Here is a 121,896-nt window from a genome sequence, read left to right as displayed (position 1 = left end):
CGTGACCTTCTCAAGAGTCCCGGGTGCGTCAGTAGTTCATTCTGGAGGTGAAGAAATGCGAACATTTTGCAGAAAACTCTGCTCCCTAAAGGACCTTGGCTAGGCGTGCTGGGGGAGGCGGGGCGCGGGGAAGAAGGGAGGCCTCCCGGGAGGCTGCGGCGCTGGCGGTGCAGATTCCCGCCTGGAAGCTCCCCGTTGGGTGGCGGGGGAGGTGGGGCGCGGGCAGGGCGCAGAAATAGGGCGCCGGGCGCGGAAGCGCAGCCTGCCTCCGGCACGGTGCTCGGCCTGGGGCCCTTTCCGCACGGCTGTGGAAGTGGCCGGTGTGCAGTGGTGCGGTGCGCCCTCAGGGATCCGCGCTCGGGGAGGGCCTCCGGGAGGGCCTCTGTGAGTCAGCCGTTGAGTCGTCGTAATCGCCACCCAGAGGAAATTAGGCACAAGGGTGGGGCGCGTTCCCGACTGCTCTGTCCTGCCCGCGCCGCCGTGTCACTTCGCTCACCCCCCAGCTCCCGTCCTCTGGCCGGCACGACCAGGTTTGTGCCCGCTGCTGTGGTTTCGGCGCTGGCCTGGGCCTCCAGCGGAGAAAGAGTTAACCGGCCGGGCCGGGAGGAGCCCGAAAGGGAAGGAAGGAAATTGCCGTCGTTCTGAAAGTTTTTTCCTTCCTTTTTTTTTTTCTTTCCCCGCAGAGGTGAGTGCCAGGAGGCGGCGGCTCTGACTCTCCGGAGCCCGGCTCCGCGCCTCCGCTCCCGGAGCTGCTGCCCCACTGCCTGGGGACAGGGACAGCTGTCTCCCGTGGACTCCTTCGGAGAGGGTGCGCCGAGCCATGGAGGGCGCAGAGCTGGCCGGGAAGATCCTTTCCACCTGGCTGACGCTGGTGATCTGCCTCATCCTCCTGCCTTCGGCCTTCGGGGTGTCTTTGGGCATCTCTGAGATGTACATGAAGATCTTGGTGAAAACTTTAGAGGTGAGTGCTGGGGCGGGGGGGGGTGGGGGTGGGGAAGGCGGCGCCCCAGCACCGTTTGAGGGCTTTAGGGAGAGAGAACTTGGGGCAGTGGTGGCCGCTAGTAGAGCTGTTGAGAGCCGAGTTGATGCGAGGGGACCAGTTCCGAAGGTCAGCGGTCCCGAGGGCTGTGCGTTTCAGTTTATCCCCCTCAGTAGCGCCCAGACAGCATCCTGGCTACTCCTTCAGAGTGAAGGGATCCGGGCTGAGACCATGGGACCACCGTGTTGTTCCCCTAGTTGAATGCAGAGCCATCCTCACCCACTGCTATTATTGTTGTTGTTGTTGTTGTTGTTATTATTATTACTGATTAGAATAACAGTGCAGCCGTCTTTTATATCATCGATTCTTTTACATCCATGATGTAGTGCCCTTGTCCCTTCACTCTCCTTAGTTTTTACAGCCCCAGGTTTCAGAGGTCCTTTTCGTGTACTAAGGCATGCTGTCCAGAAAGGCATCCTGTTCTAGTTTATGTTCAAGATAAGAAAGCAATTGCGGGGCGGTAGTGAGAAATCTGATTATGTTTTAATGGAGTCATGGAAATTTTATCTAACCAAAAGCACTTGAAATGTCATCGTAAGTTTATATTCTTTGATCTCTGTTCTCTCTACACTCCTGTTTCCAAATTCTGCTAAGAAAGCTGGTAAGTTAGATGGACGTGAGCCTGGTAGGGAACAGCAGCTCACCGTTACACAAAGTTTAATTAAATTACACAGGGCTTTCCCATTTGCTCTTTCATCAGACGCTCCCCAAAGCCTTGGAAGGTAGGGAGGGCCAATGTTATCCCCCTTTTACAGGCAAGGAAACTGAGACTTAGAGCTAAGTTCAGCGGTTTGTTTGAGTTAAGTGGAGACAGGAGTCTTAACTGAGGAGAGGACTTGTGGTCTAGTGATTTAGGAGGATGGACTCTAGATACAGGTTTGCTTAGATTTGGTTCCAAAATCCCAGTTCTGCTTCTCAATATGTGACCTCAGGGAAGTCACCTACTTCTTGTGCTTCCTTTTCCTCATCTGTAAAATAAGAATAACAATTTAACACCTATTTGCATAGGGTTGTTTAACTGACCTAAACGTCAAGCATTTTAGAAAGGTGCCTGTGGGGTGTTAGGTACTATATCAATGTTTGCTGCTATTAAAAGAATATTATTATTATTTAGACTCTAGCATCCTGGTTTCTCTAACTTCTCTGGTACCTTCTAATATGGGTTCTCATTTTTCTGCCCTTCTTTTCCGTCTACCCCCAGAACTTGGCTTTATTTGCTCTTCTCTCTCAGTGAGTAGGGTGGCTCCCAGATACACATCTGTAAACTGCTAATCTCCCACCTGGAGATTACCTGCTAATCTCTCACCTACTAAACTCCTGAGACTCTCTTCTACCTGCTAATCTCCTGTTTTGCCCCAGATTTTTGTTGCACTTTCTTTCTCGTGGTTATTTTTCTATCTAGTCTTTGAAGTCATATTTGATTCTTCATCCTCAGCTCTCATGGGTTCAAAGGTCTTTTGTTTTTGCTTGGGAGATATTGCAGTTTTGAACCTTTTGTATTGACTTCACGCTCCGAACTTGGTCACACTGTGCTGTGAACTTCTCAGGCTGCCTCTTACTGCTAGATCTTCTTCAAATACTTTCCCCATAGCAGATGATCCTCTTTGGCTGGTGTTCAGAACTCTTTCTCAGAACTCTGAAATGGTTGAATTGTTCTCCCATACAGCAGTGTCTTTTGGAGTTTATACCCCAAGTGACATTGGAGTGAAGGTAAATTGCACACACTGGTTTTCAGCGGCTGACTCCTGTTGGTCTTGCTTTAATAATTCAATGTATGACTGAAGAGTTGTCAAGGAGAGAGGCCAGCTAGTTGCTGTCAACCTGGCAAATAACTTCTATACTTGGAAGGGATATATCCAGCTTAGAGTCTGACCATCAATTAGGTGGGGCCTCAAGTTTTAATTTTTGTCCATCTAGAGTTGAAGAGACTTTTCAGAGATACACTGCTTGGTTAGTGGGAGATAGACCACTTAGCTTGGAAACCAGGTAGATGGCAGCATAAGGAACTTCCGTTTTTGCTGAGAGTAAGCTTTTGGGTCAGAGTGATGCTTGGCATATATGTAATTAGAATGGAGATTCATTTTGTGGGCCAGCTCTGACAGTAGTTGCTCGGAGTGCCTGTGGTTGGGAGCCTCTGGGCTCATCAGGAAGGAGCTGTGATCCCATAATGATGTCTGCTTTAGGCACGGGGGAGGGAAATGGTGACCCAGGGTTTCTCATCCTTCAGCCAGAACAGCCTTAGATGTTTCAAAGACATTTCTGTTAGGCGGCGGGTAGTATAGCGAATTGCTTTTCCTGACCGTAGGGATAATTCCCTTAAAACTTGTGCTGTTTGCTTAGTATTAGGACATCTTTAGGTCTGGACAAATGCTGTCTTTTTGTAGATTCTATGCAAAGCCCAACCCTTCAGTTACTCATTGCACTTTGTTTTCAACGGATTTGGTTGTATCTTTCTCTGAACCAGTGATTTTCAAGGGGTATATAATCATTTCTAAGGAGTATAGATGGCATTATTACAACTTTATATTGGGAAAATTGTTTTTAGCAATTCAAACTATGAAAAGTAAAACTTTTGGGTGGGGATGTGTAGAGGGTAGTCCATCTGGATTGTAGGGTGGTGTATCAGAAATTCTGGAGAGTGCGTGTGTGAAGTTTTCATGTATATTAAATAGGAGCATGGATTTAATGCTGTTTTCAACCACAGAGTATGGATTAAGTGCTGTTTTCAACCACAGAAATCGATGGGGGTAAGGGGGGGTGAGGATTGCTATTTGTTGGCCTAAGGCTCATGATTAGAGGGAAATAAAGTCTGGGAAGAGAGTATAAGCATTGGTGGAGAAGAAGGTAGGGCAATGGTATGTAAATTATCTAATCTAACCAGGTAATACAGTCAATGGACAGATAATGAATGTCTACAGGGCTAATTTTTCCCTCAGCTTTTGAGAAATAAGATGGAAGGATAAACAGATTCCTCCAAATTTCTGGCCTTGTGACCTTGGGCAGGTCACTTAACATCTCACCCTTAGTTTCTACCGGGGGGGTATAGGAGAATGCCTCCGAGAGTTACTGTACCGTGTGCATGAAATGAGGAGAGGTCAGGGAAAGCACGATACACAGTAGGTGCTCAAATCTCAGTGGAGTTTGAATGGAAACACTCTTTGGTCTTGTTTTTATTTTTTGTTTGTCTTTGCTCCTATGTGGCTTGAGATTTAACCCATCTTCAGATCTTTAATGAGTTAGCATCCATACTCAGAGCAGACTATTCTTGCCTTTTATTTTATTTTATTAAAAATATATTTTTTTAAGTAGGCTTTCTGCCTACTCGACCTGAAGATTGAGAGTTGCATGCTCTATACACTGAGCTAACCAGTCACCCTACCTTTTGTCTTAATTATTTTTCTTCCCCTTTACACTTTCCTCCATCCACCAATTAGCTTTTCATCTTTTCAAAAGACATGTCAATAAATGTCACATAGGATGGTTTATAACACCTCTGTTAATATGATATTCAGGTGTTATTCCTGGTGTTAGAAATACAATAAATGTGCTAGAAGGCCATGGCTGTTTATGACAGAAAGTAATAATAAAGAAAAGCTACCAAGGCATTGTGCTTAAATGCACAACTCTCTGACATAGTCTATATTACTCCCACTGATAGATTGGGGAATGGAGGTTCAGAGAGTTAATTTGTCCAGATAGTGGCATACAGCTGTTCGTAGTAGAATTAGGATTTTAATTTGAATCTAGAGCCTGAGTTCTTGCTCTGCCAAGATGACAGATTTGTCAAGCAAACTGTTTTATTAGGCTACAGACAGTGGCCTGCTGTTACCTGCATAAACCTAATATTTTGAATTTTTATGTAATTGTATACATTTTCATCCTCTCCTTTTCTCTTTTTAGTTAATCTTTAAATGTCTTTTTAGTGTGAAAACTAAAAGTTGTAATTGTCTAGATGACAGTATCATTTTTGCAAGCTTCTGATCTAAGCTTTAAAACTCAGACTTAACCTGTTTTTCTTTTTTTGGTGAATTAGAGACAGCTACCTTTTGCTCCCCAAGAGATGTTTTAAAACTGAGTAGAGTGAGAACCTGATTTGAAGGCAGTGTCTTTCAACCTTTCTTTGTAGGGAGAAGTGAGATGGGAGTAGCCATGGGGATTGGAAACTACTATCATACTTCAGCATCATCCTGTGGGCAAGAGGCAGATGTGTTTTGAGATAACCACTATAAGAGGTTGGGAACCTCTGAAGAGATATTCCAACCTCTGTCTTCGGGCTTACTTGATCATTTGGCATGGTGGAAGTGGAGTAGCTGTTTTGTGGGAAATGCACTGGGTGGTTTGCGAAAAAGTGATCATTTTGGAAGCTAAATAAATTGTGGGGCGTGAAGTGGGAGGAGGAAGCCAGTGTTTTCTACTTTGAGGCCTACTGGGTGGTGGTCATTGGAAAGATTATCTTCCTTACTCTTTTATCTTGGTATTGTCCCTGGTGTAGGGATGATGAAATTGGGGTCCCAAGAGGTGACAACCTTTCATCCCAGCGGAGTGCAGCCAGGAGCACACAACTGCGATTCGTATGCATATGTGTCTGGCTGCAAAGAGTTAGCGCTTTTCACTTTTGTTGGAGAGTAAGCCCAAAGAAGAAAATGGTTTTCTAGTGCAAATTTCCTTTGACATTAAATGACTTCTTCCACCTGAAAATTTGTGACTGCATTTTGTAGGACAGACCTTTGGCGTGACCATTTCAGGAGAGGTTATGCATTCTGATACTTGTGACAGAACATGGAGCTCTTTGTAGTACATCATGCTGTATGAAGCACGCCCCTGTATTTGTTCGCTCTGGCGGCCATAACAAAGTACCACAGACTGGGGGGCTTAAACAACAGAAATTTATTTTCTGACAGTTCTGGAGGCTTGAAGTTCAAAATGAAACTGTTGTTGGCAGGTTTGGTTTCTTCTGAGGCCTCCCTCTCTCCTTGACTTGCAGATGGCTGCGTTCTGTGTCCTCATATGGTCTTTCCTCTCTGTGTGCAAATCCCTGGTGTCTGTGTGTTCAAATTTCCTCTTCTTATGAGGACACCAATCATATTGGAGTACGGCCCACCCTAAAGGCCTCATTTTTTAACTTTGTCACCTTTTTTAAAAGGTCCTATCTCAAAATACAGCCATATTCTGAGATACCAGGGAGTTAGGGCTTCAACATATGAATTTTGGGGGAGACACAAAATCAGCCCATAACAGCCTCAAAATATCAATATTTTCCATAAAATAAGCATGGAATAATTGTCTTAATCTAAGGTAATTATCATTTATATAAAATATAAAATCATATTGCTACTTATAAATGATAACAGGGGCTAAAGCTTTAAAGTGGAAAAACTATGGAAATAAACCTTTCCTTCTACTGAGAAGACATGGGAGGTATATCTAGAGTTTGAGAACTCCTACACCAAATCAGCAAGGAAGGGAAAAGGCTGCAATCAGATTAAGATTGAGTCTGATTATCATTTGTGACTTGCCACTTGAAGCCCAGAAGATTAAGTCTCTATTTATAGGCTGTTCTCTAAGCACAAATAGCATGTTCCTACTTGGCTCTTTGGGATGTTGTGCAGGGGTCCTGACGTAGTCAGATCATGCCCTACTTCATGACCTTCAGGTATAGGTTTTAGGTCATTTAGTCTCTATCCGTCATTTTCTTATTGATTTGAATTTTTAAAAATTTGTTTAATTCCTTGTGAGCCTAGAAATACCTGTTTTTTGCCACTAGGTTTTTGATAAATTCTTTTTGCTCCTTCAAGGGCACTTAAGTCCTAATTATAACGATCACAATGCCTTTCACCTCTAATTTCACCCTTCCTCCTCCCACTTCCCCGTCACCTTTGACAATGTTAGCTTCTGGAATTGTAATCACCATTGTAATCATTTAAATAATATTTTATTTGTTCCCTTTCTAAAGTAGAAAAATAGTCATAGGGATTTTCCAGGATGCTGTCAACAAAGTTAGTTCATTTGTGGTTTTTGAACTATTGTTAATGGTTGATAATTTTGGAAATGCGTAAAAAAGCGCATAAAGAAGCAAATAACAAGTCACATCTTGGTGTATTTCTTTATACTTCCATGTACATTCAAAACAAAATGAGAATTGGGATGCCTGGATGGCTCAGTCGGTTGTGTCCAGCTTCGGCTCAGGTTATGATCCCATAGCTCGTGGGTTTAAGCCCCACAATGGGCTCTGTGCTGACAGCTCAGAGCCTGGATCCTGCTTCAGATTCTGTGTCTTTGGCTCTCTCTGCCCCTCCCCCGCTCATACTGTGTGTGTGTGTGTGTGTGTGTGTGTGTGTCAAAAATAAACAAACATTAAAAAAAATTTTTTTTAAATGGGAATTGATTTTCCCCGTTCTTAAATTCTCACAGATGTGTGGTTCCTCATATTCATAACATTTTCCCTGTCCATCCCCACAGAAGCAAGTGACAGGTCGGCAGGTGGTTTCCTTTGTTAGCAATTTCACTAATTCCTTTCTGGCTCCCCACGTCTTTTTTTTTTTTTTTTTTTTTTTTTTTTTTTTTAATATTTATTTACTTAGGGAGAGTGTGCAAGCAGGGGAGGGGCAGAAAGAGAAAGAGAGAGAGAATCCCAAGCAGGCTCCCTGCTGTCAGTGTGGAGCCTAATGTGTGGCTCAAATCCACATACTGTGAGATCGTGACTAGAGCTGAAACCCAGAGCCACCCAGGCACCCTATCCAGCTCTCCAAGTCTGTTTAAAAAAAAAATTTTTTTTTAATGTTTATTTATTTTTGAGACAGAGAGAGACAGAGCATGAACGGGGGAGGGGCAGAGAGAGAGGGAGGCACAGAATCTGAAACAGGCTCCAGGCTCTGAGCAGTCAGCACAGAGCCCGACGCGGGGCTCGAACTCACGGACCGAGAGATCATGACTTGAGCTGGAGTCGGCCACTCAACTGACTGAGCCACCCAGGCACCCCAAGCTCTCCAAATCTTAAGCCTATTTCTGACATAGGCAATTAGGTCTGTTTGAATGTGTCTTGCCCCTGAATGCCTAATTTGTTATGAAAATATAGTTATTTTTTGGGCCCCATCTTTCAATTAATCCTCATAGCATCCATATGGGATAGGAACTATTATCCTCATTTTACCGATGAGGAAATGGAGGCCTAGAGGGATTAAGTAACTTTAAACTTAGTCTTTTTAATTTTTTTTAACGTTTATTTATTTTTGAGAGAGAGAGAGAGAGAGAGAGCACGAGCAGGGGAAGGGCAGAGAGAGAGGGAGACACAGAATCCGAAGCAGCTCCAGGCTCTGAGCTGTCAGCACAGAGCCCGATACGGGGTTCGAACCCGTGAGATCATGACTTGAGCCAAAGTTGGACGCTTAACCGACTGAGCCACCCAGGCGCCCCTGAACTCAGTGTTGATGCCATAACCTGAGCTCTTGCCTGACATGCTTCATGACTCTTTCAAGGAGTAGTTTATTGGGGTGCCAGGTGTGTGTGAGGGGTTTAAATAGGGTTTATATAGGGTAAATAGGGCATGATCAGTAACTAATATAAAAGAGTATACTTGAGACTTTGAATATTGCTACTTCTGAGATTTACTGAGGTATCTCTTTAATTCAGATAGTCCTGGGCATAATGTTTAATTTCACTTCTGTATAAGCATGGTTTGAGTATTTTACATTGTGTCTATGGAACAGTTTAAATTAACAACACTACTTATTTTTGAACAGTGGGCCACAATACGCATTGAAAAGGGAGTCTCAAAGGAGTCGGTCCTTAAAAACTCAGCTTCTGTTGGTAAGTCTCCTTTTTCAGTTATGATGGCTAACATATCCACACTGTAAAAATTTACATCTACCAAATTTGAACTTGAAATATGCAGAGAGCAGTGCATTCTATAGGCCTAGGATCAGTCATAATTTTGTTCTTTATGCAAAATAGCAGTTGCCTGAGTTTTGAATGAGTTTTCACTGGAAAGGTGGTAATAATGTGCTAGTTCATCTATGTGTTCTTACTTCTAAAGGCACACATTTGAAGATGTCTGCCTATAGTTTTCAAGATGCAGTCAATGTTTTGAAAAAATAATGCTAATTGGACTCCTTTGGAGTTAAACCTATTTTTGAGGTTTTATTAGCACTGTAGTCTAACTTGCGGTTCTCAAAAATGTTCCTCAAAATACCCTTTCCTGCTAACGACTGATTGATAATACATGAAATAAATAATAACGGTCCCATGAAATAGTTTGGGAATCACCACATGCTATACCTTACTTTTGGAAAGTAATATTATACAGTAACAAAGGCTCAGAAATGTCCTACAGTAAAGAAACTTGTTTAATTTTTGTTAGAAGTGAGCTGACAAGTCAGCTGAGCTCACTCGTGTATCCATTACTGCTTTGCTTTTGTTCCAACAAACTTTTTCACTTTTAGGGTAAGAATTTTAAGAATTGGTTAAGACACGGGGGATCATAGGAGAGTAGAATTCTATGGAAAGGATGACTACGAAATTAGGTACTTGATTTAATTAAAAGACTAAGCCTTCGTGTATTTTTCAAAAATAATGTGCAAACAATTTTGTGCCTATCTAATTTAGGATAAAAGATGACCAAAGTGTTAAGCACTTCACTAGAAGGAACTTATCTTCCAGAGGCTCGTCTAGGAGAAATTGTAGAAATGGTATACCACAGTGCATTTTGGAAATAAAGTATTTGAGTGAAAACATTGGCTCATTTTGTGTAAATGGATTGTTATGTTCAAATGATTGAAGCAGCTAGTAGACCTTCAAGGTGTATACTTGGACACCAAGTATTATCATCAGTAACATTTTACCAAAATTAGATATTTTTGGTGCTACACAATCCCCTTTTTATTGCCAGGTACCTTCTCTTGGACATAGCAGATCTACTAATATTTTATGTTTCTGGGTACATTTAAAAATGTACGTTATGATTACGTACTCCTTATGATTTAAGGAGACAACAAACTTTATTGCTGGTTTTTCTGTTGTACTTGGTGAGACTTTGGGCTGTCACTGATTTTTTGTTGTTGTTGTTAGTTTATTTGTTTTGAGAGAGAGAGAGAGAGCAGGGGAGGGGCAGAGAGAGAGGGAGAGATAGAATGCCAAGCAGGCTCCAGGCTGCCAGCGTGGAGCCCAATGTGGGGCTTGAACTTAAGAACTGTGAGATCATGACCCGAGCCGAGGTCAAGAATCAGATGTTAATCGACTGAGCCAGCCAGGCGCCCCTGGGCTGTCACTGATCTTGAGTGAAATTCTGTAGAGCCCTAGAGATTGGGGTATTGGTGGTGCATGTGTTGGGCCATGAATTTAAAAGGGCACAAGGTGTTTCAATTTGGTAGGTTAAGAGGATTAAAATCTCTAGGTGAGGGTTTCCTTAGCACTTTTTAGCCTAAATAGAAGTGAATATTGTCACTTGTTGAATTTTTTTTTTTTTTTTTTTTTTTGTCACACATCTGTCTTTTCCATGGTACCACCAGGAAAGAATAGAAGCGAACAAGAGGAGAAAACAGAAATCATAATGGCTTAGAGTATGGCTGAAAACTACCAAATTTTCTTCTTTCATTCAGAGTAGCCGTCTTTCCTTTTAGCCATGAAATTGGGAGTGACTGTTGCAGTTATGAGTGTTTGATATCTGTAAGGTTGGTGGGGAATCCAAAGATGATGCAGATAAGGTTCCTGTGGGGAGACAGGTATCCGACCGGTCACTGTGATAAATGCTAAAGTAGGTGTATAAGCAAAGGACAACGTGGGATCTAATTTAGGCTCTGATATATCCTGCTTTCGTCTCTGTTAATCCCACAAGTGTGCATGGTATGCACCTCCATTCCCATTCTGATTTACATCCTGCTTGGGTAGCCCTGTTAGAGGGTGTGTGCCCTATTGATACATCCTGCTGTTTGGAGTCAGCAAGAGGTAATATCTTAATCCTAGATAGACTGGCCAAGGGTGATGAAACACACACACTGAGCACTTGTGTGCCTGGCTGGTGCAATCTTCTGCCTTCGGAGCATCATGTCTCTGTACTGCAGCCAACAGTAGCCCGAGTCAGCGTTGAGTCGGTCAAAGTTGAGGCAAGGGTCACAGGCAGACCAAGAGCCCCAAGAGTGCGGATGTGATGTCTGAATGATATAGTGCTGATGACAGGTTTACGAAACTGAGAGGGAGAGAATTGCTAAACAGGAAAAATAGTTATGTTTATTTTCTGCACCCAAAATTCACTCTGCTGCTCTTTTACTTAATGAAGCACATTTAAAAAAAAAAATGTTTATTTTTGAGAGAGGGCCGGGGAGAAGGGGGCAGAGAGAGAGGGAAACCGGGGATCTGAAGCAGGCTCTGCACTGTCTGCACAGAGCCCGATGCAGCGCTCGAACTCATGAACCATGAGCTCCTGACCTGAGCCAAAGTCGAGGCTTAACCGACTGAGCTGTCCAGGTGCCCCGAAGCACATTTTTGGAAATACTTTTTAAGTCTCTCTTTCCAGTGAGACCCCTTTTTCAGTGTATTTCTCCTGTGCCTTTATTAGTAAGACAGCTAAAAGCTGAACCTAGAGAAATATTACCTTTGTGGTTAAATTATCCTCTTCTGTCTTTAGCCATATTCTGCTGAATCTTCTGTTAAACATCTGTCTCATTTATTGATGGAGCTTCAGATATGATCATGAGCAAGAGCTCTTTAAGAAGCTCTGTTATTGCACCTTCTTCCAGTTTTAAGGACTTTTCCTCATTGTTAATACAACCATGAAGGTAAATATTTCTCCCCCCCCCCCCCTTCAAGTAACTGTGTTATTCTGAGCATTCTGACTCAGTGGAGAATGTAGAAGTCCCCTCTACCCTAGTTTTTGTTTCCTGAGGGCTCATATGCTGGGGAGGCTAAAACAAGAGACAAGAAGGCTATTGGGTCCTTTGCTTCTCTGCATCAGCTGTGCTTTATCTCTCTAGCCTTAGGACAAATGCATCTTCTTGGACCCAGGTACGTGGTCTGATGGAGATAGTATCAACTTTTATTTTACTTTGTTGTAAATAGTGCAAAGGACCATCGACTATTAATAAGAGCCACCAACCTTGGGTGCCTGGGTGGCTCAGTCATTAAGCATCTGACTTCAGCTCAGGTCATGATCTCACGGTTTGTGAGTTTGAGTCCCACGGTGGGTGAGCTTGAGCCTGGCTTGGGTTGATCATGAGCCCTGCTTTTCTCTCTCTGTCTCTCTCTCTCTCTCTCTCTCTCTCTCTCTGCCCCAGGTGCGATTCTCTTTCTCTCTGTCCCCCTCTCACTTGCACATCTCCCCTCTCTCTCAAAACAAACAAACAAAAAAAACCACCCCAAATAAAACAATGAAACTGTAGTTTTATGCTATATTTATTTAAAAAAAAAAAAAAAAAAGCCCCCAACCTCACCCTTGGGTGCCTAACTGATTTGGAAGACTTCTTGTGCAATAGATTTCAAATAGTAATTAGGATTGCACTTGTAATCATTGTGATTCATTATGCCATTTTCATGACTCAAGATGAATTCCACTGTACCTTGCATTATATTACTAGGACATTTTGAACAATTACCCACCATAGGTCAACAGGCAGGATGAAAGGCCCGAATTTGCCCTTGGCCTGGAGTGTCTCAAACAAAACCAATAAATAGAGGCTATGGTTCAGTCATTTTGGCACTGTTTTCTAGAATGTGGCGCTGGCCTGACTTAGCGTTATCTGCATGCCAGATGCATGCCATCTCCTCAGTCCTCCCCTTTGCCCCACTTCAGGAGGCATCACACACAGGGATCTGTGGTCACATGGCCTGTTGTTAGTGAAGCCCCGTGCTGAATTTCTCTCCTGCCCTGTGCGTCTTACCCCCAGAGCCCATCTCTTCCTCCACCCAAACACACACAAAGGACAAAATGCTGTGGAGAAACTTCTCATGTTATACCTATTCAGAGAGAATTCAGGCTGCTTAACATTTCCACTGATTTTACTCTTGGAATTCTTTCTGTGAGACTTGATCAACCATGGTGATGCTGGTACAATATAGGTCACATCAATATTGTGAATTTAATAAATTCACAAGATAAAGATATTGTAAATTCAATAAAGATTTTTATTTACTATATTTATCTTTATTGTAATTTATAATAAAGATATTATAAATTCAATACCTTGAATTTATAGAAAATGTGGGATAATATTCTGTGACAGAAATTTGAGTATCATTTTCCATACTCATTTTTGCTTCGGGCAGGCTGTTTTTGATAGTCTGTTTACATCAACTAATTGTCAACTAGTATTGTCTTGGTATAAACTCCCTGAGTACAAGTCCTCAAGGATATAGAGTATAATGCATTTAAAGGGGTTATCTTGCTGATAAAATATTGGAACTTGTCTAGCTACTTGTAGAGAGAAAAATAATCCATTTATGGGATATGGAAGGATTATAGCATGAGATTTTTCCTTATCATGGCCAAATGCTTTTATTAGTCTGCCTCTATTCATAAATCTTGTGCCTGATGGTGGTGATGAAGATGATGATAATTTTCAAACATACACAAAAGTAGAGAAATAGTATATTGAAGCCAATATAGGCAATATTTGTCAAGATTTTGCCACACCTAATTCATCTATGCCTTCTTACTTTCTGCTAAAATATTCAATGCAGTATAAAATTTCATATCCTTTCATGCATTTTTAAATTAAAAATTTTTTTAAATGTTTATTTTTGAGAAAGAAAGACAGAGCATGAGCAAGGGAGGGCAGAGAAAGAGGGAGACACAGAATCTGAGCTCTCAGCACGGAGCCTGATGCGGGACTTGTACCCACAAAACACACGATCATGACCTGGGCTGAAGTCCCGTGCTTAACCGACTGAGCCACCCAGGCACCCCTTTTCATGTGTTTTTAAAAAAGGATTAAAGAATAATCAGTGCTATTATCCCTTTAATTCAAACCTAATTTTTTAATATCATCTAATATACAGTCCATATATAAATTCCCCTAACAGTTGCAAAATGTTTTTATAATTGATTTATTTGAATTGAGATTCAGTCATGGCCCATGAACTTGTTTGTTTATTTATTTATTGATATGGCTTATTGGACAGATGGAGTATAATTTTTGTTCTTGGAACAAAATAGCAGTTCTTAATAGCAGGTGATTCTGAAAAATTTCGCTTGCATACCTTGCATTTTTATCCTCACAGCTTAATATAGCTCTGTGGAAGACAAGGTTTAAATCTTTTGCTTGTTTATATGTTTGTAAACCGTCAGATTAGTCCTCTGTATTTCTAAGCAATATAATGAAATTTAATCAACCACTTAGGAGAGCAATTTGGCACAGCTGAAGACCCATTACACGGTAGCCCCTTAATTCCACTTTTCCTAAGATATCAAACCCACCCAAACTCTCAGCATGTCTGTATTAGGAGACATGCGTCAAATGGATACCAATAGTGAAACTAGGGCAACAATCCTGTCACTCATCAGGAGGAGAATTAATATGTGAGCTAGTTCAAATGAACTAACTGGATTTACATGAAGAGAACAAAGTATGTACACCTTAATGTTAAGCGAAAATAAAATGTATGGTGTAACATTTATTTAAAATTATTACTATATGCAGATACCATATAATTATGTAGATATATGTAGATAAGTGTAAAATATATGTGGAAATGAAATGTACTATAGGTTAGTGTTTATCTTCTAGGAGGGAGGAGAAAAGGTGGGCAGATGGGCTTTAACTGTATCTCTAATTGTTTTCTTTAAAGAATATCTGAAGGGACGCCTGGGTGGCTCACTCGGTTGAGCGTCCGACTTCAGCTCAGGTCATGATCATGGGGTTCATGAGTTCAAGCCCCACATCAGGCTCACCACTGTCAGTGAAGAGCTCGCTTTGGATTCTCTGTCCCCCTCTTTCTGTCTCTCCCCTGCGTGCTCTCTTTTAAAAATAAATAAACATTAAGAAAAATTTACCTTCCTTAAACAAAAAAAAGAATACCTGAAGCAAATATGACAATAAGTCTCTTTTTTCTTTGTTGAACTCAAAAATTTTTTGTTAAACTTATATTTTAAGCATAAAAATTTAAAAAACCCAACCAATAAGATATTAAGAATATTAAGAATTGCTCAACTAGAGTCTTTAGTCTGATGGGTGGAAGTAGTTTTATAATAGAAAATAAAAATTTGTCTCAGGGGTGTGATTGATGGTTACCTACCTGCTCCAAAGTACATCTTCATTCAGTCTGTCCAATGCTTGGAGTTGACATTTAAACCAATGGGAATCGAAATATATTACCTTTTGGAGCTGGGATTCTCAGCCTCAGCACTACTGACATTTTGGGTTGAATAATCCTTTGTCATGGGAGTAAATGCATTGTAAGATGCTTAGCAGTATCCCTGGTCTCTACCCACTAGATGATAGTAGTGTACCCCCTAATGTGACAACCAGTGTGTCTCCAGACACTGACAAATGTCCCCAGGGGGCAAAGTCCTCTCCTGTCTCCTAACCTCTGTCCTCTCTTTTGCAAAGCACTGCTCTTAGAGAATAATGTGTTTTTCTATTGGTACCCAATATCATTAGCATAATTTATCTTAGTTTTCTAACAAATAGGCCCTTGAGGGAGCAGAACTTGATTTCCAGTTTTTGGTGGTGTGGCTGGTGTGGGGAAGGACAGAAAGTGAGGTAAGGCACGTGAACAACAGGGTGAGCAGAGAACACTGGATAGTGGGAGAGGAAGCTTGCTCCTTAAGGAAAGGTAGAAGTGAGACAAGGGACTCTTTCTGCAAACTTTGCCTCATAATCTGATGAAAATATGCTGTTTTGGAGGGAGCTTTATTTTAGAATGGATTGGAGACTTGTGTACAACTATGTACTCTAACCTCCGGAAAGGAGATGACTTAACATTTAATTCTGGCCAACCGTGAGTAAGCAGGAAGGAGTGGTTCTGGCAGGAAAGAAAGTAAAAAGTCAGATCAGACTAATGGCTTTCATTGCATTGTAAAGTGATGGGTGGGAGGAGAGTGATATAAGCCCTAAATCACAGAAAGGAAGGCTCCTAACTTAAGAAAGCAGTTAGGAAGCTCATAAAACATACTCTCTTCTTTTGCAGATTGTTTTCTTGTCACGTAGCAGGAACAAAGTAGGTGACGTGCCCTGTGCCCAATCCCTATTTTCTATGAAATGAGTTTTGCTTTTAAACACAAATTTAAAAGCAGGTTTTAAATCTTTCTATCCCCAGCACTGTTTAGCTGTTGGCCATCTTGTTGGTGCTTTGGCTCTCTTAGTCCTAAACTCCTCAGCGGATTGGGAGAGTACCTGCATCTCAGAATTGTGGAGGTTTGAAAAAGTCAGATGAGAATGAGACTCAGGGATTCTTTGAGAGTGAGAAGATAGCTGGATCAGGTGACTGGATAGTCAACTTGAGAAGACATTCTCTGTTTAGAGAAGTTCTCTGTGACATTGGGAGGAGCAGACATCTCATCAGGTACCTATCAAATCTAAAATCCAGCTTGTCACTCTAGAAGTGTTCCCCAAACTAATCTCCCCACCTAACACACCCCCCAGAGAAAACCCTAGTCAAAACTACAAAGCTTCTCCATTTTGTTTCTACTTTATAGACAAAATCCTGTCAATAATAATAAGAATCACCACCATTTATTAAACAATGGCTCCATTGTGCAAAATTATTTACATGAGGGAGGTCTTGGTAATTCTCTCTTAACTGATGAGAAAACAATGGGTGAAGGAGGTCAAGTGACTCCTTCAGTGACTCCTACTTACTTCATTTAAGTAGTCAGGGCAGACTGAAAAGAAAGCCCAATTTGTCTTTCCTATTCAGAATCACTTGCCACAATTCCCTGCCTAAACTATACCTTCCTTACCTGCTCCTCTGGTCAATCCATGCCTTCTCATTCTCCCTTGGAAGGTTGAGGTAACTCTTCCACAAATGGAAACTCCCTGCTGAAAGTTGGCTTTGTCGCATCTTAGGAAACACATAACATTTCAATTTCAAATCATCACCAGAATTTTTAAAGAAATGAAATCTATTAAGAACATTTAGAATTATAATAAAAGATACTATACATAAATGCCAAGCCATAATGTTGACATTATAATTGATTTGATGGCTTATTTGACAATGAAGTTTTATAGATGCTTCTCTGTTGTGGGATTTCTTGTTTAATCAAACGAGTTATGTCCAAATCAACAAAGTAATGGGGTCCATCAGCCAAGAAGAGATGGGTTAACAGTATACTGAATGGGATGTTAAAATGTTAGTTAAACTGAAACTCTGCCTGTTAATTCTAAATGCCTGTTAGTTTCTCTGCAGTGTTGACTGAGAATTGATTACAACAGTGTCCATACTTCCCTCCATTTATGCTTCAAAACAGTTGTAAACACGTGGTTAATTTCATGACTAGCATTTATATCTGGGGGTTAAAATCTTCCTCTTTTATCATTAGCATTGGTTATTTTGTAAGTTTCTAGGGAACTACTGGGGTATATAATGGTGAAAAAGGGAGTTGATTTTCTCATCTGCTTTTCTCAGGAGAACAAAAATTTGTCTCCAGTACTTGTAGCTTAGTACTTCTAGTCTTGATTACTTGTAGCTTCGTACTTCTAGTCTTGATAACTGAGAGACACTAACAGGAAAGTACTCTAAATTTAATAAGGGCCAACTTTTTCTATCACAGATATATAAGCCATATAGAAAACAGGAAAATAGAAGGTACCTTTACTTCAGTAAAGCTTTTGATTGTATCCTATTCCAAATAACAGGGTTGACAAATCCACTCTATCTGTTACCCCTCCCACGGCCCTGGAAGACCTCTCTGGTTGATGAAGTCTTTGCCAATGAACCACCGGGTAGCCTCCTTAGCACAAACCTGCAGACACGCCCTCACTTTTCACTGATTTGGAGTTGGTCTGTGACGGCTGATGAAACAGTTGAAACAAGTTGAAACCTTGTTACCACTCCATCTGGAGAATAAATGGAGTTTCTCACACTGTGTAGCAAAGGATCACTAACTAAAAGGAGGAGAACCTCTTGAGTACTTGGGCTTTGGCATAGATTTGGTTGTATTGTTCAAGGGGTTGTATTGAAAGTGCAGTATTATTGACCGAATGCTCTTAGTTGGGTTTTAAATTACCTAGGAAACCAAATAGAATTTAAAGTAATCTTTTTAAAAATTTTATTTATTTCAATTCAAGTTAGTTAAAATACAGTGTAGTATTGGTTTTAGGAGTAAAACCCAGTGATTCATCACTTCCATAGAACACACAGTGCTCATCCCAACAAGTGCCCTCCTTAGTGCCCATCACCCATTTAGCCCATCCCCCCATCCACAAACCCTCCAGCAACCCTGTTTGTTCTCTGTATTTCAGGGTCTCTTATGGTTTGCCTCCTTCTCTGTTTTTATCTTATTTTTCCTTCCCTTCCCCTATGTTCATCTGTTGTGTTCCTTAAATTCCATATATGGGTGAAATCCTATATTTGTCTTACTCTGACTTATTTTGCTTAGCATAATACACTTTGGTTCTGTCCACATTGTTGCAAACGGCAAGATTTCATTCTTTTTGATACTCAAGTGATATTCCATTATATATACACCACATCTTCTTTATCCATGCATCCGTTGATAGACATTTGGGCTCTTTCCATACTTTGGCTATTGTTGATAGTGCTGCTATAAACATTGGGGGTGCAGTGCCCCTTAGAATCAGCATTTTTGTATCCTTCGGATAAATACCTAGTAGTGCAATAGCTGGGTTGTAGGGTAGCTCTATTTTTAATTTTTTGAGGAAACTCCACCCTGTTTTCCAGAGTGGCTGCACCAGTTTGCATTCGCACCAATAGTGATCTTGATTGTTTGGATTTGTGAGCCATCAAAGAGAAGATTGACATTCAAGATCCTTTATCCAAGGTGGATGCTCGGAAATGGAATAGAAAAGCCAGCCTTGATAGGAAAAGGCTTGCCACTTCAGAAGGGCCAGAGGCAGAGTTTTAGAGATCAGGCATGGAAAGCCAGGGAAAGTATAGAACCGAAAATAATGCTGCAGTTCATGGCAGAACCAGCATGTTCAACACACAGTGACAAGCTTCTTTGAATCACTCATCCTGGTCTCTGCATGAACACTTTACCCAGTGTTTTCTGGGTACCTGGGTTATATGCTGAACGATGCCCTCAGGCAACCCTTAGCCTACTTAAGGAGATATCACCAATATCCACATGTCCATGTGGCAAATGGGAACCAGGCAGTGCTGATGGTGTTGAATTTCACAAAAATAAATATAATTACCTCGAGTAAAGAAATGCATAAACGTAGTATGAAAAGAGATCGTTTAGGATGGGGGATGTCAGAGAGGGTGTTTTGGTGAACATGTTAGTGTTGAACCAGTTATGTAGAGGTGGATTGGGATTAACTGAGGTGACAGGGCTTTCTAAACTGGGGGAATGAGGGAATAGCTTGGACAGCAATGGTAGTGAGCTAAGTTCATAGAAGGGAACAGACATTAGAAATAAGGTTGGCAAGAAGGTGACATGAGGTTGTGAAGGGCTCAAATGCTAAGTGCTTTTGAAGTGATATAAAGGCATAGAAAAGCCTGGGTTTACTGTTTATATTGAGTGTGGTAAAGAAGAAATTCTGAAACCTGCAAAAAGGATTAATATAGTGGCAAACCAGACCTGTGAAGGTTGATTATTGAATTTGGAAAAAAAAGAAGAGATGATTCCAATGACAGTTGATTAATTATTAGAAGGTAGAAGCCATCCCTCTTTCCCTCCACATCCATAAAAGATGGAACAAAAGAAGGGCACCTGGCTGGCTCAGTCCATAGAGCATGCAACTCTTGATCTCAGGGTTGTGAGTTCAAGCCCCACATTGGTCATGGATCTTACCTAAAATAAATAAATTTAAAGAAATGTTGGAACAAAAAGAATGTTGTAAAGTAAAAGAACTGTTACATGTAAGACAGAGATTCTTAGCAAAAAATGATCATAAAACTAAACCAAGCTAGTAGGTAGATTATAATACAGAGAAGTTTTACAAATAGAATACATAGTTGGGGCACCTGGGTGGCTCAGTTGGTTAAGCGTCTGACTTCGGTTCAGGTCATGATCTCACAGTTCGTGAGTTCGAGCCCCACATCGGGCCCTGTGCTGACAGCTCAGAGCCTGGAGCCTGCTTTGGATACTATGTCTCCCTCTCTCTCTGCTCCTCCCCTGCTCATGCTCTGTCTGTCTCTCCTTCAAAAATAAATAAAAACATTAAAAGAAATTAAAAAAACACAAATAGAATATGTAGTCGAGAACTTAAGTTTTTCAGTGTGTGTTTGTCTCTATATATCTGTTTGTGGGTCATTGGCTCCATAGGCAGAGGAATCAAGAAAGCTCTTCATCGGCTCTTTATTCTGCCAATAAGTCATGACAATCAAGCCCTCTTCACCTTTTCTCCTCCCTCTAGGAGGTTTTATAATAGCATTTCCCAGTTTTCTGTTTTCTTGCTGAAGCTTTTGGGAAAGCATAAGTTTTTGAATGAATAAGAAGGTGACAGGCTAGAGTGCCAAAGCATGCTTGGTACACAGAAGGCTGGGGAGATGGGGAGCAGATGGTGGTGGTTCCATTGTTGTTCAGGATTGGCTCTCGGGGCTCAGGGAAAGGAGAAAGCCTGTTAGAATTGTGATTAGATAGAGTCCTTTTCTTGGGTTGGGGTAGGAAGAAGCTGGTGATGTCTGGATGCCTTGGGGATGGGCAAAGTTCTTAGACAGGGACCTTCCCCTTGTATGCCAACCCCAGTGTTTTGAAAGCTCTCTTTCTGTACCTCCTCTCCTAACTTTTCTAGGTCAGGTGCCTCGTTTTTCCACTTCTCTTTCTCAGAGTTCTGTTTCCTTCAAAACTTGAGCCGACTAGAGAAGAACTTTAATTCCCTGGAGTCCTATTTTGTTTTTTTGAAGATTCCTCAGGGAGTAGAACCCGTAGAGCCCTTATGTCTCCTGTAACTTCTGGGGACACCTGGTGAACAAAAAAAAGCTGGGATGTGGTCCGCTTTTCTGTCAGGGTCTTAGAGCCTTCACCCTGTCTTGCCTCAGCATTTCTGGAATTGATGGGGCTTGCCTGTGTGCTTTTCTGGTGTTGTGTGCTGGGTAGCCTGCACTGACTCATTTCACCTGGGAAATGGAGTGGACCTGAAAGCCCGAGGATGTAGGAAATGCCATAGACAAACTTTGTGGGTGGGATAATTTGGCCCTTTTACCTTTAAAAGGGAAAATGCACTGTCTGCAGAGGACAGCAACTTGGAGGAACATTGACTTTACAAAAAACTAAAATACTTGGGAGACAGTGCATATACATATGAAGTGTCATTCTTCTTCAAGTTATAAGAGAAAACAGCATTATGATTTCTGGTATCACTTTGCAACCAGTGGAATTCTGTTGGCTTACACAAAGAGGAAATTGATAATGAATTCTAGAGACTATCTTTAAAAGAAAGAAAGAAAGAAAGAAAGAAAGAAAGAAAGAAAGAAAGAAAGAAAGGAAGGAAGGAAGAAAAGAAGGAGGTAAAAAGGAGATTAAGACTGGACAGAGAGTATAAGTTTTGGCTATGAGTAATTAATAACATTCACCTACTTGGTAGAGTATGTGCAGTACTTAAAGCCTTTGCAAGGATTAAGTGTATGTCCCCTTTTCCCCAACTGTGGTAAGTTTTTTAGGTTGTTATGTTAGAGTATCAGGCATATAGATCACTTCCTTTCCTTGCCTCTGTAATGACATTGGTACAAATCTACACAAATAAATGAGCATCTTCATTTTCAATGGCTCAAATGTTCCCAACAGTCAGTTTATTTGCACCCAGTGGCCAATCCACATGACCTCTCCAGAACAGATTTCAAGTGTGTGAAGCCAGCAGGCATTGTGAAATCCCAACATGTGATGGTGTTCAGCCTTTGATGTTCATCTGACATTCTGCACAACAAGCCTGTCACCAGTCAGTAGAGAAGCGTGTGTCTCACGGTATATATTCAAGGAGAGAGAAAGACAGGTATTTTGTAATCAACAAAAAGAACTAATGTCCTTTTTTCCCTAAGGAAAGCCATTGCTTTGCCATTCTGTCCTTACCCCCATAGGAAAAGCCACCCATTGTGTCCTTTAGAATAAGCTTGTTTTAGAAACTTAGGAAAGCCATTTCATGAGTTTGATGTAACTTCGTCTTTTTTTCTTTTTTATATTAAATGTAATTTATTGTCAAATTGGTTTCCATACAACACCCAGTGCTCATCCCAACAGGTGCCCTCCTCAATGCCTATCACCCACTCTTCCCACTCCCACACCCCCATCAACCCTCAGTTTATTCTCAGTATTTAAGAGTCTCTTATGGTTTGCCTCCTTCCCTGTCTGTAACTTTTTTTCCCCCCTTCACCTCCCCCATGGACTGCTGTTAAGTTTCTCAGGTTCCACATATGAGTGAAAACATATGGTATCTATCTTTCTCTGCCTGAGTTATTTCACTTAGCATAATACTCTTCAGTTCCATCCACATTGCTACAAATGGCCATATTTCATTCTTCCTCATTGCCAAGTAGTATTCCATTGTATATGTAAATCGCATCTTCTTTATCCATTCGTCAGTTGATGGACATTTAGGCTCTTTCTGTATTTTGGCTATTGAAAGTGCGTTATAAACATTGGGGTGCAAGTGCCCCTATGCATCAGCACTTCTGTATCTCTTGGATAAATTCCTAGCAGTGCTATTGCTGGGTCATATTTTTAACTTTTTGAAGAACCTCCACGCTGTCTTCCAGAGCGGCTGCACCAGTGTGCATTCCTGCCAAAAGTGCAAGAGGGTTCCCGTTTCTCCACATCCTCTCCAGCATCTGTAGTCTCCTGATTTGTTCATTTTAGCCACTGTGACTGGCATGAGGTGGTATCTCAGTGTGGTTTTTATTTGTATTACCCTGATGGGGAGTGACGTTGAGCATCTTTTCATGTGCCTGTTGGCCATCTGGATGTCTTCTTTAGAGAAGTGTCTATTCATGTTTTCTGCCCATTTCTTCACTGGATTATTTGGTTTTTGGGTGTGGAGTTTGGTGAGTTCTTTATAGATTTTGGATACTAGCCCTTTGTCTGATATATATTTGCAAATACCTTTTCCCATTCCGTTGGTTGCCTTTTAGTTTTGTTGGTTGTTTCCTTTGCTGTGCAGAAGCTTTTTATCTTCATGAGGTCCCAGTAGTTCATTTTTGTTTTTAATTCCCTCGCCTTTGGAGATGTGTCAAGTGAGAAATTGCTGCAGCTGAGGTCAGAGAGGTCTTTTCCTGCCTTCTCCTCTAGGGTTTTGATGGTTTCCTGTCTCACATTCAGGTTCTTCATCCATTTTGAGTTTATTTTTGTGAATGGTGTAAGAAAGTGGTCTAGTTTCATTCCTCCGCATGTTGCTGTCCAGTTTTTCCTGCACCATTTGTTAAAGAGACTATGTTTTCTCCATTGGATATTCTTTCCTGCTTTGTCAAAGATTAGTTGGCCATACTTTTGTGGGTCCAATTCTGGGTTCTCTATTCTATTCCATTGGTCTATTTGTCTGTTTTTGTGCCAATACCACACTGTTTTGATGATTACAGCTTTGTAGTAGAAGCTAAAGTCTGGGATTGTGATGCCTCCCTCTTTGGTCTTCTTCTTCAATATTACTTTGGCAATTAGGGGGTCTTTGTGGTTCCATACAAGTTTTAGGATTGCTTGTTCTAGCTTTGAGAAGAATGCTGGCACAATTTTGATTGGGATTGCATTGAATGTATAGATTGCTTTGGGTAGTATTGACATTTTAGCAATATTTATTCTTCCATCCAGGAGCATGGAATGTTTTTCCATTTCTTTGTATCTTCTTCAATTTCCTTCTTGAGCTTTCTATAGTTTTCAGCATACAGATCTTTTATATCTTTGGTTAGGTTTATTCCTAGGTATTTTATGATTCTTGGTGCAATTGTGAATGGGATCAGTTTTTTTATTTGTCTTTCTGTTGCTTCATTATTGGTGTATAAGAATGCAACTGATTTCTGTACACTAATTTTGTATCCTGTGACTTTGCTGAATTCATGTATCAGTTGTGGCAGACTTTTGGCGGAGTGTATCGGGTTTTCCATGTAGAGTATCATGTCATCTGCAAAAAGTGAAAGCTTGACTTCATCTTTGCCAATTTTGATGACTTTGATCTCCTTTTCTTGTCTGATTGCTGATGCTAGAATTTCCAATACTATGTTATACAACAGCGGTGAGAGTGGACATCCCTGTCGTGTTCCTGATTTCGGGGCAAGGCTCTCAGTTTTTCCCCATGGAGGATGATATTAGCTGTGGGCTTTTCATAAATGGCTTTTATGATGGTTAAGTATGTTCCTTCTATCCTGACTTTCTCGAGGGCTTTTATTAAGAAAGGATGCTGAATTTTGTCAAATGCTTTTTCTGCATCGATTGACAGGATCATATGGTTCTTATCTTTTCTTTTATTAATGTGATGTATCACATTGATTGATTTGTGAATGTTGAACCAGCCCTGCAGCCTAGGAATGAATCCCACTTGATCATGCTGAATAATTCTTTCTATATGCTGTTGAATTCGATTTGCTAGTATCTAGTTGAGAATTTTTGCATCCATATTCATCAGGGATATTGGCCTGTAGTTTTCTTTGTTTGCTGTGTCTCTGTCTGGTTTGGGAATCAAAGTAATGCTGGCTTCATAGAATGAGTCTGGAAGTTTTCCTTCCCTTTCTATTTTTTTGGAACAGCTTGAGAAGGATAGGTATTATCTCTGCTTTAAATGTCTGGTAGAATTCCCCAGGGAAGCCATCTGGTCCTGGACTCTTATTTGTTGGGAGATTTTTGATAACGGATTCAATTTCTTTGCTGGTTATGGGTCTGTTCAAGTTCTCTATTTCTTCTTGTTTGAGTTTTGGAAGTGTGTGGGTGCTTAGGAATTTGTCCATTTCTTCCAGGTTGTCCAGTTTGTTAGCATATAATTTTTCATAGTATCCCCTGATAATTGCTTGTATTTCTGAGGGATTGGTTGTAATAATTCCATTTTCATTCATGATTTTGTCTATTTGGGTCCTCTCCCTTTTCTTTTTGAGAAGCCTGGCTAGCGGTTTATCAATTTTGTTTATTTTTTCAAAAAAACAACTCTTGGTTTCATTGATCTGCTCTACAGTTTTTTAGATTCTATATTGTTTATTTCTACTCTGATCTTTATTATTTCTCTTCTTCTGCTGGGTTTGGGTTGTCTTTGCTGTTCTGCTTCTGTTTCCTTTAGGTGTGCTGTTAGATTTTGTATTTGGGATTTTTCTTGTTTCTTGAGATAGGCCTGGATTGCAATGTATTTTCCTCTGAGGACTGCCTTCGCTGCATCCCAAAGCGTTTGGATTGTTGTGTTTTCATTTTCATTTGTTTACATATATTTCTTAATTTCTCCTCTAATTGCCTGGTTGACCCATTCATTCTTTAGTAGGATGCGCTTTAACTTCCATGCTTTTGGAAGCTTTCCAGACTCTTTCCTGTGGTTAATTTCAAGTTTCATAGCATTGTGATCTGAAAGTGTGCATGGCATGATCTCAATCCTTTTATACTTATGAAGGGTTGTTTTGTGACCCAGTGTGTGATCTATCTTGGAGCATGTTCCATGCGCACTCGAGAAGAAAGTATATTCTGTTGCTTTGGGATGCAGGGTTCTAAATATATCTGTCAAGTCCATGTGATCCAATGTATCATTCAGGGCCCTTGTTTCTTTATTGATTTTGTGTCTAGATGATCTATCCATGGTTGTAAGTGGAGTATTAAAGTCCCCTGCAATTACCACATTCTTATCAATAAGGTTGCTTATGTTTGTGATTGATTGTTTTATATATTTGGGGGCTCCCGTATTTGGCGCATAGACATTTATAATTGTTAGCTCTTCCTGATGGATAGACCCTGTAATTATTATATAATGCCCTTCTTCATCTCTTGTTACAGCCTTTAATTTAAAGTCTAGTTTGTCCTGAGGGTTGATGGGGGGTGGGAGGGAGGGGAGGGTGGGTGATGGGTATTGAGGAGGGCACCTTTTGGGATGAGCACTGGGTGTTGTATGGAAACCAATTTGACAGTAAATTTCATATATTAAAAAAAAAATAAAAATAAAAATAAAGTCTAGTTTGTCTAAGTATGGCTACTCCAGCTTTCTTTTGACTTCCAGTAGCATGATAGATAGTTCTCCATCCCCTCACTTTCAATATGAAGGTGTCCTCAGGTCTAAAATGAGTCTCTTGTAGAGAGCAAATAGTTGGGTCTTGTTTTTTTTTTTTTTTTTATCCATTCTGATACCCTATGTCTTTTGGTTGGAGCATTTAGTCCATTTACATTCAGTGTTATTATTGAAAGATACGGGTTTAGAGTCATTGTGATGTCTGTAGGTTTCATGCTTATAGTGATGTCTCTGGTACTTTGTGGTCCTTGCAACATTTCACCCACAAAATCTCCCTTAGGACCTCTTGTAGGGCTTAGTTTAGTGGTGATGAATTCCTTCAGTTTTTGTTTGTTTGGGAAAACCTTAATCCTTCCTTCCATTCTGAATGACAGACTTGCTGGGTAAAGGATTCTCGGCTGCATATTTTTCCTGTTCATGACATTGAAGATTTCCTGCCATTCCTTTCTGGCCTGCCAAGTTTCAGTAGATAGGTCTGCTACTACCCTTATGGGTCTACCTTTGTATGTTAAGGCCTGTTTATCCCTGGCTGCTTTCAGAATTCTCTCTTTATCCTTTTATTTTGCCAGTTTCACTATGATATGTCATGCAGAAGATCAATTCAAGTGACATCTGAAGGGAGTTCTCTGTGCCTCTTGGATTTCAATGCCTGTTTCCTTCCCCCTATCTGGGACGTTCTCAGCTATGATTTGTTCAAGTATACCTTCAGCCCCTTTATCTCTCTCTTTTTCCTGAATTCCTATGATACGGATATTGTTTCGTTTGCTTGTATCACTTAGTTCTGTAATTCTCCCCTCATACTCCTGGATTTTTTTACCTCTCTTTTTCTCAGTTTCCTCTTTTTCCATAATTTTATCTTCTACTTCACCTACTCTCCCCTCTGCTTCTTCAATCTGCACTGTGGCCGCTTCCATTTTATTTTGCACCTCATTTATAGCATTTTTAATTCATCATGACTATTTTTTAGTCCCTTGGTCTCTATAGCAATAGATTCTCTGCTGTCCTCTATGCTTTTTTCAAGCCCAGTGATTGATTTTGTGACTATTATTCTAAATTCTTGTTCAGTTATATTGCTTAAATTGGTATTATCAATTTGTTAGCTGTCACCACTTCCTGGAATTTCTTTTGAGAAGAATTCTTCCATTTAGTCATTTTGGCTAGTTTTCTGTCCCTTATGCATTTTAAAAGCTTGTTGTGTGCTCTGCACCTGTGAGCCCTGCTATATTAAAGGAGGGTCATATACTGTCCAGGGCCTGGCCCTTCAGGTGACATTTTTTCAGAGATTGTTACTTGCTCTCTGTTGTTGTGACTTTTGTTATTTTATTACCCTACTCGTAGTACTATTTTGGACTTCCCACCAGGTATGCTTTGATTTGTTCTTTGGAGTACCCCTATCTTTTTTCCAGCTTTCCCATTTTCTTTCTGGTAGATTCAGTTTCTTTTCCTCCCAGGCTCTGGTGTTCAAAGTCTTTTGGCTTATGCACTTCTTTGTTTGAGAGAAGCGGGAAGTGTGGATCCCCCTACTTCTCTGGCATGTTGGCCCCTCCTCCTGAGCTAACTTGGTCTTTTTTTGATCTTTGCTTATAATTGGTTATGACAATGCCTGCATCATGTAATGAATGGAGTTCGTGGTTCATGGGCTTGAAAAAAAAGGGGGGGGGATGGCATTCTGCTGATGTGAATAATTTTGAATGATTTTAGGACTAGAGTCATCAGGTGGAAGAAATTGTAAGGAAAAGCAGGAGGGTGGGAGAACCCAGGAAGTATTAGGAGCCCAAAGACTGATTTAGTTTGGCTGGAACTAGAATAAGTGAAAATGAGTTGGATATAGGAGTTAAGATTAGATAGATATATAGGTTTAAGTTAAGTCCTAAAAGGCCTCAAATGCCAGGTTAATAAAGTACTTCTTTAGATGAGGGCGTCTCAAAGTTCCATGTATCTTTAGCTTTGCAGAAGTAGGATTAGACAGGAAAAGGGAAGGAGAAGTGGAGAAAGAAGAGATGGTAGATGGCAAGCCATTCTGGAAATAATGGGACCTTGATTTGCAAATATTGATCACTTTTGTATCCCAGGCATAAATCTCCCTTGATCGTGGTGAATGATTTTTTAAATACATTGTTGGATTCAGTTTGCTAATATTTTGTTGAGGATTTTTGCATCTGTGTTCATCAGAGATAGTGGCCTGTAGTTCTCTATTTTTGTGGTGTCTTTGGGTTGTTTTGGTATCAGGGTAATGCTGGCCTCATAGAATGATTTGGTAGTTTTCCTTCCTCTTCTATTTTTTGCAATAATTTGAGAATAATAGGTATTAACTCTTCTTTAAATGTTTGGTAGAATTCACCTTTGAAGCCATCTGGTCCTGGACTTTCATTTGTTGGGAGATTTTTGATTACTGATTCAATTTCATTCTGGTTATTGGTCTGTTCAAATTTTTTATTTCTTCCTGTTTCAGTTTTGGTACTTTATATGTTTCCAGGAACTTACCCATTTCTTCTAGGTTGTCTGAATTTGTTGACATATCATTCTTCACAATATTCTCTTAGAATCTTTTGTATTTCTGTGGTGTTGGTTATTATTTTTCCTCTTTCATTTGTGATTTTATTTAAGTCTTCTCTGTCTCTCTTTGTCTCTCTCTCTCTCTTTTTTTTTTTTTTAGTAAGTCTGGCTAGACGTTTATCAGTTTTGTTGATCTTTTCAAAGAAACAGCTCCTGGTTTCATTGATCTGTTCTGTTGTTTTTTTAGTTTCTATATCATTTATTTCTGCTCTAATCTTTATTATTTCCTTTCATCTGCTGGCTTTAGGCTTCATTTTTTGTTCTTTTTCTAGCTTCTTGTAGGTGTGAGGTTAGGTTGTTTATTTGAGATTTTTCTTGCTTCTTGATATAGTACTGTATTGCTATATACTTCCCTCTTAGGAATGCCTTTGCTGTACCTCAAAGGTTTTGGACCATTGTGTTTTCATTTTCACTTCTTTCCATGTATTTTCTTTCTTTCTTTAAAAAATTTTTTTTAATGTTTTTTTTTTTTTGAGAATGAGAGAGAGAGAGAGAGAGAGAGCGAGCAAGGAAGGGAGGGGCAGAGAAGGAGAGAGGGAGACACAGAATCCAAAGCAGGCTCCAGGATCTGAGCTGTCAGCACAGAGCCCGATGTAGGGCTCGAACCAGTGAATCATGAGATCATGACCTGAGCTGAAGTCAGATGCACAACCAACTGAGCCACCCAGGCACCCCTCCATGTATTTTCTTTATTTCTAATTTCCTGGTTGACCCATTCATTTTTTTTAGTAGCATGTTGTGTAACCTCCATGCATTTATGGTCTTTCCAAATTTTTTCTTGTGGTTGACTTCAAGTTTCATAGGGTGGTGGTCAGAAAATATGCATGGCATGATCCCAATCTTTTTGTACTTGTTGAGGCCTGATTTGTGACCTAGTATGTGGTCTATTCTAGAGAACGTTCCATGTGCACTTGAAAAGAATGTGTATTCTTCTGCTTTAGGACGAAAAGTTCCGACTGTATCTGTTAAGTCCATCTGGTCCAATGTGTCACTCAATGTTGGAAAGTGTTTGATTTTAGTAAGGTAGGAGGATATAAAAGTAAGAATTCTCATACTGTAGGTAGGTTTTCAGATTTTCTGTCTGTTTTTTTTTTTTTTTCAGGTATGCAATTATTTTAACTTAAAATAGTGATGATTTAATCACTTCTTATTCAACTTTAGTTTGTCCTTGATTTCTTTTCCAGTTTCTACTTGATTTCTTTCACTTGTCTAAGTGCACTGGCCGCTACTCTGGTCCATTGCTGAAGGGCAGCGATGCTAGCTGCGGGTCTGGTCGGGACAGGCGGTAGTGCTGTCTGTGTCTTCCCAGTAAACAGCATACTCGCTTTGGTCTAGCTCTCTATCTCATGTTAAGTACTTGACTCTTAGTATATTAAATGAAGAATGAATGTTGCATTTTTCATACTTTTCTCAGCTTTTTTGGTGATGAATATATATTTTACCCCTTAGACATATTATGGTAAATTTCATTAATAGGTTACTATGTGAGCCACCTTCACATTTATGCACTAAACATTGTTTGGTCATAATATAATGCTGGAAACTGTCTGCCAAATTGGGGTTAGAATTGTTGCAATTGATCCTTGAGATTAGTGTATTAGCTACCTCCTTACTTCATCCTTCCCTTTCTCTCTTCCTTCTTAGATTTAAAGGCTTGGTAGAATTTTTTGTAAAGCTATTGGTCTGGTGCTTGGGGGTGGGTGGTGAAACTTTTTTTTTTTACTGCCTACACATTATTTTATTTTTACAAACGGTTCTCTTTAGAGCCTTCATCTCTTGGTGTTAGTAATAGCCACGTGTTTTTGGTTTTGTTTGTAGAAAACTATCTGTTTTGCCCAGATTTTTATTAAATTTGTGTAGAACTTTGTGCAAAGTTTTTTCTTACGATTTTTATAATTTTGTTGATATTATTTCTCCTTTGTAAATTCTTATTTTGTATCATATATGGGCTTCGTCCATATTTATTTTATTTTCCTTAATTGGATTAATTTGTGGGGTATATAGGTGTTTAAAGTAAACTTTACCCTTTTTTATGTCAAAAAATAAAATTAAACTAAAAAGTTGAATGTCACTCTTAAATGTGCCAACTGGGGAAGCATTGCCAGGGAGAGCATGAGTAGTTTCGTAACTAATGCTTGTTTTAAAATGAGGCAATTGTGATCGAGTACCTCTTAGGAAACCAAAGGAGATGCTAAGCCAGCATTAATTTTGAGCACTTTTCATATTTATGACAGGTCATGATATTTGTGCTGATTTTGCCCTCCTTTTCTTTTTATGGATCTATTATATGACATATAATAATCTGGTTTTTTAAAGCATTTTTACTGTGATAGGGACACATGTGAAACTTATGTAGTGAGCTTTTTTTCATTTTGCTTGTATTCATGTTTTTTGCATGTCTCTTCAACCTCTCCACTTTCCAAATTAGAGAAACTTCAGACCTTAAAACAATAACCAAAAGACAACCTAGGCAACAGCAGTCCTCTAATGAGTATATTGCTGATTTGATCATCAAATCGGTAATATATTATCACTAATTTGTGAAATTAAGCAGAAATATGTTAATGTGTGTCTGTGTACTTATTGGTTCTAATGTTCTAATACTTATTGGTAATAACTTGGTTCTCTCATCTTTTTTTTTTTTTTTATTTTTTTTTAACGTTTATTTATTTTTGAGACAGAGAGAGACAGAGCATGAACGGGGGAGGGTCAGAGAGAGGGAGACACAGAATCTGAAACAGGCTCCAGGCTCTGAGCTTTCAGCACAGAGCCCAACACGGGGCTTGAACTCACGGACCGCGAGATCATGACCTGAGCCGAAGTCGGCCACTCAACCGACTGAGCCACCCAGGTGCCCCAGTTCTCTCATCTTTTAAGTATTTCTCCTTCTAAATCAATTTAATTTGCAAGGTAAATGGTTTATCACAGATATGGTGCTTGTAGCAACAAAATGATAATGTGATTCAGAGGTAAGGGCAAATGTAATTTTGTGGGTGCCTGAAACTTATACAACTTGGAGAGCCTAATCTTTAGGTAAGAGAATATAAAAAATTAGGAATGAGACCTTGGAAGGAGCTGTGCAGGTGAAGAGACTGAAGATGAACCTTACTGCCTTCATGGTCAATCTATCTTTGGCTCAGAGAGTTTGAGCTCAAACCTAGAGTCATGGGTGAAGGCACAACAGATTGTTGGAACCAAAAGAGATGGAGGCTGTTTCCTAAAAAGGTTGGCTGAGTGACAAGGTTAATGAGGAGGCAGAAGGTGTTAAAGTATTTCTAAGAGCAACAACAATAAAACACCAGGGGTGATTATTCTTTCTAAACCTTGACTAACCTATAAGATGGGGCAGCTGCTTGTGCCACAGCGAGGACTTGAAGAGCAAAGTACCAGAAGGACATTTGTGTGCTGAAGTCATAAAGTCATAAGTCCGACAGAACAGCTTCCTTGGACAACTCAGACCTGGCTGAACCACAGAACTAGGGAAGCATCAAGCAGGGGCTGCTTATCATGAGAAGGCATTAGAGACCTAATCAATGTGTTCCTGGCTATGAAAGATTCCTCCCCTAGTTTTTTTTGGTTGTTGTTGTTGTTGTTTGTTTGTTTTAAGTGACTTGGGTTACAATTATCTGGGAAGGATGAGTAAGTCTAAGTCAGTTAGTGACAAGTATATATCCAGATTAACGATAGGTGGAGGCCATGTATAGTTTTTCTTGCATCAAAGTTACATTCCTTCCCTCAAAGATAGAATAGATACTTGTAAGAACTGTTACTCAGGGCTTTCTATTTAACAAGGTGAACTGGGCCTGATGTGGAGTCGATGGGAAAGATTGTACACGTTTGGGACTTGTCAAAGGGCAGGTGTTGGAGAGGGTGATGTGGAATTTGAAGCTTGCGGATGTGAGGAAGCATTGCATTTTGGAGTCACAGAGTTGGCTTCAAATCCTGGTTCTCTTCCTTATTGTCTTTGCGGCCCCAGGCAAGTTACTCAACCCTACTGAGTCTTAGTTTCCACATCTGTAAAATGTGGGTAACAGACAATACCTCGTAGGGTTATGGGGATTATGGAAGTGCAGGTGTCAAGTGTTTAGCATAGAGTCTGGCATCAGAAAACATTCAATAACTGTCAGTTGTCTTCTAGTTTAGGATGGGAAATTTAAAACTATTCAGGGGAAAAATATGTATGATTGCCTGGAGCCTCTAATTGGGATTATAGCAAGAAATTGTGGAGACTCTTAAATGTAACATTTTTCTTATTTTTAAGAAATTGAGGCACAATTAACATATTAAAATGCACAAATATCAAGTGTTCAGCTAGATGAATGTTTGTGTATTTATAGACCTGTCAAAGAACCTGTTACAGTCCCCCTAAAGAACATACCCCAAATCTCAAAAGCTCTCTCAAGCCCCTGACCATATATAGTGCTCATCCCTCGGTCCCTGTGCAACCACTCTTCTGATTTCAGTCATCAATTAGTTTTAACTATTTCTGGAATTCACATAAATGGAATCATACAGTATGTGCTCTGTTGTACCTATTTTTTCCACAAAGTATAATGTTTATGAGATTTCTCCAGGTTACGTGACTCAGTGAACTTTATTTTAATGTTTATTTATTTTTGAGAGAAAGAGACTGAGAGAGACAGAGTGCAAGCGGTGGGTGGGGGGGGGGGGGGGGCGGGCAGAGAGAGAGGGAGACACTGAAACAGAAGCAGGCTCCAGGCTCTGAGCTGTCAGCACAGAACGTGACACCGGGCTCAAACTCAGGAACCGCGCGCAAGATCATGACCTGAGCTGACGTTGGAGGCTTAACCGACTGAGCCACCCAGGTGCCCTTCCACTCATGTATATTTTTAAAAATGTAGTTGATGTTTTACTTTAGTTGATTTGGGGTTGGGCCCGACAGCTGTGTTTTTTTTTTAATTTTTTTTTTTTAATGTTTATTAATTTTTGAGAGAGGGAGAGAGACAGAGTGTGAGTGGGGGAAGGGTAGAGAGAGAGGGAGACACAGAATCTGAAGCAGGCTCCAGGCTCTGAGCTATCAACGCAGAGCCCGATGTGGGGCTCAAACTCACAGACCGCGGAATCATGACCTGAGCTGAAGTTGGACATTTAACCGACTGAGCCACCCAGGCACCCCCCAACAGCTGTATTTTTATAGGTTCCCAAGATGTTTTGATGCAGAACCATGCCTAGTCTAGCTCCTTTTCCCTCTCCTCTGTGTTTAGTGCCTGACATTCTCTCTCTAGAGTGGCTGACGACTGACTAAATGAATGAATGCTTTTGGTTTAGATGAGGAAATTGACTTTTCAAACGAGTTTCTTAAACAAATTTTTAAAAAATGTAGCATTTATTTTTAAGAGGTATAAAGAATAGTGTCACTAATCTTATACCCATCACCCAAATTCAACAAGAGTTTGCATCATCTGTCCTTTTTTCAGTTTTTCCTTTGTGGAAGTATTTTTTAATTAAAATTTAAATTACAGATGCAGTATGTGAGCAAGGTAGAAAATTAGAGAATACAGAGAAGCTATCAGAAACACCATATTCTCACCTTAATGCGTCCTTTTATGGAAGTAGTTTAAAACTAATCCCAGAGAATATGCCATTTCGCCTTTAAGTACTTCAGTATATACATCTCAAAAAATTGACTTTTTAAAAAACAACCCTGACACCATTGTTAACTAAGTTAGTAACAATACACTGGATTTTGAAAAAGTACTTAGGAAGGACAGCAGGGGTAATCAGGAACACAAAGGATTCACTGTGAAATAAGCATAGTCAATTCCCTAATTATGTAAATTATAGAAATTATAACCTGACTATTGGCCCAGGGAATTTTTTGCACACGGTGTATCTAGCATTTAGCCCTGCCGTGTTACAGCTAAATTTTTGTGATAAAAGGTGACAAAGGGAGGGCTGGAAATCTGTACAGTTAGGTGGCTATTTAGTTGATGCACCGATGGATATATTCATCTGTATGATGACTGATGGAAAAGAACGAGAACAGAGATTGGTGGTCTGAGGATCCGTCCTAGGCCCTTACTGGTGAGAACCATCTAAAGACCTTTCAGTCTTGGGGCACCTGGGTGGCTCAGTCAGTTAAGCAGCCGACTTCAGCTCAGGTCATGATCTCGCGGTCCGTGAGCTCGAGCCCCGCATTGGGCTCTGTGCTGACAGCCCAGAGCCTGGAGCCTGTTTCAGATTCTGTGTCTCCCTCTCTCTCTGACCCTCCCCTGTTCATGCTCTGTCTCTCCCTGTCTCAAAAATAAATAAAACATTAAAAAATAAATAAATAAATACCTTTCAGTCTTTAACTAAATCTAAGCGATTGCTTGAATGTGGGTCTTCTTTCTCTGGAGCTTGACGTTGCATATTTTTGTTCTTTAAAGCCAGCAGCAGCGGTCCATGCCACCCCCGACTCCAACCACATGCAGTTAATCTTTACAACTAGTTTACTTTGGTCTCTTCTTTAATCACATGGCTGAGTCAGGGAGGATATTGGAGTATGGTGGGGGTAGAACGTACGCCCGGCTTCCTTGCCAAGGACCACAGCCCCTCAGAGGAGCTCCTCACACCAGGAAAGGGACTTCAGTCCCAGTGGTTGGTGCAGAGACAGGTAAACTCCTCCCTGTCCACTTGCTTAGGGGGATATGAATTTATTTATTTATTTATTTATTTTTTGATCATGGAAGTAGGTATTTATGTAATCCTGTAGTGGATAAATCACTGAAACGGGATTCACAGATACTGCCTCCTTCAATTCTTCTTTTTTTAATTTAATTTTTTTATTGTTAAATTTTTTTAATGTTTATTTATTTTGGGATAGAGAGAGAGGGCATGCAAGCAGGGGAGGAGCAGAAAGAGAGAATCCAGGTAGGCCCCACGCTGTCAGTACAGTGTGGCTGGAGGATGGAAAAACTGTAATTTATAAATGAACTGTGAGATCATGACCTGAGATGAAATCAAGAGTCAGATGCTCAACCAACTGAGCCACGCAGGTGCCTCCAATTCTCTTTCTTTCTTTTTCTTTCTTTCTTTCTTTCTTTCTTTCTTATTTTTATTTTTTTAAATTTTTTTTGTAAGTTTATTTATTTTTGAGAAATAGAGACAGAGCATGAGCAGGGGAGGGGCAGAGAGAGAGGAGGAGACACAGAATCCGAAGCAGGCTCCAGGCTCTGAGCTGTCAGCACAGAGCCCGACGTGGGGCTCGAATTCACGAGCCGTGAGATCGTGACCTGAGCCAAAGCCTGGCGCTTAACCCACTGAGCCACCCAGGTGCCCCCCATTTTATTTTTTTTAAACTGTGGTAAGAACACTTAACATGAGATCTATCCTTTTAACATTATTTTTAAGTGTATAATACAATATTGTTAACTATAGGCAATATTGTACAGCAGATCGCAAGTAAAATTTTTTTTTAATTGAAACTTAACATACATAGGCAAGAGTGTAAAATTATAAATGTACAACTTAATTAATTTCCCAAAGTCAATTTATTCATGTATCTCTCATTTAGATCAAGAAAAAGAACATTATCAGTACCCCTGAAAGTTTCCCAGTGTCCCCTCTAAGTCACTACAGGATAAGGAAGTATATTTTTGTTAATTCCAAACCAGATTTAATTTATTTTCTTAAAAAATTTTTTTTGGAGGGTGCCTGGGTGGCTCAGTTGGTTAAGTGTCCAATTTTAGTCTCATAGCTTGTGGGTTCGAGCCCTGCCTCAGGCTCTGTGCTGACAGCTCCAAGCCTGGAGCCTGCTTCGGATTCTGTGTCTCCTTCTCTGCCTCTCCCTTGCTTGTGCTCTGTCTCTCTCTTTCTCAAAAATAAATAATTGGTTTTTTTTTTTGTTTTTTTTGTTTTTTTAAAAATATTTATTTATTTTTGAGACAGAGAGAGAACATGAACGGGGGAGGGTCAGAGAGAGAGGGAGACACAGAATCTGAAACAGGCTCCAGGCTCTGAGCTGTCAGCACAGAGCCCGATGCGGGGCTTGAACTCACGGACCGCGAGATCATGACCTGAGCCAAAGTCGGACGCTTAACCGACTGAGCCACCCAGGCGCCCCTAAATAATAGTTTTTAATGTTTATTTATTTTTGAGAGAGAGAGAGCACGCATGCAAGTGGGGGAAGGGCAGAGAGAGAGAGAGAGAGAGAGAGAGACAGAATCCCAAGCAGGCTTCAGGCTGGGAGCTGTCAGCACAGAGCCCAACAAGGTGCTTGAACTCAGAAACAGTGAGATCATGACCTGAGTTGAAGTCAGACTCTTAACTGACTGAGCCACCCAGGTGCCCCCAAACCAGGTTTAATTAAAAAAATTCTGGTAGAAACAGTGCTAAAAAAGATTTCTACTTCATGGTATTACTAGTATATGATCACCTATGTTTTGGGGTTAGTTGGGCTTATGATTGGATAGGATTCTAGCTCAAACAGATTAGTTCAATTCAAGTTTCCAGGTGAGAGTGTGTTTTGAACTCTAAGCTTCTGACTTTTGGAATATAGCCCATTCGTAGATTAAAGATCAACTTCTCTGTATAAAGTCCATTGTATACACTTTTGGTCTGTAGTGGGCCCTAATTTTCCCTAACTGCTGACTTAGAAACACGCTTTACAACTAGAGGATTGAAAAACTACTGTGATTTATAAATGGGCAGTCATTCCAAGAGTTCGCTCAGCTAATTTAGAGTTAATTATATTTGAGATGGTTTTAACTTTAGCCTCCATTTAACAGGACTTTCGTAGCTGATTATTTATGTACCATGACTTGCTGAGGGCACAGGGCACAGGGCAGCTTGTGCAATTAATCTCTTGCATTAGATAGAGATAGTTTTTTCATTTTATTTTCATTCAAGCATGAACCTTGTTGGGTTGGCCAAAGCGTTCAGTATTAGGACAAAGTTCAAATGTTTATGGCCTTACTGTTTTGATTTATGAAACAAAAGGAAATATTTCCTAGAATCAGGGTCTCATCAGTTTATGAAGGATCCTGAAGGATCAGGACTAATTTGTTGGTGATTTGTTGGTGATATTGTCATTAAGGTTTCCTTAATGACAATAAAAACTGATGTCAAAATTGTGTCTGTGCTAGTTAAATCCAGTATGTATTTTTAATCTATATTTTGAAGACTTTCAGTCTATTTATAAATGTGTCTTCGTGCCAAAAGAAATATTTCCTCTTTTTCTTTCTAATGTGTACTTTGATGCCTGATACAGAGTAAGTATCCCCTATGTGTTGATTGAATTAAATATTTTTTTTCTCTCAGAAGATATACCTAGGGTAAATTGAATCAGTGTTTCTGACCATCGTAGTCAATATAATTCAGGAAGGAAGTAATATTACGTATTTAGTAGTGCTGCTTTTGACATCTAATTTTAAAATAATACCCACTTTCACATTTTGTGTGCCTTATTAAAGAGCTTCTAAGCTGGTACCTGCTTTCTTATAATATAGATCTTTATCTTAGGAAAAATCTTCAGTTTCATGTAACTTTTTTTGGGGGGGGGTAATAGCACATGTGTAGCCACTACTTAGTTTAATAAATAAAGCTTTACAGAAACAATACAATTCTTTGGTGTATCCCTCCCTGATTCCATTCCCCTGTCAACCCCTGAAACTATTACTCTCATTTTAATGTTTATTATTTTTATGCATCTTTTCATATTCCCCCATACATTCATATATCCTTAAATGATACATAGTATTTATTGTTTTGCATTATTCAAGCTCTATAAAAATATCACCTTCCACATATCATTCTGAGTTGTTTGTTCCTGCTGATGTTTGCAAATTACCTAAGGGAGTAATTGTAATAGTTAATTTCTTTTAGCTCTTGTGTAGTATGCACTGTATGTATCCATCTCTTTTTTATATGAACTGCCTTTTAGTATTTATTTTTATTGAGGTATAATTAACACAACAGTAAGTTTTAGGTGTACAACATAATGATTTGATATTTTAATACATTGCTATCTATCTATCTTACGTACCTTTAGATTGATTCCGCTATTTTGCTATTGCCCACAATGTGGCAGATGTTCTTATATATGTCTACTTTGCACAATTTTATAAGAATCTCTCAAGCATGAGGGAAAAGCTCTTCTTTAAGGTGGGATGCCAGATAATACATGTGGAAGGAGTGAGAAAATACCATTTTAGAATACACATAGTACCAATTTATTCAGGAAGGACCATTAATAGCTGCTAATATTGGGTGAAGGTTTGAAGAGCAGGATATTTCCATGGTCTCAAACATTTCCATAGTCTCAATATTTCCATAGTCTCTCCTTTATACATACTTATCGATAATAATTCTCCACTTACTAATCAAAAAGACAAAAATAGTAACTTTATAGTAGAGAAACCTGGTAATAACTATCTTAAACCAAGTGGTCAAAGGAACAGTTCATTAATCGTGGGACAGATATCACGTGTTCCCAGTGTGACGCATGGAGGATACATCGTTCATATAGTATTTCTGCCTAAAGTGTACAACATGCCTCTAACCATGAGGAGACATCAGATTAACCCAGATTGAGACCGTCCACAAAATAAATGGTTTGTAGTCCTAAGAACATCAATATCTTGAAAAACAAAGAAAGGCTGAGGAACTTTTTCATATAATTAGGACACTACAGAGATGACACATACATATCGTGTATGATCCTTGGTTGAATCTTGGGCCAGAAAAAATGATATGAAGGATATTACTGGGACCATTGTCAAAATTCGAAAAGGGCTGTACATTTGTACTAGTATTGTAGTAACGTCCACTTTCCTGATTTCAACAGTTGTACTGTGGTTAAATAAGTAAAACTTCATGTGTTGAGGAAACCAATGCTGAAATATTAGGGGTAAAGGGCATGATGCCTGCAATTTGTTCTCAAGTGGTCCAGGAAAAAGTATCATTTTACATATATCTAGAGATAGAACACTAAAGCAAATGTGACAAAATGTTAGCAATTTATGAATCTGGGTAAAGTGAACTATTGTTGCAACTTTTCTGTAGATTTGAAATTATTGAACAAAAGTCTTCCTGAGGAATATCTGGAAGGAGAATTGCTGGGTCTTGGGCTACGAATTTCTTTAAATTTACTAGGTGGTACCAAATTGTTTTCCAAATTTTCACCAACACTGGATACTATTCAATTTAAAGTTTGTATTAATCTTTATGGGTATGAAATAGCATTTCATTGTGGTTTTTGTTTGTGTTTCTCTGCTTATAGTGGAGTTGAACATCTTTTAAAATGTGTAGTCATTAAGGCTTACTCTTTATGAATTGTTTGCCACATATTTTTAAAACTTTCTCTTATTTTTTTTGTATGTCTTTTCTTTTTTAAGTTTGTGTACTTATTTTGAGAGACAAAGTGCACGAGTCGGGGAGGGGCAGAGAGGGAGAGAGAGAGAATCCCAAGCAGGCTCTGCGGTGTCAGCTCTTACCCCAATGTGGGGCTCAAACTCACAAACTGTGAGATCGTGATCTGAGCCCAAACCAAGAGTCCGACGCTTAACTGACTGAGCCACTCAGGCACCCCTTGTATGTCTTAACATATTCTGGAAATTAATCCTTAGTCAATTAGATGCATTGTAGTCACCCACATACTTTTGAAAGAGGCTTAACAAGGAGTGCCTGGGTGGCTTAGTCGGTTAAGCATCCGACTTCGGCTCAGATCATGATCTTACAGTTCGGTTCATGGGTTTGAGCCCCACTTTGGGCTCTAAGCTGACAGCTTGAAGCCTGGAGCCTGCTTCAGATTCTGTGTCTCCCTCTCTCTGTCCCTCCTCCACCTGTGCTCGCTCTCTCTTGAAAATAAATGAATAAACTTAAAAAGAAAGGCTTAACAAAAATATAAAATTGAGTTATATTTTATTTGAGCTCCACAAAATTAAGTAGGTCAGGGGGGCAGAGAGAATATTGCACATCAAGTGGATAAACGCTGGGGGCTGGCTCCTCTTTACAGATCTGTCTCCTCTCTCAGTTAAATAATGAGGCAACTCAAACTTGAAATTTTATCTCTGGCCCCTCCAAAAAACATTATGTTTAGAAGGGCTGTCCACTTGTCTCCAGTGTGTTTCATTCTGAGATTTGCTGAATAGCTTGTTCTCCCTACCCTTCTAGAGGTATTTTTTTTTAATTAAAAAAAAAAAAAAAAGAAACCCACAAAAACCCTATATATTGCTAAATAATGAAATTCTTGCTCTGCTAAATATTGGTCAGTACTTGGATTGAGTAAGCTGCTCTGAGTGGTATTGCAGTGTTCACAGAGCAAGAGGGTAGTTCACCAGTGACACTGTCTTGGTTCATCCTCTAATAGGAATCAAATCCTTTTCAGAGATGGTGAAGAAAGGTTAAACCACTTAGACTTGATGGCTGGAAAAGATAATCTAATCATCTCAGAACTTGCTTTATTGCTCTAATTTAAGGTGATTAGTTTGCATGTTGGCAAAAACCAAACAAACAAAAAAAAAAAAAAAAAAAAGAAAAACCACCCAAAAAACCCAAAAGGAAAATCGTGTAACTTGAGTCCTGTAAGGAAACTAAAACTTTTCCCACCCCCTATTTTGTAAAGGAGGACACCAACTTAAGTGACTTGTCTGTTTATACAGTCACAGAGCCGTTTTTGTCCTAAACAGAACTTGACCTTGGACTCCAGGTCCTCTTTACTTTCTACTCCAGTGCCTTATGCTTCCATTCCTTCAAAAAACTGATATATCACCTCTTCATCAATGGATGCATGCACTTGTTCTCCAGGGGTTAGGTAATATAGCACTCTTCACTCTCCTCACTGGTTTCCCAGTAAACTGGAAAGTGAGACAATCAAAAGGGATCTTCTTTCAGGGAATTTAACCTCTTAATCTCCATCTCAAAAGAAAAGACTTTTCTACTTTGGGAGGTAAATTCCTTTGCGGCACACCCCAGAGGGGCAATCAGATGGTCTTGTCACTGTGTGTGTAACTACTTTTTATTCAAAGATCTCATCTATGACTCTCACTTAGTAGTTAAACTGGGTGACAGTAGTCATTTTTTCAACTTATGAAATTTATGGTACCTTAAAAATCTTTGAATTATTTTCCTTATGGGAAATACAATTACTGTTTAAGGAGGAAAATCTAGTCGTATTGCCCAGAGATAACTGCTTAATGTGGCCTTCTTGACATTTTTTCTATGCATATATATTTCAGAGTTAGATAGAACTATAGTTTTAGATCTTGCCTTTTTTCACTTAACATTAGAGTATTTATTAACTAGGGTATTTATTAGATGCATTATATCTCATTGTCTGGATCGATTATAATGGAAAATGCTACAGTGAACACTCTTGCCTACATTTCTGATTATCTTAACTATTAATGTTTCCATGAATTCAGTTAATGAACATTGCTCACTTTTTCACAGGAGACTGATTTTCTTATTAAATAATTTTTGCATATTAAAGACAGCAGCCTTTTGCCAATTGTGGTAAAGACCTTTTGCCACTTTGCTTGCATTTTGGTTTCATGGTTTTTATCAGGGGTAAACAGAAGGTTTTATTTTCACACAGTCTAGTTCTATACTGGAGAGTTTGTTCGCTAGCGGTGTGGAGGGAGGAAATGCAACAAGAAAAAGGCTACTGAGGACCAGTAGTGAATTGAAGTCATTCGGTAGAGGCCATTTCATGCAGACTCAGTGATTTCACCTCTTTTCCCACTGTGGTTGCTTGTCTTTTATTTTTGAAATCTGCTTCGTGTTACCCATTAAATCTGTTTATTTGTCTTCTGTACAAAGTTGCCTCATTGGTCAGTTCTTGTGTCCTATGGCATTTTCTCATGTTCTGATGCTTTCTTTTAAGGTATTATCCAAAGAGATGAGTCACCCATGGAAAAAGGGCTCTCTGGTCTGCGAGGAAGGGACTTTGAGCTGTCTGATGTGTTCTATTTCTCCAAGAAGGGCTTGGAAGCCATTGTGGAAGATGAAGTGACCCAGAGGTTCTCCTCAGAGGAGCTAGTGTCGTGGAATCTCCTCACAAGGACCAATGTAAATTTCCATTACATCAGTCTGCGGCTCACCATGGTGTGGGTACTGGGCGTCATAGTACGCTACTGCGTCCTACTACCCCTGAGGTATGTCTCCTGCCCAGTAATTTGATGGTATAATTGGTTCGGCTTTCTTTTTAAATCATGTATATCGGGACATGTAAATCATGTCCCATGAGAGTAGTATGGTACTAATCCCACCCCTTCACACCTGCAAAACACCACCAAATGTGACCTCCACAGGAACATGTTAAGTATCTATTCTCCTTTCACATTTTTTCCCAAATGGAAGTGTTTTTCAGAATCTACTATGTATCAGTCTGGATCCATGTTGTTCTTTCGGTCATAAATAATTTGAGGATGAATAGAAAGGGAAGTAGAAAAAAGAAGAGAGAAGATTTATAGTTTTGGATTCACCAGAGTGTCAACCAAACTATAACTGCCTTTCTTTGCTAGTCTTTAGCAGTTCACAGTTGCCCAGGAGAGAAAAAAATTTCTGAGAGTGGTTACCACATGGGAGAGAGCCATTCAGAAGACTGAATTTGTTCCATCCAGTTCCATTATGATTACTCACTTTTCTCTTTCTTTCTTTTTTCTTTCTTTCTGTCTTTTCTTTTTTCCCCTTCCCTTCCTTACCCTTCCCTACCTTTCCCTTCCCTTTGCGGGGAGCAGAGAGAGAGGGAAAGAGAGAATCCCAAGCAAGCTCCATGCTGTCAGCACAGAGCTTGAACCCATGAACTGTGAGATCATGATCCGAGCCAAACTCAAGAGTTGGGCACTTAGCCAACTGGGCCACCCAGCTGCCCCTCACTTTCCTTATTAAAAATTTCCCCCACCTGTGTCCCCTTCTGGTTCTAAGTTTGAATGCTGACTGAGGTAGGAGGTACCTTCAGGTCCAGTTTACTGGAACCACAGTGTGGAACATAAGATTAGCAGAAGTGACACTGCGCAGTGGGAAGGAGCATGAGTAGCCAAGGTGTATTCAGCATGGTGATGGGAGGTTGTAGGCATGTGTACCATTCACAATATTGCTATTGATCGTCTTGTTTGCTTTCCCTCGACACAGCCTTGGCATCCTCTCAATAGAGTTTTCCAGATAGTTGCTATCAGCCACCTTAAATGGGCACATGAGTTGAAACTTTTTTACCATCCCTCGGGTGGCCTATATTTGCCTCATTTAGGTCTATTACAAGAGTACAAAGAGTACAAAGGTACATTGTGTGTGTGTGTGTGTGTGTGTGTGTGTGTGCACGTGCCCATGTTGCCAGTTGGGGCATGGTTTGTCTTTTGGGAATCATTTCAGCTGTGATAACAAAGTGAAATTCAGGATTTCACATCTACTTTTCCTTCAACCTTAAACCGGTGTTCCCAAACTGGGGTTCATGTACTCTGAGCATGCACAAGACTATCCACTGGTATACATGCATGAACTTTTATTTATTAGAGATTTCTAGTCTATTTATAATTAGAAATTCCATTTATTGTTTTTTATTCTTTTTCTTTTAAGTTTTTTAATACTTATTTATTTTTGAGAGACAGAGTGAGACAGAGCACGAGCAGGGGATGGGCAGAGAGATAGGGAGGGGGACACAGAATCCAAACCAGGCTCCAGGTTCTGAGCTGTCAGCACAGAGCCCGATGTGGGCCTCGAATTCACCGACTGCAAGATCATGACCTGAGCTGAAGTTGGACGTTTAACTGACTGAGCCACCCAGGCGCCCCTATTCTGTTCTTATTCTTAAAAAGGAATGAAACTTCAATAAAGTAGAGTATATAGATTAGCTCTTATATCTCCACTTGTCCCATGAGTCATTCACTGTATCTAAGGCAACGTGGTAAAAAAGTGAGGATTTTGCCACACAGAGTATTTGAGATGCCCTCATTTGTTGGTTAGCTTTTGGCTGCTGTGGCTGCCAGCAAATGGTATTATGATTCTGTTATCTAGTTACATTTAAATAACACTCACAAACTAAAGAAATAACATAAAAGATTCTTGTGAAGAAAGCAGGTGTAGGATAATCCAGTAATGTAAGCACCCAGGAACAGGAAGAAATGGCAGAATTGAGACTCCTACTTAGTACATACTCTTCAGTGTGAAAGAATTGCTCTGAAAATGCTTTATAAGATGAGCTGTTGCTACAAAGTGAACACTCAAAAAGCAGACTGTGCTAAAATTGATTATGTTGATGTTTGCACAACTCTGTGAATAGGCCCCAAACCATTGAACCCTTTAAAGGGGTAAATTGTATGATATGTAACTTGTGTCTCAGTAGAACTCTTATAAAAAACAGGTTGTGACTGAAACCTTGTGTCATCTATGAGAACTCTCATGTTGGCTCCCTTAAATTGGAAAACAGAATTTTTTGGCCTGTTCATCAAGCAAATAAAAGCTTTCAATAGTTTTGAACCCAATTATGAAACATGTTAAAATGTAAGTCCCTTCTGACTTAATGTATAGGAACAAATGATTGCCATTACAGCAGGATAGCAAAACGTTCTTTTAAAACTTTTGCATAATTGGTGAATGAGATTAAGCAGTGATTTAGTTATTGCATCAGTGCTGGCATGAAAATGTGGCATCGAAAGAAAATGGAATCTGAACTTCAAATTGTTCTGTCAAAAGGTCTTAAAATAAGACTTCAACAAGGTTTCACACCTTAAGAAGGTGTTTATAAGGAAGTCCCCCTTATTTTGAAAGATTTTAAATCTCAATTTTTTCTTTTTGGGTTAATCCTACTTACATTTCTAAAGGTGACTATTTTCTTTCTGAAGTGATTAGAATGTATATTAAAAGCACTTTTCAAAACTGAGAAAGTGTCTTCGTGGAGATTAGATGTGAGTTACCACAAACATGCAAAGGGACAAAGGTCTGCATTAAAGGATTTCTACATGGTGATATAATTTGGTGTTCTTAATATGAAAGAGCTTTTCTTGCGATTTGCTATAAATTTTAAATTCCCTAGAGAAAAATTTGAATTGTACCTCCCTCCATCATGAAAAAACACAGAAAAACAAGTTACTTTCATACCTTTGGAAAATATTTTCTTTTACACCCACAGTATGCCCACCAATGTATCCTGAACAGAATTAGATAACTCCTTTCAACCTGACGTGACTCCTTTATACAACATAAAACTTTTTATTATGTAAGATGTTAGTTAATATGAATATATTTTTGAAAATTAAAATAATTCTGAAAAGCAAAAGGGGCAAGCCTTTAAATTTATTCTTGTCACTAACCCACTTAACCCTTTGGTGATTACATAGATTGAATTTGATAGCTTTATAAATAAATTTCCAAGCCTTCTCTATGCATCTATCAACTAGTTATATGCTTGCTGTTGTTTTGAAAATGGTTATCATACTCTACATATTATTTTGAAATTAATTTTGCTTTTCTTTTCTCAAAAGTACCAAGGACCATTCTCCCATGTCAGAATCTATAGATTTACTTGATTCTTTTTTTTTTTTTTTTTTAATTTTTTAATGTTTATTTATTTTTCAGAGAGAGAGACAGAGACAGCATGAGTTGGGGGTGGGGAGGGGCAGAGAGAGAGGGAGACAGAATTTGAAGCAGGCTCCAGGCTCTGAGCTGTCAGCACAGAGCCTGATGCAGGGCTCTAACTCACGAGCCGAAGTCAGATGCTTAACTGATGGAGCCACCTAGGCGCCCCTACCTGATTCTTTTTAATGGCACTGCCATACATGTTTCGCAACTTATTTACAATGTAATTATTTATGAATTTTCAGGTTATTTCCCTCTACTGCTGCTATTCAACTAACTTTCACATTACCTTTTCTTTTCTTTTTCAGGGTTACCTTGGCTTTCATTGGGATCAGTTTGTTGGTATTGGGAACTACACTGGTTGGGCAGCTTCCAGATGGCAGGTGAAATGTTTGCCTCCACCCAGCCATAAATAGGATCGTCCCTTTTCTTGGCCTTATCCTCATAAAAGAATATTTGATTCCTATGTATTGCGTCAAATTTATGGCCTCATCACACTTATTAAAATTTTGCTTACTTCGTATTCATAGTCTTCATCTGATTTGCCACCACACTTTCATATAAATCCTAAGAAATTGTTTTTCAAAGGGGAAATGAAGAAAAGAAAATAGAGTGAGGGACTCAAGGAAACCACGAGAGCGCGTTATCATCCGGTCAGGCTCATCAGGCTGAGACCAGAGAAGCTTCAGCTAATCTTGGTCAGGCATTTATCATGATAGTCTAGTAGGGCGGGAGCTATTTTCCATTAGAATTTTATCCTAATGCGTCAATGAGACTTTAAGAATTGAACTATGCTTGTGTTTCAGAACACAGTATGCTGCTGTGAAGGAGCACATTGAAGTTTTTATTCTATTGTCTCTTAGCAGTGCCCAGAACTGCACCATAAAGGTTTCCTCTTTTTTTCAGCCTCAAAAACTGGCTGAGTGAACTGGTTCACCTGACTTGCTGCCGGATCTGTGTGCGAGCCCTCTCTGGTACCATTCATTACCATAACAAGTGAGTGTGTGCCTGCTTCCTTCTGCCTTTCTGTTCAGGAAGTCCAGCCCATGACTGACCGTAGCAGGTGGAGGAAGCAGATGAAATGAAAGTCCTTCCAGTGTGTTCATTCTTGCTGCTTAGAGTGTCACAGACATAACAATTTTGCCCGAAAACCTTTTAAAAAGCCATCCATTTGCAGAAGGAACATAATAATAGACATGTGATGACACTTAAAAATTGGGCAGGGGTGCCTGGGTGGCTCAGCCCATTAAGCGTCCGACTTTGGCTCAGGTCATGATCTCATGGTTTGTGAGCTTGAGCCCCACTTAAGGCTCTTTGTCCCTCCTCCCTCACCTCTCAAAAATAATGAAAAAACATAAAAACAAAAAACAAAAATTGGGCATTTATGGTGTGCAGCCAGGCCCGAGCTTCTCATAGGCCATCCTATGAGAGAGACACTGGTGTCCTGTTTTACAGGTGAAGAGCTGGGAGCCCTGGGATTGGTTGTCTAGGGTCACATGCCTGGCACGTGGCAGAGTGAGGTTGTGAACTGGGTCTGTCCATATTAAAAGCCATGAAGTTGACAGGCCTGTAGTGTGGAGGAAGGAGGACTGGCCTTCGAGTCTTGAGGCCTGGTTTCCAGTCTCAGTCCCGCTGCTTCTGAAATTCTGTAACTGAGCCTTGAGACAGAACACCCACACTTTGCTTCCCTCACCCCTAACTGTAGAGGGTAGGGGTAGTGGTAGCTAACTTGTTAGCTGATTGAAGTAATTTTGGTTGTTTTAATTACTTTTCTGTTAACTCAGTTTTATTTTTTTACGTTTAATCTCATTGTTTTAAAAGTTCTCTCTCTCTCTTTTTTTTTTTTCCCTGACTGGGTCTTTCTGTCTCATTTGTAGAAGGGAAACATTTTCTCATTTGGCTTTACCATGTGTTACCAACATTGAGAGGCCCCTTAAGTTTCTAAAATTACATGATTTTTTCATTGAGCTGTGAGTTTTGGGGTGAAAAGTAGAAGAAAATGCTTTGATAGAACTGTGATCAAGAAGAGATACTATCTACAGAAAAGGTGCTTTAATTACATAGAGAGTTCGTAACTTATTATATATAGAATTACTTCTAATTTTATTTATTTATTTATTTATTTTAACGTTTATTTATTTTTGAGACAGAGAGAGCATGAACGGGGGAGGGGCAGAGAGAGAGGGAGACACAGAATTGGAAGCAGGCTCCCAGCTCTGAGCCATCAGCCCAGAGCCTGACGCGGGGCTCGAACTCACGGACGGTGAGATCGTGACCTGAGCTGAAGTTGGATGCTTAACCGACTGAGCCACCCAGGCGCCCCGAATTACTTCTAATTTTAAAGAAAACATGCTAAAGTTGTTATGCATTTGGTTGCCTTTCTTCTTTGTATAGGGCCAACAAAAACTACTTTGCTTCATTAATATCAAATACTGGTTGAACTTTAAGATAAAGGTCGGCAAACTATGGGGCTGGAGGCCAAATGTGGCCTGCCATCTGTTTTCTGTAAATAAAGTTTTATTGAAACTTATTCATTTATATATTGTCTGTGACTGCCTTTGTGCCCAAATAGCAGAATCCGGTAGTTTTGACAGGGATTGGCTGGCTTGCAAAACCTAAAATATTTATTATGGCCCTCAGTAGGAGAAGTTACCAGCCTCTGCTTTAGGGGGATAAGAGGGAGGAAACTATAGTAAATTTACTTTTTGGGTCATTGTGAAGCTACTAAAAGTGATGCATTTAAAGAGTGGAATAATATGAAAATACTTACAAAATATGTGAAACTTACATATCACAATATTAAAGTTGTGGAATCTTTGTAATTCAATCTAATATTTTTAAATTACTTTTTCATTATAAAAGGAAAATATGATCATTACAAAAAAACAATGTAAATATATATAAAGGGAAAGTCATGGGCCCCTTCTTCTCTATCTACTTTTACCCCACTCCCATCATACTGCCTAGAAATAACCTTTTAAGATGAGCCCATATACTTTGAAACTGTACTTTTAATGTACTTTTTAAAGTAAAATAGGATGAATCTCTACATGCTGCAGAATAGTGGCTCTTTTCCAGGGTATAGTATTTACCACTGTTTGTAATTGCAGACAGTACAGACCCCAGAAGGGAGGCATTTGTGTTGCCAACCATACTTCTCCAATAGATGTTTTGATCTTGACAACAGATGGATGCTATGCTATGGTAAGAGCAGCTCATTGATAGTTCAAGTAATTGCATGATTTGTGGATTGTTCAAACTTTTAATTTATTTTGGCACAAATTAGAAAGTTTTATATTAGAAAGTGACTCAGTTATACTACGATAGCTGTATGAATTATATAACACATTAAATGAGGACTATATGGGGCAAGAAAAAGAAAGAAAAGAGCCATTATATTTAAGGTAATAGAAAGTTGGGGACACTTGGCTGGAGTATGAGACTCGGTGGAGTGTAAGACTCTTGATCTCAGGGTTGTAAGTTCCAGCCCCACCTTGAGTGGAAAGATTACTAAAAAGAAAAAAAAATCTTTAAAAAATAAAAATGAATAAATGGATCAATCTCTTTTTAAAGAAAAAAAAGATGGTAAAAAATTTAGCTTAGTGAAATATAGACATACATGAACTTGATAGGAATTTACAAAGTTGACTTCATCTTGCTTCTAAAATCCCTGCAATGTTCAATAACACTTCAAGACATTAAAGTCTTTCTCCTTAGAGCTGTGCAAATCCCTTACCAGCCAATTAGTTCTGTCTTCCTTCAGGGAGTCATATACAATTAAACAAGCAAACAAAAAAATCAGACTTTTTAATGAAGATCAGATGAGAAAGACAAATATATATATAACACATTGCCTTTCTCTGTCAATAAGTTCAGATATACAACTCTTGTGCAAACCGCATTTTTTTAATTTATTTTAAAAAAAAGTTTGTTTAATGTTTATTTATTATTGAGAGACAGAGCATGAGCATAGGAGGGGCAGGCAGAGAGAGAGGGAGACAGAATCTGAAGCAGGCTCCAGGCTCCAGCTGTTACCACAGAGAGCCCCATGTAGGGCTCAAACTAAGAAACCAAGACATCATGGCCTGAGCCAAAGTCCAATGCTTAACCAACTGAGCCACGCAGGTGCCCCATGCAACCACATTTAATCTTTAAGTTGTGGAGCTTGTTCTAAATCCAAGGAAGCTTTAACTACTTCTAGGAAAAGACTTATGGGAATTGGTGGTTCTTAACCTTTTTTAGGTTAGGAATCAGTTAATAGTTATGTACTCTTTCTTGAGAAAAACAATGACATACATGTGCATCATACAAGCACAATTTTGTGCATAATTTCAAGATGTTTATGGCTTCTTAGAAAGCCCATGCAAGGACCTTTATGTTAACAATCCTTGGTAGACCCCAGTACAGTTCTGGGTGTATGACAGTTCCTTGCGTTTATGTGGACAAGCATATTCACATGTATTGTATGTGACCTTCCCTGTAATGCAGTGGGATTAAGGCTGAGATTTTGTTATAGATGAGAAAGCAGAGGCTCAGGCATTTTAACCAACTTACTTAATTATGACTTTGTGTTTCTGGGACCATATTTGTTCTCTGTCCCTGTCAACAAAAAGTTGAATAAAACTCATTTGTGACTGAGGGCCTCAGAATTTTGTTGGCTTTTTTATTGTTGTAACTGCAGTTATAATATTAGCCAAAGTTTAGAAAAGCGTAGAGCCTGCTAACTTTCCATTGGGTTGAGTGATATGTTGTACAACTGAAACTAGGGTGCCATTGTGTGTCAACTATACTCAAATTTAAAAAAAATTAAATTAGACAAAAACAAAAACAAACCAAAACCAGAACCCCAACCAGTATCTCCTGGAAATCATGCCTTATCAGTCATAGAGATCAACCTTGCTCTTTTCCCAGCTGCATGATACTCTATTGCATATATGTACCATAGTTTATTCATCTGATTTCTTAAAGTTTGAATATTTAGGTAGTTTCCAGTATCTTGGAATTACAAATAATCTTACAATTAAGACCTCGTGTATATGTATTTTCATCTTGTTGGAGGTATATCTTCAGAGTAAATTCCCAGAAGTGGGATTACTGAGTTGAAGGGTAAATGTGTATGTAGTTTTGATAGATACTGCCAAGTTTTCTTCTGTGGGTGTTATAATCTCCCCCATCTCAGGCAATGTACGAGTGCCATTTTCCATAGTCTTGGCTCCGAGTGCATTGTTAAGCTTTTGAGTCCTTGTCAGTCTGATGATTGAAAAATGGTATTTCAGTGTAGTTTTAATTTGCATTTCCCTTATCTTGACTGAGTTGAAAGACCTTTACTTTTTAAAGCTAGATTATAACTAGTGTAGGAACACAGTTTAAATTCAAAGGTGCTACTAAAGAACACTTTTTGCTTATATCTGGCCATTCATATCTTTTGATTAGACTAAGAACTTCAGTCAGTAGAAGAAGGCCAATCTTTTCTCTTGGTGGGGAATACGAACTTACTGGTACTTTAAAAAAAAAAAAAAAGCTTTCTTTGCATATCTGTGCCTTTACATTTTTCTTTTTTTCTAATGGTACTTCTAGGTTGGCCAGGTTCACGGTGGATTGATGGGAATTATTCAGAGAGCCATGGTGAAGGCTTGTCCACATGTCTGGTTTGAACGATCAGAAATGAAAGATCGACACCTGGTCACTAAGCGGTAAGCAGAGACATTGCCCGGTGTTCTTTGGGGTAACATAAAATCTGATAAATCTTGGCCTTCCTGCAAAGACAGCAGAGCAGTACTAAGGATTAAACCTAAAATATATGGGGTTTTCTTTGTGGTTGACTTTTTTTTGCTGAATCACCTGTCTGAGCTACATTCTTAAAAATTTGAATTCTGTAGTCATAGTGGGTTATAGGATGAGATTAGAAGTCCCATACATTTTGTATTGCTGTGGTTTAGGTATAGTCCAGTCCCTGAATTTTCAGAATTAAAACTTACTACCACGAAAGTTAAATAATTGGTAACTGTTTGCTGAGTAAATAGATGGCTGATTGTTTGCTGAATGTCTGTTATCATTTAAATCCATCAAGAGACTGGCAGAGCTAATGCTCTTTATTGGAACAGAAGAAATCTCTGGGGTTTGGGATTGAGAGGAGCTATCAGAAGCCTTTGTTGGGAAACAACAGCTTTTTGCCTGAGGCCTTTAAGTGAAGGCCGTCTGGTTATTGCTTCTAGAAACTTGAAGGTAGGGCATGCTTTTTTAAGAGTAAGATGAAAAGTACTTGTTGAAATCTGTTGAAGGTTAGTGAAACCATTCCCCAGTTGGAGATTATTTAGCATGGGACACGGGTAGCTGTAATTTCTCTCTCTCAGTCTTACCAGTTTCTGGTGAGCAGTTGGGAATATAAAGCTGGCTGCAGGGGAGACAGGATCTAAGCCTGGAAGAACTTCCATCGTTCTCAGCTTTCTGGCATCTCTATTACATATCACAGGAAAGCTGAGCCTGACTCTTTTAAGGAATTTCTTTATACTCAATGGCCATAAGCCTGACAGGTCCAGTGATCAGTATTCTCATTTTTCAGATGAGGAAATATAAGTACATGGAGAAGGGTACAAACTATATGACACGGGGGGCTCCAGAGCTCATGTCACATGACTGCCTAGCGTTCTATTTTAAGAGTAGGCAGAAGGCACTGAAAACTGCTCACTTTGAAATGAGAGAAATTAAAATAGTACAGATAGCATTATGCTTTTTAGAAAGGGACCAACTTGAGTTTTTCCCTTTACTTATGTCTTATTTTTCCCCCTCCTTATTGCTATACAATTATATTTGTGCTAGTGGAGTGTAAACACCAAAGTGGATTCCCACCTCTATTTTTATAAAGGTAGCATTCTGATCCTTTATTTTTCTTCACAGACTAAAAGAACACATTGCTGATAAGAAAAAACTACCCATATTAATCTTTCCTGAAGGTAAGAAGGGTAACTGCCTACCAAGCTATAGTTGATACCAACCAGCACCAAAAGTATGTGAGGCATCGGATTGTTCTAGAAGTTCACTCTTAGTCCAGATCTCTGCTGTCCTATAGGAATGGGATGGCCTTCTCTCAGCCAATAATCCCTTGCTTTCTTTTGACATTTGATGGAAGGCATGGTGCCTCTTTGATCTTAAAAGTTATTTCTGGGTAATGAACTTGTACAGGTAGTGTTCCTAATTTTTTCAAGTATTTTTTAAAGTATTAAAATTATCACCTGTTGTGCAAAAGTTTTATCTCCAGAGTATTTAATAACAAAGTAAAAGTTTGTCTTTAAACTTGCTTAGAACTGTTGAGTTACTTAATTAAGCAGGGACTGATTTGTGAAATAAGAGTAAACTCCAATTTTGCTAGGATTTGAATATTTTATTTTGTGTCAAAATAATTCCTTTTAAAAATTTGTTTAAAAGAGAAAAACTGCCTTTAAAAATAGTCACCATACCCTTTTCTCCCTTCTGCAGGGACTTGCATCAACAATACTTCAGTCATGATGTTTAAAAAGGGAAGCTTTGAAATTGGAGGAACCATACATCCAGTTGCAATTAAGGTAAAACAGATATACCCCCCCGCCCCGAGGCTCCCAAAAGGGGAGTGACTTGGTAACTTTATTTTGATATAACTTCAGTGTTAAAATCTGTAAGAATAACAAGTGCTTGTATACTCTTCCCCCGCCCCAGCTTTATTGGAATATAGTTGACATATAACATTGTGTAAATTTAAGGTGTACAATATACAGTGTTATTAACTATATTCACCATGCTGTGTATTAGGTCCCCAGGACTTGTTTATCTTAATAACTGTAAGTCTGTTGTCTTTGACCAATATCTCCCCAGTTCCTCCACTGTGCCGTCTCTCCTCCTCAGGCCCTGGTAACCACCTTTCTAATCTTTGTTTCTATCAGTCCAGCTTTTTTAGATTCCACATATAAATGAGGCTATACAGTACTTACCTTTCTCTGTCTGACTTATTTTACTCCTCATAATGCTTTCAGGGTCCATCTGTGTTGTCACAAATATCATCTGTATACACACACACACACACACACACACACACACACACACACACACACCACATCTTTATTCATCTGTTGACATACACTTAGGTTGTTTCCATATCTTGGCTATTGTGAAAAATATGCTGCAGTGCACATAGGAGGGCGGATATCTCTTCAAGATCTTGTTTTCATTTTCATTGGATACATACCCAAAAGTGAGGTTGCTGGATCATATGGTAGTTCTAATTTTTGACTTTTTGAGGATGCTCTCATATGCTGTTTTCTATAGTGGCTGTACTGATTTATGTCCCCACCAGCAGTGCACCAACGATCTCTTTTCTCCACATCTGTTTTTCCTTTTTGCAAATCTGTTTTATATCCTGGGATTCTGTGTGAGATGTAATTGAAGAAAAGGATTGGTAATTTGCTGCTAACCCAGAATGTTTAGAAACCACAACTTTAGTTAAACTTTCTCAGTTTGTAAATTGAGTCTCAGAGATGTCGTGTAATTTGTCTCACAGTTATACCGTTACTTGGTGGAAATATTGTGCTGCCATTATGTTAGAGATATTTAGCCAACCAACATATTCTAAAGACCTGTTGTGTATAAGGTCTTCCTTAAGGCATTTGTATACTCTTTATTCAGATTCACCAACTGTTTACATTTTGCCCTGTTTGCTCAATCATTCTGTCTCTATTGGTACATATACAGACGGGTTCCAGGGGACTATGTACCAGGCATTGTATTACCTGAGGACACGGTAATAAGCAAAAGAGGTACTGTGCCTACTTTTGCTCAATTTCAGTGAAGTGGGAGACAGATACTGAAGACTCATGTGGATAACTCTCTTATTGCAGCACTCTGGGGCTCTGGTCAGAGGAGTTAGCTGGCTTGGTTTACTTTTTTGATCATTTCTATCAAGCAAAGTAGCTTCTTTTTCTCTTGGGGTTCAGTAGAGATGTTTGGCCTGTCACCTCGGAAACACTAATGTGGATAAGCCATCACTTAGTTCATGACTGCAATGTTTTTTCTTTCTTTTACTTCTTTTTTTTTTTTTTTTTTTTCCCAGTATAACCCTCAGTTTGGGGATGCATTTTGGAACAGTAGTAAATACAACATGGTGAGCTACCTGCTTCGAATGATGACCAGCTGGGCCATCGTCTGTGACGTGTGGTACATGCCCCCCATGACCAGAGAGGTATCCATAGATAACAACTGGTCTTTGGTGCTTTATCCAGTCAGATCCAGGGGAGAACACTTTTCCCTGAAAACCTGGGTGCCTGCCTTCCTCACAGTAGCAAGAGCTGGGCTTCCTTTCTGCTTTCTCAGCAAACGAGTCATTTAAAACGAAATGTATTTTGGCTGTCTTCAAGTCAGGCTCTTTTATATTCAGAAACTCTTTTCCATAATGGTTTTTATACTTGCTGTTGGTTTAGCGAACCTACAAATATTATGGAATGTTACATATTGGTAAGGCTAATAATATAAGTACACGATAAAAATTAAACATTACAGCACTGCATTTTCTTGGCAGACCAAATGATATTTGCTATGATTGAGAACAGAACTGAGCTAAAAGGTGACTCTTACATTTTAAAACAAATCTAAATGATTGTGAGATATTTTAAGAATTGTTTGAAAACTCTATTCCCAGGATGTACTTGTAATTTTCTTTTCCCCAGGAAGGAGAAGATGCTGTCCAGTTTGCTAACAGGGTTAAGTCTGCTATTGCTGTGCAGGGAGGATTGACTGAGCTTCCCTGGTAAGAAATTTTTTAGATGTACTATCATTTCTTTTTCGTTAAAAAAATCACTTTTATTTTGCATTATTTATCTATTTATTTTTAGAAGTGTGTTTCTTTTGAGAGAAAGAAATAGTGAGCGAGCGGGGGAGAGGGAGAGGGGAAGAAAGAATGTCATACACAGGCTCCACGCTCAATGCAGAACCTGACATGGGGCTTAATCTCATGACCCTGGGATCATAACCTGGGCTGAAATCAAGAGTTGGACACTCAACCACCCAGGCACCCCCCAAAAAATCGTCTTTAGTAATGTCATTTATTGTGCTAGCTAGCCAGAGGTTTAGCTGAAAGAGCGGTTTACTTAAATACCAATGGCTTAAATAAGGTAGAAGTTTATCCCTCTTGCTTAAACACAGGCTGCACAGGCTCGTATAACAGCTCATTCTGTATCCCATCCTCAGTGTGCTTCCACTTTCGGGTCCAGGCTGATGGCTTCAGGGCTACTCCATGTGTCCAGAAAATGGCCAGTAGGGAAGACTTAAAACAAGGACACCCCTCTCATTATTACCATTATAGGTTGGACCAGCCACTTCCATTTGTATCCATTGGCTAGAACTCAAGTAATATGACGGCAACCGCAAAGAAGGCTGGAGAATGCCGTCTTTGTTCTGGAAGGCCATGTGTCTAGCTGAAATTTAGCATTCTTTTACTGAAGAAGAACGTGAGAATAGATTTGGGGTTGGAGAACGGACCCTGGGAGCAAGGGGCAACTTATAGGCTTGTTCATATTTAATGCTAGCTATAACTAAATTAGAGAAAACTTAAAAACTTGAAAGGAAATAAGTGGAATATTTTAGTTATGGAAACTTTGGATTTAATTTTTTCTTTATTTGTTTGAGGAAGGTTGTAGGGGAGTGTAGTAGTCTGCTTGGGCTGCCATAACAAACTACCATACATGGGGTTGACTTAAAAAACAAATCTATTTCTCACAGTTCTGAAGGCTGAAAATCTGAGATTGGGGTGCCAGTAAGGTCGGTTTCTGGTGAGAGCTCTCTCTCCCTTTTGGCTGGCAAATGGCCACCTTCTTGCCTTGTGTTCACACAATCTCGTCTTTGTATGAGTATGGGGAGAGAGAAGCGAGCAAGCTCACAGGTGTCTCTTTTTATACAGACATTAATCCTATCTTGAAGATTAGTGACCACTCTTCTGACCTCATCTAAACCTCATTACCTCCCAAAGGCCCCTTCTCTAAATACCATCATATTGGAGGTTAGGGCTTCAATATATGAATTGGGTGGTGGTGGTGGGGGGCGGGGGTGGTCGGGAAGGCATAAACATTTAGTCTGTATCAGTGAGGGTTAACTATATACCTACATTATAGTGGGAGATTAAATTCTCACACACACAGACATTATGTTAGCAAGCTTGCATAAAGCAGTTCAAACTTTGGGGCACCTGGGTGGCTCGGTTGGTTAATCGTCCACTCTTGATTTTGTTTCACGTCATGATCTCATGGTTCATAAGTCTGGGCCCTGTGTTGGGCTCTGTGCTGATAGTGCAGAGCTTCCTTGGAATTCTTTCTCTTTATCCCTACCCCCTTCCCCTGCTCTGCCTCTCTCCCTCTCTCTCTCCCCCCCCCCCCCAAAATAAATAAAAAATAAACTTAAAAAAAACCAGTTCATACTTCAAATCCTGTAAGTTTAATAAAGTCCCTCTGTTTATCATTTTTGGTGTTTTGAAAACACTGCATGAAAAGTTCACTTAAGGCAATTATAGTTATGTTCTAGGAGCAGGATTTGACTGAGTCAGGTTGTCAGCCAGTTCAGCTAACTGCAGAGGGACCCGGGACTGCTCAGGAATTAGCCTCTGGAATAAGGGCTTGCTGGGTTCTTATACTCCTTTATGCAAAGGTGGGGAATGTCTCTAGAATATTTTATCCATTCATATACCTTGAGTACAACCAATTTCACCCAAGAAACCTGTTTCTGGCGTCTGTTATGCTAATTAGGAAGGCAATCATTTCTGTAGTGAAAACCCATTTCTAAAATTCATTATGTGAATTAACAAAGGTTGGGAAATTGATGGGAGACAGAGATAGCTGATGCCTTATAGTGACACCTTTGGAGGGTGGTCTTCTAAGTAAATGCCTGGCTGATCATCCCCAGAGTATGAGTTCTTGATTTAGGGCAACTTGACTGGTCCTAAGGCCAGGACTAGGGTCAAGACAGGTTAAAACTAACATTTGTATCACACTACCTAAGCTGAAATAGGTGAAACTAAATTACAGACATCATAATATCATGAAATGACAGGCTTACACATGTCCTAGTTTATCAATGCCCTAGTGAATCCAAGTTCACTCTGGATCTGGCTTCCTCTTTCCTCATTGTTTTCAGTTCTTTACTCTCCTTCCTCTCACCTGACATCAAAGCCCTCCTCCTGCCCTGAAGCCATATGAAAATCTAGGAGTTTGGGATCAGTAGCCTCAGACACCAAAGAAAGGAAGAAAGTCTTGAAAGACAACAGCCTAAGGAAGTCAGCCACAGGACAGATCCCAATCAGATTGGCTTAAAGAAAATCTGTCAGATTTTGAGAATTTTTCAATTTCCTTTTATTGGGCCATATGCAAGGCTCACTGCCTTTTCAGGTGTACCTGTCATTCACACACTGAGTATGAATTAACATGTCTACATGGCTTTTTTCCTAGATTAAATGAGAATTCGGTTGTATCATCTTAAACAGGTTTTTACATATGGTTGCTGCTATCCTTAGGAGCTCAGGTCTGCTGCCATTGCAGAGGGGAACTGGGTAAAACTTTAAAGTCTCTAGAGGGGGCAGGTCACAGTTGGGGTGCTCAGAGCTGTGTGTGATACCTGGGTGCTTGGGATAGTTGCATCAAAATAATGTCAGGATACTCAAGGGCAAATGTTTTTAACTGTTTTGTCAGTTTTGGCTTGGACCTTAGGAAAGAAAGAAAGGCTTTTCTTCTGCCTCCCCCCCCCCCCCCCCCCTTAGTTCCTACTATTCAGAATTCACATCAGTGCTATGAATAGTTAGAGGCAGCTCTTCTGGATAAAAGAGGCTTTGGGGGACAATTCTGGGGAGCTAATAACAATTTATAACTTTGTTTCATGGAAATTTCCTACATCTGAGCCCCTGGAAGATGGGTGGACTTTAGTCTGTTTTTAAGTTGAGGACTCACTGGCAGGCTGAGTCTTGGTTTTGACTTCAGAGGCCAAAACATTGCAGTGGTTCAGGCGGGCGTCTGTTTGTAGGTCAAGTTCTGTCCTCATGGCAGAGTTTACAGGCTAACCTGTGATCCATTCATCATCATCAGAAGGCACTTGGTAAACATTTGTGTTTAACTGGGTTAAAATTAAACAGGTACCGTATAAGGTAAGCAAGTTCACCATCTATGCTCTTAGGAGTTAAAATCAAAAACATTAGATTAGGAGAGAGATCGTGGCCCCTTATAGTCCAGTTCTCCTGTCAGAGCTTACAGTTTGTTGTTCCTTTGTGTTGACCAAAGAAGGAAAGGCATGCAGAGTCCTTATAACCCAGGCAGCTCTGTGTTTTCACCACCGTGGAGAGAGTTCAAAGATTCACAGACTCTGAATTAAGGAATGCTACTTACATAGGCACTAACTACTGGTTAAATGCAATTTATGATTTTATTGTTCGTTTTTATTCTGAGTCTGTTTTGTAATATGGGAGATCATTAATGCTTGAAATATGTAGTGCTTGGAATGAAAATACAACTTTTCATTGTATTTTCCTATGTCTTTCCCATATTTTCTATGTATTTTCCATATGTCTTCCTATGTAGACATAGGAAAGAAAGGAAGAAAGGCTTTGGTTTGAATAATGATTAACCCACTTATCTTTAAGGAATTTACCCGTACATACACAGTACCCTCACCATTATTTGAGTGTACCTTAAATTTTCCATATGGGTTTTCTAGTAAGACATAGGTTGATTGGATGAAAGAAAACAATACTTTGCTTTCCTTGCAGAAAAAGACAGGCAAACAATCCTAGTTTTAATATAAAGTCCAGGGGCGCCTTGGGTGGCTCAGTTGGTTAAGCATCTGACTTCTGCTCAGGTCCTGATCTCTCAGTTTGTGAGTTGGAGCCCTGCGTCTAGCTCTGTGCTGACAGCTCAGAGCCTGGAGTCTGCTTCAGATTCCCTGTCTCTGTCTCTGTCTCTCTCTGCTCCTCCCTGCTTGCAATCTGTCTCTCTAAAAAATAAATAAACATTTAGAAAATTAAAAAAAAACATGTAAAGTCCAAATATTGAATATAGCAACCCTAACTTCTTAATTTTTTTTTTTCCAGTGGTCATTCATTTTTGAGAGAGAGACAGAGTGCAAGTGGGGGAGGGCAGAGAGAGAGGGAGATATAGAATCCGAAGCAGGCTCCAAGCTCTGAGCTGTCAGCACAGAGCCCAATGCAGGCCCGAACCCACGGACTGTGAGATCGTGACCTGAGCCTAAGTCAGACGCTTAAAAGACTGAGCCACCCAGACGCCCCTAGCAACCCTAACTTCTAAAAGGAAACTGAGTGGAGATATTATTCTATATTTTAGTTAAGCATCAGAGAGATCGTTCCTTCCCCAGAGTAACACACATTTAGTTAGCGGTAGAACAGAGACTGAAATCTTGGTCTTTCTGCTTCCAAATCCCATGTGCTTTGCCCCATTGTTGACCAGCCACTTAAAGTGTCATGGCACCACACAGTGTGTGTTAACAGCAAATGCTTTTAAATCATTGCTGGGAATATCTTTTATTTATTTGCCTTTCTATTCCCAGGGATGGAGGGCTGAAGAGAGCAAAGGTGAAGGACACCTTTAAGGAAGAGCAGCAGAAGAATTACAGCAAGATGATTGTAGGCAATGGATCTCTTTGAATCAGACTGAATCCCACCCTGGTGATAAAATTTGGCTTACCAGAACTAGCCCCTAGAAATGGAATGTGTTGTTTTTGGTGGGGTGAGAGGGAGAGTAGAGTATTGTTTTGGTTTACTGTTTTTGTTTTTTAATGTTAATCTTTTCTATAGGATGAATTGTCTCTACCTCTTTACGCCAGAGGCAGAACCCATCTGGGGCCCTTTTTGGCTTTTGTTGTCATATCAATAGCCTCATGAATTATAAGGTAGTTTACTGACTTTAAACAGATTCTGTCTTGTGTAAAATGATGAAGTCATTGTTGATTGAATGAAATATTTGTACAGGAAAAAGTGCTTCTAAAACACTTTTGGAACTCACTGTGTTTGGAACTTGTTGATATGGCAATTCTCAAAAAAAAATCCCCCAGGCTCTTTTGATGATTTGTTTTCTCACTCCTTCTCACCACCCCGCCCCTCCGCCAATCACTTAAACAGTGGGAGTACACATCAGTTCAAGGTTACTGCCAGGGTTGTGTTCCACTGCAAGGTTGAAAAGAAAAATGAGGATCGTATTTAGGAGAAAGGACAGATTTGTGGCCACTTGATCTGAAAGTTGAAAGCAAATGTAAATATTTTTTTACTAGTGTGTTAGAAGAGAAGTATTACTTGGTGAGCTTTACCGAAGAAAGGTGAATGCAGGTTACTGTGTGTGTGCACTTGTATGTAGGCAAGTTTTGAATAAACAACTTTTTAGCTGGCCACTGGTGGTAAAGCTTTAAGGTTTCCTTGTGGTTACAGTAGAGATCTATACGTAGTGCCTCTCCCATTTACGGATTTGTTTGATTTTGTACCGAAGCATATTTTCAAACAGGAGGAGGCTTTAACAACAAAAAAATCACTTTGTCTTCAGGGGAGGTATGAATGAGCCAGGCGTGTGTGCTGCTCCTCACCCTCTACCCCTTTGAGGTTTATTTCAGGATGTTCCCAGTTTTTTAAACAGAAGAATGAGTGGTAAAATTACCTTTTGGAAACTGAGCCTTAAATTTTTTTAAGGGGAAGATAAGTGTTTCCCAATTTACTCAGTGTAAGCAATGTTTGATAGCAATATAACACCATGTTAAACTCTGGGAGTGTTCCATCTCTTCTGGTAACTGTGTACCAAATGTGAAACTGTCTTACAGTGAATATAAATAAATTATATATTTCTAAATGTGTGTTGCATTATTTTCCCTCACCTCTACCCTCTTCTGGTCTGAGGAAGGTTAAATTTTTTCTTATTATAAACAAGAATTGTTTGTTTTCCATATCAATTACATAGTTAGATTATATTGGACTGGAATATCTGAGAAATGAGACCATGAACAGCTAGTTTTGGTTTGTTTTTTCTTTTCTTTTCTTTTTGATATGCCCCGATTCGAGAGACCCCCCGAAAACAAACCACCAGAGTCCAGAGTCAAAGCCAAGCGGCAAGGGTCGTTTATTGCAGGTTTATTGCAGGTTTGAACCCGGTCCTCGGTTCGAGGTCACTCGTTGCCGGTGACGCTAAGAGGCACCGAGCAAGGATCTTACAGGTTCTTTTATAGACAGGCACAAACAAGTTACGGATTTTTTTGAGGTTACAGAGCTGTTATTGGTTGACATTTAAATTTGAACGCTCAGCAGAACTTGATTGGTTCCTGCCTTTATTTCAAACCACAACTGGGCACGCCCTGGCTGGTTTCGGGAATGGTTGGGGGGGTGGGGGGAGGTCTTTTCTTTGCCGTTGTGAGTACACCTGGTAATTTTTCTCTTAGTCTCTCACTTTTCTTTTCTTTTCTTTTTCTTTTTTTTTTTTTTTTTTGCCTGATGATTTGGACTCTGACCCTGTGGACTCTGCCTTGAGCAAGTCATAAACTTCACTTGATTTGTGGGTGAACTCAGGCAACTATCTCTTTTTTTTCCTTTTTAGTTTTTTTTAATGGTTATTTATTTACTTTTTTTTAAATTTTTTTTTAACGTTTATTTATTTTTGAGACAGAGAGAGACAGAGCATGAACGGGGGAGGGGCAGAGAGAGAGGGAGACACAGAATCGGAAGCAGGCTCCAGGCTCTGAGCCATCAGCCCAGAGCCCGACGCGGGGCTCGAACTCACGGACCGCAAGATCGTGACCTGAGCTGAAGTCGGACGCTTAACCGACTGAGCCACCCAGGTGCCCCAATGGTTATTTATTTTTGAGAGAGACAGAGCACAAGTGGGGGAGGGTCAGAGAGGGATGAAGATACAGAATCTGAAGCAGGCTCCAGCCTCTGAGTCTTCAACACAGAGCCCGAGGCAGGGCTCAAACTCTTGAACTGTGAGATCATGACCTGAGCTGAATTTGGATACTTAGCCTACTGAGCCACCCAGGTAACTATCTTTGAATTCACTATACGTATGTCTGGTATAGGGCTATGATTTACATTCTTATCAAACTAGATGGATTTGCTCCCAAAGGAACATGTGCAAACAGGTTACCCAAATGGTGAGCTACTCTTCTGTTCTTTGCACCCCCCATCCTTTTTCCCTATGTTCTTACTCTTTGATTCTTTCCTTTGATCTTTTTTTTAAAAGGTTTTATTTTTAAGTAATCTCTACACCCAACGTGGGGCCTGAACCCACAGCCCTGAGATCAAGAGTCACAGACTCCACCAACTGAGCCTCCCAGGGGCCCCGATTCTTCCCTTTGATCTTGACTGAAAATCAGCAAGTGACTGATTCGGGGTGACTCTTTGCCTTGAGTTCCTTTTTCCCTTTTACTTTTCATATTCAATATAACTTGAATTAATGAATCCATTGTATTAATTAGCCCAGTTATCAGAAAAGCTGATAGAACAACTAACAGCTGTTTTGTTTGGATGTCAATAAGATGTATCTTTCCAAGTGCACTCTGGAAGCAATAATGCTATCACATGTTCACTAGAAAGTCTAATGCTATCTCAGTGGGAACCTTTGTAGGTCTTGGACTTATGCAGCTAGTTTTCATTGGCATAAGTGAATTGCAACTTATTGTGAATTGCACAATAAGTGAATTGCAGTTGGGGGAATTGCCATGCTTCTGTAAACATCTTTTTAGAAAGCAAATATTGCTCAGATTTAGATTATGCTTCCTAGAGAGGAATGTTTATGTTACCCTTCCCTAATTTGTTTTTATGTTACCCTTCCCTAATATTGTTTTTTTTTTTTTAAATATGAAATTTGTTGTCAAATTGGTTTCCATACAACACCCAGTGCTCATCCCAACAGGTGCCCTCCTCAATGCCCATCACCCACTTTTCCCTCCCTCCCACCCCCCATCAGCCCTCAGATTATTTTCAGTTTTAAGAGTCTCTTATGGTTTGCCTCCCTCCCTCTCTAACTTTTTTTTTGCCCTCTTCTTCTCCCCCATGATCTTCTGTTAAGTTTCTCAGGATCCACATAAGAGTGAAAACATATGGTATCTATCTTTCTCTGTATGACTTACTTCACTTAGCCTAATACCCTCCAGTTCCATCCACGTTGCCACAAATGGCCATATTTCATTCTTTCTCATTGCCAAGTAGTATTCCTTTGTGTATGTAAACCACAATTTCTTTGTCCATTCATCAGTTGATGGACATTTAGGCTCTTTTCCATAATTTGGCTATTGTTGAAAGTGCTGCTATAAACATTGGGGTGCAAGTGCCCCTATGCACCAGCACTCCTGTGCTCTTGGGTAAATTCCTAGCACTGCTATTGGCTGGGTCATAGGGTAGATCTATTTTTATTTTTTGAGGAACCTCCACACTGTCTTCCAGAGTGGCTGCACCAGTTTGCATTCCCACCTACAGTGCAAGAGGGTTCCCATTTCTCCACATCCTCTCCAGCATCTATAGTCTCCTGATTTGTTCATTTTGGCCACTCTGACTGGCATGAGGTGATATCTGAGTGTGGTTTTGATTTGTATTTCCCTGATGAGGAGCGACATTGAGCATCTTTTCATGTGCCTGTTGGCCATCTGGATGCCTTCTTTAGAGAAGTGTCTATTTATGTTTCCTGCCCATTTATTCACTGGATTATGTGGTTTTTGGGTGTGGAGTTTGGTGAGTTCTTTATAGATTTTGGATAGTAGCCCTTTGTCCAATATGTCATTTGCAAATATCTTTTCCCATTCTGTCAGTTGCCTTTAGTTTTGTTGATTGTTTCCTTTGAAGTGCAGAAGCTATTTATCTTCATGAGGTCCCAATAGTTCATTTTTGCTTTTAATTCCCTTGCCTTTGGGGATGTGTCAAGTAAGAAATTGCTGCGGCTGAGGTCAGAGAGGTTTGTTCCTGCTTTCTCCTCTAGGGTTTTGATGGTTTCCTGTCTCACATTCAGGTTCTTCATCCATTTTGAGTTTATTTTTGTGAGTGGTGTAAGAAAGTGGTCTAGTTTCATTCTTCTGCATGTTGCTGTCCAGTTTTTCCTGCACCATTTGTTAAAGAGACTATGTTTTTTCCATTGGATATTCTTTTCTGCTTTGTCAAAGATTAGTTGGCCATACTTTTGTGGGTCCAATTCTGGGTTCTCTATTCTATTCCGTTGGTCTATTTGTCTGTTTTTGTGCCAATACCACACTGTTTTGATGATTACAGCTTTGTAGTAGAGGCTAAAGTCTGGGATTGTGATGCCTCCCTCTTTGGTCTTCTTCTTCAATATTACTTTGGCAATTAGGGGGTCTTTGTGGTTCCATACAAGTTTTAGGATTGCTTGTTCTAGCTTTGAGAAGAACGCTGGCGCAATTTTGATTGGGATTGCATTGAATGTGTAGATTGCTTGGGTAGTATTGACATTTTAGCAATATTTATTCTTCTATCCAGGAGCATGGAATGTTTTTCCATTTCTTTGTATCTTCTTCAATTTCCTTCTTGAGCTTTCTATAGTTTTCAGCATACAGATCTTTTATATCTTTGGTTAGGTTTATTCCTAGGTATTTTATATTTCTTGGTGCAATTGTGAATGCAATCAGTTTCTTTATTTCTCTTTCTGTTGCTTCATTATTGGTGTATAAAAATGCAACTGATTTCTGTACACTAATTTTGTATCCTGCAATTTTGCTGAATTTATGTATCAGTTGTGGCAGACTTTTGGTGGAGTCTATCGGGTTTTCCATGTAGAGTATCATGTCATCTGCAAAAAGTGAAAGCTTGACTTCATCTTTGCCAATTTTGATGACTTTGATCTCCTTTTCTTGTCTGATTGCTGATGCTAGAATTTCCAACACTATGTTAAACAACAGTGGTGAGAGTGGACATCCCTGTTGTGTTCCTGATCTCGGGGCAAAGCTCTCAGTTTTTCCCCATGGAGGATGATGTTAGCTGTGGGCTTTTCATAAATGGCTTTTATGATGGTTAAGTATGTTCCTTCTATCCTGACTTTCTCGAGGGCTTTTATTAAGAAAGGATGCTGAATTTTGTCAAATGCTTTTTCTGCATTGATTGACAGGATCATATGGTTCTTATCTTTTCTTTTATTAATGTGATGTATCACATTGATTGATTTGTGAATGTTGAACCAGCCCTGCAGCCTAGGAATGAATCCCACTTAATCATGCTGAATAATTCTTTCTATATGCTGTTGAATTCGATTTGCTAGTATCTAGTTGAGAATTTTTGCATCCATATTCATCAGGGATATTGGCCTGTAGTTTTCTTTGTTTGCTGTGTCTCTGTCTGGTTTGGGAATCAAAGTAATGCTGGCTTCATAGAATGAGTCTGGAAGTTTTCCTTCCATTTTCTATTTTTTGGAACAGCTTGAGAAGGATAGGTATTATCTCTGCTTTAAATGTCTGGTAGAATTCCCCAGGGAAGCCATCTGGTCCTGGACTCTTATTTGTTGGGAGATTTTTGATAACAGATTCAATTTCTTTGCTGGTTATGGGTCTGCTCAAGTTCTCTATTTCTTCTTGTTTGAGTTTTGGAAGTGTGTGGGTGCTTAGGAATTTGTCCATTTCTTCCAGGTTGTCCAGTTTGTTTAGCATATAATTTTTCATAGTATCCCCTGATAATTGTTTGTATCTCTGAGGGATTGGTTGTAATCATTCCATTTTCATTCATGATTTTATCTATTTGGGTCATCTCCCTTTTCTTTTTGAGAAGCCTGGCTAGAGGTTTGTCAATTTTGTTTATTTTTTCAAAAAACCAACTCTTGGTTTCGTTGATCTGCTCTACCGTTTTTTTAGATTCTATATTGTTTATTTCTGCTCTGATCTTTATTATTTCTCTTCTTCTGCTGGGTTTAGGCTGCCTTTGCTGTTCTGCTTCTATTTCCTTTAGGTGTGCTGTTAGATTTTGTATTTGGGATTTTTCTTGTTTCTTGAGATAGGCCTGGATTGCAATGTATTTTCCTCTGAGGACTGCCTTCGCTGCATCCCAAAGCGTTTGGATTGTTGTGTTTTCATTTTCATTTGTTTCTGTATATTTCTTAATTTCTCCTCTAATTGCCTGGTTGACCCATTCATTCTTTAGTAGGATGCGCTTTAACCTCCATGCTTTTGGAAGCTTTCCAGACTTTTTCCTGTGGTTGATTTCAAGTTTCATAGCATTGTGATCTGAAAGTGTGCATGGCATGATCTCAATTCTTTTATACTTATGAAGGGTTGTTTTGTGACCCAGTATGTAATCTCTCTTGGAGAATGTTCCATGTGCATTCGAGAATAAAGTATATTCTGTTGCTTTGGGATGCAGAGTTCTAAATATATCTGTCAAGTCCATGTGATCCAATGTTATCATTCAGGGCCCTTGTTTCTTTATTGATTTTGTGTCTAGATGATCTATCCATTGTTGTAAGTGGGGTATTAAAGTCCCCTGCAATTACCACATTCTTGTCAATAAGGTTGTTTATGTTTGTGATTGATTGTTTTATATATTTGGGGGCTCCCGTATTCGGTGCATAGACATTTATAATTGTTGTCTCTTCCTGATGGATAGACCCTGTAATTATTATATAATGCCCTTCTTCATCTCTTGTTACAGCCTTTTATTTAATGTCTAGTTTGTCTGATATAATTGACTTCCAGTAGCATGATAGATAGTTCTCCATCCCCTCACTTTTAATCTGAAGGTGTCCTCAGGTCTAAAATGAGTCTCTTGTAGAGAGCAAATAGATGGTCCTTTTTTTTTTTTTTTTAATCTATTCTGATACTCTATGTCTTTTGGTTGGAGCATTTAGTCCATTTACATTCAGTGTTATTATTGAAAGATACGGGTTTAGAGTCATTGTGATGTCTGTAGGTTTCATGCTTATAGTGATGTCTCTGGTACTTTGTGGTCCTTGCAACATTTCACCCACAAAATCTCCCTTAGGACCTCTTGTAGGGCTTAGTTTAGTGGTGATGAATTCCTTCAGTTTTTGTTTGTTTGGGAAAACCTTTATCTCTCCTTCTATTCTGAATGACAGATTTGCTGGATAAATGATTCTTGGCTGCATATTTTTCCTGTTCATCACATTGAAGATTTCCTGCCCCTCCTTTCTGGCCTGCCAAGTTTCAGTGATAGGTCTGCTAATACCCTTATGTGTCTACCTTTGTAAGTTAGGGCATGTTTATCCCTAGCTGCTTTCAGAATTCTCTCTTTATCCTTGTATTTTGCCAGTTTCACTATGATATTTGTGCAGAAGATTGATTCAGGTTACATCTGAAGGGAGTTCTCTGTACCTCTTGGATTTCAATGCCTTTTTCCTTCCCCAGATCAGGGAAGTTCTCAGCTATGATTTGTTCAAGTACACCTTCAGCCCCTTTCTCTCTCTTTTTCTTCTGGAATTCCTATGATAAGGATATTATTCCATTTGATTGCATCACGTAGTTCTCTAATTCTCCCCTCATACTCCTGGATTTTTTTTATCTCTCTTCTTCTCAGCTTCTTCTTGTTCCATAATTTTATCTTCTAATTCACCTATTCTCTCCTCTGCCTCTTCAATCTGTGCTATGGCCGCCTCCATTTTATTTTGCACCTCATTTATAGCATTTTTTAGTTCCTCATGACTATCTTTTAGTCCCTTAATCTCAGTAGCAATAGATTCTCTGGTGTCCTCTATGCTGTTTTCAAGCCTGGTGATTAATTTTATGACTATTATTCTAAATTCTTGTTCCGTTATATTGCTTAAATCAGTTTTTATCAATGAGTTAGCTGTCACTACTTCCTGGAGTTTCTTTTGAGGAGAATGTTTCCGTTCATCATTTTGGTTAGTCCCTGTGGTAGCTCCAAACTGCAGGGCACTTCCCCTGTGCTGTCAGGAGCAACTTCTGTTGGTGGGCGGGGCTGCAGTCAGACCTGATGTCTGCCCCCAGCCCACCGCTGGGGCCACAAGCCAGACTTGTGTGTACCTTATCTTCCCCTCTCCCAGGGGCAGGACTCACTGTGGAGTGGTGTGGCCCCTGCCTGGGCAGCTTGGACACTGCCAGGCTTGTGGTACTGCTTGGATGGGATCTGGCCAAGGGCATATTAGAAGGGGTGGATCTGCAAGGTGCACAGGGGACGGAGGGGCAGGCTTAGCTCCATTTACTGTTGGTGGTCCCCTGCAGGAGGGGCCTGGCAGCACCCGGAGGGAGGCAGACCCGTTGGAGGGATGGATCCACAGAAGCACAATGTTGGGCGTTTTCGAGGTACAAGCAAGTTCGGTGACGGGAGCTGGTTCCCTTTGGAATTTAGGCTGCGGGATGGGAGAGGGAAATGGCGCTTGCCAGTGCCTTTGTTCCCCCACTGACCTCTGTCCTTCCGAGGCTCAACAACTCTCCGTCCCGTTGTCCTCTAACCCTCCTGCTCTCTGAGCAGAGCTGTTGACTTATAACATTCCAGATGTTAAGTCCCGCTGGCTGGCAGAACACACTCTGTCCGGCCCCTCCACTTTTGCAAGCCAGACTCGGGGGCTCTGCCTTGCAGGACAGGCTGCCCCTCCAATGCCCCGGCTCCCTCCCGCCAGTCCGTGTAGCGTGCACCGCCTCTCCGCCCTTCCTACCCTCTTCTGTGGGCCTCTTGTCTATGCTTGGCTCTGGAGAGTCCATTCTGCTAGTCTTTTGGCAGTTTTCTGGGTTCTTTAGGCAGATGTGGGTGGAATTTAAGCGATCAGCAGGACGAGGTGAGCCCAGCATCCTCCTATGCTGCCATCTTCCCCTATATCCCTAATATTGTTTTGTACCTACTTTAGAAGTACTATGCCCAGAATGTAATCTTCTAAACTTCTGAGTCTTCTCTGATTATAATGGCATATCAAGGGTAGGTAGAATTTGGTAGAAAAATCCCATTAGAAAAGACTTTTAATCTAACCTCTTGCACAGATTCATTTATTGAGCCTCAAGTTTGCCTTTTAAAATTCCAACTTTGCCCTGGTCATGTTACAGACACAGGGTTTTAGGAATGTCAAGATGTTCTGAAATATCCTGGTACATTTTAGGATTAGATGAGCAACCATGGTAGGAAACAGTAAACGTACTGGAAGCATGGGAAATAGACCTGGATCATAGTCTGTAACAAAGAACTGTCTTGAGGAAATTTTCCTCAAGTCTTCCCAAGGCATATTCAGCTTTGCTTTGGTGATTTGCCATCATTCCTTCTGCCTATGTTACACGTTGGGTATTCTGTTGATAATTTAAGGGCTGTTCATTTCTTGTGACTCTAGATAATGTAGTCTGTACATAATGAGGACTGCCTTTTGGCCAGAGTTTTCTCAGTCTTTGTTTCTGAGGTGTGGCTTTCTGCTTGGCCAGAGTAGGATGGAATGGGAGATGGGGCGAAATTGGCATTTAAGGTTGGTACTTAAAACTAGGGACCCTAGTAGGGATTTTGACAAAAGCTGTGTGTTTGCTTTTGCTTATTTAACACTGGTTTCTAGTGAATTGATGCTAGTAGTATTTGATGTTATTTTTTGGAATAATGGTTAAAATGATGAGATAAAGAATCATAAAGACATTTTCTAATTGTGGCTCTGGCACTCGCTGGCTTTGCAGCCTTTGGCAATTCTCTGATTTCTACTTATCTTTTAATGTGTTGTGAAATTATAGAATACAATATATATGAAAGTGTGCAGGGCAATGATAAATTGCAAACTTATTTCTCAGTATTACCCTGGTTAGTTGTTACCCAGGCCAATAAGTAAAATGTGAATAACTATATCCTAGGAGGCATGAGAAGTCACAATTTATTATTCCTTTTACTACTGATTGACAGTAGTACTATTTTTAGCTTTGTTGTAAATGTCTCCTAGTATGCATGCACAAGAGCTTTTCTTTAGTTGGTATGTTTAGTAGGAATTAGGATTGGTCCATAGTAGGGTATAAACATGTTTAACTTCAGTGTAGAAACTTCCAAACTGTTTCCAGAAACGTAGCAATTTACATGAACTATCTGCACTGTAGGAGAGCAAAATTTATATTTAGTGTAGGGGTGCCTGGGTGGCTCAGTCAGTTAAGTGTCCGACTTCAGCTCAGGTCATGACCTCTCAGTTTGTGAGTTTGAGCCCCGCATCAGGCTCTGTGCTGACAGCTCAGAGCCTGGACTCTGCTTCAGATTCTGTGACTCCCTCTCTTTCTGCCCCTCCCCTGCTCATTCTCTGTCTCTCAAAAAATAAATAAACATTAAAAAATTTTTGTATTTACTGTAATAACATAGTTGGATTTATTTTTTATTATTTTATTTTGTACTTTTTCTTCCATTTTTTCTCTTTTCTTGCCTTCTTTTGGACTTACTACTTTCCTTTTTCCATTTTCTCTACTTAATTGTTGGTTAATGGTCTCATTTCTATTTGTTCTGTGGTTGCCTTATAATTTTTAATTTGCATACTTACCAACGTCTAAAATGGGTCACTACCCTTACACTCCTGAATAATTCAAGGACCCTAGAATTTGAATTCCAATCATTCACCACCACCCCTCCACCAATTTATGGTATATGATATTATGTATTTTAATTACTTACATAGTCTCACAAATTGTCATAATCATTGTCATCAGCAGCAACATGGTTATTACTTTATACAGGCAATGTTTACCCACACTTTTTCCCACTTTTTTTGTTATTTCTTGCCTCTTATCTGAGTTTTAACATCTGGGATCACAGTTTGATAATGGCTAACTCCTTGTTTTTGTTTTTCTGTAAGTATACACTTTATACCCATTTTTAAAAAAATAATTTATTGTCAAGTTAGCTAACATACAATATAGTCTTGGCTTCAGGAGTAGATTCCCATGGTTCATCACTTACATACAACACCCAGTGCTCATCCCAACAAGTGCCCTCCTCAATGCCCATCACCCATTTTCCCCTCTCCCCTGCCCCCCACTCAACCTTCAGTTTGTTCTCTGTATTTAAGAGTCTCTTATGGTTTGCCTCCCTCTGTATTTGTAACTGATTTTTTTTCTCTTCCCTTATGGTCTTCTGTTAAGTTTCTCAAATTCCACATATGAGTGAAAACATATGATATCTGTCTTTCTCTGACTGACTTATTTCACTAGCATAATACCCTCCAGTTCTACCCATGTTTCAAATGGCAAAATTTCACTTTTTTTCATTGCCAAGTAGTATTCCACTGTGTGCGTATGTGCGTGTATGTACATGCGTGCGTGTGTGTATACCACATCTTCTTTATCCATTAATCAGTTGATAGACATTTGGGCTTTTTCCAGAATTTGGTTATTGTTGATAGTGCAGCTATAAACATTGGAGTACCTGTGCCCCTATGAATCAGCACTCCTGTATCCTTTGGATAAATTCCTAGTAGTGCTATTGCTGGTCACAGGGTAATTCTATTTCTAATTTTTTGAGGAACCTCCACAGTGTTTTCCAGAGCGGCTGCACCAGTTTGCATTCCCACCAACAGTGCAACATGGTTCCCCTCTCTTCACATCCTTGACAACATCTGTCATTTCCTGAGTTGTTCATTTTAGCCACTCTGACTGGCGTGAGGTGATATCTCAGTGTGGTTTTGATTTGTATTTCCCTGATGAGCGATGTTGAGCATCTTTTCATGTGTTGGTTAGCCATCTGGATGTCTTCTTTGGAAAAGTGTCTGTTCATGTCTTCTGCCCATTTCTTCACTGGCTTATTTGTTTTTTTGTATCATTTGCAAATATCTTCTCCCATCCTGTAGGTTGTCTTTTAGTTTTGTTGGTTGTTTCCTTTGCTGTGCAGAAGCTTTTTATCTGAATGAGGGCCCAATAGTTTATTTTTGCTTTTATTTTCCTTGCCTTCAGAGATATGTCTGTACTCATTCTTGAAGTTATTGCTGGATGTAGAAGTTTATATTCAGAGTAACACTTATTTTTCTCTGAGTACATTAAAGATTATTCTGTAGTTGGTGTTGAGAAGTCAGCTATCAGCCTAATTATGACTTTTTTGGAGGATATTTCTTCTGGTGTATTTAAGATCATTTCTCAGTTTTTGTTATTTTAGAAGATCACTCTGCTGTATCTAGGTGTGAATTTCTTGTTAATTGTGACTTCTTGGGTTCTCATCTGTGGATTTGTATTTTTTATCAATTCTCAAAAGTTCTCAGAGATCCTTTAGATATCCTTTGTCTCAGTTTCCCACTCCTGTCTTTTTAGAAGTCTGATTAATTAAAACAAATATTAGATTTTCTCATTGTATCCTACATGTCTCTTAATCTATTTTTTATGTTTGCCATTTCTTTGCCTCTCTAGACTTTTTTCTTGACAATCTTCAGTTATACAATTTCACTAATGCTCTCTTCAGTTCCATCTAGTCTACTGTTACGTTTTTTCATTGATTTCTTTTTAATTTTGATTTTTAAGTTTCTCATTTCCATGAGTTAAATCTGTTTTTTTTTCAAAGGTACTTACTCTTGAATAAGTTTTGAAGCATCTTATGCTTATTGATTTTGTATTATTTCCAATGATTCCAAAATCTTATGAGTCACCTTTCCCCCCACCCCGTTGCTTCTCATTAATGGAGCCTTATTTCTTTGTGTGTTTAGAGATATTTCACCATGATTGGTCATTTTCTATGGATTTTTTATCTTCCTTTAAACCTTTAAAGCAGGAATCAGCAAACTATAGCCCATAGACTAAATCCTGCCTTCTGCCTGTTATTGTAAATAAAATCTTATTCTAAAGCAGCCACGCCTATTTATTTATACATTGCCTGCGTTTGCTTCTGCTTTATAACAGCAGAGTTAAGTAGTTGCACCAGTAACTGAATGGCCCTCAAAGCCTAAAGTATTTGCTGTCTTGTCCTGCACCCCAAATAGTTTGCCTGCTCCTGCTGTAGAGCATTATCAATCTGGGACGACTTTAAACTAAATTATTGGCTTGATGTTTATTGAACCATGTAAACAGTGAGGATTTAGCCTATAAATCCAAATGAGAACCATCTTGTGGTTTTAAATTCTCTGCATAATGTTTTTGAGACTCATCCATGTTGTTGTGTTTAAAAGCAGTTCATTCCCTTTAATCGCCAAGTTGTTGTAAATCCTTTGGGGAAAATTATTTTTCCTTTTCACTTAGCACTAAGGTTTAATAAAGACAGTATCCCTGGCTGGCATCTTGGTGTGAGGGATGGGAAATTTCTACTTTCTTTTTCCTTAAAAGTTGTAGCCCTTTGAGATCCCACCTTTGAAGGGTCTCTGGTTGGAGACTAGAGATTCCCAATTCCAACCTTGAGTCAGTCTTCAATTTTATCTCTTGTTCCTTAGGCCCTCGATGCTCTGGAAACCACTGCTCCAGTTTGCTTGGTTTAGCCAATGCCCTCAAAGTGAAAGCCAACAGCTGGCCTCTCTGCTCTGCTTCTCTCTCTGTGGGTTAACCTATCTTCCCTCAGTCTTTGGCCTGAGTAGTCATAACCTTCTTGCTAGTTTAAGAAAGCATTCAAAATAATTTTCTTTTATCATGTAAAAAGATGGTGGGTATATGTGGGTAGAAATAAAAGCTCTAGAAAGCAACAACTCTAAAAAAAATGTTTCTCTGAGCCATTATTTTAATATAAAGAGCAAAAAAGTCTCCTTCAGAATCATAACTGCTAAGTTATAAATTACATACTCTGATGAAAGTACACAGGAAGATACAGACCAATACAGGAAAAGCTGTTAGATTTTTAGTGTGTGTAGAGAATAAATACCCTAACAGCACAAAAGCAGCTATAGGTTCAGTGATATTTTCTGTCTGCATTGTGGTAAGTGGCAAGTTCTCTTGATGCTCACGTTACACCGTAGGCTGCGGTCCCATCAAGGCCTTTTATGGCACTTCGCAGGGGTCAAAAATCCCTCCGAGGCATGCCGCATTGCTATTGTAGGAAGCATGTAGCAGTTCTGGCTGTTTCTTGGGTTCTTGGCTCTATATCTGGAAAAGATGCCCAGCATAGCTTTGAAAACAGAGTATGTATTCTATCTTGGTGAACTAAAATATTTTAGATCCCTTTGAGTCCCAAGCTCAAAGATTAGGGAGCAGGATGTCTGGAAGAGTGGGACCAAAGAGTCAGTCTCCTCTCAAGGTGAAATAGGATACGTATTTTGAAAATAAGTGACTTTAATTTTTTTTTTGAAAAGCTTTGAAAACTGTGTCCTTGACTTAGTTAAGATACATCCTTGCCAGTAATAAAAATCAATTGGGAATCACAGGTTAGAGTTGGGAAAGCTTTCAAATTACTGTTTCTCTGGCTTTATAAAGTAAAACGCATATATTTTGCACCTGCTGTGTCCATCACAGTTCTAGGTCTAGAGACACAGCAATGGCAAAGAAAGACAAATCTCTGAGTTTATGGAAATCTACTGACAAAGATGGAAAGTTAAAAAATCAAGAAGCTTATTGGGACAAAACCATCGCAATGAATTCCTAGTGGCCTTTAATTTTTTTCAAATAACCCAGGGATAGTAAATGCCTAAACATTCCTTAGAGAGAATTTATGGAAAAGTATACTCTTACAGTTTTACAGTGTCAATGGAATCGAGCTCTGTGATTGGGAGAAGGTATCGAACCTAAGGTCTGTGGAATGCACATCTGACAATGCTTATTCACTGAGTCTACTGAGGATTTGACCTTGGGTAAGGCCTATTTATTATAGCAACCATCTTTTGGTGCAGGTAGCCCTGACGTCTATTTGTTACTAAATCAGGTATAAGTAAAAGAGTACCAAATTACCTAACTGGAAGGAATTTTCAGTGCTGGTTGTTTGTAAGGCAGGTTCTGAAAATGTTCCTGAAGAGCCAGAATTTTGCTCAGGATGAGGCAGGGGAATGGCTTTGAAACCCTGTTCTGTCCAGTGGGTTCTACAGTAATTTGGTTAACAAATGGAGTGACAAATGAGATACTACTGTTTCACCCAAGAAGTCCCTTGGTTTAATACCTCTTTTTGGAAAATGCTTCTTTTTCTTTTTTTAAGTTGATTTATTTTGAGGAGACAGAGACAGTGTGAGCAGGGGAAGGGCCGAGAGAGAGGGGGGAAGAGAGAGAGAATCCCAAGCAGGCTCTGCACTGTCAGTGCAGAGCCTGATGTGGGGCTTGAACTCATGAAACCGTGAGATCATGACCTGAGTTGAAAACAAGGGTCGGATGCCTAACCGACTGAGCCACCCAGGTGAGAAGGAAAGCTGGTAAAAAAGTAGATAAAAAGGTGCAGCCAGATGGTCGAGGCCAGACACTCCCCTTGCATGCTTTGGCTTCTTCAAATCTTGCCTGCCTTTTGTATCAGCCTGTAGCCAGGAGCCTGAAGCTTGATTGTACTAGCTCTGCCCATCCCGGAAGCACATGTGTTTAAAAGACCAGTAAAACCGGAGCCGGATGCTCAGCTTTTGGAGGTGACTCCGCTGGGCCAACACTGGTGCAAAATAAATATATTTTTCTGATTCCCCGAGTGCTCGTCACTTGTCTCTTCCTGGGCAACGAGTATTTGCTATAACACAGGTGCCCTGGAAAATGTTTGTATTAGTAATATTGTTTAGATATTTGACATATGTTTGATGAAAAGCATATGATGACAGGTTCTGTTAGTCCCGAGGTTCTATGCTGCCCAGGATAGGAATCTGCATTAAAGAAGCTAAGAATTTAGAAGCGGAGACAACACTACTAACTACACAGGAAGTAGCAAGGCCTTGTGTTTCTTTCTTTCTTTCTTTCTTTCTTTCTTTCTTTCTTTCTTTCTTTCTTTCTTTCTTTCTTTCTTCTTTCTTTCTTTCCTTTGTTTTTTGTCCCTGGAGGAAAATGCTGTAGGAGTCTGGAGAAGTGATTAATGCTGGGGCTGGAGCTGTGTGTGTGGGAGGGAAGACATTTGAGCAAGCTGTGGTGGATGAATACGTGCTCTCTGGTGAAATTAGGGAAAATGGTAGTGAATGGATTTCTTGTTCTGTATACATTACCCCTCCTCCCAATAAAACAAAAACAAAAATAAAAACCCGAATAGGAGAGGGCTGTTTATAATCACAGAACTCTTTGCCTCCGAAATGCTCCCCGTTCGTATTTTTGGAGCCATTTACTCTTTTCCTACCTTTCCTGCCTGAGCCCAAGCCACCGTCATCCCTCACCTTGGCTACAGTAAGAATCTTCCAACTGATCTCCCTGCCTCTGCTCTTGGCTTCAAAATTGTCTATTTGGTAAACAGCCTCCGGTTGTGACTGAAGCATGTCACTCCCACATGCAAACCTCTCCGGTGGCTTCCCTCACACTGAGAATCACATCCCAAATCCTTATCCTGACCTCCAAGGGCTTGCTACCGTATGGTCACTGGTCACTCCCTCAGCCTGGTTTCTAGCATTCCCTCCCTTGTTCGACTTCTCCCCACACTATGGCCTTTTTGTTCTTTTTCTGAAGCCAAAAGATAGTCTTTCTTCAGGGTCTTGACACTTGTTGCTTCAGGTTAGGACCTTCTTCTGGATATTTGCAAAGCTCCTTTCCAGTTTGATTTGTCTGCTCAAACGTCCCCTCTTTGCTGTCCACCCTCCCTCACGTAGCAGCCCCTGTCACTCCCTATCCCCTTACCCTGCTTTTCTTTATTCTTCTTTTTTTTCCCCATTAGCACTCATTTCCAGACATGATGCGTTTGTTTTATGCATTCTCCACTACACTGTAAGCTTAATATTTGCTAAATAAATGGGTAAATTTGTGATCATTTCTCAATCTTTCCTCGACTTTCACGACCTTGGCAATTTTAAAAATTACAGGCTAGTTATTGTTAGTGTATCCTCATTTGGGTGGGTTTTTCATGATGTTTTTCTTTTTTTTTTTTTTTTTAATTTTTTTTTTGACGTTTATTTATTTTTGAGACAGAGAGAGACAGAGCATGAAGGGGGGAGGGGCAGAGAGAGAGGGAGACACAGAATCGGAAGCAGCCTCCAGGCTCTGAGCCATCAGCCCAGAGCCCGACGCGGGGCTCGAACTCACGGACCGCGAGATCGTGACCTGAGCTGAAGTCGGACGCTTAACCGACTGCGCCACCCAGGCGCCCCTCATGATGTTTTTCATGACTAGATCCAGGTCATGCACAGGTTGTACAGTGACATGCTGTAGTGTTGGTGTGCCATCCTATCAGGCTGCCCCCACCCCCTATCACCCTGCATCGGGCTGGGCTTGGACCACCTTGGCCTTCCTACTACCAGGGTGATGCCCATCTGACTCTGCTCCACCTTTAGGCCTGAATTACTCAGGAAAGGGTGAAGGAAAAGAGAAAGGGGAAGTGAAAGAGCTGCTCCTGATTTTTTGTTTGTTTGCTTTCATTTATGGTTGCAGAGTGGATCTTTTTTCAAACTGTGCCCTTTTTTTTTTTTTTTAAATTTTTTTTTTTAACGTTTATTTTTGAGACAGAGAGAGACAAAGCATGAACGGGGGAGGGTCAGAGAGAGGGAGACACAGAATCTGAAACAGGCTCCAGGCTCTGAGCTGTCAGCACAGAGCCCGACGCGGGGCTCGAACTCATGGACCGCGAGATCATGACCTGAGCCGAAGTCGGCCGCTCAACCAACTGAGCCACCCAGGTGCCCCTCAAACTGTGCCCTTTTTAAAAAAGTTTATTTACTTTGAGGGAGACAGCACAAGTGGGGGAGGGGCAGAAAGAGAGAGGGAGAGGGGCGCCTGGGTGGCTCAGTCGGTTAAGCGGCCGACTTCGGCTCAGGTCATGATCTCGCGGTCCGTGAGTTCGAGCCCCGCGTTGGGCTCTGTGCTGACAGCTCAGAGCCTGGAGCCTGTTTCGGATTCTGTGTCTCCCTCTCTCTGCCCCTCCCCCGTTCATGCTCTGTCTCTCTCTGTCTCAAAAATAAATAAACATTAAAAAAAAAAATTAAAAAAGAAAGAGAGAGGGAGAGAGAGAGGATCCTAAGCAGGTCCCGCACTGCCAGTGCAGAGCCTGATGTGGGGGTCCAACTCACGAATTTTGAGATTGATGAAGTTTTGGGGCAATAGAGGGTCAGAGCCAATGGCCAAGAAAGAATTCTTGAAGATGCCTTTGGTGCAAAAAGGTGATTTTATGAAAGCATGGGAAAAGGACCCCGTGGGTAGAAAGAGCTGCACTGGGGTTGTGCAGAGTGACTGCTTTTGTACTGTGGGTTTGGGGGAGGTAAAGTCAAGAGGAAGTTTATTAAAGGGATTTCTATATGCTAAAGAGGTTTTACAGACTGCTAGAGGCATAGCTATTGTCAAGTTAAGGTTGTTTTTCTCCTTAGCAAAGCATCATCATTAAAATAGTAGGGAGTTCCTGGAGATTAGGCTATTGATAAGATTGCTTTTTTCTTGTAATATGCTAAGATATTTGTAAACTGTTGGAGAATCTATCAGTTTAACCATTTGTTTCCTGTCCTTTCCTTTGTCCTTGGGTAGCCAGGAGTGCCTGAGGAATATCACACATATCCCACCTGTGGGGTGGTCGTGGGGGTGGAGGAGTTGTGCTAGCTTGTGCTTGGTCCTCAGCTTGCCTTATGGTCCTTTATCAAGATCATGACCTGAGCAGAAGTCGGACACTTAACTGACTGAGCCACCCAGGGGCCCCCACCTGTGCTTTCAATCTTACATGTTTCTTTAAATTACAATTGGACAAGTCCTTGAAACATATTTAAGACATAGACTTTTTAAATAACTAGGTCACTCTCCTGGATAGATTTTAATTTGGCTTTACAAAACAAAGAATATTAAAATGTTTTAAGCCTACACTTTCAAGTTTCATTTTGAAAACTGAGATCTGATATTACTAGGAAACAAGTCTGATATTACTTTGATGCAGTGGGTAAATGTTATCCTTTCTCTTTCCCATATTCTTTCCTTTTATTGCCATGTTATCATGTTGAGAAAACAATTTCTCTGCCACGAAGGTTGGCACGTGGCCCCCAGGCTGGCGAGTTAGAGGATTTCTTCTGGTTTAAGTGTGGACATATGACCTAAGAGTGTCAAGCAGAGTCTTTTCTTTTTAATTATTATTTAATTTATTTTGTTTTAAATTTTTTTAGCGAGAGAGACAGGGGCTGTGTGCATGCTGTGCGAGTGTGCAAGGGAGGGGCAGAAAGAGAGGGAGACAGAGAATCTTAAGTAGGCTCCATGCCCAGCACAGAGCCCGATGTGGGTCTTGACCTACAACCCTGAGATCATGACCTGAGCTGAAATCAAGAGTCAGGTGCTTTATCAACCACCCAGGCGCCCCTTAGCAGAATCTTTTTGAATGAGCAACAGGGACACAGAGGAATAGTTTCTTTTCTTCTGAGATTGCACATGGAAAGAACTACATAGATCTAGAGCTCCTGGGGGTCATCTTTGGTGGCACATGGAAGGTCCCTCCTGAGAATGAAGCCAACAGAAAGGAAGGCAGGGAAGAAAAAAGAGAGACCTATCCTGATGATATAGTTTGATATGTTTCATTTCACAATGCCTGAAGCCAGAAACCCTTTGACTTTCCAGATAAAATAGTCGATAGAATCTTTCCCCCTGTTCATGCTAGAGTAGGTTTGCATTTAGATTCAGTTAAGTTTATAGCTATAGTGTGTTGCAAATGAAACAGCCCTAAAACAAACAGTTTTACAAATATACATGTATAATATATATATGTATACATACACATGTATATATACACATACACATACAGACACATTTCTTTTTTTAGCTAAGGGATTATTTTTTCTCCCCCTCCAAATGAGATGTTCCTTAGAACTCCCAAACACAGTCCATTAAATGAAATATAGAATCAGGGATGGGTTTCTAGAAGCCAGAGCCTCATTCACTTCATCACCCTTCGCCTCCATCGATGCTTTCCAGGGAAATCTATGAAACCTTAGGGCTCTGCAAGACAAAAATCAAAACACAGCTTTAAGGCAGCAAACAGGCAATTTTAAGGGATTTTCCTCCCTCAATTGTTGGACCTAATTTTAATGATTTAAATACAAAATATGTACAACACAATTTGTTGAATGTTTATAGAATTTAAATGTCTTGGGGCACCTGGGTGGCTCAGTTGGTTGGGCGTCTGACTCGTGGTTTCGGCTCAGGTCATGATCTCACAGTTCGTGAGTTTGAGCCCCATGCTAGGCTCTGCGCTGACAGTGTGAGCCTGCTTGGGATTCTTTCTTTCTCTCTCTCTCCCTCTGGCCACTTTCAAAAAATGGATAAACTTAAAAAAAAAAAAAAAGAACCTAAATGTCTTCCTCAGAGTAGTTTTTTGGACAGCCTCCACTACTAAGCTCAATCAAACATAAATGTAATTAAAACTGAGTCTAGCTGAGAGAGATAATTGTGCCCAGGAGCTTCTGGAATCTTACTGCCTGGTGCAGAACTGCTGTCTGAGGCAGAGAAGCCAGTGTGGGGTGTTTCCATAGACAGTGCAGCTTGCAGATTTATAATTGATTCTTTCAGCAGCTGTAGAACACAGAATCTCTGGTTAGTGCCAGGGCAAATAGCCAGGCAGTATGAGGTAAGGCCGACTCAATGCAAACTCGTAGGAACTGGAGGAATACTTTCCAGAAGTCTCTGTCTACCATTTTGGGGTGAAATGGGGGAAAAAAAATTTAAGGTCTTGAATATTTCTCGTTGTTAATCTATACCCGATTCTACTCTCTGTATGTAGTCTGAGCGAAGTCCCCATAGTCAACCCTAAACACATATTTATGTAAAAAGCTGGAGAGTGGTAAATTTCATCATAGAACACACCATTCTGACAGCTGAACATAAAAGGAATAATTTAACAGACTCTTAAAGGATATATTAATACTGAGAATTAAGGGTTCTATAATGCTTTCTCCACTCTTCCTTTGACTGTCTGCCAGCTGGAGGCAGAGGACTCTGAGGTCCTAGGGTCTGGTGGCACCACAGTCAGAATGAGCCCGGGCTCCTCAGTCACCTTAATGCTGTAGTATAAAACTTCAAGTCCCATGTTTTGGGGGAGCCTGAGAAGGCAGGTCTGTAAACACACTTCTACTGTAGAAGAGAATGCTGCTTTACAGAAAAATACAGAAAAAACAATGCTCAGAATCTCAGCATGTGTAAACCAGGGCACCATTTGGAAAAACAATGTAAGAAGTAACCCGTTTTGTCTTCGTGGCTGAGAATCTTAGTCTGTATTAAAGAAAAGCATTTTGGGGCGCCTGGGTGGCGCAGTCGGTTAGGCGTCCGACTTTAGCCAGGTCACGATCTCACGGTCCGTGAGTTCGAGCCCCGCTTCAGGCTCTGGGCTGATGGCTCGGAGCCTGGAGCCTGTTTCCGATTCTGTGTCTCCCTCTCTCTCTGTCCCTCCCACGTTCATGCTCTGTCTCTCTCTGTCCCAAAAATAAATAAACGTTGAAAAAAAAAAAGAAAAAAAAAAAAGAAAAGCATTTTGGTTGTTTCTCTGACCTTGTTTTCTCCCAATCTTCTCTTTTCTTCTATTTACAGTGTGACTCCTTTAGCACTTGTCTGGCCTTGTTCACGTCCTATGCTCAGTTCATTGTTGGTTTGCTAGTATTAATAGGTTGTTGAGGTAGTTTTAGATCAAAATCATGTATCTTGGCAGCACAGATCCTTCAGCTAACAAAGGCACAGGAATCACTGAAGTGATGACCAAATCAGAATTATTTTTAAATGTGTTCAGTTCTTCTAAGCATTTCCAAGTGGATATGTGAATTCTTATGAGATTTGCTTTGGAGAAAGAAGCATTTAATTTCCTAGTGCTGATCTCTCTTCCTTCTAAAGTGGTCTCATCAAATAATTGCTTACATCATTAGAAGAAAATTCATAGACATAAGCCAAAGTCTGAGGCCAGAAGTTCAACTTCATCTTCTATTAAGAAAGTAAATAATGTCATATTAGCATTCTTTTTTTTTTTTTTTATAATGGAAATTGCTATGTGGTCACGGTTTTAAATTTCTTCTTTTCCCCTACTCTTTCTAATAAATTCCAATTCAGAAGATTTTGTTCAGAAGAATTGTCATGTCATATTTACGGATAAAATTCAGAAAGTAGATCTTCTGGCAACAGTTCAGATTACTTGGAGAACAATCACTTGTTCCATAGCCCAACTTTCTGAACAAAAACTGTAGGGACTTTTATTCATTCATTTATTCCATGGTCACTGAAGTAGAATCTTCCCGACAGCCTCTGACTGGGTGGAAACAAATGTTACTTTTCCATGTTGGGTGCCTCACCAGGCTGGGTGTGTAGCTCAGGATGTCTGTTGCCATGGCCCTTGGGCAAGAGCTAGGGTTGTCTGCAGATCTTCGGTTAGGTGTCTCCAGCATCTTGAGGTGGGAGGGGACATGACAGGGAGTCAGGCTTTTGAGCCCTGGCTTCTGAGATTGCTACTGGTGTCCTTCTTGGAGGGGCTGCATGTGGCCTCTGCTGTGTGGGCAGATTTGTAGCTGGCCAGTAATGGTGGTTGGCATTTTAAGAATCCTGATTTCAAATAAGGGTGAGGGAGACTATGGTTCTCTGCAAAACCCCCAGTGTTGGGATTTTTACACATAACTGGATTCTTCCTTTAAAATGTCTCTCTTATTTAATTCTTCTTTGTCATCACCATTCAGTCAACATTCAGACTTTTTCAATTGCTTGCTAGATTACAAAAATTTTAGAACCCAAATTCTCTAAGTCTGAAGCCACCCTTAGAATGCATTTTCCCCAAATCCCCTTTCTTATGTCATAGTTCCTTATTAGATACCACATGAAGTCCAGCTCCTGAGCCTGGAGTTCTAGGCTCTCCATAATCTGGTTCAAAGCTGCTGAAATTCTTATTTGTCCCCTTTCCTCTAAATATGTGTGTGTACTTGATGTTTCCAAAACACCATGTGGCAGAGACCATTTACTGTCTCCACATTCATTCTCTTCCTCCTTCTTTGTTGTGGAACCCCACTTTTGTTTACAATTTCAGCATATCCAGTGGAAAACTGTATCCTTCAGGCTCTGTTGCAACCATGTTTAGCTATAGGACTAGTTTCTTGTCAGAAGACCATGAATACAAGTACTTCTGGGTGGTATCCATAAAAAATATTTTTTCCTTCTAGCTCGTTGGTTTGGGATGTGATGGATGAAGCTCCAGTAGCCATTTTGGACCTTGAGGACAAGGACCACATTCTAGGCAGGACAGACCAGAGATCTGGTTCCCAGTGACTTTGTGGTTCTGTCTTATCAGCTCTACTTTCTATGTTATTTGAGACATCATTTGGTTTTCTTATTACATGAAACTAAACCTAATCCCAACTGACACATATACTTCATGGAGGAGGTTACACTGAGGTGGTCCTTGAGAGAAGAGTAGGATTTAGACAGGCAAGAAAAATCACAAGCAAGGGGATAAAATAACAATAAATGCACATTAATTCACATTGCATTTACAGCTTATAAAGTGCATTCACATCCATTATTTCGTTTGTTCATTAGAACAACTGGATATATTATATGAAAATATTCCCCTCATTTTACAGATTAGGACTATGGAGTTGAAAGTTGAACAAATGATTAAATGGAAAGAACATTGTGTTCATAATCAGAAAATCTGGGTTTGAGTTTCTTACTGTGACGAACAGACTTTATGATCCTTCTGACGAACAGACCATGATCCTTCTCCTGGTATTCACGTTTTTGTGTATTCCCCTCCTCTTGGGTGTATGTGTACCTGTGACTTGCTTTTAACCAGTAGGATATAACAACGATGACAAGATATTACTTCCATGATTCCTTTCCATTATATATCACTCTGTCTTTCTAGCTTACTCACTCTAGAGTCTTTCTCTCTTCATTGCTGATCTTGAAGTAGGAAGTTGCCATGAATCTTACAGGTTCAAGGAACCAAATGCTGCCAAGAACCATGTGAGAAAGAAAGTGGATCCTTCCCTAGTCTGGCCTCCAGATAAGACCTCAGCCCAGGCTGACACCTTGGCTGCAGCCTGGTGAGACTCTGTAGTAACTTGTGAGGCCAGACAACCCATGTCCAGACTCCTGACCCATAGTAGCTGTGAGAAAACAAATGTGTATTGCTTTAAGCCACTGAGTTTATGGTATTGTGTCACGCAGAAATAGATAGCTAATATACTTATCTACTAGTTATACAACCTTGAAGTAATTACATAACCACTCTGTCATGGCAGAGATAATTAACTGCTCACCATGAAGTTATACTTTCTCTTTCACAGACTAGCACTGTCACTGAGAAGTGGCTGTTCAGCCAAGGACAACATTTCTCAGTCCCCCTTGCAACTAGGTAGAGCTAATAACTGGTTCTCACCAATGCAATGCGAATGGAAGTCATCAGGTCACTGCCAGGCTGAGGTTGCTAGGAAGTAGGCATGCTTTCTCCACTCTTCCTTTGACTGTCTGCCAGCTGGAGGCAGAGGACTCTGAGGTCCTAGGGTCTGGTGGCACCACAGTCAGAATGAGCCCGGGCTTTTCAGGCTTTTTTTAGGAAGGAGAGCTACTCAGTGACCGGGAGCACTTGCGTCGCACTGACTGTTACATGAATGCGAATTAGACCTTACTGTGTTAAGCCACTGACTTTTCCCAATTTATTAATTGTAGCATTACCTTTCCCCTAATACAGCTTCAATATCTTATCTGTAAGATGGGGGTAAAGTTGTGGCTGAATGAAACAATCTATTTGAGACACTTACTAAGTTGTAAAATATTATGTTAGCATGAAATGTTAATGGTATCTTCGCAAACCCCCCCAAAATGTAAATAGGGAAGGAATGAGCTCTTCGTTTTAGAGTGGATAAAATGAAAATGGCCACAGGACTTGTTTGAGATCACTCTGTGAATTAGTGACAGGGGGCTGGGATGGGGTAGGACTAGAACTTTCGATTTCCTGTCTAATCCTCATCCATAACATCATGTCAAGTGTTCAGAGGCGTGGAGGGTATGCAAAGCAGGAGAGATTGCAGGAAGACACATTTCTTGAAACATGAGCAGATGAACGCAGTGATTTCAAGGCTGTCCCTGTGGGGGTGAACCCAACGCATGTCTCGGCAGGGGCTGCATATTTGGTGGCCAGTATATTGAAAAGAAACATAGCTACACACGTTACATATGTTTTAGTTAAATTAAAATATTGATGTGTATGTATTTTGAGGTGATCGTTGAAATACCTTCCTTGTGTGTAATGGAATTTTCTCCTTTTGGCAATGGTGAAGACAGCTCATTTAGCTACATATGTTGTCAGTGAAATTTCCCACATGCTTACATGAAACATTTGTCTTCTCCAGATGGCCTGTGTAAAGCCCAGTTGTTCTTCCAAATAGATTTATAGTTATGACAAATGTGTTATCTCTCTAGAGTAGGTGAGAGTTCTTTCTTGGAAGAGGAAATGATCTCCTACCATCCAAAAGGGAAAAGTGAGCCCTGAATTCTTCTAAGGCTGAAACATGGTGGGGTATCTGAGTTTAAGGAAATCAGTAGGTCATATGTGTTGCTTTTTATCATCTCCCCTGCATCCAGCCATAGAATCTCTGTGGGTTTTCTCCTTGTAAAAGAACCCCAAACACAAAAGTTCCTCTAAAGAGAGTCTACATATCTCTAACTTGTTGCTTTTCAGCTTTTTCCCCCCAGTAAATGCCTTACTTTCCTTGTTTAAAAATTCAAACGTTTATTATTTAGTATTTAATATATAAAAAAGAATGTCCGTACCACATGTATATATGTTAAGAAGCACACTAATAAATGTAACACCCACAGAACCACTGATCGACTTCAGAGCCAGAACATGATTAGGGCATTGATTAAGGCATGATTAAGGAAGTGATTTGTGGTTCCTTTCTTTTCCCATCCTTCCCCTTCATCTCTGAACTACTGTTGTGCCTTACTTCTTAAAGTTTTCACAAACTGACTATAATCACTTATAAAAATGGTCAGACACCTTTGTGGGAGAATATGCAATGTGACTTCAGCTGGTGTTTGCAACAGTTCTTAAGCTTTCCTGAGGGCTTTCAAGTGTTTGATGTTTGAAATTCACAGTCATCCTGTGAGCTAGCCAGGATGGGCATTTTATACCTTTTCAGATAGAAAACAGAGGCCAGCACAGAACTCAATACCTGATAAGCAGGCAGCAGAGTGGAGATTGGAACAAAGTCTTCAGACCCTAAGTCCTTGAACTTTGCACTAAACGACATTGCCTGTGAGTGAGTAGCTGTTATTGAGTAGATTTCAAAGGAGAAATCCTTGTTTCTAACTTGACGGAAATGTGGCTACAGCAGTGGACTAACAGTAGCTTGTATTGTCATCGGACTCAGCAGCTCAGGGCCACATGTGGTATCTTGTTTACTTACCTTTGTGTTCTCAGGCCTCGGCATGGTCTCTGACACACAGTAGGTCTAGGTTAGGAGCCTGGGTTCTGGCATTGAACATCATGGGACTGAAAACTAAATGCCCTTCGTTTAGTAGCGTTATGACCTTGGGCGAGTAAATTAACCTTCGTAAGCCCCACTTACTCCTTTAAAAATGAGCCCAGTCACACCAATGCTCAGGGGGTGCTGGGAGGAGTAACTGAAACAGTGACAGTGACAGCAGGGTGCTTGGCACAGAGCAAGTACCCAATAGGTAGCAGCTAAAAGTAAAAAGTGTCTTTGGGTGAGTCGTGCAATTTCACCTGTTTGTCCCTTCCCGAGGCTTCAGTGCCTCATCTTTGAAGTGAGAGGGTTAGACAAAAATGAATTCTCCAGGTTTTCCTGACTCTGACTTTCAATAATGCTAGATTTAGTTCTCAAGATTTCTGTTGGCCTAGTTTAGCTCATTATTTGACTCTAAAACACCACATCCAAATGCGTTTATTGTTCATTTCCAAGTCTGCACATAACACGTAGACTAGTGTGACAAGATAAAATTGCAAATGCTTTTCTTCCTGCAAATTTCTTGTTGCCCCATAAGGCTTCTGCCTATTGGAAGCATTTGTTGCTTCGGCTCTGAAAAATGTAAAAAGTGAGTTACTGGATTGATTAAAAACACACTGCAACATTCACTATAATATTGAAAACCGTCCTTTTGGAAGAATCAGATTTTTGAGAGAGCAGAGGAGTCCTTCAGCACTGACTTTCTTTTCTTTCTTTTTTCCTTCCTTCCTTCCTTCCTTCCTTCCTTCCTTCCTTTCACATTGACTTTATTTTCTAATTATAGTCTAGAGAAGGATGCACAAAGGCATGGGAGCAGTTCCCCATCCAATAGGCATTAAAACCTAAGTGACTGGTGGGAAGCCAAAATTCAGGGGGGAATATGACTGAGACTCTGAGGCTGGTGAATGCCTCAGAGGGGACTCCTACACTGAACCATGTGGTAGAGGTGGACGATCAAAAAGGCGAGACACTTTCTTTTTTTTTTTTTTATTTTTTTTTTAACGTGTTATTTACTTTTGAGACAGAGAGAGACAGAGCATGAACAGGGGAGGGGCAGAGAGAGAGCAAGACACAGAATCTGAAGCAGGCTCCAGGCTCTGAGCTGTCAGCACAGAGCCTGATGCGGGGCTCGAACTCATGAACTGCAAGATCATGACCCGAGCCGAAGTCAGACCCTCAACCAACTGAGCCACCCAGGCGCCCCAAGGTGAGACACTTTCAATAAATTTGGAGAATGCCAGAACAGAGACAACCTGGCCCTCATTTCCCAGGTGAAGCTTGGAGGCAGCAGGTCTTGAAAAGAAATCCTTCTGTCCCAACCCTCCTGCTAACATGGGCACAGCTAAATAAGAGCAGAAAAGGTGGCATGGAATGTGTGGAGAGAATCCCTTCCCATTCACCCACATGCACACATGAGGTTGCATAGAACAGAAACCCATAGGGGCACGGGATTGACCGGGAGTCAACTAGGAACTTGCAGAGGCTTTGGTGTGAAGATGAGGAGGGCCCAGGGTGACTTGTAGGGACATGGTGGCCAAAGAGAAGGAGACAGGCACAAGACACTACTGCGTGCAGTGGGTACTGAGGCCCTTGAAGCAAAGAAAGGTAGAATGAATTGTGTAAGCAGCAAAACCAGCATGAGACCAGACAGATCACAAGGGCTGGCAGACTGTATTTCTGCGGATTGCAGGACAACAGATGCTACAGCTTAGTCTGGGAGACAGACGAGGAATGCCATTTGTTATGTGCGGGGCTAACTTATGTCCAAGGTGCTATGGTTATGGGAATATGGCAGAATGTAGCTCCAAAGAGAGGGTGATGTGAACTGGGCTGTGAAGAATGTTAGGTGCACATGATGTGGGAGAGAGGATGTCAGGCATGCGGAGGAGAGAGAATCACATGTGCAGAGTCCTAGAGAAGTAAAGAGCATGAAATGTATGGGACAGTGTGAGAAGACCAGTTGCCCTGAAGGTCAGCTAGATGTGGGAGAAAGGCAGAACAATAGGCAGGCAAGGGCATTGAATGCCACATTGTAAAGGATTTTGTAGGATATGTTAATTTCCCCTAACCCTAGATCACTCTGTAAAGATCCTCAGAGTTTATTTTATGAAAGACAAATCTGATAGTGTCGCTGGCTTAAAATCTTATATTGGCTCTCCTTAGAACAGAGATGCTTAACTTTTATTGTGCCATGCAATCATATGCTAGTCTAGTAAAGCTCAGAAAAATACTTTTCAAAGCATAAAATAAGTAGGATCACAAAGGAAACCAATTATATTAAAATATAGTTATTAAACTGGCTTAACATTTATAATATATGTACATCTTCAGTAGGTCTGTAAGTAGGTCTAATAACTACTGTAATTTGAAAGTAGTGATGAATTTATGCCGTATTTCATGGGATCTGCAACAACTGTAAAATGTGCAAATATTTGTGATATTGACTGGTTAAGTCACAGATACTGTTAATACCACATGGTTTGATGTTTATATTTCTAACTAAATTCAGTTAGAAGTTGAAAATAAAGATGCCAAGTGTGTGACAGACACGCTTCTGGATTGGTGGGAGGTAACCCACTAAAAGTCCCAAGAATGGGGCTTGGTCACTTTGCCCTTCCCTGCTCAGGCAGTGACCTCCAGGCATGCATCTGCCCACTGCACGAGTCAGCTTTCCCTTAGATGAGTTTCTGAGATCAAGACCTAAGAGGCTTAGGAAGGCTGTCTGACTCCGACGATAGGCATTGTTCTCCAGCCCAGCCTTTATGAATACAGTTGGTAATTTGCTTCTCTGTCTCTGACTCCTTTATGGCACTTCTGGCTTGGTTCAGGAGTCAGGCAGAGAAGAAGTGTGCTGTTTATTGGACCTCCTTAAAGGTTCCAGCAATAGCAAGGAGACTCCGTGAGGGGTTAGTCTCCCAACACCTGAGGAAAGTTTAACATACTAAACTCTTTTCAGTCTGTAACTTCCTCTTGGGTTCTGGGTTATCAGGCTCTTTGTTCTATTATCCACCTTTCCCGCCTCCCCGCCCCCCAACCCATTAGTCATCAGGCTGCTGGATTTAAGGGAGCAAGGGTGGAAAGAGGGTAGAATGTCCCTGAAGGGGTTGGGCAGTTCAGAAGTAATACTTTATTAGCAATGCACACACTATCTTATCCTTCTATGCATATAACAACTTACTAAACACCTTTACATATAAATATTAACTGAGTTAGGCTGTTACAAATGAAAAAGAAGAGACTCAGATTTCTAGATTTAAGCTCTTTCCACTATTAAGCAGGAAAAGACAGTGCCTAGAAATGGGTGTGAGTGTGTGTGTGTGTGTGTGTGTGTGTGTGTGTGTGTTTGTGTGTGTGTGTGTGTATTGGGGTGGGAGGGAGAAAGGCAGATTGCATACAGACAACTAATTGAACCTGTTTTATAGTAACACTCTGTATTCAGGAAATTGGCTTAGAATTGTGATGCTCTCACTCATTTATTTATTCAATAAATATTTATTGAGTGCCAGTCATTGGCATAGGTGTTAAGTACATAGTGGTACAAAACAGTTCTTCCCTCAAGGGGATAGCAACTGTAGAGAAAGGGAGAAAAATATTAAGCAAATAATGAAATGGAGATGTATAATTAAAAATTGTGCCAAATGCTAAAAAGAAAAATTACGGGCTGTGATCAGCATATAACATGTGATGGTGTTTTACTATGAAAGGAGGGGCAACAGAGAAGGACTCTTCCCCATAAAGAGGGTTCACAAACACTTATTCTGGTGGTAGAACCTTTATATTTTATCTAAGAGGCTGTGCCCTTCCATTTTAATAAACTCACATTCAAGCATAATCCAAAGATACAATCTGTAAGATGTAGTATATTTTTGTGTTGACCTTATGTGTAGTAAGTTATGATTGAAAATTGAAAGCAAGTTTTAAGAAGACTTTTTGGGCCAGTTGGTAGACACTAAATCTGGTTTATAGACAGGGACATAAGCTGGTGATTCTGAGTTGTCAACAGGGAAAACGGTTTAAAAATAATATAGGGCTGTGTCTGGCCATAAACAGGACAGATAATCAGGTTCATTTCGTGGGTGTGTAAATAGGGGTTTAGTGATTTCACCTGTCGTACAGCATGCTCATATGACTAAATTTTCTGAACACATCACAGGCAGATCGGTTATCCTGAAGGAAATGACCAACACCTACCTCTTTAAGTTTGTTCACTATTTTGGTGATTTGACAATCTGCTAAAGACAATTAAGTGCAAGATGCTCTGTGAAGCTCACTTAACTACCAGGATGCGTATGGAATCCTCTAGAAGGGAACAATATTGCAACCTAATAGGATCTATGTGGGGCATAAATAAGACGTTTGAATTTGGCAATCATGGAGAGCGTCTGGTTGAGAAGTTTTTGAAAGAATGCTTTAGGTGCCATCTTGTGGTCAGCATTATAAAGATATTGAATTCAGCTCCTCAACTTGCCAGAAAGGTTGTGTTTAAAAAGTTTATGAGGGCTTTTGGGCAATTTGGACTTAGAAATGTCTCCCCATAGAACCAATGTCATAAAAGATGTTTACATTACCTGGCTATGGCAAAGCCTTGGTATATTAATCAGCTTTCTTTCAACTTCAGGGGATAGAAACTTATTTTAAACTAGCTTAGGCAAGAAAAGGGTTTATCTCACAGAACTGAAGGAGTTGCTGTAGCAGCCAAGGTCTTGGAGGCTAGATCCAGGACCTGGTGTTGCCAGGACCTTCCCTCTCTGTTTCTCATTTCTGTTTGGTGTTTAGTTCCTCTTGCTTCAGAGAAGATTGTTGCCAGATGTCCAGATTTCATATAGTTTCTGCATTATGACTAAGGAACAAATAGAAGGATCTCAAGGAGGATGCTGGCCTGATTTGGGTCACGTAACAAGCATCGCATCAGTCATGCGGTAAGGGGAATGAGGAAGCCGGCCCGAGTCTGGTGATTATCCCCTGTAGTTTCGGGGGGCGAAGGAGAAGGGACCTTAGTGACATGAACATGTTACCTTAGTGACAAGATATAGGAGGATGCTTCCTGGGAATTTGCGTAAACTGAAGGAGTAACACAACCCAGTGCTACATTCCATAGCCTTTCCCCACGCATACAACTGTGCAAGGGCCAAGATACTTTGTTTCCTGAGAATAAATACAACCACAAAAACTCCCCTCCTCCTCAAGAGGGAAGATACATTGAGTTGAATTCAACACCAAGTTTAGGATTTCTGGATAATGTGTATTCCTTTTAGGTCCAGCTTCTCTTGGTCCAACTATCTTATTTCCATTAAGAAAAACAAAACAAGGGGCGCCTGGCTGGCTCAGTTGGTTAAGTCTCCGACTCTTGATTTCCACTGGGTTCATGAGTTTGAGCCCCACATCAGTCTCTGTGCTGACAGCTGGGATCCTGGAGCCTGCTTCGGATTTTGTTTCTACCTCTCTCTCTGCCCCTCTCCCACTCATTCTCTCGCTCTCTCTCTCTCTCTCTCTCATAAGTAAACATTTAAAAAAATTATAGGGGCGCCTGGGTGGCTCAGTTGGTTGAGTATCCTCCTCAATTTTGGCTCAGGTCATGATCTCGCAGTTTGTGAGTTCGAGCCCCACATAGGGCTCCTCACTGACAGCTGGGAGGCTGCTTGGGATTATCTCTCTCTGTCTCTTTCTGCCCCTCCCCTGCTTGCTCTCTCTCTCTCTCTCTCTCAAAATAAATAAACAAAAAACTTTAAAAAAATAGAAAAACAAAACAAAAAACTTGACCACAAAGTCAGTTCTCTCCAATTGATCTATTTTGGGTCCACTTAATATACCTTTAAAGATTTCATAGGAGGGGCACCTGGGTGGCTCAGTCAGTTAAGTGTTGAACTCTTGGTTTTGGCTCAGGTCATGATCTCACAACTTGTGAGTCGAGCCCTGCCTTGAGCTCTGTGCTGACAGTGTGGAACCTGCTTGGGATTCTCTGTTTCCCTCTCTCTCTGCCCCTCCCCTACTCTCTCTCTGTGCCTCAAAAATAAATAAATAAACTTAAAATATTTCCAAAGGAGAAAAATCCTGTGAGAAACTTATTTTTTAGTAAGTCAAGCACTTCAGAAACCTCCATTTATTTATTCATTCATTCAAATAAATGCTTATTTGATTCCTAATATTTGTCAGGTATCATTCCGGGTGCTAGGAATATGTTTCTGACTCCTCTGAACTTAAAGGCATGGAAAATAATTATACCAAATAGCAAAAGGCTGCAATCGCAGTATGCAATGTGTATGTATGTTCTGTGTGCAGCATTTTTCAGAATCGTATATATTTTACAGGTGGTGCCTGTGGACCATCAAAACCACTGAAATGAAAGAATCTCATTGAGATAGAGGATAGGGATAAACAGAACCTCAAAGAGTCAGAGGTATTACAAAGGTTATTTCAGATTGGAAGGCATGTGGCAATGGTTTGTCTAAAAAGATAGAAACATTTCCTTCCTCTTTCTAGTTTTGGGAATCTTTTGTTCCAGGCAGAGTTTGGTTTGTGCCCTTGAGTGATAATTAATCATGAAATGATTTTGGAATCAATTTACATTCTTCATTAATTAGTTTCAGACCTCCTTGTCCTCTTGGTGTTTCTAATTTAAAGCAAATTGACTTATTTTAAGACACACATTTAGCTTAACGATTACAGGGGAACAATAGGGTAGGGCTCGAGGGCATGGGTTTTGGCCGTTGGACTGACCAAGGTTTGAATCCTGGCTCCACTTCTGTTAGTTGTGTGACTCAGCAAATTTTCTCACCTGTCTGTGTCTCAGGTTCCTGATCTGGGTACAGTGCCACTCCCTGCCCCTTCTGTAGTTTTCACTTTCCACAGTTTCAGTTACCATCAATGGTTCATTACCACCATCCATGGGGGCGTGGCGGGGAGAAGCAGAGAATTGTGACCAATCATCAGAAAGCCAATAGTAGCCTAACTCTGCGTCAGGAAGTTACCTACTCCTCCTCACTTCATCTCATCTCCCAGGCATTTTATCATCTCACGTCAGCCCAAGAAGGGTGAGTGCAAGACATTTTGAGAGAGAGAACGCATTCACATAACTCTTACTATAGTGTACTGTTAAAATTGTTCTATGTTATTATTATTGTTATTAATCTCTTACGGTGCCTAATTTATAAATTAAACTTTATCATAGGTACTTATACTTAGGAAAAAAAAACATAGTATATTTAAGGTTCAGTGCTACCTGTGTTTTCAGCCATCCCCTGGGGACCTTGGAATGTATTCCTTACGGGTAAGGGAGCACTACTATAGTGGGGATAAGACCGGTATTAACCTCAGTAGGTTAGTGAGGGTTAAATAAATATCTAATGGTATTGGCACCTTAAGGGTACAAAATGTCAAAAGAAAAATCAGAAAAAAGCAAAGCTTTTCTTAAATGCCTTTTATAGGGGGCCACTACACGGCTAAAATTCATTTATTAATGTCATAGAGACCATTGATTTAATGATTGTTCATATAATTGATTACTTAATTGGGGCCAATATCACTTGGAAAGAGTATTGAGAGTATGGAAATGAAAAGATTTTGTTGCTATTTATTGAGTGGTGTTGGGGAATCATTGGACTAGCAAAATTATGTTAGGGTGTTGCTGACAGGATGGAGTGTTGGTGGTAGTGTTGGGGACACTTCTTTCCATTGAGGATGTTTTATTTTGTGTGAAGGGAGATCTGCTAGTGTAGGACTTTTGGCTTTTTTGGGGGGTGGGGTGGGGGGAAGGAGTAACCAAGACTGTGTGGCCCACACTCTCCTCTTTTTCTCTTGGGAGTGAGTCTGCCTGCAGGAAGCTTGCATTCTTTTCTCTCTTTCTTTCTGATGTTTATTTATTTTTGAGAAAGAGAGAGACAGAGTGCAAGTGGGGAAGGGGCAGAGAGAGAGGGAGACACAGAATCCAAGCAGGCTCCAGGCTCTGAGCTGTCAGCACAGAGCCTGACGTGGGGCGGGACGAACCTTGAGATCATGGCCTGGCCTGAGGTGAAGTCACATGCTTAACTGACTGAGCCACCCGGGCACCCTGCATTCTACTCTGACCCTCTTTGCCATAAATATACCAGGGACAGGTGCTGTCTTTCTGGGGCTTGCCCATTCCAGTGGTGCTTATCCAGAAGATAAGTTTAATTCTTAGGTTGACTATAGTGGAACTCACTTGTCTAAAGATATGGACCACATTTTCTAATAGTAACAATGTGATATCCAAGTCTTGTCTGCGTTACTCTTTGGTCTTATTTATTAATTATCTGATAACATTTGTGCGGAAGATGGCTATTATTTATTGAATCTAGTGAAATCCTAACAGTCCTGTCAAAGTACTGATTGCACATGTTGCACTAAGGACTTCATAGGTGCCCAACTGGAATATACTTCAGGATTGTCTTCTGAGGGGCAAGAAAGTGCTTGATGTAGGAAACCATCAGTGTGACTAGAACTATCTGTTGAAGTTACCAGTGACTTTCAGTGTGTGTTGAGGGGATTTGGTTGGAGTACCAACATTACCGGCTATAAAGTTGTCCTTGAATTCCCATTGACTATGTTAGATGCCCTTGTTCTATGATCCCACAGCCTCTGGTTTCCTCCATTATAAAAATTCTGACGTTGTACAGGTCGTCTATTTTTCTTTCTAGGCTATGTGGGAAGGGATAAGATCTGTGTTCTTCATTGTGGTATCCTCAAGTCTGGGTAATCAGTGAATACTTGTTGGATGGATTTTTTTTTTATGAGAAAATAAAATATTCACAGTGAGAAAACCAACTATGATTATTATTAAAGCTTGTTTTGGTGTTTTGTAAGGAATAAATTTACTACACATGGGATAGTACTGCTAAACTAATTTAACACAAAGACATGAAATGCTTGGTTTGAATCCATCTGATGCTGGTGTCAGACATGAAGGAAATTTTTGTCTTTTACAACTTTATGGTAAAAAAAAAAAAGTTAGAGATGAGGTATTTTCCTTACAACAAACAAACAAACAAACCCCCAAAACCCCAAATACTGTGATCAAGGAGTAGTTCCTATGAAGGTAATATAGGGTAATAAACTCATTATTTCTGAATTCTTTATAATTGGTTCTGTTTGTGAAGTTGCTTGTCAAAGTTTCCCAAAGGGAGAAAATTCAGCATTTTAGATACATTTCAGAGCTAAAAAAATGAGGTTGTAATGTGACAATCGTGCCAGTAGGTGGTGCTGTTTCATGTAGCAATTGAGACTTTTTGGATTTGGGCAGTGATAGAGTTTACAATATTAATCTCAAAATGAATTAGGTTATTTTATGAACAACTGATAGAATTTTTTAGCAACACACAAGCAATAAGGGGAAAAAACCTGCCCCCCCCCCCCCCCACCATTCATAAGCAAAAAAATCAGAGAGAAATACAATCTTTGCGAGTCCTACAACTGCAGCCAGTTGAATGGGGGAGAAGAAATACACAAAAACGATGGCTAATTCCAAATTGATTATATGCCCTGGTGTGGCCTGGATAATTCCAGTTTTGAAAGACTGTTCTGGATGGGCATATACGCTAGAAAAAATTCTAGTATAGTGGCTGGTTTTTGTTCCAGGGTCAAGGGTTGCTTGAATATATGGCTTTAAGATGAACTGGGAAGGTACTGAACTTGGCTTAGTGAATAACCACGTATGAAATACATTTGCGCTTGCAAATTACTACATTTAAAAACAACTCACAAAGTAATTCTTAATACTTTGATACGTATAGCTTGACAAACTGCTGAGCTGTCTTAATATTTCAGTCGAATTTAATAAACACTTATTGGGGGTCTACTATGTACCAGGCAGTCTGCCAAGCACTGGGAATCCACAAATTAATAAAACAGAGCCTGTCCTTCTGTGTTAGCCTTTAGCCCAGCTGTTTTCAGGCCTTATGGAGACCCTGCTTCTGCTCCATCATAGTAAAGGTCTTGGTCCAAGGGCTGTGGTGCAGGGAGGAAAGTCAATACTCCCTAAATACATGGTCCTTTCTTCCCTTTAGGATTTCCTAAATCCAAGGCCCTGTTTCCCTCAAACAGAGACCTTTTGTACTATTCTGGAAGCTACAGAGGAATAACTTCTGGCCTTCTGATTATACTTCTTGTGCTAACACCCTTCAAACAGAGGGGAACACTATGGTTATTTAGATGTTTATTAAAATCCAGCGATAAACTAAAAGAAATCACTCGTCATACCTGCATTTTACAATCATACTCTTTTCCAGGATGCTTGCAGAAAGTTCAAAGACGCGGTAAAATGGTCAATGTTATATTCTAGGGGAAGGTTCTAAAGTGACACGTCTCATGCCAAGACACGAACATGATTGCCCCCAGATTTACCTTCTCATCATCCAGAAAGATTGAGATTTGCCCCATGCAGGTGCAAAAATTTGCCCCATGGTGAAATTTGCCCCATGCAGGGGCAGAAATTACTACGTTTAAAAACAACTCGTAAAGTGATTCTTAATAATCTGGTATGTATAACTTGACAAACTGCTAGGAGGCTCAGTTCCCTTCTGTAAGAGTCAAAGTTTTAGAAGAAATGAGTAGCAAATATTTTGAAGTGGGATCATACAAAAAGGACGTCTTTGAAAACACACAGTTCTGGTTCAGACCCCAACTTAAACATGTTATTAGCTCTGTGATTTGGGGCAGTTTATTGAACTACTCTAAGTCTTGGTTTTCTCACTTGAAAGCAGGAATTACAGTTCCTAGCTGATAAGGTTTTGCAGTACTCGAAGTAGGATAACATGGGGAAGCACCGATAGTAATTCCGGGCATACTAGGCATTCTAGTTAGAACTGTTAGAACTGTCCCTTCACTCTTTGGAGAGGGTATTGGTAGTCAGTCACATGGCCACCAAACCACATATAAGGATGTTTAGTATCAAAATTATGTCATCTACATTGACCCGTTATCTCCTCCTGGCTTGCTACTAATGCTCCTTATTTTGATAGCAAAGTCAATAGGCAATTTCACGGTAAAGTCAATGAGCAGATCATCTCCAGGGCTAATTCTGAAAGCTTTCATAGGCAAATCCAGAGTAGAAAGAGGCCATTTATATTTCTCACATGTTTTCTTATAACTGGTGCACTGGAAACCGGGCATCCTGAAAGAAACTGATTAAATGACAGATTATGTTGGCGCATCCCAGAGCCTTCTCATTTGCTGTGTGATTCTCAGCCTGCCGGCTTACGTAAAGTGAGGAACACTTCCTCTTCCCGTGCCATGGACAATATGGGAGCACGGCTGCTTTTGTTGCTGATGAAAATATTATGGCCTCAGTTCCCTGTAATCAATTTACTGCTTTATGGACCCAAAGTCCTCCAGAGAATTTAATAAATTCACATAATGTTTCTAAGTGCTGCATTGTGCATTTGGAGCGCTGATTTAGCTGACAAATGTGAAAAATTCGTGTAGCTAGACAACTCCCTAGTGATTAGACATGTGTAGAAGCTAGAGAGAGCACGTTGCTCCAGAGAAGGTCAACATTAACATATAGCAGAGAGTCTTCTCTCATGATTGGCTTTGTGACCCCTTTGCTCTGATAGATAATACCATCTGACCAAACATTTGGGGGGTTTTACCTATTTCCGGTGGAGCTGCACTTATGGTTCTCTACCAACTCGCAGCTTCTAACCGGGGGCAGAGCAATGAACAACGAAAATAAAGGCAATGGTGGAGCGTCTGCCTAGGGTGGCACCCACTGGATTTAGATAATGAAATGGCCACTGACTTCTAGACATTTGACCCTGAGGCTGTCAGAGGTTTCCAAGGGAGCTTTTTTATGGGCTAGTATCACAGGGTCACTTGTTTAAAACTGGCTGCACTTAAGTTCTGGTGAATCTTTCTGCACATCTCTTCTTCCATTCTAACTTTCTTCTAACCGTAAACAAATTTTACCAAAAATAATAAATATTAAACCATTTTATTATTCAAAATAATCTATCTTTACTAATGTCCATATAAGCATTCTGCATAGCTATAATGAGTCAATCTATTACTTTGTCTTAAAAATACCATTTTATATTCCATTTTTCCTCCTTAATGTTATTTCATAAAAACAGTAATGTTATTTTATATCTATCAAGATGGGCCACAGAGCTGTGGTTTCAAATAGGTATTTAGTATTGAATTTCTTAAACTTAGCTTTAAAGTGAACAACTGTGCTGCTCAGTGATCACCATTGTTCAGAATTACTGCAGATTTTATTGTCGATTTTAGTTTAATTTTGATTTTCAGTTGGAGGTAAGATTTAGGATTCAGCTTGAGTTCTCAAATTAGGGGAAATCAACAATAGGTATAAGGGCCTGAAGATTTTGTAATAGCTAGTGTGGCAAACAAGCAAACACCTGTCTGTCCCACCTTCCCACCTCAGTGACACGGGGCCCAACTGTTCCCTGTAGTCCGGCAGGCTGAGGGTACTGACTGACTGTTGGCTCTCTCTTGATGGACTCATAAGGTTCCGGGCTGCCTGCATGGCTTTGGCATCTCGGTAGTACAGACACCCAGATGGCTCACTGATTAACAGGGAAGACCACCTCATGTGTCTGGCTGCTGTAAGAATGTCATTTGACAGGTAAGCTTTCTATGGCTCACAAAGCAGCTGAAGAATCGAGAACCACGATGTGGTCAAGTATTGACAATTAGGGATAGGCTTGGAATGAATAACCCTAATCAGTGAAATTGGGGTTCATAATTGTGGTTCCAGGTGGAGATGGTACTTACTTGAGAAACGAATATTGCTAATTAGCTATCTGGGGTCATGGTTTTTAGCAATGGGCAGGAACCTGGATAAATCGTAACTATTTCCTTTGATGGGTACTTTTATGCTTCCCAATGAGCTTGCCTTCACGGTCCTCATTTTTCCGATGCAGAGAAGGTACAGAGAAGACAAATAACTTATTTAGGCTCCAAAAGCTAGTTGCGTCTGAGGTAGGATATAAACCCAGTTTCTGTTCCCACCCATACTTTCCCACTAGACTGACAGTTCCCAAACTTTTTTTTAGTATGAGGACACTATTTTTGTGTTAAAAAGTTTGAAACCCTTGTATGATGGTAGTTACATGTATTTTTCTTCAATTTTTTTATGTGTGGTAAAATACACAAAATTTGCCATCTTAACCATTAAAAATTTTTAAAAAATGTTTATTTTTGAGGAAGGGGGCAGAGACAGAGGGAGATACAGAATATGAAGCAGGGTCCAGGCTCTGAGCTGTCAGCATAGAGCCTCACGCACAGCTCGAACTAGTGAACCATGAGATCATGACCTGAGCCACCCAGGCGCCCCAGCCGTCTTAACCATTTTAATTGCACAGTCCAATGGTATAAAATACATTCATAATGTTGTGTGACTATCACCACCATTCATCTCCAGAACTATTTTCATTTGTAAAACAGAAACTCTATACCCATTCAGCAATAATTCCCATTCCCAGGGCCCCTAGCCTATGAGAATCACCATTCTGCTTCTCATCTTTATGAGTTTGACTACTCTACCTCGTATCAGTGAAATCATACAGTATTTGGTCTTTTGTGATGAGTGTATTTCACTTAGCACAATGCCTTCAGGGTTCATGCATATTATAGCACATCTCAGAATTTCCTTTAAAGACTTAATAATATCTCATTGTGTGTATATACCACATTTTGCTTATCTACGCATTTGTCATTGGACACTTGGGTTTCTTCTAGTAGCTATGGTTTTAGTATCTATTGCTTGGGAAAATCCAAAATAGAGTCATAGACCCTTTGCAGTGACTCTGTAGCCCCTTAGGGGTGCACAGATTGGAAAATGATTGCAGAAGAGATTTTAATTTTAAAAGATCTTTTAGTGAACTCTGATCTGGATGGCAGTGCGATGCAATGATATTATAAACAAGATGTGTAACTGTGAAGCTTTCTATCACCCAGGAATTAATAGTAGATGATGAGAAATGGAAATGTCGGGGGTTTAGTGAAGGTCCCTTTCAAGAGCAGAGACTTGCTAACGAACATGTTTTCTAGGGGTTCAACTTTCTGCGTGGGGAATGGTACCGTGTGCCAAATCTAACCGTATTATACCCCCACCACCCATCCGGAAATAGTAGAAATGAAATGCCTGTCCCAGGCAGACAAGATTCTACATTATTACTCAAATGATAAACAAATGATACCAACCTGTTTGTGAGACTGTGATCTCTTTTTGCCACTATTCTGTTGTTATCATTCCTGATAAGTATATCTCTGTGCTTGTCAGGTTGAATTTACTGTCCATTGGAATACATAAAATGCATATGTCCATATGTATACTTTTTTTTCATTTTCTAAAATGAACATCATAAAAAGGACAGAAATGTGACCTCAAAAGACAGGATACAGACTCAAAATATTGTACAGCAGCTTCATCTTTTTATTAGATTTTCTGTGTTTTTTTTCCCCCTCTAGTTGCTGGATAAAATCCATACAAATGAAATACTGGCTCACTCAGTAAATAATAATGAAAAGGTAAATTCATTTTACAGAGAAGCCAGTACATGTAAGACATCATCTTGAATGACTGTGATTTTCTTGAACTGATCACCAGGCTATTATAGTCTCTCAAAAATAATATCTGGCTTTTAGGCTCTTCAATTGTGCCTGCGACCTCTTCTTAACCCTTTGGCTCTTAAGAAAAATTGATTTTTTTTTAAACATGTGCACAGTATGCTGCTAAAATCACACAGGTGCAGTTTAGTTCACATTGCACTGGTGTTCTAAGAGATGACGGTACATGTTGAGGGTCTGGCTTCCTTCCGCTATCATTTTACCCCTCTAATTGCATCCTCAGCAGTTATGATATAACTATGAAGTTCTTTAAAAGAAGTAGAAAAGAAATATCTTTAGGGATAAAATCCTGTATTCTTTTGAAGTTTATCTGGTAGCTAATTACGTCTCTACACCTATGTTGGATTCTATTTTATGTGTCTCAGAAAAGTCCAAATGTGTACATGTGATGATTTTGGTTTTGCCTTGGAGTATTCCCCCAGACTAGTGGGAGGCCCTTTAGGAAGATGTACATATGCGAGAGAGGGTGGTAGGTGACCAGCCATCCAGGTATTCCCAGGACATGTGACATTCAGTGCCAAACCCTATGAAATCTCTGGTAAACCAGGATGAATTGGTCACTCTAGAGGATGGATATTCTCTGGACTTTGTTTATGGATAAGAGAAAGATAAAATTCAGCTCAACAGCTTTTTTTGAGCACTTCCTATGTAAAGAGCCTACAAGGACAGAAGATTAACAAAACAAATCTGCTCTCAATGGAGCTTTCTACCTGGAGTAGGCTGGTGAGTGAAGTCTCCAGATAGCTGCAGAAAAGACAGCATAAGCCAAGTGCTAAAGGAACAGGTACAGAGGCCATGAGAATACAAGGACGGATGTCATTTCAGAGTGGAGATGATCCGCTCCCAGACATTCCTTTTTTAATGAAAATAAAATACCCATAGCTGTGAAATGCCATGCAAATAACTCCGTGTTTAGGGAGTATCTAAGATAAAAATATACAAGTAAACCTTTGAGTCAGAAGGAGTTTGCCCTCAATTCAAAATGAGATTTGGGCTTGGGGTGCCTGGGTGGCTCAGTCAGTTAAGCACCCAACCCTTGATTTCGGCTCTGGTCATGATCTTGCAGTCTGTGGGTTGGAGCCCCGCATCAGGCTCTGTGCTGACAGCTTGGAGCCTGGAACCTGCTTTGGATTCTGTGTCTCCCTGTCTCTCTGCCCCTCCCCCACTCATGCTTTGTCTCTCCCTGTCTCTCAAAAATAATAAACAAACGTTAAAAAAATGTTAAAAAATGAGATTTGGGCTTTATTGAAAATTTCAAAGATGGAGGGCACCTGGGTGGCTCAGTTGGTTAAGCATCTGATTTCAGCTCAGGTCATGATCTCGTGGTCTGTGAGTTGAAGTCCAGCATGGAGCTGTGCTGACAGCTCAGAGCCTGGAGCCTGCTTCAATTCTGTGTCAACCTCTCTCCCTGCCCCTCCCCCGCTCGCGCTCTCTCTCTCTCTCTCTCTCTCTCTCTCAAAAATAAATAAATATTTAAAAAAAGAAAAAAAAAGAAAATTTCAAAGGTGGAAAATAAGTGGGAACCTCCGATGTATTTGCCTCCAATATTAAGAGGGAGTAGCCGATTGATGAAACAGGCCTGGAAGCTCTGAAAGTTGCATCCGGGTTGAAGCGGCTTTGAATTCGAGGGAAGCGATCTGTGAGCGTGGCATCCTCCTGCGGAGAAGCCAGGCTGGTCCCGGGAGGGTCTGCAGACAGGAGGCCTCAGGAATTAAGCGTGTTGTGCTCTGATGGACTCTCAGGATGGGCGGGCCCTGGCACAGGGTGGGCCCTGGCACAGATTCTTCTAGAAGAAGAAGAGAGTGGGCTGAGTGTAGGATGCCTCTCCTGGTTTTTGTCAAGAAAGTATGAAAAGTGGTCAATAGCTGATGAATCAAAGTTAAGGGCAAAATGAAAAAAACAAACAAAACGAAAAAGAACCTCCCCAAGAAAAGAAGAAAAAAAAAGATGTTAAGGGCAGAGTCAGATAGTCCTTTATCAGAATCCCTTTTTCCATTGCTTTTTAGCTACACAACCTGGGACAATCCACGTAATCCCTGCAAACTCCCGTTTCCTTACCTGTAAACAGGGGCACAATTTCTTCACTGTAGTTTGATTCTTAGGGTTAAATGAGCTAATGTAAGCAATTTAGCATAATTCCTGGTACCTAGTTGGTACCCAATAAATAATAGCTATGAATATTATCATTATTAATAATAGGAGAGCCATTTCATTCATTTTTGCTATGATGTAGTAAATTTGGTAATTCTTTCTCTGCTCAGTTTATGCAATCATTTTTTCCTCTTGAATTGAAATCATCCTTTTGTTGATATTGTACTGTAGTTATGAGAACCATTTTCGAGCTGCTTTACAGATTTAAAGTGTAAAATATCCATTTGATAAATTCTTGAGGATTAAAATCTGATTTATGTTAAAAAATGGCTGAGCCAGGATTTCTTCAGAACTAGTAAGTTTCTTCCTGGGATTCCTCCGGGATATGGTTTATTCTTTCCTCCAAGTGCTATCTGCTCTCCTTGGCTGAGAACCAGGGGTGCTCACTCCACTTTGAAAGAGACACCATGGACAGCTGTCAGCACAGCATACAAGTGTGACCAGCAGTGGGAACAGCGGAAATGTAAACCAATCTCGTACGCACAAACCCGCCCAATTTGTTTTTCTCTTCTCTTCTCTTCTCTTCTCTTCTCTTCTCTTCTCTTCTCTTCTCTTCTCTTCTCTTCTTCTCTTCTCTGACACGTCTACTGACGTTCTGCACTAGGGAAAGTAATCCTGGAGTTGAGGATTAATCTGCTTCCAGTCCTGTGGTACAGGTGAGAGCAGGAAGCAGACACAACTAAGGCCAGGTTTAAGCTCAAGGAGAAGAGAGACATGCTCGAAGTACCTGCCCTGGGCAGCGAAACAAATTTATGGCGTGTCCTCCTTACTGGGCAGCTGGAAACTACACAGATCAGCTAATAAATGTGTGGAATTCATCCTCCCAGGGGTAAATTTTGCTGCTAAGGCAATTCTTTTGGTTTCAAAGGAACTAGAAATTGTTCATTCTTTTTAAAATTGCAGCTACAAAGTGGGCTGAATTACAATTCTCTGCTTAGAAGGTGAATATTTGGGGCACCTGGGTGGCTCAGTTGGTTTAGCGTCTGACTTTGGTTCAGGTCATGATCTCATGGTTCATGGGTTTGAGCCCCATGTCGGGCTCTGTGCTAACAGCTCAGAGCCTGGAGCCTGCTTCGTGGATTCTGCATCTCCTTTTCTTTCTGCCCCTCCCCTGCTCGTACTCTGTCTCTCTCTCTCTCTCTCTCAAAAATAAATAAGACGTTAAAAAAAAAAAGAAAAAAAATAAGGTGAATATTTATGCTCACCTTCTACCAGAAAACAACATTAAGTAGTTAATGATAAATCCTGTGGACTGAACAAGTCACATGAGCATCAGCTGTGTTGGTAGCTTGAGTTCAGCAGGCCTGACAGAAGGCTATCTGTATAGGTCTATCTGTATAAAGAGGACTCATCCCGAGTGAGGTAGGAACCAGGCTTCATGAGCCTAATCTCTAAATGAGCCCAGAGTAAGTTTTGGGAGGAACATTATTTGAACATGTCTACCTCAGTCCTATGGATGAGTAATGGTGGGGGGAAAAAGCTATTAAGGAGGAAGCTCAGTGTAGAGTCCAATGCAGGGCTCAACCCCATAACTCTGGGATCATTACGTCAGCCACAATCAAGAGTCAGATGCTTAACTGACTGAGCCACCCACCCCAGTACTAAAGTTCTTATACCAGTCTTATTCCAGACTGCTCTGGAAGCCCTTCAACAACAGAGTATCCATAAGAGGGACAGAAACCCTGAGGCATATACAGCTCACGGGGAAGTACAGAAGCCGCAGAGGTGCCCTCCGTGTTGAGCTGAGATTGATACCTGCAAAGAGCAGTTTTGACATGTAGCAAACTTGGAATTTACACTCATAGAATGGATGCTGCAGGTGGGATTCTTGGGAAGCGGATATCTCCGATTAGTACTATGCAAGGAGTTGATTAGAGCAGGCTCTTGGGATTGACACCTGCTGGAGAGGGGTTGGGCCATGATGTGACTGACCCCATGGAAAGCTTTGCATCTGCAATAGCCCTTTGGAGCTGTCCCTTTGGAGCTGTTGATATCGTACTGTAGTTATGAGAACCATTTTCTAGCTGCTTTACAGATTTAAAGTGTAAAATATCCAGCATGGATTTTCATGTCTCCACATTGACCCTGGGAAGAGGGTAAGACTTTGGTTATGGCAGTTGCATTCAGCCAGCTGAGGGCAATTCCCAAGGGCTGAGAGCTGACAGTTGTTGGAGGGGGTAGCACGGCCAGCAGTTGGAGGAATAAATCTTTCAGTCCTGCAGCTGGGATCCGGGTGGTATAATACAGTCTATTAGAAAGGACTTATCTTTTGAGAGACCAATGGAATGCACTGAAACACTTCTGATTTGGGAAGATAGAAATTGGTGTGGGGGTGATCTCAGGGTCATGAGATTGAGCCTCGTGTAGGGCTCTGTGCTGACAGCACGGGGACTGCTTGGGATTTTCTCTCTCCCTCATCTTCCCTCCCTTCCTCTCTCTCTCTCAATAATAAATAAACATAAAAAAAAAAAAAGAAATAGGTGTGGACTATCAAAACAAACTATAGTAACTCTTGAATTTGAACATCAGGAACTCTCTTGTGTCTGTAAACTAAGCTTTACGTCAAGTCAGACTGAAGTGAGTGAGTTACAATCTGTTCCTGTGGCCTTCTCACTTTGAGAAGAGCATGCCTGAAGATTTTCTCATACTCTAGTAAATGGTAACTACTCTGTGTACTGGTAATGTTGTGTGGTGTTGCAGGAGGAATAGCAGGAATGGTAACAACAGCCTGTTGTGTTACTACCAGCCATTACTATCTACGTACTCCATTTACCATCTTATATTTAATTTTTATGATGAGCCTTGTGATGTAGGCAATTTTATTATAATCACTTTAGGGATGAGGAAACAGGCTCGGAGAGTTTAAAAAACTTGCCCAAGTTGACATAGCAAATAGATGGCAATGCTGGATTGCAAAGTCAGGCACGAAAAACAAAATGAAAAAGTCAGAACCAAAGCAGGGTGGTCTTTAAAAGAGATGGTCCCTGATGTCTTGAGAGCTGTTCACATGAAGTTTCCTAAGCAACCGCAGTGAGCATGACCAGCCATCTTGTGTTTCAACAAGCAGTTGGGCTATAGAACTGTGTCCAACCTACTCAAAACCTGATCTCCTGTGTTAGCCCATGGAAGGCATGGCCCCCTGGGAAGGACAGCCTCTTTGAGGTGCTCAAAAGAGATTTGTTCGATGATGGATTGAATGAATGTACTGAAGGATTAGTGTTTTTAGAGTTAAACAGGGGTAAAACCCTGGGCAATTTACTTTCTCTGTGCCTCAGTTTTTTCATGTATCATAAGGAACTGTCTCGGGGTGATGGGAGGTTTGGAAATAATCATCGATGTAGCATACAGTCTTGCACAACATATGCTCTCAACAAGTAGGAGCAATTGTTATGATTATTTTTTTGTTATTGTTACTATGGTTATTATTATTATTATTATTATTATTATTATTATTATTTTGCTCCATGTTGGAAGGTGGCGTTTGATTTAAAAATTGCAAAGAACTGGGATGCCTGGGTGGCTCAGTCAGTGAAGCATCCGACTCTTGCTCTCAACTCAAGTCATGATTTCATGGTTTGTGAGTTCGAGCCCCATGTCAGGCTCTATGCTGACAGCGCAAAGCCTTCTTGGAATTCTGTCTCTCCCTCTCTGTACCCCTCCGCTGCTCATGCTCTCTCTCTCTCAAAATAAATAAACACTTAAGAAATCTTCAAAAATATTGCAAAGAAGTAATTGCCTCATTTTCTCAGCTTTGGAAGGTTTGGCTACATTATCTCTGTGTTTTGTCTTAAAATTAAGTATGGAATCCTAAAAAAGGTACAACATAGGGAGTATAGTCAATGGTATTGCAGTAGTATTCTATGGTGACAAATGTTGGCTACACTTACAGTGAGCATAACATAACATACAGACTTGTTGAATCCCTATGTTGTACATCTGAAATGAATGTAACATTGTGTGTCAACCATACTTCAAACAAAACAAAACAAAACAAAACCAACCTAAGTATGGAATCATAGATTTTGATGTTTCTCAGGTGCAGAGTTTTTAAACAAAATAATTTGTACTGAAGTAAAAATGGAGTCTCTTGATTCCCACCTGTCCTACCCCGCCCCCTTCCAATGTTTTCAGGGCACGTCTTGTATTTATTACCCTTGCATTAACAGATCCACTTCAAGGAGCTTACCATGATCAGGAAATGGATGCTGACTCAAATTGGAGGAGAGAGGACCAGGAGACATAAAAGGATTTTATGTTCTTTTTCAGGAGTCATTAAAGTAGTATAAAAAGAAAAAAGACCTTAAAATATCACCAAAGTAGTGTTTAGATAAGACTCAGAGAATGTTTTCTATAGACAGGTGGAAAAAACGCAGGCTATCCAGTTTTGCCTAAGATAATACCTGGGAACAGTTATGGTTAGGAGATCTGTCAGTCAGGACTTGGGTGGATATAGGAGAAACCACTTCAGCTATTTGAAGCAGAAAGAGATGTAACATGGGGGATAAGTGTGCTTACAACATTGTTGGAAGGACTGGAGGAGCAGGTGCTGGCTGGCTTTCCAGGGACCGTTACCAAAATAACAACCCAAACTGGCCTGGCCAAGGAACTATGACTTCAGCACCATCAGGAAGCTGGGGAATCAGGAAGCCTCTCTTGATTCCAGGGTCACATGACCTTAGCTGTGAGTCTGGGTCTGGAAGCCACTGCCTACACTGTTGGTTCAGAAATGTACCACCTGGGCCAAAATTTAGGGGTCAGGAGGCTGACTCAATCATTGTTGCCTCCAGAGCCAAGGTCTTCTGCTCAATCTGCAGCAGCAAAATGATTATCTCCCTCGTTCCTTAGCTCAGATTTGAACCTGGGTCTTGCCCCAAATGCATGTTCACACCAGTCAGGGAAATGGAGTTATCTTTCCAGCTTCTGCAGTGCAGGAAGGCACTCACCTTATCTTGATCCCATGACTAATTTCGGTGAACTCTAACATAGAAACTGAATTATTTAGAATCTAGCACTTTGCTAATACCAGATATGCATAGAGAGAAAAGGCAATTTAAATATCATTGGTAAAAGCAGTCCCTGTCCTTGAATTCTATTTAAAAGTCCCACACCCATTGAAATCTCATTAAAATATAATAAGAACTCAAATTCTCACAAGCAGACAAGCATGTTTAGTAACGATGAATTTAAAGAAGCTGTTTATTTTGTAATATACTTGGAAAACCATTGCTTCTCCATGGTCATGGTCAGATAAGTGCCTAGATTGTTTCTCTTCAGACCCTTCGGTCATTCCTGGATGCTTGGATCATAATCAACTCTCTCTCTCTCTCTTTTTTTTTTTTTTAACATTTATTCATTTTTGAGAGGAAGAGAGAGATAGAGCACAAGTGGGGGAGGGGCAGAGAGAGAGAGGGAGGCACAGAATCTGAAGCAGGCTCCAAGCTCTGAGCTGTCAGCACAGAGCCTGATGGACGCTCCAACTCAGGAACTGTGAGATCATGACCTGAGTCGAAGTTGGATGCTTAACCCACTGAACCACCCAGGCGCCCCATAATCAACTCTCTTTTTAACAAGAGCACCTCAGAGCAATAGCGATTAAAGTCTAATTGACGAACACAATGTAATTTGTTATCTCCATGTGATCTCTGTGAAGTCAGGGAACATGTCTTCCAACCTTCTTTTCATTCCCCCTCCCACTGCCATTAATGCTGTTTCCCTAGTACTATGGACATAGTAAATGTACAAGAATTATTTTTTTTTACCACTGGATAATGGAATGCACGAATGAATAATTGCTAAATAGATCATACCTTTTTTTTTTAATTTTATTTATTTCCTTTGAGAGAGACGTAGCGCATCTGCATGCACACATGTGCATGAGTGGGGGCGGGGCAGAAAGAGAGAGAAAATACCAAGCAGATTCCATGCTTTCAGTGGGGAGCCTGACATGGGCTGCAACTCACAAACCTGAGATCATGCATGACCTGAGCGGAAATCAAGAGTTGGACGCTTAACCAAATGAGCCAACCAGGTGCCCCCACATCTTGATTTTTAATGGTGGTGAAACACTGGGAAACAACAGGGATTTTGTGATTTAGAAGAAGTATTTTTTATTTACTGTTGGATGCCCCCCATCTTTTTTTTTTTTTTTTACAAGAATGCTTATGAAAACAGCCCATATCTATCACAGACAATTTCTTTTCCCTCAAGCTTTTATTTAGAACACACCCCATGTTAAAATGAAAGTCACAAGTGATTTCTAAATTGGAATTTTTCAAATCACTGGAAGATGTGGCTGTGTGCACAAGAGAAGGCACACATTCTCCCAGTAATATCATTACTCTAGCCTTCTTTTTCAGTACTTAACATGCTTTCTTAGATTTCATAATTCAATCCAGAATACCTGTTTCCTCAGCATTTATTACCCCTCCTGAACCTTGATTGATGCTGTCCTTTTTGACCTTTGCAAAGAGTAGTGAGCAAAGTAAAACTTTCTTCTGTAGATAAACTGCAAATTATTTTCCTCAGTGAGCTTGCAATGAATGACTCAGAGTAGTGTTCCGCAACAGACATTTCTAAGCTGCATTATCATTATAAAGTCAAATACTTATCTTCTGTATGAGACTTCTGATAGGAGCAAAGACATGAGTTCCAAGCAATCTATTCTCATCCGGTGTTCGTTTGTGTACCTGAAAGAATGTGATCAATTACTAAGTAAAAAGATCAGAGATTATTCCACCATTTAACCATTCTGAAATTCTTTTCGAGTACTTGCTGTATGCCAGGCACTCTTTCAGTTGCTGGAAATACAGCAGAGAACAGAACAGACTAAATCCCTGCCTTCACAGAACTTACATTCTAGTCAGGAGACATATTAAACAAATGTACACATGGATCATAAATATGATGTCAGGTGGTTGTCATTGGAATGAAGAAAAATAAAGCAAGTTAAGGTGAATGTAATGAGGGATGACACTTAAGCAGATAAAGATGTGAAGGGAAAGAGTGTTCTAAACAGTGGGCAACAAGTGCAAAGGCCCTGGGGCCAAATAAGCAGGAAGGAGAGTGGTCAGATGATGGAAGGTCTTGTAGGCCATGATAAGGAAGGAGTCTGATTTTATTTTGGGTATAAAGGGAAGCCAACAGAACATTAAGAGCAAAAGATTGACATGATGCAATTTATATTTTAAAAAGTACATGCTGCTGCTGTATGGAGAATGGACTGTAGAGAGGTAAGGCAGGCCGGTAATTGGGGCTACTGCAGTTATTTGGGTGGTTTAGACTAATTAATGTATTGACAATGGGGTGTTGGGAAGTGGTCACAGAATAGTATTGAATACACTTTGGAGTTCTAGTATGGATAGTAGTGACCTAGGTTTCATTCTTACTGTGCTGAGGACATCATAGGAGGAAATGGGCCCTGGTGCAAGTAGAGAATTTAGTTTATGAGGAGAAAGAAGAGTGGTAAGGGCAAATTTTGGATTGGTCGGATGGAAGCAATGTGGAATACCTTTCTTAAAGATATTTTAGAAAAGGGAAGTATTGAGGACGTAAAGGAAGAAGATACTTCAAGTTAAAGTGACCATGTGACATGTTTTGTTAAGGCACTTTCTCCTCAACTGGGCTCCTTCCTTTCATCTCTGTTTCATCTAATTACTTAAACATGAGATTAGATTTTTTTTTTATTTTTTAAAAGTTTATTTTGAGAGAGAGAGAGAGAGGAGAAGAGGCAGGGGGCGGGGGGGTGGGTGGGGAGAGAGAATCCCAAGCAGGCTCTGTGCTGACAGAGCAGAGCCCGAAGTGGGCTCAAACCCATGAAACACAGATCATGACCAGAGCTGAAACCAGGAGATGGACACTTAGCCGACTGAACCACCCAGGCGCCCTGAGATTAGGTTTCTTAAAGTGCACGATCAGAACTTTGTCAAGGGAAAGAGGAAGGATAAGTTCACATACATGTCTAAGAAAGTTGGAAAGATAGGAAAAAAGTCTAATTGACTTATAGAAGAATTACATAAGCCTGTGAAATAGAAAAAAAGATTTTCGAGAAAGCTGAACCTTTAAGGACAAATACCTGTACAAAGGTTCATAAAAGTAAGGTCAGAATTACTAAAGCAGGAAATGAGATGCAACTTCTAAAGTTGAAATAGAACATTTTTTTTTCTTTTTACCCTATCAGGAGCAAGAAGAGTAAAGCAGAGTGTTGTCCTTTAATTAGATAGGGAAGAAAGAGACTCAGGGATGACATCAAAAGGCCACAGGGCATTTGATATCTTTTTAAAAAAGCCTTTCTGCATGATCAAGTGAATGCGGCTCTGGAAATAGGTAATGCATACTTTAGGAGAATGAAAAGGTTTGAAAAAGAAGACTTGGGGGGAAGATAATTTAAGATCTGTATCTCAATGTGCAGGCACCAGTGATTTGCATCCAAGGGTCCTAAAACAATTGGCTGAAGTGTTGTGGACTATAAATGAACATGAGTCAGTGATTTGTAATGCTGTTATTTAAAGGGGGAACATGACTGAGAGATGTATTAATAGGAGTATGACATGGAAAGGGCAAGCATACACTTGGCATTGATCAACCATTATTTAGAATATAATTACCAATTTTGGTTGCTGTACATTAAAAGAGTTGAGTAGGTTCAAGGAAAGAAGCACAAGATGATAAATGGAGAAGATAAAAATGTGAGAGAGACCAATGATGGGAGTAAATGGTTAAATTCTCCACTCCTACGTCTCTTGGTTAAAAATACCAGCTTCCAGGGGAGCCTGGGTGGCTCAGTGGGTTAAGCATCTGACTTCTGCTCAGATTATGATCTCATGGTTCATGAGTTCAAGCCCCACATCAGGCTCTGTGCTGACAGCTTGGAGCCTGGAGTCTGGAGCCTGGAACCTGCTTCAGATTTTGTGTCTCCCTCTCTCTCTGCTCCTCACCTGCTCACACCTTCTGTCTCTCCATCTCTCCCTCTCAAAGATAAATAAACATTAAAAAAAAAAAAAAAAAGAAGAATGGCTTCCAGATTACACTGACTTGAAAACACAGGCTTTGCATCTTAAGTGATCTGTATCTCTCTCAGTAGCTGCATCTCTGGTTAAAGGAAGTGGGTTGTTTGTTCAGAAAAGAGGCAGCTAGAGTAGAAGAAGGATTATTTTGAAGAACATTTGTTCTTCAAATTTTCCAGAGGAGAACATGAGGGGGTTGGTATATATTGGTATTAAGAGAATTGGACCAAAATAGAACTAAAATAACAGTGATTAAACACCAGAAGGGAGGGCTTGTTTTCTGAACAAATCATCATAGTAATGCAGGGTATATATTGTTTTCCTGTGTTGTCATAGAACCTTCTGTGCCTTGGTTCAGTGAAGGAGCAATGCTCTGACAACAGTAAATGAAAAACAGTGCCCATTTCAGTGGGAATTCTGATAATGAGAAATTATTACTAAATTACTGAATTATTATTACTAAATTGGCAAGATTCGTTTCTTATTCCTCCTAATTACTCTTTGTCTCCTTTTTCTATGGGTGCATCCCAGAATGTCTCTTCCTCAGATGCCCAGACATTTATGTTGCTTCTCTCCGGCAGTTCAGTGCCCCCTAGCCCACTTGGACATTTTCCCTTGGACTGCTTTCTCTGTGACGGCTCTTCTTATCTTGGGACTCCCCCCACCCCCACATATCTGTCTAAACTTACCTTTACTTTGTCAGATTACCTAGGATCTTTTACTTGGCTTTCCAAATTGACAGTTTATTAATTTTTTAAAAATATTTATTTATTTTTGAGAGACGGGGGGAGAGGGAGAGAGGGAGACACAGAATCCAAAGTAGGCTCCAGCTCTGTCAGCACAGAGCCTGATGTGGGGCTCGAATCCACGAATGGTGAGATCATGACCTGAGTACTCAACTGACTGAGCCACCCAGGCGCCCCATCAGTTTATTAATTCTGATAAACTCTTTCTAAAGGAGTTAATGGTGGTTCTTCATTGTCTCTTACTGAGTAGCACCATGCTACGGGTATGAGGGAGAACATTTCAGGTGGCGTATGAATGTGGCATCATTACATAACATTGAATCATGTAGACTGAAAATTATTATTCCCTTTTCAACTTCTTTTCAAATCTGATTCAGTCAAGAAGAAAGCTTCATTTTGGTACTAGTGTATTTTTAATCCTTTAACAGCTGTGGATCTTCCTTTTTAACAAAGTAAGTGTAGGATCAAAGCCTTGGGAGCTAGAGGTATTTCCTAGACTTTTCTTATAGAAGTATAATATACACACTAAAAAGGGGCATTAATAAAAATGTACACCTTGATTAACTATACTAGCTAGAATTAATTTTTAAAAATATTCTAATTGCATTTATTTATGCAGTTCCCTTTTATTTATGCCAATGATATGGGTTTTCAAATGCAGTGAAAAAAATATTTTCTTTTAAAAAAGCAATTTATTTAAAATAAGAAGAAAATAAATTTATCAATTAAAAAGTGAATTGATTTGAAGAGAAAACATATTACTCTATCTCATAGATTCTAAAGATGCACATTTTCTCCCAGTATTTTAATGACTCTAAACTCATGGTGCATCAACAATTAGTATCATCTTATGAAGCCCATGGCCTAGTGGTATAAACTGTCAGTATAACCTTTGGCTGTGGTCAAATCAAGAAAGATCAAGGTCAGGGCAATTTGGATTTAACGAAATATGGTAAATAAGCTGTAATACTACAGGTAGTACTCTGATATGCAAAAAGTGAAGATATGGTGTGCAAATGCCTGAGGTTTGGGAAACAGTGGTTTTGAGACCTATTCTTTCCATATGATGCCCTTGTGTTTTAATAGGAGCTCTCTACAGATGCAAAAACAGCCCCAAAGAGTGATAGCAGTAGTAGAAATTTCAGCCCTATGGCTGGGTTGTGGTGGATGTCAGGGATCCTGGGGAGTTTATCAATCCTGAGGCTCACCTGGCCCTTTGTGACATAATGTTACCCTTGCCCAGAAATCTCTAGGTACTACATAATCAGGCTGCAGACTTATGAATGATAAAGAAACCAGCTTTCAGATGCAGAATGTTATTATACTAGAAAGAGATAACCCTGAACATCAGCTATCTGCCCTTAGACTTATCTCCAGTACCCTGATGATCCAACATGATGCTTTCTGCGTAGAAGCTTTTAAATACGTATTTGTTAAAGGAACAAAGGAAGGAAGCTTAGCCTTGGCCCTCCCACATGCAAACTCTAGGTATGGCCAACTAGTCTTGTTGTCTGAGCAGCTAGGGGCCAGCAGCAGCCCGGCAGTTGGCTCCCCCAGCCTTCTCTGAGTCTCCTGAGGCAATGACTGAGCACACCATTTGCATACTCTAACGAGATGGGCTATAATTGGCCTTCATTGATTTTGTTTTCATTGAGCTAAAATAGAGTCAGAGCTTCTTAGGCTAGAAGAACTGATTGATTTGTGGTAGAATTCAGGACTATTCAGTTGAAGAAATAATTAATTATGTTCTTATTTAGTAATCATCAGGGTTCAGCCTGTTTTTTAGCAGGAGAATGTGCTCAGTGGAATTGGACTTTGGTACTTTAGCTGGCAAACGGATACTACACATAATAATAATAATTGCTATTGTTATTCTTGAAGAAACCTCTGTGCAGATTGGAGACAAGAGTGTATATACACGTATGTAGAGAACAAGAGATGTGCATCATATCTTACTGTTCCTCATTTTCTTCCTTACACGAGCATACTATCTATTTGTCTCTCTCTCCATCTATCCATGCATTTATCTATTCTTTTTATCTGTTTCTGCGTCCTTGAATCCATCCACCCATCTTTCGATGCTTTGTAGGTTCTCCATGAGTCAATTCAGTCCAAGTGAAGGATGCTTCCACTTTGTCTTCCACCTCTCAGACTTGGGAGTTGGTCCAGATTGGCCCCAACCCTAAAGTAACAGATAATAATTTCAGCCTGATTTGATAACCCTGAAGTTTGGGACACTTAAACAAGTAGAGGTGTTTGATGGGCCATTCTGGATGGGTAGAGTAGCTTAGAAGTTTGAATTGATTATGATTGTAATCTTTCTAAATGGTTGAGTCTCTCCCCTTCAAAAATTTCTTTTGAAATTATTGTGTGCAATTTTTGGGTATTTGTCCTTTTGGGTATTAGTCTCTAAATTGAGACCTTAAGTCCTTTGAAGAACAAGGTATAGATAAAAATAAATAACTACAATCTTCTTTCATTCAATAGACATGTATTGAGAAGCTCGATATGTAAGATATTATGATAAGTATTTTAAGAGATACAAGGATAAATAAAATGCTCTAGCTGTGCTAAGTCATCTTACTAATATAGAAATATTTGTCAGAAATTCTTTTGTAAGTTCCAGTTCTTTGGAACTACATAGATAATATAATATATGGTCCACAGCCTAGATTACAAAAAAATCTATAAAGTGGTAGGGTGAACCATATGAAATTGCCAATGTTTCACCATTTTTACCCTACAAAAACAGCAACTTCATATGCTTTAACCTAATATACATGTGAATCAATGTACCTCACTAAAGTATAAAACCAAGAGTGACTGATGGCTATGAGTTATAATGATTATGTGAGGAAAATATGTGAGGAAAATCCCTTCATGAATGTTCCCGTGAATATTTTTGGAAGAATAGTTAAAATAGGGGTTTGCCTTGCTTCTTTCCTTGGGCAAGAATCCTAACAAGGCTGGAGAAATTATGGGAATACAAAAGAGAATAAGGAAGAGGCAAGGAAATTGGTTCTCCTGCAGGTGGAACTGGTGATGAAGCCTAGTGATTGGGTTGTCATTACTACAATCTCTTATACTAACCATATTGTGCCTGCTATGATTCACATGGCAAGATGGATGCCCATTCTCATTCTCTGAAGTCCTACAAAGCTTGTAACAAGACCTCTGCTAATGCAGCTATGTAAAAGTCAAATCCAGTAACACCAACTCACAGTAATGCAAATATGGATATAATGTGATTGGTCGCTATCTTCCATCCAGCCTTGTTTGAGAATGAGAGTGGGCTAAAGTCCTCAGTCTCTCTGGGGACCTTGGGGATGAAGGGAAGGTATGGCCAGGTAGAGAAATCCAAGCAAGCCTATCTTGAGCTAGTGGGAGTGTCCCTGCATCTTTAGTATTCTTCCCAACTCAATCTCTCTGGATGGAGCTGACAAAGATGGGTACAAACTAACTGGGAAATTTCTGGAATTGCTGTAATTGTCTTAGAATTATCATTGATATTAAAGATGAAGAAAAAAATTGCCATTGTTGACATCAAGCCTGAGCTAGGACAGAATAAATTTTAGTTGTGCAGCTGGAACTTCAGAACTTCCCAGCTGCCTAGCTGTGTGGGCTTGCTCCAGTCATTACATTAATCTCATAATAACACCAGCCTGCCTTTTCTGTGATTGAAAATTTTGGACCCGCTTTTCACATTTTGGGGCATTTTGCTGAACCTCCCTGATGTGCTTATCTGCAGAAAGAGTGGGAATGGCAACAGAAAGCAGTAGCATGGCCTCCACCCCTTCCACCCTTCAGATACTGCACAAGTTCATTGGATGGGTCAAACCAAAATCACATCTAGAACTCTAGTTGTTGGTCAGCTGTGCTTTTTGTAGCTTTTAAGGCTTTGAAGTACAGGAAGATGTATCAGGAGGAGGGTGGAATGGATGTTGAGTGCCTATCCATTATATCTACCACAGAGCAATTTCAATTTTATAAAGAGTTTTAATCCCAGCAACAAAGAGAAATAAAGGGAGGGTACCAACCTCTTATCCATGACTCTGACCCTTATCAGTCCTTTCATTGTTCATTTTCAGTAAGAAAAGTCAGCAAATATAGGAGCTGATGAGTTTCAGATACATGAGAAAACTAAAGATTTGCTTATATCTCAGAGAAAAATCCAGATTCAGTGGATCTCCTAGGTACTTTGTCCGTCTGAGCAAGACAAGATGGTGACTCTGGGAAGTGGTGTGGGAAAGGGATAAGGACCGGGCATGCAGCCTTTAACTCCAGGGCTGGAAAGAGGTGGGGAGAAGTCTTGGTTTAGGTTTTTCCTTTCTCTCTCCTTCCTCTGGCCAGATCAGTCTATAGTTGGCTCTGCCATGACATGAGGAGTAGGATTCAGGCTAAGTTGAGCCTGAGCTTGATTTCCTATTTGCTATGTACACTGGAAAATTTTGCAAATTTCTCATGTGGATAAGAATTATAAATTGAATAACTACGTGGTGAGGATGACACTTCAGCCATGCTGTTTTGGCTCTGCTGGTTTTCTCTTTGCTTCCCTCCTGCCCACCCCCCCACCCCCCCATGACTTGTTTGTTCATTGCACAGCTTTGTATCACTTGGCAGACAAAAAATTTAGTCTTCTTTGGTTTTTGATTGTGGCAACTGATTATATGAGGAGAATTAAAAAAATAAAAAAGGCTCCTTTATTTTCCCATAGCAATTTCTTGGTAACTATGCCTTCTTATGCTCTAGCTTCTTTGGATTATGCTGAAGAACCTGGAATATAATTATAAGCCATTGGTCACTCCTGAATCTTTTTTTTTTTTTTTTAACTTGGAATTATACTGATTTGGAATCTTAACTGATTCTTAGGTCAAATTTATTCTACAGACCCTTCAGAGGAACTATGGCCTGTTTACAAAATTGATAAATTTATCAAAATTAGGAGAATGCAGAGGGTGGACAGATATAGGCTTTGTTCTGTTATGAAAGGTCACATCTTCTATGAAGCTTCTCCCACCCTCCTCTACCAGATAGTCTGACCTCCCTCTTCTGCATTCTCCTCTTCACTGAGCCCAGTACATTCTTCTCTTGGGCATCAGTCTGACACATTATTGATCTTATTGTCCTATAAGTCTGTCTCCGTCTACTATCCTTTAGCTCAGAGTTTTTGTCTTATTCATCTTTGCTAGATATGGAATGTCTAACAAAATTCCTTGCATATAGCAGGTGGTTAGGAATGGTGTTTGAATGATTGAATATGTGATAGCCCTATTAGGAAGGTATTAAACATAATGCATTTATTACTTTTGTAAAAATGCTTGTCATTAAATTCCAGAAAAACAGACAAATGCAAAATGAAAGCAATAAATAATATGAATTCAATCACCCAGAAATAATTACTGTTAAAATTCGTGATGTCTACATTTCTAGATGTCAGGAGAAAAGAATGATTGACTTATGTAATAACAATGTCTAGACTAGGTAGGAGTCATTAAAATTGTGGGCTTGCTACAGACTCAAAAATACTTAGGATATTTAGGCATAGTATTATATAAAACTCTCATAATTTCTGTAATATGACCTTTTAATTAAAAAATCAGTGAATGAACCAAAAATTAGGATAATATATTTTTCTTGGATACTGGAATTTTTCATATATTTATAGTAATTCTTCACTGACAGCCATGTATTTAAGCTCATTTAAAGGGTAAGTTTCCTAATAGTGAAGAATTTAGAAATTAAAGAAATCAGTTTGCTCTTTAAAAAACTAATAATTTTCCATTTAGGAAGGAATGCCAATAGAGGGTTATAATGTATAGTAATTTTGTCTCATTCATTCATTCATTCATCCATTCAATTCAACCCATACTAGACCCGTAGGTGATGCACTTGCAAATACATTTTAGGCTGTTTACAATTTTCCCCTCTCATTCTAAGATCTATAGGAAGGCTACACAATTTTACTTTGGGGTATTTTATTGAGAAGAGAAATTACAAAGTTAATAATGCTAACCACTTCTTAACCCTGAGGTGACAAGATATCCCAGATTAACAGGAACAAAAGTCGGTAACATCACTTTACCACTGGAAGCTGACTCCCACACATCATGTTTGTGAATATGCACAAGACCACATAGAAATTTATGCCCTATAGTTTTGGCCAAGTCTTGCCTAGAATGTAAGGTCCTTACATTCTAATTTGGTAATTTTTTCTGCCATACTGAACTATTTTTTGGAATCTTGAAACTCCATCCACCCCCCAAGATGAGATGTAGCATAGTGTGAGGGAGAGTCTGGTCAAGGAATCAGGAGATCTGGCTCTACAAGAGCAGATTCAAGTAACATATCTTAATCTCACACACCAGGCAAGGAATTCAGCACATCTACATTTACTGCTTTTTAAAATCCTTACAGTAACCCTGCAAGCTAGGTATTGTCTTACCCATTTTCCTGAAGGAGATAGTGGTCAGTGTGTAGTTTCTGAGTTTGAATCCTAGTTCTGTCATTTATTAACTTTGTGACTGTGAGGAAGTTTCCAATCTCTCTTTTTTAGGTTCCTTAGTTAGATAATAGTGTGACCCATCTTACAGGGTTTAGGGGAAAACTAGACAAATTAAGTGTGAAATGCCTAGCATGATGTCTGACACATGGTAAGCACTCAATAAATATGAGCTATTTTTATCCATGATCAGCACTCGTAAATATGAGCTATTTTTATCCATGATCAGTTGATCCATGGTCAGCTATTTTCAAGTGGTACTTGCTAGCTCTGTGATCTTGGGCAAATTATTAGCATTTCTGGATCCTTAGCATCATATTTAAAAAGCCTTATAACATTGGGAATGTGAGCTGGTGCAGCCACTCTGGAAAACAGTATGGAGGTTCCTCCAAAAACTAAAAATAGAACTACCCTATGACCCAGCAATTGCACTACTAGGCATTTCTCCAAGGGATACAGGTGTGCTGTTTTGAAGGGACACATGCACCCCCATGTGTATAGCAGCACTATCAGCAATAGCCAAAGTATGGAAAGAGCCCAAATGTCCATCGATGGATGAATGGATAAAGATGAAGTGGTATATATATACAATGGAGTATTACTTGGCAATCAAAAAGAATTAAATCTTGCCATTTGCAACTACGTGGATGGAACTGGAGGGTATTATGCTAAGTGAAATTAGTCAGTCAGAGAAAGACAAAAATCACATGACTTCACTCATATGAGGACTTTAAAAGACAAAACCGATGACCATAAGGGAAGGGAAACAAAAATAACATAAAAACAGGGAGGGGGACAAAAACTTAAGAGACTCATAAATATGGAGAACAGAGGGTTACTGGAGGGGTGGTGGGAGGGGGGGATGGGCTAAATGGGTAAGGGGCGTTAAGGAATCTACTCCTGAAATCATTGTTGCACTATATACCGGCTAATTTGGATGTGAATTAAAAAAATTATAATAAAATTAAAATAAAAGCAATAAATAAATAAATAAATAAATAAATAAATAAAAGCACCTCATAACATTGTTGGAAAACCAAAAGAGATTAATCAGCGTAAAATTTGACAGTGATTCATTATATAAGTATATAGGATTAATTTTAAATTGTTCATTATATAGTATACCATTGTTACTAATCCCATTTCTAGATTTTTTTTATAAGAGTAAATTACACATTTAAAAAAAGTTTATTTATTTTGATAAAGAGAGAGAGTAGATGTGT

The 121,896-nt window shown here is 40.1% G+C and overlaps 1 protein-coding gene across 2 annotated transcripts; it reads left to right on the top strand.

The window, feature by feature from the left end:
- The first annotated feature begins 461 nt into the window (after positions 1 to 461).
- On the top strand, positions 462 to 62,172 carry GPAT3 (glycerol-3-phosphate acyltransferase 3). 2 transcript variants are annotated; one of them, XM_042936011.1, is made up of 13 exons: positions 463 to 530; positions 684 to 961; positions 8,779 to 8,845; positions 42,647 to 42,917; positions 46,644 to 46,718; positions 47,242 to 47,331; positions 49,446 to 49,539; positions 51,913 to 52,028; positions 53,233 to 53,288; positions 53,812 to 53,897; positions 55,415 to 55,543; positions 56,028 to 56,107; positions 60,895 to 62,171. In XM_042936011.1, exons 2-13 carry the CDS (start codon positions 821 to 823, stop codon positions 60,989 to 60,991), a joined length of 1,302 nt encoding a protein of 433 aa, XP_042791945.1. In that variant the 5' UTR covers positions 463 to 530; positions 684 to 820; the 3' UTR covers positions 60,992 to 62,171. The 2 variants fall into 2 exon arrangements, with proteins under 2 accessions (XP_042791946.1, XP_042791945.1); XM_042936012.1 differs by lacking the exon at positions 46,644 to 46,718 and having other exon boundaries at positions 462 to 530; positions 60,895 to 62,172.
- The last annotated feature ends 59,724 nt before the right edge of the window (positions 62,173 to 121,896 follow it).

This window comes from Panthera leo, chromosome B1 (genome assembly GCF_018350215.1).
Source record: "Panthera leo isolate Ple1 chromosome B1, P.leo_Ple1_pat1.1, whole genome shotgun sequence".
NCBI classification, from domain to species: Eukaryota; Metazoa; Chordata; class Mammalia; order Carnivora; family Felidae; genus Panthera; species Panthera leo.
Note: the sequence above shows the minus strand (reverse complement) of the source record. Positions and strands in the feature narration are given on the sequence as shown.

Bases quoted from the DNA above. Each gene is read 5' to 3' on its own strand.
- GPAT3 (XM_042936011.1), top strand. From the start codon at position 821: ATGGAGGGCGCAGAGCTGGCCGGGAAGATCCTTTCCACCTGGCTGACG. The intron at 42,918-46,643 runs GTATGTCTCCTG...TTTCTTTTTCAG, and splicing joins TGCGTCCTACTACCCCTGAG to GGTTACCTTGGCTTTCATTG. The intron at 53,898-55,414 runs GTAAAACAGATA...TTTTTTTCCCAG, and splicing joins TACATCCAGTTGCAATTAAG to TATAACCCTCAGTTTGGGGA.